This window comes from Diplotaxodon limnothrissa, linkage group LG6 (genome assembly GCF_057381915.1).
Source record: "Diplotaxodon limnothrissa isolate DT_005_m linkage group LG6, D_limnothrissa_male_GT1.1, whole genome shotgun sequence".
Taxonomy (NCBI): domain Eukaryota; kingdom Metazoa; phylum Chordata; class Actinopteri; order Cichliformes; family Cichlidae; genus Diplotaxodon; species Diplotaxodon limnothrissa.
In genome coordinates, this window is record NC_140601.1 from 24,598,307 (window position 1) to 24,727,409 (window position 129,103).

The following is a 129,103-nucleotide window of genomic DNA, read 5'->3' on the forward strand; positions in this document are numbered from 1 at the left end:
AAGATGGACATGGCATCTAGGGCTGAAAAATAAAGCCATTTATTCAATAAAACTTAATGTTTCTAATGAGCAGTGCTGTGGTTGGGAGAAAAAGCAGACTCTACAGAAGTCTACAAGAAAATATTCACTCTGCCCTCACTCGAGATTCTCTAAGTCTCTTTATTAATACACCGTGATGCGCTCTCTCTCTCTCTCTCTCTCTCTCTCTCTCTCTCTCTCGATATTGTCCTAGTTAGAAACAGGCAGTAAAGATGTTAAAGATGTTAGATGTCCTAGGTCATGGCTACCTTAAAGATACTTTCAAGCCCCTCCCTTATTCCCTGAGGAATTGCCACAGTGAATGCCGTTCCTGATGCAACCTCCCTATTTATCCAGGATCAGGCCTTATGAAGCCAAGATGGTAAATGTCGAACTCGCCCAGAAGCCATGGCAGTCCATTTGTTTTAAGGTCTACGTGATCAACAGCACTGTGTGTTACTAAAGCAGCTCAGTAAGTTCAATGTAATATTCAGCCAGGACTTTAGTGCTCTCACAGTTTCTGTGTGCAGTTAAGTGTTTCGCAGGTTTTAAGCTAATGTGTCACAGACACAATTCCAACAATGAATGCAAAGCCATGGCTACAGCAGCCATCCCAGCCTGTCTCAATCAGCTGTGACACAACTACGCACGGTGTGGAGCGGAGAAAATAACCAAAGCTTAGCTTGCTAAAACTACACAATTTAAATTGTACATACTCCACTACGTACTACAGTTTATTAATTGGTGATTGTGAGTAACAGAAAGACAGTAAAATCACATTGCCAATGAGCAATTTCACATTAGGAATTTAAAATCAGGAGACACAGATATTGGTGCTGCTGTTTGTCTGTGCATGTCTAAAAAATGTGCAGTTTCTGGATCTAAAAACTTGTATTAGCAAAAACTAGCCACATATAATTCTACTGTATCTGTTTTTCTTTAGTGAAGTGGCATCCTGAAAGATCTGATAACCTCTTAAGCCCAAAATTTTATTTGCAAATGAGCTAAAGAACAAACACTAGGAAAAATAAATAAATAAATGGGAGATTTATGTTTGCGTAGTCTGAAATCAGAATCAGAATCAGAATCAGAATACTTTATTGATCCCTGGGGGAAATTATTTTTTGTTACAGTGCTCCATTTTAAACCAACATTAAGACAAGACAGACAATACACTAACTAAGAATAGTACAATATATACATATATATACATACATACATACATAAGTCACTCATAAATAAATAGTTGGAAAAGAAACATGTGTAGCTGTAGCAGCAAACAGTGTGTTAAGTGGATGCGTTGTACAGGGAGATGGCCACAGGCAGGAATGATTTCCTGTGTCGTTCAGTGGTGCTTTTCGGTAATCTCAGTCTCTCACTGAACGTGCTCCTGTGACTGACCAGCATGTCATGGAGTGGGTGGGAGGTGTTATCCAACATTGTCTTTATCTTGGACAGCATCCGCCAGTAGACTACAGATATCTGGGCAAACACTGCCAAACTGCCAGAAACGTTAGCCTGGCAGATAGAGAGCCGATGTGTGACCTGTCAGATCCATGTCTGCCTGCAAAATAAGGGTTTGACAGTACTTAGTTAGAAAGCAGTGCGACACTCCCTGCCTTCTTTACTCTCCTACTAGTGCTTCGGATTACATAACATGACATGTTCTACCTCTTCTTCTCCTCCTCTGGCTTCCTATGCAACGGCAGAAGACAGACAACAGTGGTACTTATGGAGGCCAAGAAGTCATGCAAATTAACGTCAGTCAGCATCGGTATATTTTGGCCCTCCAGAGCCCCTGTAGTGAGGTGGTGCGGGGCCAACTGAGTATAATTGGGCCTCAGATGATTAGTGAAGAGGGGCTCATGCACGAGAGAGGGGGGTTAGGAGAAGAGATGCTGAAGAGGTATTAGGAGTGAGAGAGCAGGGTATTTGAATCAAACAGGAGGAGAAGGCAGCAAGAATCTGACAAAACATACAGAGGAAAAGGATGGAGCAGGGGGTGAGCTGTGTGCTGCATATTCATGACTTCTGCTGTGTTTGCATTCCCATCTCTATTTGCTTTCTTTCCATTCATGTCCAGGCGCATTCTCCTTGATTTTTCTGCTATGAGTTTACATCTTGAGACATCTTTGAGGATGGGGAATAGTTAATGCTATGCTATCTCCTGGTTTGTTTCAATTGCATCTTATTTCCATTGATTTGACCGTCTTTTCCAGCTGTGGTTGTGGTCTATCAGCAGGCAAGAACACTGGTGATGGAAAAGTCTGTTAAACACTGGATTGCTTTTAAATTGTCCCCTCCTCAGTAGCTGCAGATGACAATTAATTCAAGTAAGAGAATTGTTGAGGTTCAAGATAGCTCAGTGAAGAGTTAGGGAGACCATAGCATGAATATATAAATATGACTTAGTTGCAACAAATGAAGGAAATAAAGAAGTTTAAATCATCACCCCTCCACTGCCGTGCTTGGCAGTTGGCATCAGGTGTTCATGCTGAGTTTTGCAAACATGGTGCTATGCATTACGACTAAACAAATTTACTTAATCTACAAAGAACATTGTTCCAGAAGTCTTTTAATTTGATCAAATGAAACTTTGCAAATCTGAGCTGTGCACCCATGTTTTTTACGAGATATTAAGCTTTGTATTTAACATCTCAACTGAGGCCTGTAGAGACTGAAATGTGTTTCTCTGAATATTGGATGGTCTGACCCTAGGGTGAATTTGCATGGAAGTCCACTCCTGGGATGACTCTGATGTTGTGTTATCACACATCTGAATGGTGCAACAACACCTGGCTGCTACTTGGCCTCTTAATTCCTATGGAAGCATAAGGGTGTACTTTGTTTTTCACGTGATTGTATTCTAATATGATGGACTACTAGTGCCCGTCATACCTTCTAATTTCGGTTTTTTTTTTCTATTTTTGAGAAAATAATTCAGTCCCAGCAAGATTATATATAATGACTTCTGACTTAACCTGTCACGGTATGGCATGGCACACCGTGGAAGGAGTGGGGAAGGAGGACCCAGGCGCGGTGCTCTATGTACAAACAGTGTTTATTTACAGAGTGAAAACAACGTAACAATAAATCCCCGTGTTCTCCCAGACTCCCGTGTCGTGTCTCCCGTGAATAGTCCGTGTGCTCTCTGCTCCCGTGTCAGCACCCCCCGGTGCTCGCTGCTCTCCGTGCCTTCCACGCTCTTCCTGCGGGAAACAATAGCGCAGCTGTCAGGACACTCAGAAATGGCAGGCATACACTTTCTGACTAAACTTAGACAGGGTGACTAACGTGGAGTCTCATGCAATGATCCCGCGTCGGTGGGAAGACTCTCTTAAGTAGCTCCCCCGACGAGGCCTGATCAGCAGCAGGTGTGTGGCTTCGGGTGTGGCCAGTCCCCTTGCAGGGCCACACCCTCCAGGCCTGACGCCGCCTATAAACAAGTGCTCAGCCACCCACACACACATATACACAAGCACAGGGAAGGGGGAGCAACACCAAAATACACAACAATAATAATAATAATAATAATATAATACATGACTGCTCAGGGATCCTGGGTCGCCCAGTCCCAGGACCCTGACATAACCGGACATGCTTAAGCCCTAAATAATCCTGAATGAATCCTGGAAACATTTTTATCATGTCACCAGACACACCTTCATTATTAAAGGTCACAAGCTAAAAAGGTTGGGAGCAGTCGAGTCCAGGGATCCTTAAAGTGTTTGTCTTACTTGAACCTGTGTTACAAATGTCATACAAGCACTTTCTATGTGTACCTTTTATCGCTCGGTTTTATTACCGCCTAAGTCAAGCAAATCTCAAGAAGAAGAAGAAAGCTGCTCTGACTGCTGGCCCATCAAATCAGGAGAGAAGAGAAACTCTCTGACACACTTACAGTGGAAAAAATCTCGTTTGACCTTATCAAAGCAGACATTTGGACCTCTCACAATGAAGCTCTACATGTTTCTCTTTGCCCTTTACAACAGCGATCATGTTAACACACATACGCACGCGTCCGCTCACACACTGAAGTCTCAGAAATGCAATACACAGTGACACTGGTAAAAATGAGCAGGGTTGTAGAAAGTCTTTATATGCTGTGTTTTGCTCATTAAGGCTCTCCGGACACCAGAAATGACAGACACTCAGCTCCATGTAAAGTTTTTTTTTTCCACCCCCCACACTCAACCCGTCACTCACAATCACTCTCTCACAGATACTACATGTAACAAATGTCAGACGTGAGAATAGTGTGTGCGTGTGGCTGGATGTTGGACCACTGACAGGCATGGAAGCAGCTTGTTGAACTAATAGCCTAACTAATGTGTCTACATTCCCTCCCTCTTTACCTCCCTCACCCCCACTTCCCTTTGCAAAACTGACATCTACGTACCGAGCAGAGAGACGAGGGAGAGGGGGAAGTAAAGAGGGAGGGGGAAAAGAGGAGAGAAGTGGGTTGACAAGCGGCAGACCCTATCGCCCTCCCGTCTGACTCTGTCTATCTCCCCGTTGCTCCCTGAGGGTTTGTCTCTGAGGATAGTGCTATGATGAATAGGCCTGTCTAAGCAAACCTAGCGGAGACCAATTAGAGAGAGTGAGAAGAAAAAGAAGAACGATAGAAACAGAAAAACAATGAGAGAAATGGAAGCAAAGGGAGAGCGGGAGACAGAGAGGGAAGAGAAGGGCAGATGCATTAAAAGGAGGTAGGAGGACTGGGGTAAAGTGGAAAGTTTAAGGCAGTGCGTGTTGTCTGTGAGCGTGTGTGTGCCTCAGTGAGCTGTCAGTGCTGAGGGAGACGCCGTATGAGAGGGCCCGGCCTCCTAAGTCTTAACCTCGTCTGCTACTGCAGGAGAGGCTTTGACAGCAGAGACGCACAAACAGGACTGACCCTCGCAAAAACATTTCCTCCTCCTCCTTTAGAAAAGCCTTTCAGTGCTATCCTACTTCCTCTGTGTTCCTCCTCCCTCCTTCATCCAACTAATTTTTCTCCAGTCGAGCAAGCATATTATGTTTATTCAGATTATGTTGACATCTTTTATGTGAATAAATGCCATTATTTTATTTTTTTTAATTGGGTTTTCACTGGATTTTATCTCAGGAAACTGGCAAATATTCACACTGTGATGGTCAGAGGTGTAGTCCACGTACAAGAACAGAAAAAGCTATAACAAAGCTACAAGTGCTAAAAACTAAAGAATCCAAATGAAGAACCTATTTCAGTGGGTCCTAATCCCGAACGCGCTGACCCTGTTGTGGAAAGCAGGTTCAGTAAAATCTGACTTGATTAACTCTGAGTTTCTAGATCATAATTTTCTCTTCAATCAAGCTATAATACCATAATTTACCATAGAAAAGGGCAAGAAAAGAGCAGAGCCTCCAATTTATTTCAGTAGTCTGAGGAATAAAAATGACATAGTGTGCATCTCATTATTCAACAGTAATATGACAGGGACAAAATACAGGCAACAGTAACTGCAGGTTGAAGAATAAATCCAAGATAAGATAGTTTAGTAATGGACGTATAAATTATTAACTGATTTTGGTCATTTGCAGGGAAAAAAATTATGAGTTCAAGGTGCTCCAATTTGCTAATCAGAATTTGGTCATAGGGGTTTTTTTTTCACCTGTGAAATAAGCAAAGATTACTCACTGAAAGCTCGAGAGACTGTTTGTTTTTTCAGTCCCACCTTCATAATGTCTTTTCCCATCCTCCGCCTCAGCAGCTTTTTGGCTTTTGTAGTTTCTTTGCCATGTTCCTGTCATTCATCCATTTTCTTATGCTTATCAAATTCATGGCCTTTCATTGGGTGAGACACCGGGTACAACCTGGACGCCAATCTATCGAAGGGCTAAAAAATAAACATCTATGGTCAATTTAGAACATCAGTTTTAGACAAACAGTTTTAATTTAGACTGTTGGACTTACCTGACTTACACTTCTGTATGTTAGCCCTTAACATACAGAAGTGTCTGTCAAACAAAAGTATTTCGGACACTATCTTAAGTCTATTTTGCAATACAATCAGATTTAATCATTTGGATATGAACTATATTGTCTAGTATATCATTTCTGACCCCCATTTGCTCAATCATGTAATCCCCATATGAATCTGAAACATTTGTAAGTCTTAAACATGAAACATTTCTACTTTCTATAATGTGAGCACTGAATTATGTTGGAGATTTAAACAACTAGGAAAAAGCATCAGCTTGGCCTGGGATCAAATCCAACTAGCACTTCCTCGCCTGCGTCTGCCAAGCTAATTTTCCTCCTTCAAACAAACATTTGATAAATGGCTTCCCCACTCTCTTCTTACAAAATAGGATAACTCTCCTCGTCCTCTTCCTCTCGACGATCTCTGTCGTCCTTCCCCCTACACACACGCACACACACGAATCTCTGAGACAATTACAAACATCCTGCTTCCCATTTATCACCAACAATTAAACGGCACGGACGCTCGCTACTTCATAAGCAGAGAAGAGAGGGCAAGGAAAGCGGGAGGAGACGAATGCGAGCGGAATGAAGTAGAGTCAACAGTGAGAAAGAGAGAGGAAGGCTGACAGCACAATTAAGGTTTTTAATTCTCTGCTTGAGTGGGCCAGTCCAGTCTTTATGCTAATTAGGATGCCACGGCCATGTAATAAATCTCTATGATCCAGCCTCATTTCCCTTCTGTCTCTCTCTGTCTCTTTCTCGCACGCTTGTACAGACAACAGCACAGAAAGTTCACCGGTTACTTTTTAAACGGCTAAACCCTTCGGCTGCAGTGTTGATCATTTTGATAAGATTGTTATTTCTGTGCAGTTTTAATGCTTCACTGTGATCAGGGAGCCACAGTTTGTCTGCATACGCTGTTTACTTGGTTGGGCAAGCATTTGCCGCCTTGGCTCAACGCCTCCACCACATGCAGTTTCTCTCCCTGTTAACTCGCTTTATTAGTGTTTTTCAGGAATGTGGTTTGCATGTCCTGCACCGCTGGACTCCGCTGCATAAACGTTACGAATGCAGAACATTTTCGGTTCTTCTCTTATCTTCTCATCTCCATTTGACAGACACGTCTAATGATAACATCTGCAGATGGGAAGCAAACAGCACAACAATCCGCAGATAATTGGGGGCCGTGTTTAAAGACGACGAGAGAAAATGAGAGAGACCGATAAGTGGACAACTGCAGGCTCTTTGTTAAAGTAGCAACGAGCAGATATATTTTCACCCTCATTTAGGGCACGAGGACTCACTAGTGCCCTCCTCCCTCCCCTTTTCTTTTTGCTTCCTTGTAAGGTTGTCCCAAACCCAGTAAAAGACAGAAACACAGAATCTATGTAAAAATCAACTAAAAGTTTACTTTCATTAAATAAACAAAGGTAAAAGCAATTAACTAAGGTGGATTTTTATTCACACATCATCATTTTACACAACTCAGCCTTGCTGGGCAGCTCTTTTACCAATTATTAGCCTGCTTTTGGTTTGCTGCCCTTCTACGCTCTTCTGTAGGCTTAATACTTTCTCCCTGGGGGTGTCACCGTCAGCCATCTTGTGTTGCCTGACAGCCAAAATGGCTACCGCCCCAGCCACCAGCCCGAGGTGAAGTAGGTAGAGAGAAACATGGAGACCGGTCACCAGCAGAGAGAAGCAGACAGTGGCAACACACCAAGGCCCAGCCAGGATCAGCAGCAAGGAGTGATACCAGGAGCTGAAGACGAGAGCTGGGACGGACAGAAGGAACCTGAGCAACGTGGAGGTCATCCAGGAGTACAGAGACAGAGGCGATAAGAGGAGAGATACTGCTGCCTCACTCATCGATACTGCCTAAAAGATACAAAAGGTGGGCGTTAAATACACACACTATATATTTCTTTATAGCATTATTTATTTTTGTCAACCTACCTCACGAGCATTCATGTGCAAGGTGACACTAGATGTCTGAGTCTTGTGAAGCCCTGAAAAGTTAGCAACATACAGACACAACTTTACTTGGATAAGAGCAAAACACGACTGAATCAAACAAAGCTTTTAAACCTCATCAGTGATGGTTGCATTCTTTAAAAGACATCTACTTACATAGGAAGAGGAGAATGAGACTGACAGCCAGCAATAGCCTCATTTCTCCTACACAGCTTCACACTTACAATCCTGAAATCAACAAACAAAACAATTCAACAGCAACATTAAGCCTTCACTAAGGTTTAATGCCTACACTAGCCTTCACGAGCACTCGCACATGAATCTAGGACAGTGTCTGCATGGCTTAAAAACAACAGCAAGAGTTTAATTTCTCACCCAACACTGCTCCCACTGTGTATCAGCTCACTCCTGCTTCCTTCTGTCACACCGACCTTTATTCAGCAAAGTTTTCAGCTTTACTTAAGTAATCCTCTTGTGGAAGTTATGCAACATTCCCCCTTGTTGTGCCAGTTTTCCAACAAAAAAGAAAAGAAGCATGGCCTGAACCACTCCACACTGACTTTAGGGATGTCAGCGCCACCTGTTTGAGGGGAGGGGTGATATCAAGAATACTTTCACAGCTGAAAGATCACCTAGAGACTCATGCATGTTTTGTGCATCTTTTGTCCTGTTTCCCACCTTCAACCAGTCACAGCAGATCGCTGCCCCTCCCTGAGCCTGGTTGTGGTTTCTTCCTGTTAAAAGGGAGTTTTTCCTTCCCACTGTCACCAAGTAACTGCACATAGGGGGTCATCTGATTGTTGGGGTTTTCTCTGTATTGTTGCAGTCTTTACCTTCCAATATAAAACACACTGAAGCAACTATAAAACTCAACTGAATTATATGAAACATCAAATTCATGCTTTTGTGCCAAAACACTTAAAAAAATGACTTGAGGCCAGCAGGAGGTATTTACCGTCACTGGAATGTCATAGTATGATGTGACGCTCTCCAACTCCAACCTTCACCCCTGTCTTTAAATGATCGTCCCACCCCCTACCCTCGCACTCCATTAAGGTTAAACCCCTCCTGTTATTATCAGCTCACCCCACCATTACCCTTCTCCTCCCCACTGAGACACCAAGGAGAACCTGCTACAAATAAATGCTGATCAGCTGTAATGTTGTCATGATTAAGTGGCATTCTGTCAGAGTAGGGGGAGAGGGAGGTTTACTCAAAGGGCCGAAGCGCACTAATAGTCTTTATGTTACCATTTAATGTCTTTCACCAGGGTTTGTTTATTTATTAGGTCTGTTCAAAATTGCAGGTAATGTTCATCATGACTTCAGCCTTTCACTTAGTACTAACAATCATGCTCTCACAGGCATTCCTGCCATAAAAATGATAAAAATCATGATACACCAGTTCAAGGTTTTTTTTATTATGTTAACCCAGTGATGCGTGGGCAGTATGTTTATACACCATGTTTTATCTGTGTACTGTACAATGATTACTAACGCTTAAAAATACTGGAAACTATTTTTTTGTTTTGTTTTTGCAGCTTGTAGTAAATGTCGGTTAAAACCACAAGTCTGTTCGCCAGTAGTCTTAAACTCAAAAGTATCTGAGGTGAGAAACGTTACAGACATTTGACACCTTTCACTGCTCATTTCATTTACGGTAGATGTTTAGAAAAACTCGCTAAGATAAACTATCACCATCAATCTTTCTACCAAAGTGAAGTGAAGCCTAGAGGACGAACAGAAGGCTGATGACAAGAGTGTAAAACACACCACTGCTCCATCAACTGCTGAATGAATAAACAACATTTGAAGTTAAGAAAGTAGCTGAATTCATCTCAATCATCTGTCTTCATGAATGCGAAAATCATTTATTTTTGCTGCTTTTGCATTTTCAGAAAAAACATACAGACACCATGTGACACAGAAACCAAGACAGAAAAAAGGACATTTAATATAACCACATAAAAACATGATGAAAGCTGTAAACATGTGTACAGAGAATTAGTCATTCTTTACACTTCATCCTATTCATAAAAATTTTGCATCTACAGGGGAGAACAACAAGAAGAAGACATAAATATGTTAATAAGAAGCTGGAAGGTATAGTGTAAGAAGTCCCGTTTCATTTCAGACACACACCTCAACTCACTTTACATCAATTACATAAAGCTTACTCATTATGAAAATGGAAATTAAAAATTGTTCTACATAAAACAAGACGCACTGTACAGACAGGATCCTGAGACGTGATGCTCATAAATTTAATGTAACATGTATTTTGGGAATTCCGGACTAGCCTACGGACAATATTCCAAACAACAATGAAGGACTGATCATTGTCCATGTATATGCATCACTCATTGGTTAGTCAGTGGTATTTCTTCAGCAAAGAAAGCCAGTGCGAATTCACTTAGGACTAGTAGATACTGGTAAGAAAGTGCTTTTTTTCCCCCCCTTCAAATACTGGATGTGGAGAGAATGTCCTCCACCAGATGCTTGTATACCCAAGCGTCTCCCTTCAGCCTCTGGCGGCGGACCCCAACAACTTCGGGCCTTTGCAGCAAGCACACCTCCAGTTCAAATGCCATCGTCACCTTCCCGAAGTCACCCCAGGTTTGACATTTCAGAGTATACCTGGAGGAAAGGCAATGGGAACAATGTGGAAACATTAACATTTGGTCCAAGAGTGAGCAAACCAGTCAGAAGACAGGGAGGTAACGGGAATTCTTACCCTTTCTGTGTGAAGTCGATGTTTTTCTCCGGCAGGATGGAGAGGATCTGGTTAAGCACCTGGTCTGGATTGGTCTGACTGGTCAGAGTCACGTTGTACTGTGCCTGGTGGAAAACACAGCCAAGCCACTGATCAGAATTTCAATCATTTTGCTGTAAATTAATTGTCTTTGAATTTTTATTTTACTGATGATGGATCTGCTTTGGGGGTTTTCGGCTTTCTATTACCTTAATCTTACGTGGACCATCCCGCAGAGCTCGTCGCTTGTTTGGCGTGAGCATGGTTATCACCTTATCCAGACCTCTCTCCAGGGAACCAAACATCTTTCCCCCTCGTTTCTTCTTCCCACTGTCTCCTGTGACAGCCAAGTCCAGTGACCTGGACCTTAAGAGCACAGAGGAAAAAAAAAAAAAAAAAAAGCCTCACTTTAGCTCAGGAATCCTGAACTGCCCTTCCCATTGGCTTACATGTTACTGGTTTCAAGGACTCAAGAACACATTTATGACCCATTCTTATGACTAAAAGTAAAGAATAAATTCTGTTGAAGGGAAAGCACCATTTAGGGAACCTTTACTCACCTCCGCTCTGGGCTGAAGGCTATGATTTCTACATTTGCAGGATCCTTGTTCTCTGCTGCTCTCTTCTTGTGCTCTTTGGATGAGCCGTCTCCACCTACCAGAAAAAAGTGCATTAAGAAAGTTGAAAACTTACTACCTTGCAAACACAGAACTTCTATACATATTGGTGGATCTGACTGAGAAAGCAAGAAACACCGAATGCTCATTTGGTTGGCTAGCCTAAAGAATACTTGCTTTTATTTGTGTCACTAAGCACAATAAAGACCACAGTTCATGTTTTATTCAGTATGCCTTATCGATTATCGATTTAGGCCATAAACTCATCAGGACTGTCTTCAGTGCCTGCTGAAGTCATGCATCAAGTGAGCACTAGGATTGTTTCACCATAGATTTTACACAGACGTTGTCACCACCCTGTGATGGCTCTGAGAAGGAATCCAGGTTTAATCCAATTTAATAAGCGGCAGAATTTTATAGCAAAATAATTTAACTATAAATATGTGAGTATTTCATTAACCAATAAGGAAAAATCAAACTGAAAATTGATAACTCATGTGGAATTCAGTGTCAAATAAACCCCTCTTATAATACATTTTTGGCTATGACTGTTTTGGTCAGATCGTAGTGTTAGGGAAATAACCGTGAAGCTCCTGAGAAGTATAGTCAGCTTGGGGTTTGAATGTTTCACTCACTGTCACTCAGGAACTCTAGTTTAAATCAAGAGCTGATCAAAGACAACACAAAAAATAAAGCATACCGCTAACACAACATGGATAAAGGTTTGTTTTTTACCAACCCCAAGGTCACTCAACAGGGAGAAGTGTTTGGAATGAGAATAAATTTGAAAACGCTTAGGTAACAGCCCTGTGCTCTTATGCATCGAACTGGCTGGCTTTGACACTGGAGTTGTGAACACAAAGGAATAACGATTTTGACACACACGCACACACAAGAGAGCTAGGCTTTAGTGGTAAGAGAACACATGTCACTACAGCCCACGTGGGACAGTGAGCAAAGGAAAGAGACAGCTACACCTGTCACAGCACACGCCTAGGGACAGACACGCATAGACCACTGTGTGTGTGTGTGTGTGTGTGTGTGTGTGTATGTGTATGTGTGTGTGTGTATGTGTGTGTGTGTGTGCGTGAGTCAGAGAGAAATATGAGGACAAGTAAGTCACAGGTAGCACGTTTGCACTTTGCTGTAGTTTGCAGAGCAGGAGGCTGCAAAGAGAGCAGGTCTGAGCCGTATTCCGAGGATTCAACATCAACTAGGTCAGCTGCAGCGAGCTGGTGGCTGAATTTATAGAGGCATCTAATGAGGCTGGACATGTGAGCAGACAAGTCGCTATGACAAATGATTAAGACTTTAATGATTCTCCGTTCATATTAGTGTCCTTCATTCACAGATAAGTGAACAGAATTAGCTGCTTCTTGATAATAACCTCACCTTTGAGTTGACAGTGATAGATGTGTGTGTGTGTCCATTTTCAGTGGCAAAATGACAGCTAAATCACAGAAATATGAGTGGCTTTGGGATAAAAACAGACCCAATAAATGAGTTTATTACCAGAATACAATTTACTTGCAAATGTTTGGCATGTGGTTGTGGCACTTGTGATTATGAGAGCTGTGTAAGACCAAGCGAGGGACGGATAAATGAAGGGGGGGCAGGGGGTGAGTGGAGGAGAGGGGCAGCTGGTTAATGCGAATCTGATCTAATAGGCACTGCACTTCAAACCCTTGTTGAGAACAACAATTACAGTACAAATAAACTGTACGATGCCCAGAGCTCTGTACTGTCTGTACGGTACTCAATTTTCTGTCTTTGGTTGAGTGACCAAGAATCTATTAAGAAATTATTCTTACCTTTAGGTGTGGCCACACTGGGTTTGGGGCTGTTGATATTAGCATTTTGATTGGGTGTGGTCAACACATTCTTATTGAGGCGTGCATTCCTCTTACTGGATACAGGCGTTCGAGGTGGAGGCAAGGCAAAAATGTCAACGTCTCTGTCTTGGACATCATTATTCTCCTTGTTCTCGCTGGCCTGTTCTCGGTTCCTCTCTCTATGGTAGCGAGGTGTCGCTTTTCGCGCTCTCTCTGGGGTCGGGCTTGAAGGATGTCCTTTTTCCACCGATGGCGATACCAGCCTCTTTAAAAATACCAAAAGACAAATGATGATAATAATAATGGATTAGATTTATATAGCGCTTTTCAATGCCACTATTCATTCTCTCTCGCATTCACTCACTGGTGGAGGCAAGCTATGGTTGTAGCCACAGCTGCCCTGGGGCAGACTGACAGAAGCGAGGCTGCCATATCACGCCATCAGCCCCTCTGGCCAACACCAGTAAGTGGCAGGGTGAAGTGTCTTGCCCAAGGACACAACGACCAGGAGAGAGAGCCCGGGGATCGAACTGGCGACCTTCCGGTTACAGATACGCTTCCCAACCCCCCTGAGCCACGGTCGCCCCCAAATGTGGTGTCTCAGAAAAAAAGCTGCATTTGGGATTTATCTGAACTGCATTTCAGATAGCCAGAAAGCACCCAAAACCTCATCCCCCTGCTTCTTTCAGGTATCAGCTGGAGAATTTCTTATTCATTCAGTATCTGTAACTTCCCGTTCAGACTGTACTTTCTGACATACGGCAGTAAGAGAGAAATCAGGGATTGGTTGCTCTCTGCTTCGGATTAATTAGGTGGTTATTTGGAATACTTTTCTATGTTTACCACCCTGGCGAGAAAAGTGGGTGTCCTTTCCATTTTTAAACATTTAAACATCTGCCTCCCCTTCCCCACAATGGCTGGTTTGTCACTCTGCCTTAAAGCGTGGCCACTTGGAACGACTAAACGCATCCAGCTTCTGACGTGGTTGGACAGCGTGTCTAAAGAGAAGGCTTTCAATCCGAGTTTACCTTTTTCTTCAGTCTACTCATTTAGACACATGAAAGAAAAGAGAAATCTATACTTATAGCAACTTCCACATACCGTGTCTTTTTTTATGATTCCATCTGGCTGACCTCTGACCCTCTGGGGTGTGTGCTGTGGAACTGAAACCCAGGGGCAATCATCGATGTAGTCTGAGCAAATGTCCAAGGAATCCACAATCAAAGCGTCTTCATCCTCACTGAAGTGCAGAGCTTTTCTGGTCTAACAGAGATAGAATAAAAAAATAAAATCCATAACAGCAAAATGTATCAGTATCAGCTGTAAGCAGCTTTAAAAGAGCAGAGCATCATGGAAGCTCTGGTCCTAAATCTGACCTGTAGTCCCTGATGCAGAGGCGAGCAGGAGTCCTCACAGACAGCTGGCTCAGGGCGCAAGCGGACAGGCTTTCCCCTCTGCTTCTTAGACAGCAGCAGCAGGTAGGTGGCTGTGATGTGGTCATATCGCCACTGTGGGAGATAATTTAAGATGTATTTAAGTAGATGTCTAACAGAAATTAAGTACAAGTTCTAGTATAATATGATAAATACAACATAATGATGCTGAAATATGCATATACAGACACACACCTCCTTCACCAGCGCTGTGGTGCTCTGTCTTGATCGCTTCATGTTTACTGCCATCTCAGTGATACAGTCTTCATCCATGTAGCCAAGCTACAAAAGACAAAACAAAGATTAAACTGTGAACACACAAAGCTACAAACAGACAAATTTTATTATCGTCACCAAGGAGGTTTTTCATTGATTCAGTTTGTTTGTTTGAAGGATTATTCAAAACAGCTGAAGAAGGTTTTGCATCAAAAATGTGTTCACAGAGGTTCAGGCTTGGCCTAATTTAGTACCAATTAACTTTTGGAGTTCATCTGGATCCAAGATTTTTGTTTTGAAGGATTCTTCAGGATTGCAGCAGAGGGCAAAACTGGTCATTTCCTCACAGATCCATATCACAGTCCTATCTTCACACATGCACATCACATAAAAATAAGAAAACTTGGACAAAATCTCAAGAATATATCACAAACTAATCTGGTTCCACATCATGTACAGTGTGGAATTTTCAGCCTTGGTGGAGATGTGCATTTGCAGACTGTTCTTGTTTCATACACTAATCCCGATGAAAAAAAGAAAGTGATGTTAAGGACTATGGTAATGTCACAGAACAATGACTTGTATGCTGACTGGACAATCTAAAAGAAGGGGGAAAAGCCTGAAAAAGGCTGTAAAAGCGATGTCACAGCAAACGCTACCATTTGCAATTATGAGTTTTCTTATGCAGTTTTTTTTGTGTGTCTGTCCATACCGGCTGCCTGCTGTACCACTCCACAGGGCTGTTGTAGTCTTTCATCACCCAGGTATGGTCCAGCAGCTGTCTGACAGTCAGACGCCGCTTTGGGTCCACCTGCAGGACACATACAGAAACTACAACTCAACCTGCACAAAACTACATAGTCCACAATCTGTAGCAGAAACAGATTTGCCTTCAAATCTTGGAAAATGCTTTTAGGTTTACTGAGAGTAAGAGGTGTTCTGTTATAATAAATTTATGTGGCAAATGCATAATTGCATCTTACTGTAATTCAACCAAAAAAAGAAGATTTGCACCTCAGTTTTAATTAAAAAGAATCAAGTTTTCTAGAGAACAGTAAACAAATGATACATATCACAGGTTGAGAGGCTGACAGGTATACAAAGACAAGAGCAAATAAACTGACTGACCTGTAACATTTGGTTGAGGAGGAGGATACTACCTGGAGAGAGCCACTTTGGGTTATCATATGTACCCCTCTGAAAATAAAGAAGACATCAAGAAACCCATTAAAAAATAATAATAATAATGATAAGACAACAGCTTGCTGTGAGTTTCCTTGAATGCCCACAAAAATTGAGGAGCAGCACCCGGAACTTAAGGGAAAGGTTTTAAAAATAAGAGTGCTCTTACTGTAATCTTCCTGTAGAGGATCATGCAGTTGTCATCATCAAAGGGCAGGTGTCCACAGAGCAGAGCGAACAGCAGTACTCCCATGCTCCATACATCAGCCTGGGAGGAGGGAGTTACACACCACACAGCGGTATTTCAGCTTCATGCGTTACAGATAACATTTCACAGCTCAGTTGCACTGAATTGCACGCCAGCAAATGTGATCACGACACCATGAAAAACTCGAACCGTGGAACAGGCAGGTATTCATAAATCTTGGTGAAAGCCAAATGCAAATACTGCGACTTCAGAAATTTTTGAATTAAAACCCCAGCATTTCTAAAAGTTGTATTTACCAAAGAACATGTCATACCTCTGATCCAATATACGCTTTTCCCTGGATAAGTTCAGGAGCAGCGTAAGCAGGGCTCCCACAGCAGGTCATCAGCTCATAGCCCAACCCTCCCTACAAGAGGCAACAACATGCTATTTAGGTCATGATTATACACAGCATCGAGTACAGCATGCATACACATGTCTAAGTTTTAGTTATGATGTGCTACACAACAGTGTTCCTTTTATGATTATTTTACTCCCCATGCTTCTGAAAAAATAAAATGGATGTTTGTCTGAGATTTTTTTCCTCATTGCAACATCCATAAGTATCAGGATACACTAAAGCCTTATCCATAACTAACTACTACATTTTCCAAAGTAGCTAAAAAAAAAAAAAAAAAATCCAAACTCACAAACAACCTTTCAGAAAGATATTTAGGACCCTGGGTGGTTTTTCTGTGTTCAATATGATTGGAAAAAAGATATGCCTGGTAATCAAATTTTACATAAGTGCTGCTTTGTCTCACGTCGTGCACCAGTGTAGTGTGTTATGCATGGAACTAGTTTGTACAATAGACTGAGGAGTACCTTGGTAAACAGCAAATGCCTTAAGAACGTTTTTCCCTCGCCCTGATGCTAAATATTTATAATACACACAAAGAGGGAAAAGGAATTTGGTAATATACCTTAGGTTTGGCACACAAGCCAAAGTCTATAAGCTTCAAGTTGTGGTCTCCATCAATCAATAAGTTTTCCTAGAGTTCAAAGAGAAAAACTTTAAGATTCATATTACAGCCACAACTGATCTATGACACTTTTTGGTGGTTGTTTTTGTTTGTTTGTTTTTTACCGGTTTTAGGTCTCTGTGTGCGTATCCTTGGCTGTGGACATAGGCCATTGCTGACACAATTTGCCTAAAAAAGACCCGGGTTTCCTCCTCAGACAGGCGGTCCTTAGCTATGATGTAGTCAAAGAGCTCCCCACCAGGGGAGTACTGAAAGTAAAATGAAAGATTGAGGGAAAGAAGAAAAAAGAATTCAGGATTTTTCTGGTTCAAAGCAGGTTTTGGGGATAATTATCTCAACTAGCCCACATATAGTTGCATCAAAAAAAAACTGTGTTGCCTTACCGAAAAGAAATTTGTGGCTTTTCATGTTATTTTAGGTCATTTGATAAGCATAAAAGTCAATATCACTTAAAATAAGTTGATAATGATAACATAGTTTTATTTACCATTATTATTATTATTCAAATTAAATTCTGGGGGAGAGGAGAACCCCAGAAATTGATCTTAAGCTTATATTCATTCTCACATAACACATTGCTTATGCCCTTACCTCCAACACCATAAATATCTGGGTGGAGGTCTCTATGACCTGATACAGTCGACAGATATGTTGGTGACTCAGGTTCTTCATGGCTTCGATCTCCACCTTCACACGGGGTAGGTCATCCTAGGTGAAACACAGGGATTTCTTGTAAATTATTTATACATACAAATACTGTTTACTGCACTGTACACTTTCTTTCTTTTAAAAAAAAAACAACAACATTATTCTTTGTTTGTTCTGCCTATTTGAAGACGAGCAAGAGCCGCGAATTGTGCTCAAGCGAAATACTGAGTTATTTCAGAAGAACCACTCCCATACTAATGTTTTCTGAAACCTCTTGTTCTAGACAAGGTCCGGTTTGCAGAGGAAAATGGGGTGTTAGAAAAGCTTCAGCATTACTTGGAAGGTAACAGGACAAATGCCAGGGCGTGACTTTTTCTCCCCAGATTAAAGGTTCAACTCAGGGCGAGGTCATCTTACTCTCATTGTAAACAAATGAATGCTTGAGCAAACATAACAGTTGAATCATTAGTCGGCCAAAAAGATTTGAATTGCAGTTCCAGCACATAGTTATTGAAAAGTGCCAAATGTCAGTTGTTGATTTTTATAAATGATGTGTCATGACTAATTGACCTGCATGCACCTAAACCAAAAGGCCAGTGAAACTGAGTTAACAGTTACAGACATTTAGGAACAAAAGTTAATAACAAATTTAATTCTGATAGAAACACAAATTTATTTTACTGCTTGGTGCAATTGGAAATCACCAGTTTGTTGTCAGACAAACATGAAACAAATTTTATTGGCTGAACAGCTGTTATTGCTGATAAATGGACAACAAATGCAACCAATAACTTTCTGATCTGTGTTCTAGTGGCTGAAATTGCATTAGTGTAAACTCTGAATTTAAGATAATCAGAATACTTTATTAATGCTAAGGACATTATGTGGTTAGTGTTGCTCCAAGACAACAAGAAGAGTAACATACTGAACTAAATTAAATATCCAATACATTATCAAAGTTACAAAATAAAGCCAAGAGCTCCAATATATACAAATAGCTCAATCTCCAGAACATTACAGAAATTACATATGATTGACATTTTACTCTAAAATTATTTTTGTAGAGGATGTGGAAAAGGGTGTAACTATGGCAGTGTGTACTGTGCATTAGATGGAGGAGTTTTACAGCCAGGAATGATTCCCTCTGTAGTTCATAGCAGTTTTAATAGTAGTTTAACTGGTACATATTTGTAAATATTTAATCTTTTATTTGTTTACTGCTTGTCACTCCGTTTCACTATCAGATCTAAATAAAGACTGAACTGAACTCTTACAAGTATAGACTAATGGCACCAACATACAACTAGGCTGCCTCACTTTTGAATGCAACAACTTGTGATAATTGTTTCTGACATTTTATACTCTGAGCTATATTTTTGTGTTTGACCCTATTTTTCTATTGCCGGTTTCATTTCTTACCCCAAGATCCTTTTTATTCATGATTTTAATGGCAACCTTCTCTCCTGTCAAGATGTGTCGACCCAGCTTGACTTTAGCGAAACCTCCTGGGGAAAAAACAGAAAGAAAGAAAAAACACACACAGGGTTCAGAGAGGATACGATACAGATAGTAATTGTTTTCTTAAATGCATCAATTAACCCTTGCATTACCTGAGCCGATAGTCTCATAAACCTCATAATATCTTTGGAGCTCGTCCGCTCCGCGATGCTCCGTCCTTTCTATTGGCATCTTCCCTGCTCCGGCGCAAGATGGTAAACTTTCCTGGAGAGGAAAATGCTTAAAATTGGCAACAGACACGAAAAAACTACGTTTGGCACTCACTGGTTATCGGTTTGTGACCGTTCAGCTAGCTTAACGTCAATTACTGCATAACTGTAGCCAACATAAATCATTAATACCGCTTGCAGTTGGTAAAAGTAACTACAATAAACCTTAACTGAACCAAAACAGTACTCGATATTCTGCATTTACCTGAACGAAAACAGAGGAAGACGGCAGCGTCAGTTAACCACACGGTAAAGCCCGAGTCCGGCAGACCGATGTTTTGTTACAGAAGTTTGAATTTCGCACGTTGACGTGACTACATTTCCTGCTTCCGGTTTGCGCTTCGTGCTTCCCCCTGTGGTGAAAAAGAGTACTGCAGCTGTAAAACAAAAAGCACAGTTAGTGCAACTTTGTTTTCATTCTGCAGGCTGGTTCACAATCAGAATTACGTTAATTACCAAGTTGTTTTTTTTATACAAACGAGTCAGGGGTTAAAAAAAAAATCGAACATGGTATTTATATTTGGTGTTATATTTGGTTCACTTTACCAGTCAGAGACAACATTAAAACCCCTGACGGGTTAAATGAATATCATTTTCATCATCTTGTTACAATACATGTTCTGCTTGGAAACCTGTGCTTTATTATTTATGTGTATGTATGATCTATTTGCTAAATGCGTATGCATTTCTATTTTAACTTCCAAATAGGATATAAGAAGGTACAAAACAAACATATTTGCCCCTAAAACCCAGATTAGTAGTTTGACATATAGCTAAATACAGCTAAAGTAGCACAGTAATATATTCTAAATGCATACAAAAACTACAAATACTGGTTAAATATGGTTAAATATTGGAGTACATATAGGAAGGACTAATGGCACTAGTCTGGTCAGATATGTACAATGTGGGTTAATGCATTTCTGTTGGGCTTTACACGGTTCAGTAGTCCAACAAGCCACAAGTTAATACACACCTCCCAGCCAGTCAGAAATCATTTATTTGTTTTGGTATGCATACACTCATCCCTGTAACACTGAAATCTCTTTTTCCTACTACTGTGTAGGTCCCGCTTTTGCTGCCAAAACAGGCCTGACCTATTGAGGCATGCACTCCGCAAGTCCTCTGAAAGCATCCTGTGTTGTCAGGAACAAGATGTTAGTTAAAAAACTGCAAGATAGTGTCTCCACGGATGGTACTCAGACTGGATTTTAGGGAATTGAGGACAAGTCAACAACTTGAATTTGCTAGGTTGCCCAAACCATTCCTAAAGTAGTTTTTTTTTTTCCAGAGAGGCAGACAATAGTGTGGAAGGCTTCTGCAACAATGGAAGGGTCTACCACAATGTTTAAGTAGAGCCCACATAAATGTCAGGACCAGAACACTGTCCAGCGTATGGCACTGTACTTCTGCCAGTTTGCCTTCATTTGCCAGTGGATTCTGGTAAAAGTGACACCTGGCTGTCCACATAATGTAGTATAATATAAACTATCACACCAAGCAACCTATTCCCATTGGTCAACCGTATACAAGCGTACACTGGGTAAGACACAGGGTCCACCATTTCCCAGCCCCAGTCAACGAACAGATTCAGACCCACAGACTAATTGCTGCAAGGTCAACGTTTTAACTACTGCATCACTATGCTGCCAGATTTGTTCATCTATTATTCCCATATGGAAAAAGAAATAGAAAAAAAACCTCCTGAGTTTCCCATTACCTCAAATAGTAAATATTTATATTTTATGTATAAGTATTTACACTTAAACCAATATACTGTGGACGAATGATGATACTGGTAATCATGCTTTCATATACAGGTATATTACGACCTGCAGGTAGGAAAGCCTTGTGTGTTTTTTGTAATGTGGAAAGTGTTCTGTTTTGACCCTATAGGTATGTGATTGCAGTGGCTGACCGAAGAGATGTATTTAAGGTGTCAGAAGAGGTGTCTTCAGCTGTGCCTGTCTGAAGTCTGTAATTAGAAACAGGTGAGAGGTGAACTATAAATGCATTTTAGCAGAACCCCATCTTCTGTCTACCACTTGTAATGCAAGCACTTTCACTGCAGATGATGTATAAAGTTATTTCCCCCCTGATTATTTTCCCTGATTATTTTAATTGTAAAGGGACAACCACAAAGCTACGGAGCTATTCAGTGATTAATCAGTGACCATCCTGTATGTCTCGTGGTTGTTAGGAAATGAGTCGGTTGTTAGGGAAGTAATCTGTGGTTAGGGGATGTCCAGGTGTCAGCAGGATGACAGAACCACTCATTTGGTCTGTGCGGCAGCTGGACGGGATGGGACAGAGGCACATCAAATAACCACAGCTGGAAGCAAACAGAGGAGAAAGTGAGTGTGAGGAGACGGGAGAGTGAAAAGAAGAAAAGAGAGCGGAGAGAGCAGCGGTGGAAAGTGGAAAACAGAGGAAAATGGAGACCAGTATGAGGTTTTAAAAAAACAAAATCTCGAACGTCACTATTTTGTCTTTGTGTCATTTGTACTTTGTGGTCAGCATACACACACACACATACACAATCACTTACACACCGACGAAAACATATTTTAAATAGTTACATACGGTTGATTGTCTGGAAAGCAATAGCCGTGTTTTTTTTAACAGATCTCAGCTAGTCTAAAATCTGCATGAGCTCATAGGTTTACTGCAGATTTAAACATATTTTGAATGTATTGTAACGTACTGCAAGGCACAGGGTGTTCCCCCCTCTGGGTCCTTTTATAAGATACAACTCAAAGAATTTAAAAAAAAAATGGTTATAATGCTGTTGAGAGCAAATTTTGTTACGGCAAATGGTTTTAACAGACAGCCCGGGACTGCCAAGGCCATGTCCAGCCAGCAAAGTTTCACATATAAGCATCAGTACATAATCATAACAGTCAGGCAACTAAATGTCATGAACAAAATCCTGGTGTAATTGCACGGAAACTTTTAAAAACAATAAGAAACATCATGTTAGCAGATGTGTGTAATATGCAGGTTGTGCATCCACGTCCTGCATTTGTTTTGGGATATATGCTGCTGTGTGCTGTCATTCAAGCAGATCTCTGCGTTAAGGAGCTGCTGTGTGAAGGTAAACATGTTGCAAAATGTAAGAGCTTGTAAAATGTAAGATTCTACAAGCTCTCACATTTTGCAAGATATTTACCTTCATACATATTTAGCTCCATACTGCTGTACCACCTCCAGCGAGTGTATAATGAGAGATCCTGTAGCAGCTATAAAGGTGTCACAACCAAAAACAGACATTGTGGTCCTAACAGCTTCTGTCTTGTACATCTAGTATCCTCTGACAGATTCTTGGAGGTTCCCAGAATGCCTGTGTCATTAGTCCATGGCTGCTGGGTGTTCACTGCAGGGGACTGGCGTCTTAGACCTGGATGGTTGCCAGAGAGGGTTGAAGTAAAGAAAAAGAGGGGCATGTATGTCCGTGTTTAGATGTACAACATGTGTATGTAGGTGCATGCTATCATAAAGGTTGTGCTGCACTTTGCCTCACTGTCTCCAGTCAGAGGGCTCGTGCTAAACACTCAATAGGAGAGATGTAAAGCTTTGCAGAATAACAGATTTTCGTTCTCACTCAACCTCTTTAAACAGTGGCCCGATTGGCTGTGTACAACAGACATTGCATCACTGCACTTTATCCACACATATGTGTCTCATATATCTTTTTAGAGTCCACACATAAACATGAGCGCATACACAATCACAAAGAAGGGGGCTCTCAGAGAAGTTGGGAAAGTTTTGATCCTGGCAATTTCACACCCATGTTGTGAACAGCTGCAGGGTCAATCGAAGGACAGTCTGTGGGGGGAAAAAAGGTTTTTCAGGTCTGAAATGTTGTCACTCCATTCAGCAACACAGGTAAGACATGTTTTTATCTGCCCCCTACCTCCCGAAGTGGCTCTGTGTCATAAGTTTTGATAGACCTGACTCTCATTGCTCCAATCTACGCAACATGAAACGGTGGAACTAGGCAAGCTTCACTACATTGTGTGTTTACAGGGCAAAAACAGTCCTCTTCCCAGAACTAAAACATTCAGCCAAGGTAATATATTACACCCATATGTGTTTGGACTCCTCCAAATCATTCATGTTCATCCAAAATATTAGCCAAAACTCTCAAACTGAAGACCTTGGGAGTGTGTGACAGTGGGGTTTTGAATGCAGGCCAGTGAATATACAGTAATGTTAAAAGCGATCTGATCATTAAAGGACAGAGCAACATGGTAGTAAACTGAGTCATGATAAGATGGCAAAATAATGCATGTGAATCATTTATTCAGGGAATTTAAAACACCAGGGAACAATGCCACTCAGTGCGTGTGTGTGTTTGATTTTCAGTCCATCCTCTAGCAGTTTGCTGTGGGCTTTTGTTTTTTTTCCCCCAAAGAATTTCTAAAGGTGTTTCCCATCATCACTAAAATATAATAAAAACAATAACTCAAAACATAACAAGCCTTATACAGCAAAAAACAAAAAGTGGGTGGAGAAGCAAGAAGTATGCCTCTCTAAAGCCCCACAATCCTGCATGATGATTCAAAGGGAGAAATATTGTCTTTGGACAAGCGTTAGGATACGCTACAGGAGTCTGTCCATTTTTCTCTCTCACAAACACACGCTCTCTGTGAGCTGTCACAGAATTCATACCAAAGAGTAAAGGAGGTGAAATCCACTTAAAAGGACACCTACATTTGTAACGTTCTCTCAGCACGTCTCTTTACATCCTTCCCAAACTGTCCTTTTTCCCTCCCACCCCATAAGCCAACCCCAACTCTCAAACGCACACTCCCCTCATTACAGATGTGTGTCTATGTGAGTGTGTGAGATTGTCCTCCTCTCTCAGTCTCTTCATGGCTGGATTGTGGCAGCAGCCCTGCTATCTGGGGCAGGGTCGAGTTCTGGCTCTGCTGCACTTGATCTGTCTTCTCTCCCCAGCCACAGGTGCTCTTCCTTGGGATAACACAGGTGGCTCGTCCCCTCTGGAGGTAAGACGCCCACACTTTCATTGGGGGGGGGGTATAGAGTATGAGCTACAAGGGGAAGGCATTCGTGCTTGTTCTGATGCAAAATGCAAGTAACAATCTTTTAAGATTGGGGAGGCAGGAGTGGGACTGAGTTTGCCCTCGGGGAGGTGGGGGTGGGGGGGTGTCCTGTTTGTTTTAGATCATCTCTGTTTGTGCCACTCAGGCTGAGAGTAATCACTAACAGACTGAGTAATATCAGACTGTAAATAAAATTTCAAATGCAAAGAACCAGAGAAAATGTTAAAAGAGAGATGGCAGGAACGGAGCAGATGAGCCAAACTCATTTGCAAAATAGAGATCTGCACTGTGGAAGATTGGAGAGGAAGACCAGAAAGATTCCCCAATTCAAACCAACTGTTGGACCGAGTGAGCTATGGGATTTCCAGGAAGAGGAGGGAGAGCAAGATACACGAGTGAAAATGAGAGAAAAAGAACAGTAATGTGATCCAGCGGAATCTGTGATTATACTGTTGAAAATAATTCGGGTGATGCTGAAACTATGGTAAAGAGAGTAAGCAGAAAGTGTCTGAACATGTACAAAGGTGCAGTGTTGTGGCTTTGTTTGCATAAAACATGTGCCAGTGTATCTGTTGGCAGCAGTTTGAGGTGGTGAAGGGGAATTTTTCTCGGACTTTCCTTCACGTTGGCTACCATAAGATTGCAGAGATTCCTGCAGGAGCATGCAACATCAGCATCCAGGAGACCAAAAAGAGCCCAAATTATCTGGGTACACACACACACACACACACACACACACACACACACACACACACACACACACACACACACACACACACACACACATAACCATATCTAATAGCACAAGTATTTCCAGAATGACAAGCACCAATGCAGTAAACAATCGTGGGGATTTTCCAGCTCTGCTCAGCCAACGTGGTGTCTCCATCATCAACGGAAACTGGCTAATCAATAGACCCGGGATCTACGTTGCTCTGGGAACATATCTGACATATCGACGACCCAATGAGATTCGGTCTCGTAATGGAGAGTCCATCACTGCACCGGGGCCGCTGACTGAGGACCTGCACGTCTATGTGAGATGGAAAATGAAAAACACTGATCTGACAAAGTTGCCCATAAAAATTAAAAACAATTTGAGCTTCATTATGAGATACGAGGTTATAAAAGTGCAAATTTAGTTTCTTTATATGTCTGACAAATTATCAGAATTAAAAGTAGCAAATAAATATACCTTCCAAGGAGTCCTATTAAGATATGCAAATACAAATAGTATAAAAAATACTACTTATTGGATGCCATTCATCTTTTTTTCTTTCTTTTTCACAGCTGATTTACCAACAACCATTTCCTACTGTGCAATATGAATACAGCATGCCTTTAAACCGATACCTAGCTCCTGAGCCCGGTACACCTTCTGCTGTTCTTCCCCTGGGTGAGTAAACTCACTAACATGCATAAGCACACAAGCTGTATTTGAGTTACTCAGTATGGCCACAGCGTCAGTATCTCATTATCAGGACTATGGTTTACCCTCAGACAGCATGTGCCCTTTTTTGGCTTCTCTTTGTGTTTGGTTAAGATCGCACTGCAGGGTGACACCGTTTCGTATCGTTTTCAGCAAAACTGTTCATTTGATCATTTGATTAGGGTTTAATTGACATTTTTGATACAGGTCAAACTTTCTCCTGGCAAAGAGCCCTTTGCCACACACTGAGACAAGATAAGCTGTCACTTATGCCAGATTTGGCCTCAGGCCTCACCTGGCCATGAAACCACTTCTCAGTCAAATGTGTAATATGTTTTGGATCCCCTGAAAATGTGACAGGGTATCAAAATGTCTGTAATTCCTGAACAGTTGATGCAATATTTTCTTAAACCCCGTGAACCAAAGCTGAAAGCCTACACTATTCACATCTTGTTTGATTTAAAACCCACTGTGGTGATGTACAGGGGCAAAATTATGAGCATTGTTTCATTTTATAAATATTTACAGTATGCAGTAAAGCCCCCTTGCACTTGTTGGTTTGACAGCTGTAACCAGATTAAAACTAAGAATAAGGTCATTTTCTGTATATTTTTCAAAATTTGGTTTTAGTTAGTTTTGCAACTACAGTCTTTTTACATCTTTTTCTAGCGTCCAGTTTTTGTTTTTATTTCAGTGAACTAAAGTGTTTCGTTCACACCCAGCTTTAGTTTTAGTCTAGTGTTTGTCCACTGTAATAGCCTACATACAAATTCACACAGTCCTTAAAACAGATCTTAGTAGCCATAATTAATAAAACCACCGGTGTGGCAGCCTTATGGTTGTACTTGTTACATTTTAAGTTATATTATATTTTAAGTTAGCCCACTTCTTCTCTGGCACATGGAACCTCTAAACTCTAACTTTCTTGTAGCTGAGACAGTAGATTTCTCCTATCCAGATGATGATGGCAAGACCAAACAAAGCATCATCAAGGAGGCATGGCATCCCAACCAGGTTCCCTCTTACCCTACTGTGAACTCTGAGTCTCATGTCACCTACACCTGGATGAAAAACGGGCACACAGAGTGCAGCACAACCTGTGGCACTGGTAAGAAGTTAGTTCATAGTTCTCAAATCTTAATCTGATAGTGCTAACAGTATCTACACCTGGGGCCATCGGGAATGGCAAGTTGTAAAGACAAGAAAAGCATATAATAATAGCTTACACAATCAAAGATGGCCACAGTGGGCAGCTCTGCATGTCTGATTTGGCAGATATTATCTCAGGGATTTGTATGTTCTCCCGGGATGAAACCAGGGGTCTCTCACTTGTTTGGTAAATATGTAAACTACTACACCATAGAGCCACTAAAATAAAGAAATCAAGTCGCTAGCTGAAACAGTCTCTAGGACAATGGGCTTCTACATTACTGTGCATAAGCACACATATATTTCACTCTCCTATTTAATTTTTCCCCCTGGGTGTTTGTCTGTGTTTTTGCCAGGCAAGCGTCAGGTGGTCCTGGAGTGTGTTGAGAAGGATTCCCAGACGGCTGTTCCCGCTGACTTTTGTCACCCTGCCATTGAAACAACAAAGTGGGAAGAAGACTGCAACATACAGCCCTGTCCTGCATAGTGAGCAACACCCACAGACACCTGATGTCCTATTCTGCTAGATGTGGCTAATGCACAGACTGAGCTGCATATAAACTACACATGACGCACACAGTATTACTTCCACATGGTGCTGTGACTCTCGGGGTGAACCCTGATCACTTGCACACGTCCTAGCCATAAGTCGGCCAGTAAGTCGCACTAAATCTCTTTGGTGTGGCTTCATTTTTCATGTCGTGCGGTAAATACCACTCTGCTTTACTGCTGCCAAGATGTTAGGACATTAACTTTATGTTTGGTTGTGGGTCTGTCAGATATTTTGCCCACAGTCTCAGTGATCCATGATTGCTGTCATCATGAAATATATGTTTATGTTTTTACTTGGAATGTGGCAGAAACAGAGGGCTATAAAACCAAGACATGAGTAGTAAGAAAAGTAAAGACTTCTGAATTTGTGCAGCACTTTTTGGGCTCCAGCGATAGCCTTTTGTATGATCTGTTTTTCTCTAAAAACAAACACTAACGAGTAACCTTTAAGATGGTGGGGAAGTGGTCACACAAAATTTTAATTTATACAGCGCTGAATCACAATAACAGTCCCCTCAAGGCACTTTATATATTGTAAGGTAAAAAATTTATAGTGACATGAGAGAAAACCCCAGCAATCAACTTCCTATGAGCAAGCACTTGGCAACAGTGGTAAGGAAAAACTCCCTGTTAACAGGAAGAAACCTCCAGCAGAACCAGGCTCATGGAGTGGCTGGTTGGGGGTAAAGGGGAGGAAGATACGCTGTGGAAAAGAGGAACTTAGTAGTTGTGGTCACCAAGAAGACAGAGCTAGGGCAAAGGCAATTTGGTGAAGGTCTTTAGTAAACTTATGCATCAACATTAAAGCACATCATGTCTCTATTCTCTTGGCTAACAGCTGGGACGTAGGTGAGTGGTCAGAGTGCAGTAGAAGGTGTGGACCTGGGACCCAGCATCGCCAGGTCATCTGCCGCCAAGTCACCGACGTTCACGCCAGTGGGACAGAAACTTCAGTTACTGTGAAGTCAGAGATGTGCGGTTCATCTGACATGCCAGTGACCCAGTCTACGTGCCAGCTGAAAATCTGCAGTCAGTGGGATATACGATCAGAGTGGAGCCCTGTGAGAAAACACACATTTCATGAATACTTATGAACAGCTGTAGTATGAGGAGTGTAATTTTATCAGTCGTGGGGGAAGTCTTAAGGTATTTAAGTAATCCAGACAAGTCTCCACTGCTGCTACGTCCTCAGCTCTCTAGAGGAAAAGCGGAGCAATGACAATCATCTAGTATGTGTGGAGAAGGCGGAGGCACAGTTAAAATGTTTTACAACACAAAACACCATAAAAAATGGAAAGAAACAGAAAAAAATGCCAGAACCAACCAAGTGTGGTACATGTGATGTTCGTTTTACTCTAGACTATAGCTAGCCCAGTCTCTAGAGTAGGAAAACCATCCAAAATGGTAATATAACAACTTACAGACCCCCCCCCCCCCCCAAAAAAAAGAACAGGACTTCTTAAGGTACGTTTAATTTTAACACACATACCAGCCAACATATAACATGTTATTTTTGCAACAAACATAGAAAACTAGCCAGACAGCTAAAGTCACAGCTGCCTCTTTTAAGCCAGCTGTTGCAATTAGCTGGAGCCTGACTAGAGCACAGGACTGACGCTTTGAATCAATCAGCAGTGGTGGTGGGCAGGCTGAAGAGCAGGTGCAGAGACCAATCAGGAGAAGTAGAGCATGTGAAACAATTAAATCATACAAGCTGTAAAGAGTGGAAGACCCAAAGGAGTAAAAATAAAAGCACTACCACTAACCAGCAAAGTATAACTAGCTGACAACATTGTGTGTAATGTGTATCTTGTGCCATTCATTTCAGCAATACAGCCATGAATGGGCATTTAGGAAGACAAACATGCATAACTCACAATCTATAGCTGCAGCAAAGGAATTTACATGTCACTGAATAAAAGGAACTCAGTAATTTTCATGAGAAACAAATCTAGATCTCTCATCTTCTCCTCTAGTGTTCAGTACCATGTGGAGTTGGCCAGCGCACCAGGGAGGTGGTGTGTGTGAGCAACCAGGGCGATGTGGATGATGATCAGGAGTGTAACATGAACCTGAAGCCAGACACTATAGAGAACTGTGACATGGGACTTTGTGCACGCAGCTGGTTCACCTCTATCTGGAGCCAGCGGGTAATATTGAAACTGTTTGTGTTAGATATTGTGTTTGAGGAGACTGTGACAGGACGTGCAAATAAAATAATGTTACATTTCAAAATGGGACCAAATAAAATGAAATGTGTGTGTGATGCTCCTTAGTGCTCTGCAGAGTGTGGTAGAGGCAGTCGAACCAGGTCTGTAGTATGCCTGATGGATCATGTGACAAATCTGCCTTTGGATAGCTGTGAAGGGGAACGCCCGCCAGAAGTGACATCATGTGATTCAGGGCCATGCCAAAATCGTCTGGAGTGGTACACAGGACCTTGGAGTCAGGTTATTCACACACACACACACACACACACACACACACACACACACACACACACACACACACACACACACACACACACACATCATTGCAGACTGTGCAAACAACATCCATTTGAAGACTCACTTATGTGTGTGGGTAATTTAAGTGTTCTGCAGAGTGTGGGAATGGCACACAGACCCGAAGTGTGGCTTGCATTTTAAACAGCGATGGTCAAATGGAAGTTGTGGACCAGTTAAAATGTTCCAGTCTTTCGAAGCCAATCACATCTCAGCCCTGCAGACTGAAGCCATGTGGTGTCCAGTGGTATGTTACGGAGTGGAGTGCGGTAAGTGTACCAAACGTCTAAATCAGTTCTGGCAGCTCCAGATTCAGCATCTTTTATCCAATATATCCACTATTCCTCCTCTGCACACATCCAAACCATCTCAGCCTTGTCTCTCTGACTTTGTCTCCAAACTGCTCAACATGACCTGCCCCTATTATATAATACTTTCTAATTCTGTCAATTCTGGTCACTCCCAATTAAAATCTCACCATCCTCAGTTATATCACCTAAACCTCGGCCTTCTGTCTTTTTGTCATTGCAGCTATCCTTTTGTCACAAATCATCCCTGACATTCATCTTTACCCACTCCACCCTGCCTGCCCTCTTTTCTTCACCTCTCTTATACTCTTTCCTTTGCATGGGATGTTTAATCTCATTTACGTTGACTAACTCTACTCCTTGCAGCTTCACTGTATCCCCTTTAATGTCTTTAAGTCATAGACCACTCTACATTTTTACTGAGACTTTTCCTCATTAAAGATCTGCAGTTATCCCAAGGACAAGATTTCTTTTTTTTAGTGCAACAGGAGACCATTAAAATGCATTTTTCAGTATCTAAAAACATGTGTTTTTTAAAAAAAACAAAACTGAACCAATTTGTGACAAACTGGTTAGTTTGTGTGTAATCTGTCTTCGTCCTATGACCTCAGTGTTCACGGACCTGTAATGCTGGCTTCCGTGTGCGCGAGGTCCGTTGTCTTGCTGACAACATCGTCCCAAGCGATCGCTGTGATCCCAGTTTTATCCTGGAGAGTCGAGAAGAATGCAACAAACAGCCTTGTGTAGCTGAAATAGGTAAGCATGCCAAGCAGTGTTGTACGACAGCAGTTCAGCTGCATACTGAACGGTCAGTGTTAGACCCCTTACATCACAGAGAGCTCAGACGATGAAGATGCTGATCCAGATCCAACTGCCTCAAACAAAAAGAACTCGAACTCGCTTAATGTGGTCCATATACAGTACATTTGATTCTTTTGTCTTGGCGTCTTGTAGGATGATTAAATTAGTCCCACCTCTTCTATCAAGGTTAGCCAGTTTAGTAGTTGCTCCAAGCAGATGACTGCACTAAACAACAGACAGAAAATACAATTATTTAAAATATCTTTACCCTCCCCCCCCCCCCCTCTTTTCCTTCACAGATCCATTATGCAGTGATAAGTATCATAACTGCATGGTGGTGGTTCAAGCCAGACTGTGTGTTTACTCATATTACAGAAGTGTCTGCTGTGCGTCCTGCTCTCGTGCCCAGGAAACACACCCCAACTCTTTTCAAAACAATCACATACGCAGGTGATGCTGCAGTGAAACTCAAGGAACAAAAAGCTCTGTGATGACATCAACTTACTGTTGAAGACAATGAAGCTTTAAAATTGGGATGCCTGAAACTTTTTTGTCCTCACAACAACACACAGACAAACACACATGCTCTTTCATAGGACGTTCACAATTTTTAAATCTGCAGTCCAAGTGTAACATTAAAGTGGACACATTCAGTGTTTACTTGTATATTTATTCTTAATAAAGTTTCTGTAACTTCTGGTATTCTACTGCTTTGTTCACTTTTTATTAAAGAAATATTACAAAATTAAAGAATATATTAAATAATATATAAAAGTTTAAAGAAACATTATTAAAAAAACTGATCAAATATACCTGCTTTCTATCAAATGTATTCACTTTGTAATAGCTGTTCCCGGTTTAGGTCTGTGACTGGTTGATATCATTAGTTAAGTTGTCTCGATAAATAAGGAGCCAGCTGTGACATGATCAGGTGTGAAATGAAGCGCCAGCATGAAAGGACCGCGCAGGCCATCGTTACCTTTTTTTTTTTTTACTGATCTAATGCTGCTGCACGGCAAAATGTTTGTGCCCAATTCTGGAACCACTGACGAGTTTAGCCATTGAAGGGTCTATAGCAAGAAATTAATCTACAACTGGCAGATTTTGCTCAACATGATTTTCTTTTAACTAAAATGTCCTTAACGTCTGTTAGTAATACTACATAATAATGGCTACATTGAAACATGCTAAATTAGTGGTGGTAACTTTTCATTTTCATAAAGATGGGGTTCTTAATGGTGACGCTCTCTGTGCAAAAGGTTTTGGTAGTTGTACTTTATTTTTGCAGCATGTTGTAGTTCTTATATAGTTTTTTCCCCCTTGTGTTTTCTCCACATGCTTAGGTATCTAATTGACTATCTTAGTTGTCACATCGTCACCCATTCTTTATTTATGTCATACTGTTTTGAACTGGCAGTGTGAAGGGATCTAAACAGAATCCATCCATCCGTCCATCCATTCGCTTCCGCTTATCCTTTTCAGGGTCGCGGGGGGCGCTGGAGCCTATCCCAGCTGTCATAGGGCGTAAACAGAATCCTTAAAACCTAATCGTGATTCCAAAGCCTAACAGTGTGAAAATATTTAAACTGTAACACAGGATCTCAGATAACTTTGCAAGACCTCAGTTTAACTGGAAACTGTTATTTTAGATGGAGTAATGCCTAAGGTTTTTACCATGATGCATTAATGTGGAAGATAAGTAGGTTGAGGTGGACTTTTAATATAAAGTTATGCCTCATATTTTAGAATCTCAGTCTCAGTTACATGCCTTAATTAAAATATCTGCGCCACACCATAACCAATAAATAATGTGGAGTGAAAGTAATGGAGGTGTGAAGTAGAACTACGAGGGAACTCGAGTACATTACATTTGCACTAGAGTAACTAATACTTAAACTGTTACATTTCTGCACTAGTGCAAAGAGCAGACCACAGACTGTTAGCTGAATGCTTAATACTTCAAAGATCTCATCAACCCATTTCTGTATGTGAAAGCAATTTTGTAACTCCAATTTCAATGAAAGAGAAAAAGGTGGACATGTTCTTACTACACATTTAATCTTTGCAATACTCTTTTTCAGCCAAGAGATCACATTAGCTTTGTATCCATTTAAGATAGTAAGACCATTTCTTTAATGGGACAGCTGGGCTGACAGCATGTAAAAGGCTGTAATTCAATCGCATGAACTTCAAGCACAAAAAGAGACATTAAATGAACACTAGTGACAAATGCACATTGCATTCTCAGTTTCTTACAAAACAAATTAAATGTAGCACAGGGATCAAAACTCTTGCATACCCACTCTCCCACTTTTTTTTAGCTATACATATTTATTAGCAATGTTCCCAAGGTGCTCCAGGGTCTTTCGGTGTCCGTGGATGCAAGACTGCACCAGTAAGTCCATGCTTGCAGGCTGTTGAGGATGTGTGACAGGAAAACACTTTCAGATTGAGCCTAGGCCTTTGGCATTGAAGGATGCAAGGTCCACATTCACCAAAAAAAAAAAAGTCTTTACTAAATTGCTCGGACACCAGTACCCCAAAAACATTCAAGGCTCTATCCATGCTGATAAACTTTATCCCATAATAATATATAGATATATATTTATATGAACAGAAATGTAGCCACATGTCCTTTTTTTTTTTTTTGGCCATTTTCTGCTCTTAATAGGTTTTTTGTTTGTTTTTGCTTTGTCCTTGGCATAAGGGGACCAGACAGTTGGATGTTAACGTTACCGTTTCTATGATAAACTCTCTAAAAACACAAGTTAGCTTACCTGATCCCTACCCTACCTCACCCCCATCCCAACCCCTTATTGTCCAAAACTTGAACAATCACCATTTATACAAGTCAGTTCTGAAAATACTATGGCAAGTGACAGTTTCCACCTCAATGTCATTGTGAACAACAAAGAAAAATATATATAGTTCACTCCTCGTTCGATTTGTTCAGCTTATCAAATGCAATAACTGGTCTGTTATTCTTTGTTGCATCGTACCAACATTCACGGATTTTCAATAATGTAGAAGTTGTACAAAGACATAAATACAGTAGGATACAATACAGTAAAAAATACAAAATAAAGTTGATATAGATTTTTTTCCTTAAATGATAATTTACCAGAGGCAAACCCAGAAATGGATCTTTGACACTAGACAAAAACACCCCCTGAGGTCAAATGATAAAATAATAACCACGTCTCAAAGCTAACTCCCAGATAACTCACTACTTTGTCATTTATACATAGTGTGCTATGTACAGGACTTATAGGCAAAATGTGGGGGTCCTGTGTGGCACAAAGTTAACATGTTTTATGCAAGTGCACTAGTTTGGGTTTTACTTACTAGCGAGACATTAAGCTAAGGAAAACGTGAAGGCACAATTATCTGAGGGAGAGCATACCTCAGGAATCAAACAACAGTTGTGGTGTCAAGAGTCAGATTGAAAAAAAGGAGAACCACGGGAGGAAATAAAAGTGTACAGTTTAAAGGTATGGTTCAGGGTCTTAGAAGGACGAGGCAGTGAATCAAGTTAAGGCCAAATTACTTAAGATCGTCCAATCAGAACGCTCCAACAGTAAAGACGATGTTAGACCTGACAAATCAGAGATTTGAAATACAACATTAGTTTAAAACCAGAACTCTTCTATATTTTGTCATAGCCTGGCTCGCTACACAGGAATTCTTTCCTCAAAGTTAAGTCAATTATATTAAACAAGGCTTTTTTTGCTGTTATTTCAGAAATTGTTATTATGCACAATAATGTATAAATGTATGTTACAAGAATATACATGGGCTTCAGTCTATAATATCTCAGTAAGGAGTACATCCAAGCATTCAGATTGCGGACTTTGGCTTTTAAAAGTTAGTCTACATATGCACAAATATGAAACTCACATAGAAAATGCACCATAGAAAAAATTAACATGGGAACCCCCCCCCCCCCCCCCAAAACAACATGGAAATGGACTAAATGGCTCACACACTGATCTGTCACAAACACTCTCTCAAAGAGAACCAAGAAAAAACAAAAAGAAATGTTTTCAAGTTTCACCTTTTCATACCCCACACATTTTATCTGCAGTCACAGATTTGTTCAGAGTTGAGAAGAGACAAGAAATACAAAAAGGACCAAAGATTCGGGTTTGGAGGGCTTTTAGGGGTAAGGTTCAAGTTTGTCATTTCTCATGTGCAAGTCAATATAAAAATGCTACTCGTACACTGCTTTTGTCGACAACACAGGTTCGGGGCAGGCCAAACCCCCTGTAGTTTGCTAAATTTTTTAAAAAGGGGCTTGGAAATTGGCAGGCCAGCTTGCTCGTCAATGCAGTTTCCACTGCACTGAATTTTCTTCTCCAGCTCTTTGCCTTCTCAGTTTATCAACTCGTGGGAAGAAGGAAGAGCAACTGTGGGAGTCTGCCATCTTGTGCCTCTTCTCTGTTATGTCTGAAGAGTCATCTCCTTTATGTACTCAGAATCGCCACTCCTCACTCTCATTCCTATGACTTCTGCTTAGATTGACTGTTCTGTTCATCTAATTACCCTCCGTATGTCTCTCACTCGCTGTCAGTCTCTAGCTCTGAGTCAGACCACTGCACTGGGCTCAGCTTCCCATTCCGCTGGGCATACTCAATGATTGCTGTGTAGCAGAAATAGTACTGATCCCAGGTCTGGATGCTGAAAGCCCTCTGTGTACGCATCCGCCGCACCGTCTGACAGACATCTACTGTGCCAACATCCTCCAGCTGGGACAGGCAGATGTCCAGTGTGCAGAATGTGCCTAAACAGCCATGAGGGATGAATATCGAGAAGTTACACTTAAAAGAACTCAATTAAAAAGTTTTTTGTTGGACACAAGACAACAGATTAAAACCTAAAAATAAATGCAAAAGTTAGGACTACAGCTCAGCAGAAGGGAAGAGGTAATTCAAGTAAAAGTCATTGTCTAAATAATACAAGGCAAAACGACCTGCATACACAATACCTTACATTTGTTTACCAGATTCACATTTGGTGGGATTTTAATTTTGTATATCAACTGCATGAATTACAATTAGGAAGGCAAGGCAGTGGCACTGATATATAAAGACACAAAAGTGGCTCACACACTGGTGAGGTACTTTTAAAATAACAGGCTGAAGATTGACCAACATGTCCTCCCACTTCAGCTGGCTGCAGGGATTTCCTTTAACTTAAAGAGAAGCCTTTTACACAGTATCAGCCCTCTGAGCTAAACAGGCACTGTAAAAAAATACTTAAGTGTTATGGGACAGATGCAGATTGCTTTACTGTCTTCTGTGCTTTAAACTTAATAACCAATTTCTTGGGCTATTTAAAGGTTAGCTACCATTTATTTAAAGTGGCACTGGCTCCAGGTTCAAATAGTAAAGTAAAACTCTCAGATGAGATTACTTTAAGATGCATAAGAGCGCTATAAATCTATATTTAAAGTATTTAAATCAGATGACGACATCTTTACTAGGATGTGTGCAACTATTCAACTACACAACTAATCATCCCTAGTGTTACTAGTCGGTACCAGACGTGCTAGTAGTGTAATCTAATTGTAAACATTTGAATTGATGCCCAGTGCTGGTAAATTGCTATGTACTAAATGTTATGCAGCCATCTGCCACCAGATGGAGCATCAATATTGAGAAAGACCATAAATATGTTGCTCTAGGTCTGATCTTTTGTTAACACTCTTATTTTTTTAAAAGCAAAAGAATGAGATTGTAGATACAAGCAGCAAAAATGATCTTTAAGGGTGGATGGGCTGTCCCTTAGCGATAGGGTGACGAGTTCAGTCATTCAGGAGGGGCTCAAATTAGAGCCGCAACTCTAACTTGAAAGGTTTATTTTCAGTGTTTTTCCCTCTTCCTTGTCTATTTGGAATACAATGTTCAATGTTGATAATGTTAGGTGCTGCACAGTTAAGCAAGATATATTATTGAAGAACGGGATTAATGATGTCAATGTTTTAATGGTTATCCATTGAAGGGTTCTCAGATTTAACTTGATATCTGAGTGTTTCTTAGTTTTAGATTAGTCAATTTTTTCCCCCTTAATTGGTCGATTAAGAAATTAGCTGCCAAGAGCATCCATAGTTTTTACCTGTACGGCCAATGCCAGCACTGCAATGCACAACCACAGGGGGGCCCCCTGGAGGCCCTCTCCAGGTGGATCCCAAGGTCTGGACTGCAGCTTCCCTCCTTTGCAGAACATGTTCACGGAAGTCCAACATAGCAGAAGCACTCTTGGGCACTCCGAAGTCCGGCCAGCTGACATAGAGGTAGTGGCACACTTCCCGCCTCTCTCCAGACTAAAAGGTCAGACGGTTTCACAGGAGAGCAGATAAAGAGAGAAGATAGTCACTTCTTTCTTGTGAGTTGGCATGTTTAAGCCGTTTTGGAAAATAAGATATGGTGATTTCTACAGTTTCTACTGACAAAGCATTCTCACAATTTAAAGAAACTCTTTAGAAACTCTTAATTGACAAATGAAACTCCTATCTCAGTTTTTCATCTCAAAAGACTTAAACTGAGTTAAAGAAATGTAAACTACACGTGTGCTCTACCTGTGTGTTGTACAGTTCAAGATGGGAAAGTTTGAAGTCCTGAAACACTTGGATGTGTGTATTCCTGACCAAGAAGTATCCATGCTGTTCAGTCCTGCCCTCCTCAAGAGGCCAGTATTGTCCACATTTGACACGTCCACGCTCCACCACCCTGAGAGACACAGTAAATCCATTTTCATCTCATTCACAACACATCAATAATGTGCCATCATTTGTAAAAATCCTTACATTAAAGTTTACATCAGCAATCCAAACTGGAGTCTCACCTGGTGGTCATTACAATGATAAGTACCATCTGTTCCCAAACCATCCTCCAGAAGTCAGCAAAGGTTTTTGGCAAAGGACCTGAGGGACACAAGATGATAATAACGACACATTTTATTTTAGGCGTCTTTCAAAACACTAAAGCTCAACTTACACAGAAGAGTTTAAAAAATGGTAACCAAGGAAGTATCAATGACAATAAAACTATTTTACAATATATAAGCTAATTAAGAACAGAGGGTTCATGTGACAGTTAAAGGTGAATATGCCAGTTTAAAGAAGAGAGTTTTGAGGGGAAATTTTAAAGTGGATTAATGCCAATATTACAGATGTCTGAGAGGGAGTTCCAGAGGCACGGTGCAGGATCTGAGAGTAGAAGAGAGGTACTGCAAAGCAAGTTTATGGAACAGCTTAAAAGGTGAGGAGCAGAATCTTGATGAATAAAAGACAAATTTAAATGTGATTTTGTCAATGAAGTTTTACTAAATGACTTATGGAGGGAGTTCTGGTTATGATATGACCACTAGCAATTGGGACCAGATAACATTTGTGGATGGACTTGATAGAGAAACAAAAAAGAAAGACGTTACAGTAATCAATGAGGAACATAAACAAGGAATGATACTGGTTGTGAGCAGAGGGAAGTTTCAAACTAAAAAGGGAACGAAAGTGAGGGAAACGGGAGGAGGAAAATTACAGGAAGTGTTAGTGATCAGCTGCTGGTAAATCTAGTCTATTTTGACATTTTAAAAATAACATCAAAGAATTACAGTAAGAGGGTGGGTAAGGATGAGGCAGCAGAGCCAGGTTATTATGTTCCTGACCATTCAGAAAAGGGTCCTTTGCTCCCTTGACCTGAGCTGATTAGTAGGGGTGCAATGATACACAAAATTCACGGTTCGGTTCGGTTCGATACTTTGGTGTCACGGTTCGATAGTTTTTCGATACAAAAAAAAAATGTTCATGCCTTTTTAATTTGTCATTTATTAAAATTGTAAATATATATATTTTAACACAAAAGTACAGTTTTTAAATTTAACCCTAACCCTTGTGCGTGTTGTTTTTTAGCTCGTCATATTGCAGCCACAGAAATTCTTTTGTCCATGAAACCATAAAGCTGCACTTTCTTTTTGCCTTATAGTCTGATTTGTCATAACTTCTCCGTTTTGTGTTAAGCTTTTCTTTGGCTGTCACTTCTTCACCCTGACCTGTCTTATTTGGCTCAGCAGAACTAAAATATATATCTGTCTGTGAAGGTTCTCAATCATCCAGGTCATCGTAGTGAAATATATATCCTGCCGCACTCACATAAGCTCAGCGATTCTCTGCGCGATCAACCTCTCACATGTTTAAGCTGCGGGAGATTTCACTTGTCATGTTTGCATAGTAAGCTAACAATTAATAAGACGATGTCAGAGGAATTGGTGCACAAATTATCATCACTCACAGATCAGTGCTGTCGCTCTCTATACACAGTTCGCGCGATTGCAAAGTGAAAGCAAAAAAACAAGCGCAAATTCAAACACGATTTCAATATGTCACATATTGACAGTGGCTCACCCAATGACATAATTACCCAGCTACATTTCTGAAAGAATGCAAAAGCATTGACATATATTTTTCCTTCCTACAATAGCCCGACAGGCAGGGCAGAGATAGCCCCGGGACGTCGGGCTAGCGATATTGCGAGCCCTGTATCTGATTGAGGAATCACTCATCTTTGGAAAAGAGAGTTTATTACAGAGAAATGTCTCTTTCCAAAATAAAAGCTATACTATCCGCTTCTTCTGGGCTATATTCTCAGCAGCATATTAAACATATCAGGTCTCCATAAGGAGAATCCTGTGCTAACAGCTGTCTAAATGACTCGGCTAAAGTTTGTAGCATGCATGCTTGTTGTTTTTGTCTTTGCACTAGGATGATGTCGGTGTAAATGTGCAGTCATATTCGTTGTGTTCCCACTAGTGCTTTCAGGTTAATCTCGTTGAAATAACCTTAACGCCACAACACGGCAAATCTCAAATCTCCGTTAACGAGCTACCCTATACGAGCTAACTGCGCTAACACACTAGCTCCCACCCATGTAATTGAGCATTGCATGGCACATCCAACATACTGTTTTACTTTAGTCCATGACTCGCTTACCTTCAGGGTCATACGTCACATGAAAACCAAAATAATTCCAAACGCCAGATCTGAATGAGGGTGGGGAGGTCCACTTCTGTCTCGCTAGCTTGCCCTGCGCTCTTCCTTCTGACCATGCTGTCTGTGTTGAGTGCTCAGTGAATCTGCGTTCGACTACTCCGCCTAGGCTGCACTCTCGAGCCTAGGCGGAGTAGTCAAATGCAGATTCACTGAGCGCTCAACACAGACAGCATCGTCAGAAGAAAAGTTGATAAAATAAATTACAAATTTTGTATTGTTCTTTTTTTTTCTCCCCTTTGGTTTTCTTTCTTTCTCTCCCCCTCTTTCTTTCATTCTTTCCCCCTGTCCTATCCCACAGTCATGTCTGTCCCGTTTGCAACTGAAAATAAAATAAATTCATAATTATAATAAAGGTCAATCAAATGGACCAATATGATGATCCACTTAAAATAAATCCTCTTGGCATCTTTCTTGGCCTCAAGACAACAATTCTGATGGCTATAGATCCAAACGGGACACAAAAAAAAAAAAAAAAAAATTGAAAAAAAAAAAATTGAAAAAAATTGTATTGTTCGATACATATGCGTACCGAACCGAAAGCACTGTATCGAACGGTTCAATATCGATACGAATATCGTTGCACCCCTACTGATTAGATCTGTGTACCAAGTAGATTTTTCTGTAGATAGCGTGCATCCTTCTAATGAAGAATGTGGTTATTGTACATTTCTTTGTGAACAACAAAATCCAACTCTTTTGTAGTGGTGTTCCAAGAGATAGGTTTTTTGCTACCACTTTGCATAATTCAGAAGTAAACCATGATGGGGAGAAAAACAACCTATGTTTTTAAAGCAAGAGCATCTAAAAGTCCAAGAAGACCATCGGGGGTAGGTTAAGAGTTTATGGTGGGAAGGCTCTCAATGACACCCGAAAGACTATTTAATGCCCTTAAAATGAAGTGACATGTTGAACATTTGTCTTGGATAGAGTTAAATAGCCATTAAAAGATAATCAGTCAAAAGCTATCTTAGTAAAATGTAAAGTCCAGCATGAGAACATTACCCATCCTCTTCTGCTTATCCTTATTGATATTGTATGATATTATCCATATGGAAATTTTACACTGACTACTGATAGAGACTGCTGTATTTTAATATACATACAGATAATATCCATACTAAAATCTCCCAGCAGTCAACGTGAAATTTCGCTGGGATGAATACATCTCTGACAGACAGACATACTTCCAGGTAGAAATGTAATAGCGACAGAGAGTCGGAAAGGTAAAACCACAGCTGTAGGAGCTAAGCGGCTATGTACTAAAGAACTGCTGTTGATGGATTAAGTATGACGGACTGGGAAGTCCGAGCAAGCACAAACCATACAAACAGCTTGGCAAGTCACATTATTGGTGGTGATGAAACAGAGTACGGCTCTAGACTAAAAGAGGTGAGAAGTGGGAGCAAAGCTGGCATATGTAAAAGATAAATCTGTCAATGCGGCCAGCTGAGATTCCAAAATAATGAAAGTCAGTAAAGTGAAAGACTGATCAGTTGCAGTCAGTAGAGATCAGACAAAACAATAAAAGAATAAAGAGAGCAACAGCGATAATAGCTCATGTACTATTTATAGTATTATCCATACTGTAGTTCTTTACACAGTATGGAGAACTACAGTATTGCTCAAAAGGGTTGAGGCACTTTGGATCTTCACACTCCATTCAATCTCACAATCCCATTAGAGGCATTTGACGTACATCACGACCAGAACATAATAAACAAATATCTGAAGGAGTCATGCAGTTTTCCAGTTAAAGCACTTAGAATTACATTCATTGAAAGATAAGAGCTGTTCAAGGAATCATCTCAATATATCATAAAAATATGCAAAACTACAAGCAATAAAGAGTAAAGCAGGAACTTATGTGAACAGCTTCTCACCCTGAGTAGCGATGTAGGCGTTGCTCCTCTTGTACCCATCCATGAAACTAGCATTAATGTAATCTGATGTCTGCAAAACACAGCAGAGCGATTCACCGTTCAGTTATTTTGCCTTGGATAAGAAGATGCTACACATTACAGTTTAAAAAAAAAAAGTGTGCATAACCTTAATTGTAGTAAATAATTCTACACTTAGACCACTGTCTAAAAAAAGAACAAAACAAACAACAACAACAACAACAAAAACTGAAAAGAAAAAAAACCCCCAAAACACAGATACACCTGTATTCAAAACATTTTGAATACACAGACTGGGCCAACATTCAATGTCTTAAATTAATAAGATACTTTCAGCTGCCGATGATAAACATGAATTTCATCTCAGCTAAATGCTAATGCAATCTTCACTAATTCCCAGAGATAAACAATAATATTGTATTAGTATCGTACTTATAATTTATTGATTGAAATGTATCTACAGATGAATTATTACCTCATCCTCATCATTAGAGAGTGGGCACAGTCGCACTCGTGACTGGTCGAGGCAGAGAACATCACTGTACCTGTTCTTGACCTGATTGGACAATTTCCTGCAAAGATGAGTCTAATGTGAGGCTACATAACAAACTGAAGCTCTGGCTGATATTATACATTTAATTCAGACACACAAAATATAAGAGCTTGACAAGTCTTACTTAGAGTAGTCAAAGGTGCCTGCAGGAGGCTCCTTGCGGATCTCCTCATACTCTTGATAGATCCCTCTCTTCTTCTTCCTCTTCACATACTCCACCAGGTCATGCACCGTCATGGCTCCCTGCTCTGGCATGTGAACAGACACCTCCATGCAGTGGTTCTCATCATCAGGACCCCAAGATGAGGACAGCGGTGGGGATTTTGAGGAAGGCTGGTTGGGTGGACGAGGCTGAGATTTCTGAGGCAACGGAGGCACTCCTTCCTCCTCACCCTCCTCATACTCCTCCTCTATACCCTCACTGCCACTCACCACAGCCCCATCAGTTTTCTTTGAGAGGGGTGTATCAGGGGGAGTGTCTGATTGGGGAGGAGCTTGGCAGCCACTACCATTAATGTTAGCATTGGCGCTGGAGCCAATGACAGCCATGTTGGCTCCGCTCACTGCTGAGCCATTCCAGTGTTGGTGGTTCACTTGCGATTTGTCCACAGCAGAATTTGGACTATGTTGGTGCTGGCCTTGGCCTCGAGTCCTGCTCTCCACAACACAGTGGTTGTGTGGGTTTGCGTTGCTGTCATCATAGCAGTTAGAGTTAGCCACAGCTATCTCAGGACCTATTTGTGTATTTATATGGGCGTGGGACAGTGTTGCATCTACACTTGTGTTGCTATTCTCTAAGCTATAAGAGCGCAACAGGCTTCCCACGCAGTCATGTTCTTTTGTGTCACCCTGAACAATGTTTGTGTTTACATTAACACAGGATTGAATCCAAGCCACGTGGTTATACTGGGATGTCCCACCCAGGTGTTCAGGGAGGGAGGAAACTGGGATATGACTTGCCAACTCATGAGCTTTCACTGTGCAGACCTGGTGAGGAGAAAAACAAAAGTAAGTATTAAATAATGAACAACAAACATCTTATACATGATGCAAATTCTTGATGAAACTAAGAGACACACCCTTTCTCTCAGCTTCTCGCGTACAAAGAGGCGAAGAACCGCGAAAGGTGCTCGAAACCAAAGAGGTGAGGACACAATGAAGACACATTTTAGACGAGCTGGAAAGGCCCCCTGCAAAATGAAAATATTTTTATTATATATTATATAATATATAATTATTTTTCACTATAAAAATATAATGAAATATTTAAAAAAAAAAAACAAAAAAAAACAAGGCGAAAAGCATTTTTGAATTCCAAGATCATCAAACACAACGTGAGAAAAAAAAAATGCTCCTTATATTTACCTTGAGCAAATTGAGAATCTTGACACAGAGCTCATAGTCAAAATTTCCATAACTGGAGTTGGTCATGTCGTAAATAAATATGAGCCCATCCCTTTGAGTTTGAACACTATAAAGAAATGAAGATCTTTACAGTTAAAGAGCAAAATAAATGTGCTTAAAAATACACTTTTATCTATTATAATTCCTGTGTTTCATTTAGTTATTTTATATTTCTAAAGGTACTTTCAACTGATCCTTTCAACTGATCCTTTATTCAAATCAATCACTAAAGCAAGAGATTTTTATGTTGGATGCTCTTCCTGACACAACCCTCCCATTTATGTGGGCTTAAGATCGGCATATGAAATAGACTAGCTTGTGACAGACTGTGTTTATACCTCCTCCTGGTCTTCAATCAGGGACTTTTCATGTTACGCTAATGATTAACCCATTTATCGATATTTCTATCTTTATGAATTAACATCAGAGCACAGGGGACGAACTGTTGTACCAGATCAAAATAACACGATAAAGTGTCATAGGAAACTGTTTATTTATGGTTCACGCTTTACCTCTCTATGGCTTTGTCTAGCTGGTAGATGATGGCCTGGAGAACAGCTTTATGGGTGGTGAGGTCTGGTCGATGAAGTCGAGCGGTGAAGAGTGCTACAGCAGCACCTTTTGCGTCTCGGCCAGGCTAGGAAAAATATTAACAGATCACCATGTTGCACCACTGCAAATCAATTTATCGAAAATAAAAACTTTACTTCATTTCTATTCATAGAAATACAAAAATAAGCTTACATGAGCCCTGTGACATGCACATACAGAAACACACAAAACTCTTTTTTAACGACCAGCACCACCTTGCTTAATTTTCTGTGTATTCTTGGGTGTTAATTCAAAATGATAAGCTACAGTTCCTTTTATGTTAAGTGACTTATCATTGCTTTATCACTCACCAGGACTGTAAATTTGCCACTCAGCAGCTCAGAGCGTAGGGGCTCCTCGTCAGGGTTGATATTGATTATGCCCTCTTTGATTCTTGTGTTCTAATTTTCATACATGAAGATAGACACAGGAGAGACAGGGGAAAGTCATAAGCTTATAGATGACTTAGTATGTATACAAACACTTAACAGTATTCAGTTGTTAGTCTGTGTATTACAAAAGCCAGTTTATTAACTTGCAACTCAAGGGTTGTTTTTGGTTTTTAAACAGAACTCAATTATTCCACTAAAGTGCTAGCATGTATTAGATTAACATACATTTTTATATACACTGTATTATACAAGTATGTTCAGGGCATTGTGATTCATAGGTGTGTGAGAAGTAAAAAGCATTTAAAGACATACAAAAAAGTGCAGTATGAATGTGTTAATTAGTGAATGCTGGTTATGGTGCAAAAGCTCTCTTAGCGCTCTGCTTGAGTGCGATACAAGTACCACTCCAGTTCATTTTTTTTTTAACTTTAACAGATAATAGATAACTATTTAAGCGTCAATAATTACATGTTATAACTATAATTATATTTTAATGTTTAACATTGAGAGATGTAATAACCTGTGAACTAACTTGTGGTTTTTTCCCCCCCCAACAGAAACCCTGTCATTAGATATACTTATAGGGCATTAACACTATGCATTTTAAAGATTTCCTGCATTTACAAACAAGCCTATGATTATTTTTAAGGATTATTATATTTTATATCTAAACACCACTTAAGAAATCATTACAAATTCAATGTGTGATATTTACCTGAAAAATTGGAACTATTTTGCACAAATTAAGCCCGATGGGGTTCGCGTGACGACAGAAGGTAAACAGATGTTGCTGTCACTAGTTGAAACAATGCCATACCTTGTATGCTTGGAAAAGATCGATGGCTCTGGAGACGTCAAACTTGCGGGCCATAAGAAACTTAACAGCTGTAGGTTGAGAGACGAGCCCAGCGCTGTGAGGCTGCTCCCTGCTCCGCACCTCACTCAGGAACTCCTCTACAGCCTGAAAAGACACAGGAAAAGATGGGCACACGTTAAGAAAATAAAAAAGAGAGATTGTGTGTAAAACTTTATATGGCTTTGAAAGATATCCATAAAAAACAAAAGATAATATGGGAATGATTGCTGACATGACAAGAAAAGTACACAATTTTGTCAAAGATTAAATATTGTGAAGTGTGCGCTACTGGAAGATACTATCAACAAAAGCACTCATGTGCCAAGAGACAACAGTCAGCTTGTTTGCTCCAAGTACTCTGCATCCATCCTCCAAATTTGAATGCACCAGGAGAAAAGTATAAAAATGGGGACAACAATTAACTTTTCAGCTATACACAAAGAAGCTTTATATATGTGCACAAATAAGGACAAAGAAATGTACATCCATTGTAAACATGATTCAAAATACCGTGTTTCTCCACCGGGTGTTTTTTGGCAAACGTAACCCATCCAAATGCTTAAGCACCTTGTCTCATAATGAAATTTGTTATTAATTGTAGCCCTAAACAAAAGAGATGCTCATCCAACATGTGGCACTATCCATGTGAAAATGTCAGTGCAGGGTTTTCTTTGTTTTGTTTAAATGGCTCGTGGGATTTTGGAGAATGACTAAACACATGAGTCTGTTACCTTATTTAATAGAAATGTATGCATTTTCCCTTTTTACAAAGAAAATAATTTGATAAAAATGTCTTTATTATACTTTTTTTATGAAACCATAAGTAACAAAACTGTTTTTTTCTGGTGTTTTTACTGCCTCTGTATATATCTTTTTCCTATGCAGAAAATAGATGAATTATAACAAATAACTATATAATTGATGCATACTGGAAATTAACCAGAATGCAGACTTTCATTTTTTCTAATCCAAGACTAATATTTGGAAAAATGTGTGCATTTCCTGGCATAGTCTTAATTATATGCCAAAAAGATGCAAGGTCTTGACTGGCAAAAAATATACTTATATACAAAGTATTAACACATCAAGAGAATTATCACTGTGGGCCTAAATTTTTAAGTGGGACAAAAACTATTGAAAAACTCATTATTTAGGGGGCATATTTAAATTACATGACCACATAATTAATCTAGTACCCAATAACGGTACATCAACACCAGGATGATCGCTTTCCCTTGGTTGAGATGTAATCCAAGACGACAAACACGAGCAGCCAAAATCTACAAACGTTAGTGGTGCGGGCAGTTAGTTGACAGACGTTACTGTGTGCGCGAAAGTGATTAGCTATCAACAGATAAGATCTGCAAATCTGGGGAGCATCCAAAGTATGCCCTTTAACTTTGCTCAATGATCCGTTAACCTTGTCATAAGTAGATGAAGATCAGGCCAGAAGCTGTAATATAATGCTGTAATCAGAAACGCAGAATGACATTTCATGTTTGTCATTTATCTCAGGCCCACCCCTTTTACTAGAAAGTGATTGCAACAACAATGAGGATCATTTCTATGAATTGTCCACAGTAAATCCGTTAGACGAGATATTGCTAGTTCGTTGGCTCGTAGCAAAACACTCGTCCAAAGTCGCGGTTTTGGTCATTTTTAACCGTGTCATGGTATAAAATGACAATAAATAATAAAGACAACAATCGATTTATCTTTTTTAACCTTAATGCTCAGCCCGAAATCATTTATAAAGACTGGTAAGACTGCAGTCTAGGAAATTCCCTGCAAGTCAACAATAGCCACTGCCATTAGCTAGCGGCTAGGTTGCATGTGGTAGCTGGACGGCTAACGAAAGCCATTAAGTGACTACAAGCTCTATGAGTAGGGCCAACTGTAAAGAATTGTGGGTCGCTGGTTAATTTACTTTAGACTCATGAACATATCGATGTGGTCCGCATAATGCCTAGTTATCAGGAAGTGAGCATTCAAGGCAGACTGCCGGTAAAATGATACCTTCCACTACTAGCAAACGCCATCGCGCTAACACACATGCTAACTACTGTCAGTCACACCGGAGTCGGTCGACAGGAGGCTTGTGAACGGGCCGGGGCTGTTTACTACACCGCCCCGTTCCCAGAAATAACCGCACGACAGAATCTGATTTTTTAAAAAACCTCCTTTAGAGAAGAAACTGAGGGTGGCGACTGTACACAATGACTACTACAAGAAAACGAAAAAGGAAAAAAAAAAATCACGAAGAGACTCTTACCAGCTGCTCCTGAGTTGTCAGGGCTTCCGCCATGTTGAAGCCTCCGCAACGTCGCAGCGGGCGCGCCCACTAGCCGCTCGCTCACGCCATGCAGCCAGAGATAGACTTCTAAGCCCCGCCCACATCCCCCCCAGCTCAAACCGCTGGCGTTTCATTAACTGAATAACATGGTAGTGTTTTCCCCATGCTGCATCTTCCTTTTGCTGTCCAGTAACTCTAGAGCACAGTGTTCCAAACACAGTCAGTAAAAATAACTATAGACTATATTAAAGCAGAATAGTTAACATACAGGGAAATTTTTATGAGCCTAGAGGGAGAAAATCTGAACAGAGATGTAAAACAAAATCCAAGTGCAAGTAATTTTAGCAAGTATGGGATAATCATTGTTTCTATGATACAGTCATACATAGACTCGCCAATCAGCCACAAATGGTCTCTAAATCGTATGATATCTATCTCCTGCAATTTTTCACAAAGCAAATATTCACATTGAGCAATTTTTGCACAGAGGAAAATACATATTTTTCTTCATAACCATGACAAACATAACCGTGACTCTATATATGAGTTGTAAACAGTTCAGAGGATCTCGGCACTACTTCCTAAGTATTTCTCTGAACCACGGAAATAGCTCCTCCCAGAATTTCATATGCACTTACGGGAAAGAAAGAAGACTTGAGTAAAGGCCTATGCTATGACTGACAGATTTCACTTTCGTGGCAAACAGTGTAGATCATACTCATCTTAAGTTCGGAATTGAATATTCAGCTTTAAACATTATAAATGTTTACTGTCATATTTGGTCTATATTTTATTCCTCCCCGCTGAATAGGCAGACTTACTTTCACTGTAACAGGACCAGACTAAATAGATATAAAATATCCAACTTATAGTAAAAGAAGAGGACGATATTGTTCTACACATTATTTCCAGAAAAGAAATGGAAAGAAGTAGCACTTCATAAGAGACGCAATACCTTCTGGGTTAATTTTCGAAAATTTTACGATGTAGTAATTTTTCTGAATTTAAGGCATTATGTGTTTTTCAGTAAATACCCTGGAGCATAATTATTTTTACCAAAACACAAAACATCATAAAACATGTATTAAACAACATTTTATTTAATTTGTCAATTATCAGTATTAGTTTTATTTACACTACACATACATGGTATATTATACTAATGTGTATTCTTTGCGTCATCAGCATGTATACGGTATGGTCGGGGAAGAATAGCTAAATTGTGAAAAAGGGGAAAAAAGAAAAATAAACTGCTGTACAGTAAATGAAACCACGCAACAGTATATACAATTACTTCAATCACCTCTGCCCTGGGCATCTACAAATATGAAATACTTGCTTATTCATTTATAATAATTTGATAATAGACTATAACATAAAAGAATGGCTATGGAACCCATTTTATGTGTAATGGATAGTTTTACTTTTATATTGTAAGGTTCAGTAAGGTTTAGAATGTATTACTTTTACGTTTACGTAAGTGGTAAAGTAGAAAGTAAAAAGTACCACTGTAAATACACAATCATTATTCACTACACAATCATTATTCACTACACAATCATTATTCACATCAATCATTATTAATAGTCAATGTAGAATAGATAGTAGTAGCAATAGTGATGCTAAATGGAACTTTGCTTAGGAACAGCTTGTATTCCGTCGGACTGTTTTAGCGAAACACCGGGGTGGCGCTCCGGCGGTCTTTTTGATTTGAGACTTGTTTATCAAACTAAAAGGTTTTTTTTATTGTTTTTTTTCGCTACTAAAATAATTACTTAAGAGGTTGACTATTGCTTTCTTTTGTTTTGTGAACATCAAATTGAGTTTATAAGCCTGTGTCGAGGGTAAATTTATGTCATGTTAATTCACATCCACTCACTCGGGCGTTCACTAAAACCTCTGCAGTTTGTTCAGCATGAACACCTCGGGTCCTCAGAAAAAAAGGAGCTACATGGGACAGCACCAGGTCAAAAAGAAAACAAGGTGAGTAACCTGTTTCACTTCATTTATCTGCAATGACATTTATGAACAGTCAGCTGTTGCTTGGAGACACCAATATTAATATAATCGCCAGTCGTACGTGTTGAAGTAATGAATGCACTTATTTCTGCGCACAGCTTCCAAGCTCATGATGAGCCACCAAACGGAGACAGACAGAAAACAAGCCTGTCAGACAAAACAAACGGATCACAGAACAGCAACAAAGACAACCACACGGTGAGTGGAACAGCTTATTTTACTCTCTCTGTCCTTCTTTGATTCAAATAAATCATAAGCATTGTTTTTTGTCTTAGAACGGAGGAGCTGTGTTTCTGCTGGGGGAGTCCACTTTAGCTCTCAGTGAAGAGGTCCTGCTGGCGCTAGACGTTGTGGACCCTGTGAAGCTCGCAGTAAACAGACATGCCCTGGAAAGACCATCATCAGCATCAACTCCCTCTGCCCCTTTACGCCCCCTTGCACTAGTTGCACAAAATGAAAAGGAGAGAGATTTGGTGCAGATCAGAGATGGAGCATCGTTTCACCCCTCAGACAAAAGATCCCGCAGACACCCTTGCCCTATTGATGGAGTCTGTGAGCCTAGAGGGGATAGCAAGCGAGCGAGATGGAGAGCTGACTGCAAAGAGCTTGCTCAAAAGCTTCTCTTCAGTGAGGACTCGGAGGAAGTGGAACATCCACAGAGCACTACTTCAAAGCTTGCTTCTGCCGTTGTCAACGTTGTAGCTTGCCAGAACACACAAAAGAGTCAGCAAGCAGGCACTTCCAGCATGTGTGTTTTAACTTGTCTAGCTTTTGTATAATTTCTTTAATGTCCTCCTGAACTGCTTCTGTCAACATATTCTCTCTTGCTCTGTTCCACAGCCAGAAGCTTGTGTCTAAAAGAAAGAGTTCTCCTTTTAGCAAAGACAAAAGTGGGTCAAGTAAGAATGGCCATCTATCCAGGGACTACATCTTGTTCAGCCCCACCCGTCTCGCAGCAGCTATGAAGAGGGCCAAACTCCAGCAATCGTTACAGAGTCAGTCTGCTTCTGTGCTCACAGTCCCCAGCGGCTTAGAGCTCAGCACTCTCAGTGACACATTGCCTCATCCAGGTAAAGTACACCAGGCACTGACATAAAACTGTCGAGCTAGATTAACCATTCAGCTGGCTGCTGGACGAAACACAGATGAACTATTGTGTGTGTTACTGCATACAGCGTAGGAATGTGCACAGAAATAATCAAGGTTGTAAAATTTGATATGATAAGTAAACCCTCTTCAGAACATGGTTTCAATATCAACGTTCATAGCATACATATCAATAGCAACATTTCCAAGCTGCTTCCCCTTAGATGAGACATGAGGTAGGGGATTTTGTTTGTTTAGCACCAATCGCCAACAAAGCAGTTAAAACTATTTTACATAAGACAAGGAAAGGCATGAAGACGAGAAGAAAAAAGGCCCAAATAAAATAAAGTTGCCTCATATTGAATATAATCAAAGGCAGTGGTGCGACCACTGATCACAGTTTTGAGGCCCTGCAGCAGGTGGCTATTTTATCCTTTTAGTAAACCAGTTTTGCAGCTTGTATGAATGGCTTTCTTGTTCATGTGTGCCCAGATTTGGACTGTTTCAATAAACTGTATTCATATTTGACATGTGTGTGACATGATCACATATCTGTTTTAAACAAAGCATTGAAGATTTTGATTCAATACTACGTGTAATAACTTGTGTCCTACTGTAGGTCCTGCCTTGTGTGTTCCTCCTGACCAAGCTGAAAAGCTGTTGCTCTCCAACTGGGGCTTACCAAAACCTGTGCTGGACCGATACCAGAAACGTGGAGTGACTCGGATGTTTGAGTGGCAGGCTCAGTGCCTTGCTGTTGGACAGGTGCTGCAGGGAGGTAACCTGGTGTATTCTGGTAAGAATCTCAATGTTTTATGTTTTCTTTATTCTCTCCTCTATGATCTCAAGGTTTCTAAAGTGGGTCTTGGGGAGGGAGGAGCAACAGGCATATCAGTTGGGAAAATCTTTTCAATTATTATTTGTATTGCTGTTATTATTATTATTATTGTTTCGTTTTGTGTTTTTTTTTTTTTAATTTTATTTCAGCCCCTACTAGTGCTGGAAAAACTCTGGTGTCAGAGCTGTTGATGTTAAAGCGTGTGTTGGAGACAAAAAGAAAAGCTCTCTTCATCCTGCCATTTGTCTCTGTTGCAAAAGAGAAGATGCATTACCTTCAGGTGCGTGAGCAGTGAACAGAGAAATTCATGCATATGGTTATGGACAAAGTGTTTTCTGTGTATATGTCTCAGTCTAACACACTTGTGTATCTTATCTTGTAGAGCATATTTGAAGAGGCAGGAGTTCGGGTGGAGGGGTACATGGGCAGCACCTCTGCTGCTGGAGGGTTCACAGCTCTGGACGTAGCTGTTTGCACCATAGAAAAAGCCAACTCTCTTCTTAACAGACTCATTGAAGAGAATAGTATGACTCTTCTAGGTAATAAATTTGTTATAGGTGCTAGTACTGAAACAGTTGAACAACTGAGTCGTCAATTGACGGTCATGTCAAACTTTTGCTTAACTGCAGCTTTTCAAGTTTAAGAAGTTCCTTCTTTTCTCACTTTTATCAGTGTAAACTGAACGCATTTGGGTTATTTGCAGGTATTTTATAAACTGAAATAAAAGAAGTAATTTACCAAAGTCAGTACACTACAGTAAATTACTAAATACAGAAATACTAAATTCTAAAAGATATTATTGCTTTGCAGTCCTAATTGTTTGCATTCATTGATATAATTAATAGAGAATGAGTTTGTTATTTTTGTGCTTCAAGGTATGGTGGTAGTAGATGAGCTGCATATGGTTGGAGATTCTGGAAGAGGATACCTGCTGGAATTGCTCTTAACTAAAATCCGCTACATTGCACAGAAGCAGAACAGCATGGGGTCTGTGCCATTTATTTAATTTTTTTGGCCTGACCTTTTCTGAATTTGCAGTCTTTAAAAATCATGCTCCTCTGCCAAAAGTGTTAATTAGTCTTTCTGCAGGTCTCTTTCTGAGGGCATTCAAATAATCGGTATGAGTGCCACTTTGCCAAACCTCTCGCTCCTGGCTAGCTGGTTAGGTGCAGAGCTGTACCAGACAGACTATAGACCTGTACCCCTGCAGGAGCACCTCAAGGTGGGCTGCAACATCTATGACCAGAGTCTCTCTGTGGTCCGACATTTTACTCCTGCACTCCACGTTAAGGTAACTGAGTAAAGTCCAGAGATGAGACATAGTTTGTCATGAATAGTAGTATATTAACAGATTCTTTACGTCATAGGGTGATGATGACCACGTAGTAAGCTTGTGCTATGAGACAGCGAGAGAGGGCCACTGCGTGCTGCTATTCTGCCCTTCAAAGAACTGGTGTGAGAAACTGGCAGATACTATCGCGAGAGAGTTTTACAACCTCAGACATGCTGGTTTGTGAAGCTTAAATACTTATTTCAGAATGAGGTAGAACAATAGCCTGTTTTTGCAGCATGTTATGATATGCACATTCAGTTTTTTAATGAATTTATTATATTTGAGTCACAGAATTTTATCTCAAATCTTATGGTGTGTTGTGTTTGGTATGTTTTTTCTCAGAGCGTCAGAGCGAAGCTGAGCCTCAGACAGTGCGTCTGGATCAGGAGGGACTAGTGGATGTAATAGCTCAATTAAGACGAACTCCAGCTGGTTTGGACCCCATCCTGCAGCGCACTGTGCCATGGGGCGTGGCCTTCCACCATGCTGGTGAACACATTTATGCAATCCTTTTAACCACAGCTGAGTCTAGACTACTGGATATTAAACCTAATTTGATGCCCCCACATTCAACAACTATTGTCAATAGTTGTTGAATAATATAACTATATTGTTATATTAAATCAACTTAGTTTAATTTCTTATTGGTCACCTGGTTGGGGCCTGCCACGCAGTTTGAGAACCATTGTTCTAGACTAAATGCAATATTTTTTTGAGTATGTTTATATGAGTTAATGTTTGACTCTGCAGGATTAACATTCGATGAACGTGACGTGTTGGAGGGAGCTTTTCGCCAGGGCATGATCAGAGTCCTGGCTGCCACCTCGACCCTCTCATCAGGGGTTAATCTCCCAGCGCGCAGGGTCATCATTCGAACTCCCACATTCAACGGTCACTTGCTGGATCCGCTCACATACAAACAGATGGCAGGACGAGCAGGAAGAAAAGGAATTGACACTACAGGTGTGTGAAGTCTTTCATGAATGAATGAAGTTTATTTTGTTTGCAAAAAAAATTAAGTTTAGAGTTTTATTTTGTGTTTTATCATTTTGTTCTTTCCTTCTAGGTGAAAGTGTGCTGGTGTGTAAGGAGGCAGAGCGTCAGAAAGGTATCACTCTGCTTAAAGGTGCTCTTCAGCCAATCAGCAGCTGCCTGGTGAGAAGAGAGGGTGAAGGTGTTACCACTAGCATGCTACGAGCCATCCTGGAGGTATGATTATTATTCAAACTGGTAGGAATAGTAACAAGTTATGCTTAAAGTAGATTATTTCCTTCTTTTATAACAGCTATTGCGCTAGTTTAACTGATGTACGGTCAAGGTACTTTACCTAACCTCACAGTGACTAAACAAGCAGCTGCGTCAAGATGTCTGTAAATGTTTTGTCTTCCTTATTCCCCTCATTCTGACACACAGATAATCGTTGGAGGTGTAGCCAGCACTCCGCAAGATGTGAGATTGTATGCTTCGTGCTCACTTCTGGCTGCCAGCATGAAATGTCATGGCAAAAACGTCTCCAAAGAAGAGGCCAGTAAAGGCTCTATTGAGACCTGTGTTGAATGGTTGATGGAGAATGAATTTATTAACATTCAAAAAGATGGACAAGGTAATCCCACAGTTTTGATAATATCCTGCAGTATTCATCCTTTCATATCCTTTCATATCACTGCTAAACTGGCACATGATGAATAGGCCTTCAATAATATTATGTTCTGGTAGAAATGCATATTTCAAATAGTCATTTTCAACATTAAAAAAAAAATGTTTTCACAGTTAATTGATAAAAGACTAATTTCACTGTGATTCCTTTACTTTCTTTGATCCTAGTATCATTTTCTTATCAGATTTTCAGTGAATTATATGCTCTCTGTCTCATGTCTTTGCATACCCAGACGAGCGGTACTGTCCAACTCAACTTGGCGCCGCCACCCTTTCTTCCTCCCTATCTCCTCCTGAGGCTCTAGGAATATTTGCAGACCTGCAGCGGGCCATGAAGGGTTTTGTCCTGGAAAATGATTTGCACATTTTGTACCTGGTACATATATTAAAACTTGCTGGAACATTTTCTGTTGGCTATATAATACCTCTTAAGGTTGTTGATACATGCCTAATGGTGCTTAAATCCTAACTTTCTTATAGGTAACAAAAATATTTTGAGAGGACACGTCTCTTAAAATTCCACACTGCTGCTCCAAATCTAAATATTTGAAATACTGTGTCCAAATTCTCCTCAGATCACTCCACTGTACGCAGAGTGGACCACCATAGATTGGTATCAGTTCTTCTGTCTGTGGGAGCAGCTGTCATCATCGATGAAGAGAGTAGCAGAACTGGTTGGCGTCCAGGAAGGCTTTTTGGCACGATCTGTCGGCGGGAAACTTGTTGCCAAGACAGAAAAGCAGCACAGACAAATGGCTATTCATAAACGGTAAAACACATTTATTATAATTTGAAAGTCATGTGTATAACATATACTTACTGAATATCCTTTACATTTAGTTTTCAGTTCACATGTTCAGAACCTCAAACTGCTGCAAACCTTGAAATGTTATTGATGAATCAGGGTTTAGTACTGGATTACATTATATTGTTCATTGTGTGCATAGTGATTCCTAACATTGCGGCCCTTGTTTAAAAGCTGACTCATATGAGAAGCACAGGGAAAAAACCCAACCCCCAAACAAATAAGGGATATATTTCATTACTGGAAAAAGTATATTCTTTTGTTTGACTGAATCCTTTGTAATTCCCATCTTCTTTTCTTTCACTTGCTCTCAGGTTTTTCACAACTCTTGTACTGCAGGATCTGGTGAATGAGGTGCCTTTGGGAACTGTTGCAAACAAATACAACTGCAGTCGTGGGCAGTTACAATCTCTGCAGCAGTCTGCTTCCACGTATGCAGGTAGATACTTCAGAGATTCAGACAAGTTGTTCCAGCGCCTCTGGAGGCTTGAGCGTAAAGCTTTTCTGAGGCTTGCAGCAGAGAACACGTTACACTTTAGAATACGCACCCTTTGAATTTGTGACAAAACTTTACCTTTAAACAGAACATTAACAAGAACATTAACTCAATGCAAGAGGCAGGAACACTTCTGAGTGGTAGATACGCAGGAGAGACTTACCTCCACTACAACTTAAATGTGTTTCTGCACCTATATACATAACTTATAGACATGTATCCATCATTCATAGTTGTCCATGTTTTTCAGTCAGGTTAGTATGAGATTTTCTAAGGTAATTCATGTTAACATATTTCGTTCCAGTGTGCATCAGGCGTTTCGCTGGATCAGAATGGATCTAAATGCTGTTGAATCAGTGATCAGTGTAACCACAACAAGAAACGAAAGAAAAACAGAACAAAAAGCAACATGTTGGTAACTAAGCATGTAAATGTGTTCCCTCAGGTATGGTAACTGTGTTCTGCAAGCGTCTTGGCTGGCACAACATGGAACTGCTTTTATCCCAGTACCAGACCAGGTTGAGCTTTGGAGTCCAGAGGGAGCTGGTCGACCTGGTCAGAGTTTCCCTTCTGAATGCAACTCGAGCCAGAGCGCTCTACACCCAAGGCCTCTGCACTGTCGCAGAGCTGGCCAGGGCCACCGCAGCTGATGTTGAGAAAGCCCTGCGGAATGCCATCCCATTTAAGAGGTAGGTGTGTATTTGTGTTAAAGATATGAAGTCCCTGATAGGTCACTGAAGAATGGCACTTATTTGGTTCTGCTGTCTAGGCAAATAATGGCATTGCTTTTTAAATTTTTAATCAGCAAATCTGATACAGTTTTTCAAATGTGCTACGTACTGCATAAAAGGTATTTAAGAATTAAATGGGAAAAAATGGGTGGGCGGAGCATCTTAGTGGTGCATAAGGCACATAAGACTGCTTCCATCAAGGCCAGTGCATTTTTCATTTTTTGCAATTTTAAAGAAAGCGACCTGGGTCTGCAGAAATATTTATTGGGTTTTTCCTTTGCCTGTGCTCCATTTCTCAAGAACTGTGACCTGGTAAATGTTGCAGAACGCTGCTGGAAAAACAGAAAAATAATATTGCAAAGAAATTAATCAGTGTATTATTAATTAATCCAGTTCAGATGAACTGGATTAATTTTTTTATTAATAACTTTTAAAGTTAATGCAACTGAAAAATCCTGATGTGCTTACAGGAGGAACATAATTATATGCACATCAGTCAAAAAAAAGGAATAACAATTGAACAACTGCACTGTGAATCAAACTAAAAAACAATTTAAACTACCCCCGTAATGTAGCTGGTGTGGTAAACCATCTAAACTCAAACTCAATTTCAAAAGGTATGCACTCAAGTTATAATCTCCTGAGAACTTTATAACCTATAACCAGTCTTGTACTGTCTGCCTTCATCAGCTCCAAGCGTGCAGTGGATGAGAGTGAAGTGGAGGCAGCTGAGAGACGAAGCCTCCGATGTGTCTGGGTGACTGGTGGACGAGCTCTCACAGAACAGGAGGCAGCTGTTGAGATAGTGTCTGAGGCAAGGCTCCTTCTTCAAGAAGACCTGGCCCAGTTAGGAATTCACTGGGATCCTACAAGTCTTCCTCCTGGGGCTCCTGCTGTAAACAGCCCTGATGATCACTCTGGGGATTCGGACACCTCGTCCTCCTCGTGTCTCAGTGTACAAGAACCAGAGACAAACAATGATCATGGAGAAGAGATTAGGGAAGGCTGTAAAAGTGATGAAAAGATGTCTGAAGTGAAAATGGAGGGAAGGAACAGCAGGGAAAAAGGGGAAGCAGGAAAAGAGCAGGGGAAGTTAGGAGTGATGGAATCAAAGAATATATTGGAAGATCCCAGAAAGGAAGGCAGATCTGACCCAGAAATCGGGGAAGCAAACAGAGAAAGAAAAAATGAAACATCAAAAGCAGTGACAAAGAAATCAATAACAAATGCTGCAGAAAATCAAGGTGAAAACGCAGAGAACATAGGGTCAGAGCAGGAAGAGAAGGAGTGCCACAAAGCAAAGCGAAAAGAAAGAGACGCAGATGGAGTCACGGTCTCAATCAGGCCAAAGAATTGTCAAGTAAATCAGCCTGTTCCTGAACAGAGCCTAACACAGGAGTTGGCTGAGATTATATCTAGCCCCCTGCCCGTGCCTGCACCGGGACCACAGCCTCAGGCCTCACCTTCTCCAATACTGCTTCCACGTTTTAGAGCGCCAATATCACGGGCAGAACAACAGCAAACGGTTTCCACAAGGACAGTGAAAGGAGACTGCACCACAGGACTCACTGTTTCACCTGTGCAACCTGGTATACTGAAGAGAGCCTTAAGAAAAGTCCTGCACTCCATACAGACTGACAAAAATCTGCAAGATAACGTTGAGACCGCAGAAACGTCACACTCGAAACCTGCAATAGTTTCTTCAGTCAAAAATTCAGCTCATTCAGGTCAGCTGCTAGTAACTATTCCTGCCCCTCACCGTATGCACGAAACCCCTCCTCGTACACCTACAAATCCAGACACATTAAACTCTCCCCTCTCGGACTCCTCTGCCACTGTTCCTGAGGCCAAGCGAAGACGGATGGATGGCAGAGAGAAGTTTTCATCTCCTGAGCTCTATGGAGGAGATAAGACAGATGATGAAATTGAGGGGGATGTTAAAACGGGAGAAGAGAGTTTTGGTGACAGCTTTGAACTGGACACTCAGACAGAGAGAATCATTGTTCAACAGACAGATGAGGTCGTCCGATGTATGGATCAGGAAGTTGAAACAAAAAAGAGAAGAGAAGATCAATTGTTGGAAGTAGCTGCAGGTCTGGAGGAAAATGGACATGAAAGAACAAATGGACTTAAAGGGCCAGACAAAGCACACCCCAGCTTCAATGTTTCTCTCTCAGATAGCCAGATGGAGCTCATCCTCAATACCAGCCATCAGGTAAGAGACTGAAACATATATTATGCTAGAATTGTGTGAATATGGTCGTCTTTATAAATACTTATTTGTTCCTTTCTCAAAGATTTCACCTGAGCCAGGAGGTGGTGATAACATGAATAAAGATGAAAATGAAGGTGCATTTAATGATGAGGCTCCGGATCCTAATCAGACCTCTTCTGTGAGTCTTAACAGAAGCAGTAGCTTCCTTTTTGACAGCTTATATCACAGCCCTCTGCTGGCGGATCTGAGCCCGCACCAGATCCCTGACCAATCAGATGAGGAGGAATCTATAAACCAGGAGGTGAAAGAAAAGCGTGCTTCATCGACCCAGGAGAGACGACGCAGTGAGCTTCTTGCCAACCAGGAAGCAGAGAAACAGGAGGCAATCCAATGGGGCGAGTCTTTCTTTAACCTGTCAGAGTGGGGTGACTCGCTGCTGATCGGTGAACACTATCTGGAAAGGCAGAGTTTGTTCAGACAAGCAGACGGTACTGAACAAGAGCATGAGCAAGTGAACCCAGAGCAGAATGTTCTGTGTGAAGGACAGATGCAGCCACAACTCACTACTACACCTCAAAATGAACATGATGAGAAAAATCTAAAAAACATTAAACAGTGTAGCACACAAGAAAGTGTTAACCCAGGAGGGAGACAGGAAATAGGTATTGAAGATGTTGAAAATGCAAAACATGTAGAGACTAAAGGAGAAGAGAAGGAAAAGAAAAAGAAAATGGATGCCATATTGTCACATAATACAGTTTTTAAACAACCCTTTCAGCAAAATGCTCCAGAAAGTGCATTTGATTGTAGCCCTGGTTTACAAGAGATCTTTGACCGCTGGCCTAGCATGTCTGACCAGCCCTTGCAAAACACAACAGAAGGCCTCACGGTCATTCAAACGCATGCTGCTGCTGCTGCAAACACAGCTGGTGCTCCACTGATACCAGAGTCTTCGAAGCAAGCAGGCAAAAAGAGGGAGAAGTTACAGCAATCTGCTGCTACAAGTAACTCTAAAGAAGGACGACCTTTAAGAAGTGACAGTGAAAATTTACTAGAAAGACCAGGCTCTGCTGGTGACCTCATTCCCCCAACTCAGGAAACACCACCTGTTACACCAAGAGTAAAGCTGACCACCTCATCCATCCAGTCACCACTGAACCAGTCGATTCCGTCAAGCCGCTTTCAAGAAAAATTGGCAATTGCAAAATGTCCTAAAACTCCCACAGGAAACCATAATCTTCGATCAGTAGTTTCTGCTTCTGACAATAAGAGTCTAGAATCAACAACTGATCACCACCAAAAACGTGGACAGGAACCACAGACGCTACCTAATCCTGAACTAACAACTGTTCTGCAGTCAAATTTGAAAACCACATCCACCAGCGAGACCCTCGGCCCTCCCCGACACTCTATTCCTCCATCCCCACAGCCTCTCTCTGATACAGAGTCACCTGTGTTTCACGAAAGCTTCACGCTTCAGCTGTCCCAGGATGCGTCTGTCTGTTCCAGCAACTCCGGGACTTTCTCCATCATAGACGTGGCAAGCGACAGGCGCCTCTTTGAAACGTTCATTAAAGAGTGGAAAACAAAACAGCGCTACTCTCTGGCTTTGGCCTGTGAAAGGACAGAGCAGCCTGAGGGGGAAATAGGAGGGAAACACAAGAGAGGTAACTGAAGAGTCATTTAGGGTGAAGCAGTTCCAAGGCACTCAATATATTTGCATCATCTGACAAAATTTCTTTAGCACCTGTATTTTTTTCTCGTCAGCATAAGCACCACTAAATTAGCCTGTGATGAGATCAGTGACTTCATCCATTTATTTTCTGTGCAGAGTCAGCTGCTCAGCACAGGCTCAACACGCCTGTTGGATTTCCATTAAGGAACAGCGAAGGGCTTGTTCTGATTGGATTGTCTGTATGCTGGGGAGGAAGAGACGCATACTATGTATCCCTGCAGGAAGAGCAGAGCAAAGGTAGCGATCGAAAAATACATGCAGGTTGACGTTACCAGCTCGCTCTTTAACAGTGTTTTCTCAGTTGACCTTGTTTGCATTTCCCTTAGGCCTGAGCGCCAGTCTGGCCCCTCCTCCACTGGATAATGACTTGCCAGTAAATGAGAGGCTGGAGCAGGTGAAAGCTTGTCTGAGCAGCCAATCAGCTGGTCATGAAGTGCGTGCGGTAGTTGTATATGACATCATACAGGTGTACAAGACACTTGTACTGAGCTGTGGAATCAGCTTGGAAGGAAACTGTGAAGACCCAAAGGTGAGAAAACAGAAAAACACTGAAGTCACGTGTGCAACCTGACACTTCTCCATTCAAGTGCAGTTCATATTAAACTATCATTTTTATCTCAACCTGTGAGATTTTGTGATTGCACCTTGGTAATATGTAAGGCTGACACTTTGAGACTTTTTGTATTTATTATAAACGATAAGAGATAATCCATCCATCCACCTCTTACTGCTTATCCGGGGTCGGATCGTGGGGGCAGCAGTCTGGGCAGAAAAGCCCAGACTTCTCTCTCATTTCGGACACATCTTCCAGCTCACCCAGGGGGATATCAAGTCTTTTCCAAGTCAGCCGAGAGATACAATCTTTCCCGTGAGCAATAAGAGATGATCTGCTTATACTTATCAACATATTTTCTCAGCAATATGTAAAAATAAATGTCCATTTCGTCTCAGATACACTAATAACATTACGGGTTAAATACAGCTGCCATGCTTGGAGGGAAAAAATTGTTAAAGAAAATAAATGTCATGCTGAAGTTGTGAATATCTATCACAGGTTGCGTGTTGGCTGCTGGACCCTGGCAGTGAGGAGAGGACTTTACCCAACATGGTCACTGTCTACTGTCCAGAAGAGTTACCGCTGCTGGACGGACTTGGAAATGCACATTCACACTGTCCCCGTGTTAGGGCGGCAACCACAAGCGTGCTCGTACACGCCGTCATGAACCATCTGACCGGCATGCTAGAGAAAGAGGGCACACTGGGTATAGAAACTCACACTCCATGTGTTCAGAAATATGTGTTTAGACATTTGTTTAACAATATTGTACATATATGTCAGATTTTTTCAGGAGCATAGAGATGCCTTCCCAGGTTTGTTTGGCCCTGCTGGAACTGAACGGAGTCGGCTTCAGTGTTGAAGAGTGTGAACGACAAAAACACGTCATGCAAGCCAAACTGTCTGTGCTGGAATCTGAAGCTTACGCTCTGGCTGGACACAGCTTCTCCCTCACCTGCGTCGATGACATTGCACAGGTCAGACACTTCTTCTCCATCCCAGCTACGTTTTTGAGTAAAATTGCCAATTAGTCTGCGCAAAGCGTAGTAAGACTTCTGAACTTGTGTGTGCTCACATGTATGCCGCAGGTGTTGTTCTTAGAACTCCACCTACCTCCAAATGGTGACGCAGGTGGATCAAAAAGTAAGAAAACTCTGGGATACACGAGGAGGGCAGGTGGCAGAGTGCGACTTGGGAAGCAGTTCAGCACCACAAAGGTGAAGCAATTTCACATTTCACCAAATTAATGTTGCTCCTGCACCTAATTGCTGTCAAGAAACGTATTTATTATATTATAAAACTGTAAATCATTATTTTGGCTTCGTAACTCTAACATTTATTTCTCGAAGCAGGATGTTCTGGAGAAACTTCGCCCGCTGCACGCGTTGCCAGGTGTAATTCTGGAGTGGAGACGTATCACTAACGCCTTGACTAAAGTGGTCTACCCTCTGCAGAGGGAAAAACAATACCACCCCACACTGGAGATGGACAGGATATACCCCATCGCTCAAACACACACAGCCACAGGTAAAACACAAACACCAGCACACGAAGACTTCTGAGATTTCACTGCTGTCAAATACATTTTCCCTTTAGGTTAAATATGAAGCCTGTAGTGACTCGGCTCATTCTGTCCTCAGGTAGAGTGAGTTTCACCGAGCCAAACATACAGAACGTCCCCAAAGACTTTGAGATTCACATGCCCACCATGGTGGGTGAGAGCCCACCTTCACAAGATGGTTGTTACAGGACGACCAAAGCAGGGTAAGGTTAAACTTGATCAAAGTGTTTTGTTTTTAAAAGGGGAATTCATCAAGTTTTAATTATATAAATATGTTTTTTTTAATTTAGCATTTTCTATGTTACAAAGAAACAAACAGGAAAGCGAAAGAAACGAACAAGAGGTCATGAGATGCAAAGACAGTCAATAAAAAGAAAAGAAAATAAAAAAATGAAAAAAGACAACTGTATATGTAAATGAGAAAACACGTTTCTCACTAAATGAATTCAGTTTCAGATTTTCTTTAGAAATGAAGTTGGCAGCTGTTACTGTAGGCCTGACTGCAGTTTTTAAATTTATTTTACAGTACATGTAACTAGGGCTGCTCGATTATGGCAAAAATGATAATCACGATTATTTTCACTGAAATTGAGATCACGATTATTTGACGATATTTATTTAACCCTTTAAGACCTACCATAGAACCAAGTCCGCCAGAGCTTATATTATTTTTTTTGTACATGCTGTAGTGCCATTTGTGGGAGCATTTCAAGTTGCTATACATCAATACAACTGTTATAGCCCATATTTTAATAATATGTATGCATTAAGTCCATAGTAACTACATTAATTGCAAACAAGTGCAATAAACTACAAAAAAATTGAAAATCGTTTTTGTTTTGTTTACATATATTTCTACTTGGAGAAATTTAAGAGGTTTATCCCTCAAAACTTTAAATACAAAAAAGTTGCAAAAAATAGTTTCCCACCACAGGAAATTTATTTTGAGTGTCTTCATAGTTTTATTTTGGAGATACAGCAATTTTTATATACTGCAGGAAAAACAAAAAAAACAATCCTATGATGCAAATTTGCAAAGAAAACAGCACGTGCATCAAAATAAACTATTTCCAGCTGTGCAATTCGAGTTCTAAGCATCCCAGCAACTATTCAGAAAAGTATAGAGTCAAACATGACTTATAAAAACACTAGTATAAGTATAGTATAGTATAGTTTTTTACTTAAGGCCTACAAGTAAAAAACTACATTTTCCGCAAAAATGACATCACTTCCGGTTTCGGGCAGGAAATGCGATAGTTCGAGTTGAGTCTTTTTCAAAGTGGGAAGTGTTAGGAACAGCTGATGGATCGGCAAAGCGTGTTTCTGGAATATTATGTTTTTGTTCCTGCAAGCGCTTTTTATGCAATTTTTGCAAAGCTTTATGTGGAAGGAAACCGTGACCGAGGACAAGCTGATGGCATAAGATGTAAGTACAACTCCTCCGGTTTCATATGCAAAACAAATTATTGCGCTAGCTTAGCGGTTCAGGTTCTACAGGGATTTAAAAATAGTTACGCAAAACGGAGTGTGCTGCTCTGACCGGCTTTAAAGGGTTAACAATAACAATGTATTGAATAATGACTTTAAAAAATAATATAAAATAGTGTGCAAATACTGATAACAGTGCAAATGTTTGCAATATAAGAAATAAATGAAAAATGTAAACATCTATGTTTAGTCAACTTTGCAGTGTTGCTCTGTGGTGCAGCTACTACATCGTAGCAAAGTTTACACACTGTCTACTTGATCCACGTCTAACTCCGCCAACCCATAATGTTTCCACACCACTGAAGTTTTTTTTTTTACCTCTTTTCAACCAACGGCAGTCACTCTCCTCTCCAAATAACTTCTGCTTAGCTTTCCGAGCTTCCCTCGGGTCCTCTTAATTGTTGTGACGCGTGTTCGAAATGGAGAGCGGTGCGCATGACTTACCACACGGAGCAGCGCGAGAGTAAAGCATGAGGGAGGGTCTAATAATCGGCTCAGTCATTTTTAATGATCGTTGAAAGCCCAGATCGTAATCGTGATTAAAATTCGATTAATTGAGCAGCCCTACATGTAACTGTGTTAAAAATATGTGTTAAAATATGTAGTTTGTTTTATTTGCCTCCCGTTAAATGTGGCATATTACTTAATAATAACCTGTAAAGTATTTTCCAGTGGAAAAAGTCAATAAATTAAATGAAAAGTTTATTTGCCTGTGCTCATCTCTTTTATTATGCCGAATGTTCTGTTCATATTCATAGGTCTGTCTATGAAGTAGAAGTAGAAATAGGCCAACAACAGAGTAATAGTATTACATCCCTAAAATAATGCAAGAAGAATAATGCATTTTTTTTCCAAAACTAACCGCTTTAAAAGTTAAGTAGCTCGGCGTGATGTAGCAGGGTGGACTTGCTATAATGATTTTTTTACACTGTTGTTACAGAAAGAGGAGACGCTCTGTGGTATCTTCAGTCGCAGCTGGAACTTCAGAACAAGGCCCTGCCTTCTCTGTTAGCATGAGACATGCTTTCATTCCTTTTTCAGGTTAATATAATAATTCTCTAATAATAATACTACTGGTACATCCACGTATAGTTCATATTGATGAGTGGTTACCTGTCCTTCCTGTAGCTTTGCCTCAGGCGCTTCTATAAGCTTTGTACTGTTGTGTAGGTGGAATGATATTAGCAGCTGATTACTCCCAGCTGGAGTTGAGAGTGCTAGCTCATCTCTCAAAGGATCAGCGTCTCCTGCAGGTCAGTGAAATTTAAATCTGGTTAATGGAAAGAAAACAATATGTAAACTCAAATTGTGAACTTTGCATGTTCACCAGGTGCTGAATGGTGGAGCAGATGTGTTTCGCTGCATTGCAGCTGAGTGGAAGAGTGTCGAGCCAGAGTCAGTGAATGACAGCCTCAGACAACAGGCAAAACAGGTACAACTAGGCTGGAAAGGGTAGACAGCAAGGACATGCACACATGCAAGGTCACCAGGGGAGTACATGCTTCTGTGTTTGCAGATTTGCTATGGCATCATCTACGGGATGGGAGCAAAGTCTTTGGGGGAGCAAATGGGAGTGGATGAGAATGATGCAGCATGCTACATTGAGAGTTTCAAAGCCAGATACAAAGGTATACACTGGGGCTTCCCCACTACACATGTCTCAATATTAGTAATATCACTAATATTAGCCGTGTATTTCCGGTTGTTGCCACGGTGTCTCTTACACCCACGCAGACTGCTGCACACACGCATAATGTAGCTGTTCCCATGTGACTTTTTCTTCATCCAATTTGAGTCCATCTGAAAGACGCATGCATATTCTCTGCACTGTTATGCATCACACAATGCTAAAAAACACAAATTCTGCATATGAGACAATCCAGTTCATGGGATGTGCTGCAGTATACAGGTTGGAATATTGAGGGGTTTATAGCTACAATGAGATAACAGGAAAAAATAAAAACATTAAATGGAAATTATGTGCCTGTACTTGAAAAAAAGAGAGACAGCAAGATCTTGAATGTTTGTTTGGTTGTTTTTTTGTTTTTTTTTTGGTAGTATGAAATGTTTTTTCTAATCTTATCAGTGTTGTGAAGATTAGACTTGTGTAAGTGTAAACTTCTTAACGTCGTTCAGTTATTATCAGTACTAAAACAAGCTGAGGAGCATAACAAGACCAAGAGTTGGATTGATAATCCAGTATAGCAGACCATGGTCAATTGTAGAGGGGGGCTTGAACCACTGACATGTTTGCTTTAAACTGGTTAAACTTACTTCTACATTCTCATTTTAAAACATTTTCTTTCTGACATTTCAGGGATCAATGCTTTTCTTAAACAGACTGTGAGGAACTGTATAAAGGACGGCTATGTCCAGACGCTGATGGGTCGCAGAAGATATCTACCTGGAATAACCAGCAACAATGGACACATCAAAGCTCACGTGAGCACGAGTTCTTTGACAGAATTTAGATATGAAGCATGTCATTTAAAATGCATGCAGTGCTTCTTCCACTTTTTTCACCTTTTCCTTAAAACACAAAACTTTTTTAGGCAGAGCGGCAGGCAGTGAACACAACCGTACAGGGCTCTGCAGCTGATATTGTTAAACTTGCCACTGTCAACATCCAGAAACGGCTACGAAATACGTATCCTGCAGCTCCTCCGTCTCACCAGCACACAAATTCAGGTGACCTGAACACAAATTATCTCCTTTTTGGTTTTTTGCATTAATGTAATATGCAGGGAGCAATAACCCCTGCATCATGTTTAAGTCTGTAAATTAATCACGTCTGTAATCTCGTCAGTCCGTAATCATCGCAGAGCTGGAAGATCACAACTCAGAGGAGCTTACTTCATCCTGCAGCTGCATGATGAACTCATCTACGAAGCCACAGAAGAAGACCTCATACAGGTACATAAAGGAATTACTGTTTTGGTTGCACACAGCTGTGTGAAGTGTCTCTCACACTAACCTCTGCTTCTGTCAGGTTGCACAGATAGTCAAGAGAGAGATGGAGTCAGTAGTGAAACTCTATGTGAAGTTGAAGGCCAAAGTCAAAGTGGGACCCAGCTGGGGGAACCTGCAGGACCTCGATATATGAAATGTTACAGTTTGATATTTAAACCAGACACAATGCACTTTTCCTCAGTTATTACTATGTAGATACTGTGTTATGTTTTTAATCACTACAGTGGCAATGATGAAATGTAGCAGTCCCACTATGAGATCTGAATGAACTTTTGAATGTATTTATAATTTAATTTCCCAAGGTACTGTATCAAATTATATTTTTAGTTTGGAAAAAAACAAAAAACAAACCTCAGTTACATGTAATATTTTCTCTCTATAAATATCTGACGTAATAAATTCAAATCATAGTGTCTGTATTTGTTGTAAAGTTTGACTTCGAAGAACGAGTCAGCAGCTTCAATTTTGAAGACATCCTGAAATCTCACATTTTATTGGACCACTGGTTGAGCTTGTCTGTCACAAGAACATACATCAGTATCTGTAATTAACACTGCTTTGTTTTAAAATGATGAATTCACTGCACAAGAAGTGTTGTCATTATGGGTAGACATCTGCTGTAGAAAGGAAATTTCACCACCTCTGGTTTTGAGCAGAGAAACAAAGGAACACTGAGGAAGCATCTCGTTGTGGTGTTCAGCCAGAAGGTCCAAGACAGATGATAAGATGCGACTTAATCTTCAAGACAAAGTTCAATTTAACTGATTCCATTCAAAACTACACTGACGTTATTGCCACTGTAGGCACTACAGACTGATCGAAAGCCTTCTTTTTAACCTGGAACTTAATGAAAGGGAGAATTATAAACCTGGAGAAAGACTTTCTGGATGACTACTATTCATTATTGATTATTTAACCAGTGCACCATTACTTAGAGCTCATCAATACAGGCTCAGTCTGACCCAAACAAACAAACAAAAAAAAAAAAAAAAAAAAAAAAAGCATAACAAGTAAATAAATACATGTCACAGACATTCATGAACAAATACAGCAAAGATTTTCTTTTAAAACAAATGTGTTATAACACAGGAGTGTGATCCCAGATGATTAATGTCTGTCAAAATAAGGCTTTTCTATGTGTGAAACAGTAAACTCACGTCAGTTTTTGTATTGTTAATGAAGAACATCTTGTTTGCTCAAACTAATGTCAGTGTAGTCATTACCCAAGTATTTATTAAGGTAGGTAAGACTAACAGCTACAATTTACTTTTTTTTTTAACCCATTTTTTGTTTTTAAGTGCACCACACACTGACGGTGTCATTTTACACCCGACTGACTGCAGAACAACTTCAGCTTAACCTTTAAGTAAAACAAAGCTTGTGTGTTGCTCTCAAATGCTGGGTGATATCCATGCCCCGTGTTTGAAACATGTTTTATAATGAGGCAGTCAAAGTGATGGAGGAAAAAAAAAAAAAAAAAGAATCTGCAGACAAAATGATAATCACTATCTTTGGTGGTTTGCCATTGTCCACTTAACTTCTCGCACCTTAAAATTATACAACAAATCTTGATTTTTTTAAATTTTATTTCTATAGAGGGAGACAGAAAATAATTGGCAAATTTGTGGTTGGCAATATTCTCAAAGAACTCAGAGGACGAAGATGTTGCGAGGCCTACCAACTACTTGTTTTTATTGTGCCAAAAGTTTAACTCACAAAAAGAAAAAAGTTGAACACAACAACTAAATGGGTCTGTGTGTCGGGAGTTTAAAGATTCCTGTAAACACAGATTTTAGTCAGACTCGCTGCCACAAACAGAAAAAAAAAGGTTAATAATCAATTAAGGCATCGACACAACCAGAGCTGTGCATTTCACCAGAGTAAAAAAAAAAAAAGAAAAAAGGAACAAAGTATATGTACACAGGTATAATTATAAGTGCTACTCCTTGTGTTCCACTGGCTAGATCTTAGGCAACAGGGGAAAACAACAACAAAAAAACAAAAACGGAACTGGGACCACGACTGGCTTTTCTTGCTCCATGAAGTACAAGAGGGGTTTGTGCTAAGGCAAGGAGTTTTGACTTTGTCAGGTAACATCCTGAGGGAAAACTCTTGGCCCATGCCAAAGCAATTGGGGTGTAACAATTTACATAAAAGAAGGGAAATAAGGACACAAGAGGCTTGAGGATGACATTGAGGGAGGTGTCAGGGAGTCTCGCCATCGGGGCTGAAGTAGTACCTGACCGGAGGACCAGGGAGGTCCTCATCTCCATCTGCCTCGGGAGCAAATGACACAGTAAGGTCTACGTAGCGGCGGTCCACTGATGGCTTGATTAGTTTATGCATCCTGTGAAAAATCAGAGGCAAAGATAGACGAATAAATGCACTGTGAACATTTCAGCAAATTGAAAAAACAAAAAAACAACGATGTAATGAGCACATGTACAGGCACACACCTGGAAGTTTAGACCAGGAAAACACTATGTAGGCAGTGTGAGGGAAGTGTGAGTGTCTCTGCTTTAATCTCTTGTTTAAGAGTATCCACCCTCCCGATTCTGATGTGCCCTTAAGCAACACATTCATTGCCTACTCCCTTCAAAAACACTTATTATAAAAAGAAAGACGAAATAAGGAAAAGTTTGGAGGAAAACACATACGTCAATTTGAGCCTCTTGGAGTGTCCAGGCATCACAGGCACATAGAGCATCTTTACACCGTGGACGACCATAGTGGGTTCAATTCCATACTTTTCCTGTAAATAACAAAACAGCTCATTAACGAAAATATTCTCTGCAACAACAAGAATCTGAGGAAGAATACAATAATCTAACAGCTGCAAATCACTGGATAATGGGAGTAAATGCTTCATACCCTGACAGCATTCATGAAGTCAGAGAGAGTGAAGTCCTCGTGGCCAAAGACAGTCCAGCAGTCCCAGATGGTGTAGTAGATGTTGTTCCTGGAAGAGATGCAATGGAGCTGTTACTACATGACATTATAATAATAACAACATGGTAAATGTAATTTCCCCATGGATGCTGTGATAGTGCAACAGTAAGTGGTCACTAAGAGTGCAGGACTTGAAAGTTTCAGTACACAGAATCCAAAAACAGCAACATCTTCTTACAGAACAGTCCACTGGAAGTCGGAACTTCATAGCATCAGTTAAAAATCTGAGATCCCCTTATTTCACAAGAGGTCACTGCTGTGGATGGATCTGCATATTTGGCACAGACATTTACTCCGGATACAACTCTCCGAACCCTTCTTCCAGGCATTAGCACCGCACTGTCTTATGACTCCGTGAGGCTGGATTTGCGTTTCCCACTGGGATCTTTCGCGTGTGAGGCGAACATGTTAACAACTAAACCATGGAGCCACAACTGAGCTCATCATTGACTCAGGAGACAAATGCCTTAGGAGGAGTTTCGGGAAGCGCATCCGGCATATTAAATTTTTTTTTTTAAAAAAGTGACATGAAACGTGTAGCAACGCACTGTGGTGACCTCTTGTGCTGCATCACAATGTCTGGATGAAATCGTAATTTGTCGAAAGTCCCATTATTCTGTGGAGGTGTGATAAAGCGTGAATATGATGAGTGTACCTGATGAGTGTCTGTTTGACTGCAGCAGGCTCGGTAAGAACGACTACAGGAATGGCCAAGTTAAAGAAGCAGTTTTTGTGCGATTCAAACCCGAAGCCTCCAACCACCTTGATCAACTCCAGCGCCACCTGAGTGCATCACATTAATACACAAGGTTACCATACCATTAAATCAACATTTTAAAAACATATTGTACACCTTATTCTTCAATCAAAACATAACCTAATGGATGATGAGCATTATCTGCTGGATGCAATCCTTAAAAACCACACGAGTATCTCAAGGTCTGTGCTCACCAAACCAGCCACTGCAGCTGTTGCCGTGGCAATGGCGGGGATTATCTTCCCAGCAATGCGTTTGGTCTTAAGTCTGTCAGCTGGCTCAATGGAGTACATGATGGCTCTGAGAGAGGATGCTGATGCGACAAAGTCCATGTGACCGTTGCTGTCATCATCCTTTTCAAACTGAAGTGGACTCATCCGTAACCGTTCTGCACAATTTACAGGACACACACTCCAATCGTTAATCACAAATGTAACACTCCAGCTTTCACGTTTTCAATTTGTCAGTCAGCTTGTGTCTCCTTCAGACGTAAAAAAAAAGAAAAAGGATATGTTGAGTATTTGCATACCTGGTGTGACCCTGTCAGTAGCAATAGCCTGCTCCAAATGAGTGATGGCGTCCCTTTCCTCTTCACTGCTTAGAGGCATCTTTATCTGATCAGGCTTCCTTGCCGTCTCATCTGTTTCTATGCACTGGTAGGGACAGAGTCACATCAAAAAGATTAGGGTGGTTTGTTTTCTGGTTTTGTTTTGTTTTTTGTTTTTGTTTTTGGGGGGGGGGGGGGGGGGGGCTTGTTTGAAAGTGTAAAGTTCAGATCAACAGAACAGCTTACTTTTTCTGAGGGCCTGTACTCTGGAATCTTGACATCTGCAAGAATCCTGGTAATAGCCTCTTCAGAAAGATCCTGAAAAACACAATCGCACAGTCAGTAAGTCATTACGTATGTGTGCGATTAGATTTAAATGCTTGCCACCCACCCTTTCTGAATAAGGGATGTTATAAATCCCTGCGAAGAGCCGGGCAGTGCTCACAATGAAAGCAAAGTGCCTGATGGGAACAGAGGAGAGTTTAAAAGTGAATATCTGAGTATATTTAGCTTATCGGTTAGCAGAAGGGCATACTTACAAAGAGTCTTTCAAGTCAAATTCAAGAGGTGTTGGTGGTCTTTTTGGAGACTGCCAAAACAAACCTGAGGAATTGGGAGATTTTTCACTAAATACTTTTACGTGCCATTTATGAATTAGCTATACCCGTTAATTTGCTTGATAACTTGATTCTGGTTTCCATCTGATTATTTAACACTTACTTCCATCTTTTAACCTTGTGTCCAGGGGGAAAGAGTGCAGCAGCTGTAGGGCCTACATGAAAACAGCAGTAAAGTGAAAAAACCGAAAAGAAAAAAACAAACAAAAACCAAACAAAACATAATCGTAAACCACACAGCCCCTTCGATAGGAATGTGTATTTTCATTACCTTTCTCTTGAAATATTTCTCAAATTTCAGACGAGCAACAGCAACGCATTGTTCCCACTGAGTGGGCTGTCTGCTCAGCAGCTTCATGACCTGGAATGACCCTTCCAGACTTTCCCCTGCCTGCATCCTCTACACAGACAAACACACACAATCAAAGTTGTTTTTATTGATTAAACAGCTGCACTGCTGGGGTGATTTTCATCAGTGAAAACTGCACTTGTGCCTTACCTGCAGCACCACCTCAGCCGAGGAATGGGTCTGCCAGAACGAGTTGTACATGGAGGGCTTGTGGACAAAGGCACTCTCAAACTAGAAAGCCAAAAATTTAAAAAATAAAAATTAGGAAGTACACTCAGACTTTCAAAACAATAATTTGCAGTGTGGAAAAAGAATACTGTTGGGTCTTTCAGCTGCCTGACCTTATCTCTGGCCCACTGGATGGTGTGCTCTATAACAGAAGGGAAAGACTTGAGAGTGCAGAATGGGATCTCCTCTTCTGGGGGGTCCCTCTGGGAGGCAGAAGAAAAGCGATTTTAGGTTGGTGACAGGACTGCACATGTCCAGCACAGAAAACCAATAACATGAGCCTCTTCCACAGACTCACATGGCTATTGTAAGACTCTGTCAAGTTTGGCACAATGATTTCGGTGTGCCCTTTAGTTCCCATGGTGCCAGAGTCTAGGAGAGGCCTCTGATTGGATACACAGCGGCTGAAAATACATAAGTTACAAAAAAGGAAAAACTCTTTTTAAATGACAACAAATACTTTATTAAACTGCAACTTCTAGATTCATGTCATGACAATGGTAATCATGAGGTCAGGGGTCACAATAATCACACATGGATTCTGCTTCACTTTGGTTCATTGAACATCGAATACTGAAGTGAATGAAGTGAAGCTGTTCATCGTTACAATGTCTTCACCAACCTGTCCACATATCTCCGTGCCTCTACGTTGTCCAGCGCAGTGACCACTATGTTTAATGAAGAGTAGAATGAGTCATTGTAGATGTTCTCAGTAGCCGGACACACCTTGTTGAGGTGAGCTTCCACCTGTAGGTCTGGGTTTATATCATGAGTAGCCTCTGCTGCTGTGGTACTTTTGGGTTTCTAAAGCAGAGAGGAAACAGACGGCTTAAATGCAGCAATGCGCTGACCAAGCCCGAGCCTGACCGGTGCAGAAATGCACGTCTATTCACCTGTATATGATGTGGCCTGAAGAGAAACTGCCTGTTGAGGTTAGACTTTTCTATGAGGTCTGGGTCTGTGATGCACACCTGAGAAGTTAAATATGCAAATGAAATTCCAGTAAACTTTTCACAGTGAGGTAAAACTTAGGTAAATGCATAAAGAATAAATACCCACCTCCCCTGAGCTCTTGGCCAATCCAATTCCAAGCAGGGCGAAGTTTTTCAGCATCTCACAGCCTATTGCTCCACAGCCAACCTATAAAATAATTTATTTTGGGGTAAACTAGCATGATTCAATAAAAACCTTAAACACATTGAGAACTTCTAAATCTTACCATAAAGACCCTTAGCTTGTGTAGTTGTAAACACAGTGAGTCACCAATGCAAGCTCGTAATCCATCATATCGATCACCCCTAGGGGAAAACTCCTCAGCAGAAAGAGGCTGAAGTGGCTTGACTACCTCAATAGCGTCAAGATAAAACTAAAAATGCGATAAAACAAAACAAAACAAAACTGGATAATAAAACATTTTCTTTCAGGGTTGGAAAACGGCTTACAGTGAGCTATAAAACCACAGCTTAAAATTTAGTGACCTACCCATTGCTGCAGGGGTGCAAACTTCCCTGTGATGGCCTTAAGAACTTCCTGACTGGCTAAACCTCCAACAGCTGCTGCTAATGGAGGGAGAGCACCCCTTGCTGTCCTTGAAAGGCAGCGTACTAGCTCAGTATTCACAGAAGCCTGGGAGGAAGGAGTCACAGAGGAGAGGAAAAGAGAGTATAATGTTATCACACCAGTGTGCATGCAGTCATTTGTCAGACAATGAGTGGCTGCCTTTGCAGTGATGAAATGTGGAAAACAGTAAAGCTCACTTTGCTCTTGAGAGCTGCATTCACTTCCTCAGTCAGCTTTAGTAAAACCTCAGCATCCTGTAAACACCTGATGACATCAAAGAAAAGGCGCTCTTCAGTGCTTAGCAATCATATCGCACAGAGAAAGCAGAGCACAACATTAGACTGGAGGGTAAAAAGTACTGATCTGATATGGAAATTTTACTTACCCAGTGTTAGGAAGTCTACTGTGCTGCTCCTGGAAGGTGTCCAGTGCCAACATGCCAGCATGGATTTGAAGTGGGGCCTGAGAAGCAGATTTAAAACAGGACTGAAGAAATCGGCTTCTTAAACTCAAAGAAAAACAGGCATTTGTGAACTTGGCTAAGAAACACTGGGTCTACGTTAGTTTAACCTGTTTTGTAAACCTAGTTAAACATCAATGTGAAAGAAAGGGTATCTCTGCTCTGTACATGTTTCTATTGTTTAAACGTGAAGGCAGTATGTTTAAGCATGTGGGATACTGTCAGGAGAACCAACTGTGTAGCAAGAGAGCCATGGGAAAGTTTTGATCAGTTTCTAACTCACACTGTTCTTAGCCATGTGAGTCACGAAGCTGCAATAAAACGATGTTTAAATGTCACACTATTCCCCTCTGTAGGATATAAGTTTCTACCTAGTTTCCTCTTACCTCTGGTTTACTGAAGTCCGGAGTCAGGACCCGAGGTTCACACAGCTGTCGCTCTAATGTTTCCTGAAATAAATATTGTGAGTTATTGTTAGCATACACACAAGTGATGGTCATTTAAACATATCTGCATGTTTTTAAATCATAACTGGACAACACTGTTAATATGAAAACTAGTCTACTTACAAATCTGTACATTTTAGGGGTTTTCACCATGACAAAGAAACCTCCATGTGTGTATGGTTGTAGCTGAGATGTGTCTCCTATTGCAAAGCTGTGAGAAGAAAGGACTATAACCCCACACACACACACACACACACACACACACACACTTAATTAATATGAACATACATATAGAAAACAAGTCACCAAAGACATTGCCAGATACATTTTTGCATTTGCGTCCAGCAAAATAAATAAAAACACCAGTTTGAGTTTGTACAAATAATAACAATAATCTTGGAGACGCCGCTGTTATGCATTACAGTAATAAAATTGTAACCATAGTACCTGAAACCTGCCGAGATGTGCCGTTGAGCTCCACCATGCCACCGACCTCTCTGAAAACAACACTCTGCCCTGTCTGTAGGCCGTGGGGTTGGTTGTCCATGCAGGTTACCATCCCAGGATTATCCTAAAACAGTTTGCAGAAAAGTTCACCCAAAGTTCGCTCATTTACTGACTAAGCAGAAGATTAACAGGCAAACTTTACTGCAAATTGTAGGTGTTGAATTTTTTGAAGAAAAGCTGGAACAATTTATTTATCTGTCATTTTTTATTTTTTGTGGGGTGTGGTCGGGGGGAATACCTGAGTGATACTTTGAATGAAAACCTCCTTGGGCTCCTCTCCTGTGGGGTCGAACACCTCAAACTCTTCTCCAAAATCACAAAACACTCGTGCACAGATACCGTACACGTCACAGCTGATGAACTGAAGCAATACACACGCAACAGTTTTGGTTAATATTTACCCATCTGTGAGCTCTCGCAGTGCAACTATAATGCATAAGCACAACAAGGAGAGCAGACTTACTCTGATAGGGGGTTGTTGTGAGTGGCAGAACTCATTTACTCTCTTCTGTAGGCTCAATCTGGCCTCAGTCAAAATCACACACTAGAGGAGGAAGCAGAGCAGACAATAAACATTATCTGGAGTCCATAGCAGACTATGCGGTAGAGAAGAAAAGCAGTTACGTACAAGCATTTTATTTTAAATTGAATGCCAGTTGGTGGCCAAATACATGATCGATATAAAAACGAGATCAACCCTTCGCGACTTGCTGTGCCGTTATGAAATGCCGACCTTTAGGTTCAACATTCCTTTAGACCAGGGGAGAAACATAACTAGAACATCTGTAAGAGGCAGCTGTGAAGTGAATCACACTGCTGGAGTAGCTTCATGAGTTTTATTGACATTCAGAAATGTTTCTCTATGATGAAATCTTTCTATTGGAAACTCTTGTTAAGCCACATTGGTCTTCAGGGAAGGGGCGGGTGTCTTCATACTTCTCTACACCTCATATTTTTAATCACTAGGGGGTTTCTGAGGGCGTGGGAGCAACCTATTAAAAAAAATGTCTGTCCTACTAACCATGGGTTAGCTTACAACCCGGAGTCTGAAAGGTAATGACTTACCTGGTACCTTCTGAGAAAACCGAGATCAGTGTTGTCGTCAAGAGCAGAGGAAGACATGTCAACGTGGACATAAGGGTTCAACTCTGCAACGTGAGGGCACACTGCCTCCACCCTGTGGGAGAAACACAAGGGAGTGGGTAAACATGAGAAAGTATCTGAGTAAGGATGCACCAGTCTCAATGTTTATACCACCTATCACTCTGATACCTACTCAGAGCTGTATCAGGTACGCACTGGTCAATCAAAATTATATTCAGTTAAACTGAACTAAAATGTTATTCTTTATTTGGTACATTAGCACAACATGAAACTAACAAGAAAGGATCGTCACTTTGGTGGCTTTCACTGTTTGTGACCTAATTGTGATTTAACAGAAACCAAACAGTGATCAGCTGAGCTGATGACAACAGCAGACAATGGTGCTGTCCCTGTCAGTGTCACCATTTCTGTATCGTTGTGTAGTTTACACAATTACGGACTGCACTAATCAAGTTGTGCAGTTGTAAAGTTTTTACAACTGCACAACTTGATTAGTGCAGTCCGTAATTATCTTGTGCAAGCAAGGAGGGTATGGTTAAACAGACATACACAGTAACAAAGGGGAGCAGCAATAGCTTAAATGTATCAATTCAATTTAAGCACAGACCAAGATGAAAGGAAACAAGTTCAAATTAATTAGGTTTTGATCTTGTTATTTTGTCATTTTAATAATGACTGTTTCACATAAAAAGAGAATGGTTTGCAATGTATTTATTCAGCAATATTATCAGCCCGCTCCTTTAAGGCATCTTCATGAGGAATGAATAAGCTACACTGGTGCATGCCTATTTAAGAGCGTAAGGAGAGTCCTGCCCATGGGGTTCATTACCTCCTCCTCTGGCTCAAAACATCCTCTTTGCGGATAAAGAAGTTGGAGCCAAGATCCCAGGTCTCACACTGTTTTGTGTCATGAAGCGTGACTGCCTGTACATACAGAGGACAAACAGGACAATAGGTTCGAACAATTATGACTACAAGACCTTTGGACTTGCAAGATGCTGAGAATGACACATTGCTGTAATATTAAGAGAGCGCGCCTACCTTTACACCAGCCAGGACAATATTTTTTGCTGCGAAACCAAACCCAAAAGATTTAGAGTCATGTTAGAGTTCCTTGCATGGCTCATACAAACACCAAACCATTAAATATTGCCTACCTATCTCTACTCCCATTCCTCCCATTCCACTGAGAAAGACTGAGGACTGGGCCATCTGGTGCATGGCACTGTCTCCAAGCACATATCGCTGGCGGCTAAAGAGTGAGAGAGAGATGAAGAGTCACTGTGAAGGAATGTGCTAGAAGGACGAATGGAAACACCACGAACAATAACGGCGCTGGTTGTAATATAAACCATTAAAAAGGCAAATTATAAGGATGGTGAGGCTTGCCTGTAAAGAGAGTCGTCAATCTCCATCGAGTCTGTAGCCATGGTGGGAGGGGAAGGGGGGGAGAGCAAGTGCCTCAAAGATAGAGATGCTTCCTGTTAAAAATATAAATAGAGTAATTAACCTTGTCTGATTGAGCGATATAGATTTAAAACCAACGCCCTGCTGTTAATGAGCCGCACAGCTAACTAACTGTTGATGCCAGTTAGCTGTCAGCAACATGGTTGACCCCACCGAGCTGAGCTGACCTGAACTGAATTAACCAAGCGGCTTAAAAAAAGCCCGACATTAAAGGGGTTAATACACGTGCCTTAGTAAAGCTAGATGACTTATGAAGTTGCCGAAGCTCAACGCTAGCGGCTACAGCTAGCTAATGCTGCTGCCCGGTGCCGGTTACGGAGACACTTCTCATAAACTCATTAAAAGTGGCGACACAAACACGAGGCTACAAATAACTCCAGGGAGTAGACAAATGTTTAAGGAATAGTTGTTTCTATCAAGCAATATGTAAACACTGCTATAAATGTACTTAAAATTAGTCAGAATATCACACGCAGGTACCTGTCAGTAAGCCCAGCGAGCTGCAGCGAATGAATGGCTGTGACTGGTTAAAAAACTTGGAGTGTTTCCGGGTTAACGCACTCACGTGGCCAACGTCAACCAATCATTTCACGGAAACTTCTAGGACTATATTTGTGAATAAACGTTACTTATTTTGTGTTGTTGATAAAATAACACACATTTATGATGATTTACTAGATTTCGGGTGACATTTTTCTAAAGAATAAAATTTCACCATTTTGTTTTCAGAGGTGTAATCTTGAGTTACCACCCATTTCTTTTTGCTTGCTTTTTAAAAAAACCTAACACTGATCCATGACTCATTCAATAGCTAAAAGGCACCAAATTCAAGGATCTAAACGTAACAGACAACTTAGAAAAATACCAATTTTAAATGGAATCTTTAGACACTTTGTTACAAGCAGAACCCCCCCCCCCCCCCCCCCCCCCCTTCTCCCCCACAAAAACACAGGATTTATTTGCTGAAAACTTGGCATATCTGAACATGTTGTGCAGTGTGTCTTTAATAATATTGAAGAAACTGAGAAGTGGGAAAAAAAACAAAATAAGTAAATTAAATTAACAATTTTTTAAAAAATAAAACAGGTAAAGCATCTAACAAATATCTGACACAGGTCCTGGGAGATGCTTCTGACTCTTGATTTAATAAATCTACTGTTCACTGTTTCAGTGGCTGTTAAGAAGCCAGTCTAGTATTTACTGTCATATTCCCATATATCATTGTGATGTTGTTTATTCTATTACTCTTGTTCTCTTCTGCTTGCTTTCTTTTTTCTTTCTCAGCAGGTGATCCAGGTGATTGATATATGCATTTTTTTTCTCTGCCCGTTCTGTTGGTTTTTGTCTTTTGCCCTTCTCCCCCGTCCCTCTTCTCAGCTGTTTCTCTTTCCCTCTTTCTTTCTCCCCTTCTTTCCCCCAGTCAAGTCTGTCCCGTATTCAGTAAGTGAAAATAAAATAAACAATAAAAGGTGAATCAAATGGACCATTACGGCAAGGCTGGGATGGTCAGTTTGGTAAAGTAAATCCGTTGGGCATCTTTCTTTGCCTTTAGACAACAATTCTGATGGCAAAAGAGCCAAACGGGACAGGCAAAAAAAGAAAAAAGAAAAAAAAAGAAGCCAGTCTTAAGGAGGGGAAGCAGGGAGAAAAGCTCATCAGTATGTGCAGAAGAGGTCGGAAGAGAGGTAGAACAGTTAGTGTCTAAGTCAGTGTTTACAAATTATAAGTGATGGTCTGTAAAACACAGTGGAGACTCTGTCATGGTTTCAATCTGCACTTCAGACAGTTGTGTTGGGGATTTTGTCAAAACAAATTGAATTATCAACACACATTTTGAACAACTACCAACAGAAAAGCTCATGATTGGCAATGGCTAATGCAGTAAAAGCATACCTGGTTAGAAAAACACACACTATCAGTCATGGACTGGCCTCCTCAGAGTCCGGACCACAACATTACCGAAGCAGTGTGGGATCATGTTGACAGAGAAGGGAAGAAAAGGAAGTCAACATTTCAAGAAGAGCTTTAAATGTCCTACAAGAAGCCTGGAGAACTATTCCTGAAGACTACACAATTAAAGAAATAAAGGTTAAGAGTGTCCAGGCTGTGTTAAAGAATAAATAACACACTGTTCTACCAATAATACTAAGTACTGACTTCCGAGCTCATTAGAATTGTACAAACTCTATTTTTTCCCCTTATATACTGTATTTCTATGTGTGTTTGCACATGTTTCAATAAGTTGCTGAGTCTATTTCGCGTTTTCCTATAAAAATATAAAGTGATTAAGAGTGTCTTAAGACTTTTCACCGTATAGATGTATATTGTATATGTGAATATGGTGACAACAATGCATTCTATTCATAAAAGAAAAAGATAGCACAAAAGTAATACCTGTAACACAATAATGATTTTAAGGTCCATCCAACTGAAAGCAGGACAGAAACAGCAGAAACATGTCAGAAAATATTGCCTTATCTTAAATCAACCTTGTCGATGATGAGTCTGCTTTATCGCTTTGGATTTGAGGTGTGACAATACCTCCTCCAGCCATTACGGGTTAGGGGTATTTTATTTTTCAGTTTGAGAAAAAATAAGCAATCAACCAAGCAACAACTTTTCTATTTTCATGACAACGCAGGCAGGCTCGTGTTGGAAAAAGCCAGATATAAAAACTGGTCGCAACCAGTGAAAGCAGAAGATAAAAAACAATGTTCAGGTCCCCCCCCCCCTCATTTAAAGAAACAAAGTTCACCAGCTAAGTGAAACATTTACACCACAACTCGATGGAAAACACAATTCTGGTACTGTCTTTGTCGCAGCAGGTAGTTATGCTTGTGCCTCCAGTTCCATAATCAGAGACAAAATTGGACCGATTTTTGCTTCTTCTTTTTTTCGGGGGGGGGGGCTAGGGATAAGTATCTCTAACCTTCAGACCTTCAGACTATGCAATGGCCTTCAGACTCCCGCCCTTTTATCATATTGGTTAGTTCACAAAGGAGCCTCCCCCTTGATCTGCAGCCAGAATCACACACAAATCCCACAACAGTCTCCAGAGTCTACTCATCCTACACTGTGGACACTCTGCCCACGCACTTACGCTGCAATGTGGTGCAGTCGCATGGCACTCCGTCGGCTCCAGAAGATCGCCGTTACTCCTTTGAACATTACCGGGGGTCTAACAAGCAACATCCAGAGGGAGATGTCAACCCTGCCACGCGTCTACGTCACACGACAGATCCCACCTGAGGGCCTGAAGATCCTCCGCAAATCCGGACAGTGAGTATTTTTTTAGTATCCTGTTATGTCACTTAAAATAACAAATTTTTTAGCATTTTTATGTAACTACGCGATGTGTGCTGCAGGAGATTTGACAGTGATCACTTTAAGCAGTTTGAATGTCTGGTCTGAGGTTCATCATTTACTTTGAACAAACATGACTGCTAATGTTTGCCTTAAGGTCTTGTCAAATAAAGCACATAGTCTAAAGGGTATTCCCTGAGAAAGAGAACTGCACAAATGTTTCACTGCACCTTAAAATCCCAGGATTTCTATGAAAAGCACTTTGAGATTATGTATCTCTAAGAAGAACCATTATCTGTATATAAATGTGAAACCTGTGCTCATGCATTTGGGATTTTTTTTGTTTTTTTCAAAACTGGATTTGATTTAAATCTTCAGTCATGTGATTTCTGTTTCCCTAGGGTGCAGTTTGAGCTGTGGGACTCAGATGACATACCGGTGCCCAGGAAGGAGCTCCTTCAGAAGGTCAAAGGTGTAGATGGTCTGCTTTGCACGCTGACAGAAAAAATTGATGCGGAACTGTTGGACGCTGCAGGTCTGCCCTTTGCCTTTGACAAATAACCTAAATGCAACAAACAGCCTTGCATGTCTTTATATGTGTGATGTATTCCTGCAGGTCCAAACCTGAAGGTCCTCAGTACAATGTCAGTGGGATTCGATCATCTGTCTTTGGATGAGCTGAAGAAACGGTGAGTTCCCTCTTTCTGTTTTATTTTATTGTAACACGTGTGAATGCCGTTCATGGCTCTACTGAGAGTGATCTTCCCTTTATGAAAAAAGGTTCTTAACATGCAAATAGGCAGTGAAATATTCATGTAACGTTGTATGCAATGTTTATGTTCCCCTACAGAGGAATCCGTATAGGTTATACCCCTGAAGTCCTGACAGATGCTGTTGCTGAGTTGACAGTAGCTCTGCTGCTTGCGACCTCCAGGAGGCTCATAGAGGCCACACATGAGGCCAAGACGTACTGTCATATACAAAATAAGATCACACATGTGTGGAAAACTTACTAAAACATACATGCAAAAATGCAAACTGTGCAAAACAAATTCTCTCTTTCTCTCACTGATGCCAGTGGCGGCTGGGGCACGTGGAGAACGCTGTGGCTGTGTGGTTATGAGCTGGCCAACAGCACTGTCGGTATTCTCGGACTAGGCAGGATCGGTAAGCAGCACGTCACTAAGACAACCTTTACATCAGCGTATCGTCAAACTGCCATTTCTGTCAGTTATGAGCTTTTTACAGTGTGTGATTGTACTCAAAGGTGTGGCCATTGCTGAGCGTCTGGCACCTTTCAAAGTAAGGAAGTTTATCTACACAGATGTGGCCCCCAGGCCTGAGTTGGCGAGTGCCATCAATGCAGAATATGGTAAGGAAGACCCAGCAAGGACGTTACTCTATGATATGTGGACAAAAGATCCCCTGCCAACAGGGCAGATGAGAGGCAGGTTTAAGGGGCTAGTCAAAAGATAAGGCTACTTAAAACCTTTTGACTTTTTATAAGTCTTTCTTGAAGTCCTAAGAGCCATCCACAAACCTAATATGATAAAAGTGATATTAGTGCATCTAGTTTAGTTTTCATCTGATTCCTACCAGCTAAAAATGTTTGTTTTATTTTAGTTTTCAGTTTATTTTTAATAACCTTGCACTGTATCTTGTTCTAGTCTCTTTTGATGAGCTGGCAAAGCAGTCAGATTTCCTGGCTGTGTGCTGTGCTCTAACACCAGAGACAAAGGAGATCTGCAATAAGAACCTCTTCTCCAAGATGAAAAAGACTTCCATCTTCATCAACACGAGCAGGTATCCCTACCTGATACATGCATGACCCCAAGAGTGGTCTGTGAGTGTTGTGCTCATTAATTACTGATTAACCTGATGTTTAACAGGTTATTTTCCTTCACTGATCACCATTTAATACACAAAATGCAAGGTAGCGGTTTTAAGAAATGACCATTGTGTTTCCTCAAATCCAAATATTCACATTTGAGATATTAGAATTGCTCGCAGTTTCACAAAATGACCTCCACAGTTGACTAGTTCACTCACAGGAAATTAGAATGACTAATCATTTAACTTCTCGGTGACTTGCATCTGGAGAAATGGATATGTACTGTAGGCAATCAGCAGAGAGGATTCTGCCCTTTGAGTCTATAACTGACTTTGCTGTTGTGCAGAGGCGGGGTGGTGAACCAGGAAGACTTGTATGAAGCTCTGTCCACAGGGCAGATCGCAGGAGCTGGATTAGATGTCACTGTTCCTGAGCCGCTGCCAACCAACCACCCACTGTTTACGCTCAAAAACTGTGGTGGGCATTCTGCTACTTTGAACAGGTTTTTAAATCACACTTGGTCCTCTCTGCCTATCATTAGGTTTTAATATTTTCTCTTCCTGCAGTGATTCTACCCCATATTGCGAGTGCCTCCTATACTACCCGTGATGCTATGTCTTCCCTGGCGGCAAACAACCTCCTCCTGGGCCTGCGAGGGCAGCCGATGATCAAAGAGCTCAAGCTTTAAGAAGAAACAGCTTCCACTCTGAAAAAATGATCAAATAGTGGATGATTAGTTCTACTTACTGTTCAAAATATATTTTGCTGACTGAAGTAAATCCTTGCAGTGTTGCAACTGTCTCCTTTTTCTTTAGTCTTCAGTTTCACATTTTTTAGTTTGGGATTCTAGAGTGCTGTGAAAAAGTTTTTGCCCCCTTTCTGATTTTCAAATTATATGGAAAAAAAAGTGATTCAAACCTAGCAGGCCCTGGGTGAAAAAGTGATTGCTCCTATAAACCTACTGGTTTCCCACACTTTGGCAGCAAGAACTGCAAAAAGATTTTTACTCATCTCTGTGGAGGAATTTCGGCTCACTCCTCTTTGCAGAATTGTTATATTTCAGCCACATTGGAGGGTTGGCGCATGAACAACCTGGCTCAGATCATTGTACTGCTGCACAACTCAAGCGTGGGGAAAAGCTGATAGCCGGACATTCTCCTTCAGGATTCAGGATCAAGCCTAAGAAATGGCTCTGTAACTCTTTCCACTCTGATAGGTGTCAGTGACATTGCTTCTCAGCTGCTCATTGCATGTTGCGTTGCTTTTTGAGAACTTTTAGCCTAGTTAGCTTTGTCAGACAGCTTCTATGTTAGCAATTTCTTGAATCAACGGGTCTTGCAGTAATCAGGCCTGAGTGTGGATACGGAAATTGAACTCAGCTTTCCCCAAAAGTGTGGTTAATCAGTTATCTCTTAATTTAACAAACAAAAAACAATTTTGTATTTACTCAGGTTATTTTGTCTTATGTTAGAATTAGTTTGATGATCTAACACACGTGTGATAAATATTTAAAAATACGAAATTAGGAAGGGGGCCAAGGCTTTTTCACAGCACTGTATATGATAAGAAAGTTGCACACAAACTGAATTTCATAGCATTTTTATTCAGCCTATACAACACCTGAACATACTATACAATCTTCAAAGTACTCAAGAGTAAAGAGACAAACATTTAGCCACCTCATTGTTACACTACGGACGTTATACAGAAAAAAACAAACAAAAACAAACTAACACCCCCCCCCAAACCTTTCAATTTTGGCATATCAATAAAAGTCCGGCTTTACAAGCTAGAGGGCATAAGGCAGTGACTTTAATAATCAATTCAGACTTTTATACACATTTCTTTCTAAGAAAGCAAACATCTTCATACAGAGGGTAGTTCAGTCAGTGCAGTTTTAATAATAATTTAATAATTAATACAACAGCTGTAGAAGACATCACCTAACCTGCTTGTGTGACATGTAAACAGTCAAACCTTTGCCTGATCCCATATCTACCTTTGTATTTTTCAAAAGCCTGCTACAGCTACCTCGCTTCATGACGAGAGAAGAAGCTGAATGTGAGTGAGAGTCAGAGCAACAGACTAAATTTTAGTCAGATTAAAGACTGAACCGTCACTGGTCATTTAAATGACTTTAATAGAGTTCTGAATTAAATTTACAGGGAAAATAACTTTAAATAACTTTTTTTTTCCTTTTTAAAAAGTGTCATTTTGTAAAGGGCTAACAGTGTGATGACTCTACAGTACAATAAGGTGCCAACTAGGATTGAAAGCAATGATCCTGTCTCACTGACAGCTCAAGTGTCACAATACACCAATCATTAAACTATACAAAAAGCAAACATGTTAATTAATGTGTTATTTTTTTCCATTCCAGTTCACTAAAACAGAACTCTACAACACAGCATGAATACTGTTTCAAAAAACATACTGCCATCCAGAGGCTGTTTTTCAACCTGCAGGATGTCTGCTAGCAGAAAACCTTCATGTGATATTATTTTTGTAAATCCTGTCTATATTTTTTTTTTAAGCGTACACATCCTCAGCTGTAACATAGTTGTCTTGTAACTTACAGCATTCCCCAACATTTATCAAGTTACATTAAAATACAGCTACATAAAACACAAAATTTCTTGTAATTAACAAAAAATGAAAACATTAAAATCTTGTTTTTTAAAATTACTTTCTCCATGTGAAATATTCCTTTAGTGATGTTACATTTTTCTAGACTAGTGGAACTTTGTTTTCATTTCCAGCACAACAGAATAACAAAGGAAGAAGGAAGATCATAAGAGCTGGGTGAGCCGGATGGTTGGATTACAATGAAGATGTCGTCACATAGTTCAACGTTCCAGTAAACATTATTAGCTGTAAAAAAAAAAGACTGATTTGTCTCAGTGTTTTTGTATCAGGCGCAACATTATATGTAAAGAGACACGTATAAAGCACTCATATCAAGTACAGTAGCAAACAGACACGCAATGTTTACATCTTTAGGAGTTGTTTTGTCTCCTCTCCAAAAGACTTACCAGAAATGTGCAATACAGTATTTACATGTCTAAATATTTTTTTTTTCCTCCAACACATGCTGAACTCGTCACTGAAACTTCGCCGTTCTTTCAATAAACGCACAACACCGAGGAGCTATGGCTGAAAGTCACGTAGTGCCATATCTTTTACAATCACAATAAACTGTTTTATGAATTTAGACAGAAAAATGCGTTTGTTTTTTTAAACTTTTCTCCTGATTGCCGTAATAGTTTTACGTCAGTAAACAATGAAACTTCACTCTAAGGTAAACAGTTGTGGTGGAAGGGTAATCAGGCTAATTCATAATTTTCCCCCTACAAGTATAAATGTTTTAAAGTGAGGCTGTTACTCTTGCAGACATATGCCACATGAAGGCCTCCATGAGTACATTTTGAATTATTTGGCCTTTAACCAAAAATATTTTCAACATTAAAATGAGCTCAGCAACAACGTCAGCGACAGACTGAAAATCAACCACAGACGACGATCATGTCACGTTAATTTGACTTGAATAAGTCCACTGCTCGATTCCTCATGATGACTATTAATTAACAAAGTACTGATGACATTTCACCGCATGACAGAATAAAAACACTGTTACAACACTACATACTCTGTCGCCTTCTCAGCTGGTTAAACTGTTAAAATGCTACAGATTTCAGCATTACCCAGGTCTCTCCCACACACTGGATTATCTCTACCTTTTTTGCTTGCATCTAATAAACCATTAGATTTTAGCACTTACACTCATAATGGCGACCAACGTGGATGAATGTGAATGGATGTGACTGCCCGTGCACAGAACAAGGCACAGTCAATAATGTCAGCTGCTACATGTTTTTACAATTATGCACCGAATATGAATTTAAATACAATATTTTACATGATGTCAGTCTTTAGTGCTGATGTTGCACAGCTGCCTCTGAGTGTTGCAATGACTGAATCTAATTTAATTCCAAGTGTACCACTAACAATGAATCGCCACTAAAGGATCACCTCATGCTCATCTTGAAGTTTCATAATGGGAGTTCACAAACCAAAGGGTGATGTCACAGCAGCTATGTCCATCTTTTATGCTGTGTTATGCTCACAAAATTGTTAAAATATGTTTTTTTCCTTTTTAAATTTTCACATATTGGCCATTATCAATGCCAAATGGTAATTTGCTGATATATCGGCCTGCAGACAAATCAGTCAGGCTCTAATACAGTAAAGTTTAAAGGGTGCACTTTGACACTTTGCAATTAATTAACATAAATAAATATGCTAATTTTGCATGTCCTACATCCCTAAAATCTTTCTATGGGGTTAATTTTTTAACAGAAACTTTATCAACTGGTCCTGGAGAAGATCACGTTATATATTTATATTAAGTTACATTTTCATCCCCATCTTTGGTCTGTGATCAGGATCAGTTAGTTTAGACAGAGCGGATAACAAAACTGGCCGTTCAGTCAGAGCTTCAGAAACATTTTTATAACAGCTTTGTGACTTTAAAGGCAGCTACACTGATTCCTAGTGTTTTAATCTCCACACTCTGCTCCTACAGCAAGCCATTGGACATGTTACTGTTCTGCCAGCGCAGACAGGTGGTCTTGGAATGCTTGTATAGGTGTGACGACTGGCTGAAGCGTTTTCCACACTTCAGACACGCGTAGGGTTTCTCTCCCGTGTGGACACGGATGTGTTTCTTGCAGTCAGTCAGGGTGAGGAAGGTTTTGCAGCAGATTTTGCAGGCGTATTTTCGTGCCCCTTCAACCACTAGGACATTGTGCTCTGAGAGAGCCTTTTTGCACTTGGACAGAACGTCTGCTGAGGCCCGGGTGAGCTGAGGGGGGAGGGAGGTGGGCCTGTTGCCACTCATCTCATACCCCCCGTTCTCATTGAGGAGCAGGGGACCCGCTAGACTTGAGGAAGAAGAGGCAGCATCCTGAAGAATCCCCCCGACTGCCTCTTCTCCTCCCATGCCAGTGGTCATTTTTGGAGCAATGCGTCTGTAGCCTGGATAACTCAGACCTGTGCCGCTGGCTCCTCCTGTCTCTCTTGAGGGCCGTCCCAGTGAATGAAGCCCCAAACTTGAGCGCTGGAATTCTAAATCAAAAGGATCCACTCCTCCACGTCCTCCTCTTGAATTTCCCCCATTTCCTCTGGGGCTTCCTAAACCATCATGCAGGGGGCGGAGGAACAGAGAATCGGCTTGCAGATTATCTCCAAAACTGCTTCTACTCTCACCACTGAGTGGACCTGATTGCAAAAGAGAGGAAGAAGCAGAGCTCGAAGTCCCAGCAGCTTCCTGCCTCAGCAGAAAGCGATGTGCTACTGCATCCCCAGTTGTTGTGTTCGGAAGGTCGTCCTCTCCGGCAACCATCCCCGAGCTGCCAGTCGCAAAATCCTTTTGGCTGAGGAAGCTGGAAATGCTGAAACCAGGTTTGCCACTCAGTCCATTATTACACCCAAAACCTCCGTTCGCACCTCCTCCTCCTATACTGCCCTTGAGGATGAGCTGAGAGCTGGGCTGGAGAAGAGAGTCGGAGCTGGGCTGGGGTTCAGAAGTGAAGCTGCGGTCGCTGCTTTCTGGGCTCAGCTCCACCTTCTCTTCGTCCTCCTGGCACCCAGGCTCGGGGCGATCACTGCCTTCGGCCTGCGATGTGACGTCGCTAATTTCATCAGCTGGCTCGGGCGAACTTAGCGGCTCACGTTTAACAACCACCTAAGAAAAGCAAGAAAAGGAAAGAAATGTTTCATCTAAGGCCAAGGGAGATAAGACCTCAAATTTTAATGTAAGAATTAATATTCACAACACTGGCTAAAGGTCTCACAGTTGGACAGAATTTTATTGTGGAAAGACTTCTCACAGAAACCTCAGAGCCAGCTCCCAAATGGGTAAAACCAGATGCTCTAAAATAATCTCTTGAACAAGCCTGCTTTGCCTTACTAAGACGTTTTATTTTTTCTAGCATGTCCTTTCGAAATAAAGAATTAACATCCAACCATTTCCCCATTCTTCTGTCACAGTGCGTTGCTACTTTGTTGACCTGTGTCGTCTTAGCAGCTGTAACAGTAATTTGCAGGTTCAGGGTGGATTAAGCCATGGTGATAAATTCCTCTACAGGGAGTGCAGAATTATTAGGCAAGTTGTATTTTTGAGGAATAATTTTATTATTGAACAACAACCATGTTCTCAATGAACCCAAAAAACTCATTAATATCAAAGCTGAATGTTTTTGGAAGTAGTTTTTAGTTTTAGCTATTTTAGGGGGATATCTGTGTGTGCAGGTGACTATTACTGTGCATAATTATTAGGCAACTTAACAAAAAACAAATATATACCCATTTCAATGATTTATTTTTACCAGTGACACCAATATAACATCTCCACATTCACAAATATACATTTCTGACATTCAAAAACAAAACAAAAACAAATCAGCGACCAATATAGCCACCTTTCTTTGCAAGGACACTCAAAAGCCTGCCATCCATGGATTCTGTCAGTGTTTTGATCTGTTCACCATCAACATTGCGTGCAGCAGCAACCACAGCCTCCCAGACACTGTTCAGAGAGGTGTACTGTTTTCCCTCCTTGTAAATCTCACATTTGATGATGGACCACAGGTTCTCAATGGGGTTCAGATCAGGTGAACAAGGAGGCCATGTCATTAGTTTTTCTTCTTTTATACCCTTTCTTGCCAGCCACGCTGTGGAGTACTTGGACGCGTGTGATGGAGCATTGTCCTGCATGAAAATCATGTTTTTCTTGAAGGATGCAGACTTCTTCCTGTACCACTGCTTGAAGAAGGTGTCTTCCAGAAACTGGCAGTAGGACTGGGAGTTGAGCTTGACTCCATCCTCAACCCGAAAAGGCCCCACAAGCTCATCTTTGATGATACCAGCCCAAACCAGTACTCCACCTCCACCTTGCTGGCGTCTGAGTCGGACTGGAGCTCTCTGCCCTTTACCAATCCAGCCACGGGCCCATCCATCTGGCCCATCAAGACTCACTCTCATTTCATCAGTCCATAAAACCTTAGAAAAACCAGTCTTGAGATATTTCTTGGCCCAGTCTTGACGTTTCAGCTTGTGTGTCTTGTTCAGTGGTGGTCGTCTTTCAGCCTTTCTTACCTTGGCCATGTCTCTGAGTATTGCACACCTTGTGCTTTTGGGCACTCCAGTGATGTTGCAGCTCTGAAATATGGCCAAACTGGTGGCAAGTGGCATCTTGGCAGCTGCACGCTTGACTTTTCTCAGTTCATGGGCAGTTATTTTGCGCCTTGGTTTTTCCACACGCTTCTTGCGACCCTGTTGACTATTTTGAATGAAACGCTTGATTGTTCGATGATCACGCTTCAGAAGCTTTGCAATTTTGAGACTGCTGCATCCCTCTGCAAGATATCTCACTATTTTTGGCTTTTCTGAGCCTGTCAAGTCCTTCTTTTGACCCATTTTGCCAAAGGAAAGGACGTTGCCTAATAATTATGCACACCTGATTTAGGGTGTTGATGTCATTAGACCACACCCCTTCTCATTACAGAGTTGCACATTACCTAATATGCTTAATTGGTAGTAGGCTTTTGAGCCTATACAGCTTGGAGTAAGACAACATGCATGAAGAGGATGATGTGGACAAAATACTCATTTGCCTAATAATTCTGCACTCCCTGTATATAAGTTGTAAAACAAATAAAACCTCTAAAGTTAATCATAAATATTTTTTTCTAACTCTAGCCTATAAATGGAAACATTTAGTGGAAAATTAACATGTTAACTTTTGCAAGAAATGGCTTCCTTGCCATTACTGCTGCTGCTGCAGAGTGGGGGGGGGGGGTCTATACTATACTGGACAGTCTTTTCAGGCTAAAGTAGGTACTCTGCAGTACTGTGGTACAGTTTACAGTAATGAAGTGCAGGATGGGTGTTCACGATCACTGTTAGGACTGGTTATGACAGCTGAAACTCGATGGCCGAGTTGTCCCACCTGTTATACCCCTTTGAAGTCTGCTTGAACTCTTCTGCCTGGGGTGTGTGTGTGTGTTTAGTTCATGGACTGTAATGTCAATTATCTGCACATTAGTTAACGAGGCCACAAAAACACTGGTCAAATTTATGTCTCTTGGATCCAAGTCGATGAGAAAAATGTAATCAAGGCTTCAGGGTAACAGTCATTAGTTTGAATGTAAGTTGATGACATTCTTTACTACCCTTCACCTGCCAATCTCCACCTTTAGACATTACACCGCCCAAAGGTTGGAGAGTGGCCACGACAGCTCATGTAACATCTGCTAATATCTCGTAAATTGCAGCAAGCAAAACCCACAAAGAGCAGTGGACCTCAGAGTCAGCACAGGTCAGCTGTCACAGTCCGTCCGCAAGGAAATCAAATCCTCAGAACAGAAATTATGTGTGACTTATTTCTAAGTGAGTCATTTTCCCCAGCTGCACTGCTACACCCGATCTTATGACTTCCCTCTTCTGTCCAATCCCTTAACCCCTGGTTGCATTAATAACAATCAAACCAACGATTTCTGTTAAGTTTGTTTACTTCATACAGACAAGCCTGAGAGGTCTGGAGAGTTTTAACTATGAAAATATTCCTGCCCACTGAAGAGACAAACCTGTAGCTTTACCTTCTGCTCCTCTTCTTCGTTCTCCTCCTCCTCTGTTCCTGATTTTATTTTCACCCCTGCTCTGCTGTCCTGCTGATCCTGGTCATCCATGTCCTCTTCTTTGTTTACTCCTTGAATTCTCCCCAAGTTCTCCTCCTCGCAGCGTCCACTATCTGACTGACTCGGCATCTGAGGGTCATCTTGGGACGCAGCTGCTAACCCAGTGATTGGAGGGTCAAGTTTAGATTCGTCCCCCATCTTGTGGGAATCCGGGGAGAGAAGTGCTCCCTCCTCCCGCTCTGCGTTCACCCCTTCTTCTCCTAACAACCCGAGGTTAGGCGCCAAAGGACGCTGTCTCTGTCTGGGTCTCTCCTCTGAAATCCCCAGCGCCAGAGAGGGCTTCCGTTTGTGGAAGCGTCGGATTGGGAAGGAGGCCCTCTGGTCAACCACCCTACTGCCAACTACATTTCCCGCCCGGTCGTCTTCCATCCCACCCAAAGCAGAGCTCACCAAGCTGAGCCCCAGCTGCTGCAGTAAGAAGGAGCGCTGCAGCTTTGAAGTGGCAGCATTTGCTGCAAGGTTAGCATTAGCTGCTAACATCGGGTTCACTGCTAAATCAGCTACTTGCTGATGCTGCTGCTGTCTGTGCCTCTGCTGCTCCTGCTGTGGGTGGTGATGGGCAGCTCTGTCGGATGAGGGGGACATGGGCAGCGTGCGCGTCGTCAGGTAGTGTTTGCAAGCCTTGACCACATTGTTGAGGTGCAGATGCGAAGCTGCGAGGAGAACATCCATGACATTGCTCTCGCCGAGCATCAGTGTTGACGTGTACATCATGTCCACGAGAGCAGCGAAGGCCTCGGCCGTCACCACCTGCAGAACGCACACAGTGGTTTCAATCACCATTAGAATGACTAAAAACACTTTTTTCGCTTTTTTGACAGCATTTTCTTTCTAACCTCGCTGTCCAGCTGGATCATGTTCATGCTAGCATCTCCCTCTGCGACAGTGAACAGCGCTCTGAAGTGGGTGCTGCAGGCCGCCAGCACGGAGCGGTGGGCTTTAAAGTGTCGGCTGCCTACCACGATGACACAGTCGCAAAGCTGACCATGGACACGCTGATAGTTCAGCTGCTGGAAGATCTGCTCAAAATGGCCTGGGAAATCCATGGCCCTGCAGACAGAGGAGCAGAGGGTAGGTTAGTTATGCAGAACTACAGTCAGCAAAGATCAGGTGATCTACTGATGTCACTGCATCTGACCTATCAGCAGCGACCTGGAGCTTTTCAAGCTTCAGTGTTCTTCAACAAATTGGGAAATTCAGTTTACTGCCCCTACGTACTCTTACCCTTATCATCATAATGCCCAAACCAATAGTTCTAAGTTAATTGCTGTATTACAAGAAACAGACTGTATGTAGTTGCCAACTTGACATTATTGAGTAGCACACTGGTTGCAGCTTGCTTTTTTGACAATCCATTATGCATGAGAAAAAAAACAAAAATTAAATAAGATCAAGTTATCTTAATGGATAAAACAATTGGGGACAAAGTGATAAATCACAACATGTGTTACTACAACACTCATCACACTTCAAAATGTTAAAAAACGCTTATTTATCAAAGTAAGACAGGAGAGGATGGAGAGAGGTTAGATTTTAAAAGGTAAGGACTGCTCCGTGACATTTAACAGACTGGGAAGTTAAAGCTGAAACATAACATCCTCATTCATTTTAGACACTTTTGAACTGATACCAGATCTATACCTGATGTGTTGCTTATGTGAAGTGTATACTAACTTTTGCTATTCCAAGGTTGCATGAAAAGGCAGTGTATGGCAGGGTAATCTGGTTAATCTGTGGTACTGTGGGGATGTTTACAGTGCAGAACAGATGTGGCGTTTATGGTTACTGTAACAAGGAAACACGTAAATTTAAAGTTATGGAAAGGAGATTAATTCACTGAATTCTACCTTTATAGTGTGTAGGGGTGTCACAAATCTGCCCTGACAGCCAACAAGAGCAGAAACTCAGGTCAGCTGATCACAGCCCAAAAACAAAGAAAATTTCATTGTGCTTACAATAAAAATTACTTCCAAGTGATGCTGCACTACAAAACTAGAGATCTCACACCTACTCGAATCAAACTTGAACCCACGATTATGCTCATTTTTCTGCTTAGGTGTAGCTACATCAGCACATAGAGCGAGTTTGCATCTGAATTTGGGCTGACATAATGTTTGTACTCCCATAATATTATTTGATTTTTATATTATTAATGAAGTTAAGTTAGCTTTGCACAAAACAGCTGATAGAAATGTCCTCCAAATAGCTCATTTTCACTGCATTTCAGAGTCTGGATCCAGCACTTCAGTATTTTTTGAAACAAGTATGTTCACTTCTACTTGAGTGATGAAACTGTGCATTTTTGAGTACCTGTGGATGCAGTCTAGGATGTCTGAATGGTGATGGGGGTGAAGTTGGACCAGTTTTTGTATTTACTAGCGAACAGCCAGGATGCCGTGGTGCTGTCGTTTTATTTTGGTTACTGATTACTGTGCACCAAATGTTGCGTTTTCCACTGTCTTTGCCTTCTTGCTATAAAGTCATATATTGACGAACAGGTCTAACTTTATTGAACACCGTCGTCTTTACACACAGTTAACGTCACAACTGCAATGGAACACAATAGCATGGGATGCGACTGGGTAAAATGGCACAAAAGAAGCACTCTGCTGGTGCTGTAAGTCAGAGCAGAGAGCCAGCGGTACTTTAGGTTACCTTGAAAGATCCGGAAAATGCAGGTATCGAGAGGGAGAACAGGGTTAGCTAGCTAAAGTTAGCTGGCTTCAGCCCAACAAATAGCCCGTTAGCTAAAGTAAAAGCAGCGGCATGCGGTCACCGAGACTGGACAAAATGTCCCCTCAAGCCGAGCTGTGGATAGCTAACATTTCCGCTGCTACCTCCCGCGTCCCCCTGCGGTCGACTTCCTGACGGTTTGACCCCGAAGCGGCTTGTTTGGTTTTGGCCGTGGGAACGTAAAGCTGGCCGCGATGCACGGTGACGCGGTGTCCGTTGATCTCCAGCGGCTGCCAGGCTGAGCACACAGCCACGGCGCCAGAATAACCGTTAGAATAATATTAATGCCTCCTATCTATTGGTGAGTGGTAGCGTCATGCTGTGTTGTGTTTTCTAATATTTCCCCCGGCCGACAGACGGTTTTTCCAACCAGACTCACGGGGCGGCGCTGTACCTCTTTTTCGCGTCCATGACCTCACCCGAGGTGAAAAGCTGCAGCTTTACAGTTTCACCACAAGGCGTCGCTGCTGCACCCCCACACATAGCCAGTTAGCCAAAGATTATAAACAGCATCGAGATGGTAAATGCTTTGGCATTTTCATTTTGTTAAAGCCCGTATAAATGATAATCCAATGAACAAAGACATAGCAGAAGGAACAGTGCAGGCAAAATAAAGAAAGGCACCAGGTAAAGTATCCACAACAAAACTGGAGAAATTAGAGCAGCGGCTTGGCGAAGCGAACACGGAAGTACAGAGGAGTAAACTCTTGCCCTGCATGAAAACTCATCATGACAACAGTCATGGCCGCCTCCTGCTCGTTTGTGTGCTGCGGAGAGGAGAAAGAAGCCGATAAAGCTGTCGTTGGTGAGTCGTCCTCATTTGTTTATTATGTAGAATTTTTCACGAGGATGATGATGATGACACATGACTCTGGGTTGGGCTTTGTAGAGTTTATATTTCTAAAGCATTTAGGTGCACACGTGGGCACTACTGTGTTGTTGTGTCCGAGGCTCTCACGTGTGTCACTCTACAATCACATCGGTCATTGAGGTTTGATCGCATTTGAGGTTTTGATTCCCGGTGTTTCTGTCTCAATCCCACAGTCCGCTTTTCCAACGGCAGCGTCCAAAATGAAGACAAGCTGGATTTCAGCATGTTTAAAAACACAGAGGAAAGTAACCCCAGGAAAAAGACCAGGCGGATACTGGTGAGGAAGATGAGGATCTATCGTGTGTCTGCACTCTCCGGGCTATGTTGCTATACTCTGTGTTCTTCCTGGTTTCTTTTATTTAGGTTGCAGAGTCAGACAGACTGTCCTATGTGGGGCAGAACTTTGGAGTGGGGTCAATGAAGTGCAATAATCTTTGCAAGTAGGTCTTTGCTGCACATTTTGGCATGTTATGGTCACCGAGGAGGAGATTGATAAGGAGGATGTTTGGCATCTTTTTAGATATTATGTGGGCGTGTTGAACAAGCAGACCATGACGATGGAGGTGCATGAAGCTCAGCTCTTCAACATGCAACCAGTTATACCAGGTAAGAGACCTATAACATATCTGTTGCTATTTCTAACTGCCCATAAAGACCAGAAGCTGTGGAAGGAATGCTTTGTGTGCCTTCTGAGAGTCACTTTTTCTGACTTTTGTCACCAGGAGAGACAACAGACAGTGCAAAACCCCAGGACACTACTCAGACCTACAGAGAAAAGGTGCATTTGCTGCTACTGTCTGTCCATTACAAGACATCTGTGCTTAATTATGTGTAATGTGAATATCTTGTTATTACCTTTAATGTTTCCCTTTCAGGTTGACTTACTGATTGAGGCCTTTGGTACCAACAAGCAGAAGAGAGCTCTGAGCTCTCGCAGGCTGAATCAGGTGGGCAGTGAAACCCTTCAGCAAGCAGTGGCAAAGGCTGCCAACACTGTGATTGGCGAGAAGGGTCTGGAAGGTAAGCTGCACAGTGGATGCCTCTCCTAGGAGAAATCTGGAAGTTGAATGTTTCTCTCTCCAGGTTTTTTTTTCTTAACCTTCCCTCTCTGCACAGCTTTGCAGCAAGAAGTGGCTGACGCAGAGTCGCAAGGAGACCTGGCTCTGCACCTTCCCCCCTGCAATGCAAACGCAGACAAACGAGAGGAAGTCTATCCATTTGATGAGCGTATCTTTTATTCCTGTGCTGGAGGAGGAATGTGTTTATGGAAATAGGAAGGCAAGGAATCCATTTGAATCCCAGATATCAAGCTGGGGTACTAGCGTATGCATGTGTTTGCAGGTTTTTATCTAGAGCCGTACCAGACTTTGTTCAGGTGACCCTTAACCGAATATGTGCAGTCTTGAGCCCAGTGGAGTTTGGTGCTTTGGAGCAGGGTGGTGCCAAAATGGCAGCACTCACCCCCGAAGAGCTGAAAAAGATGAAAGATGATGGAAGGTAGAGGCAACCAAACCTTCAGAGACATTTTATTAATGTGTTCTTGCACTTGAGGTTGATCTTGTGGTTTTTATCTTTAACCTAAAGGTGCCTGAGTATTGTGAAGCATCTAGAGAATCTGCCAACTGAAAGTGAAAACCGAGACAAAACGGCACGCTGTGCTTTCTACCTCTCTCTGCTCCTCAAACTGGCTCGGGAGAGGAATGTCACCCGCAAGTGTGAGTGAATTTTGTTAGTGTTATGATGTGGAAAGTGGCATACAAACTTTCACCATTAGAGGGTTGTAGTAATTCATGTTTGCATGTACAGTTGGGCAAGAGGAAGGCTGCCCTCGCGTCATCCAGGGCAAACTGTTTAAAACGTTCACTGTGGAGACCTTCAACAATGGCAGGTATGGTGGTTAAACACATGTAGCTAGTGAAGAAAAATGTATCTGGAATTTGATTTTGTTTCACTAAATTAATAATTTCATTAGTAATTCAAAAATTTACCAAAATGCTAAACCGAGACAGGGAAGCTAAATAATATATACAGTTGTAAGAAGTTTATATACACGAATCATGAGCATGAATGTCATGGTAATTTTGGGCTTTTAATGACTTCTTTGAACTGTTCTTTTCTCAGCGTGGAATGATTGTACAGCATACACCTTTAATGATTTTAAAAACCAAGAATTAGGTGCACAAGTTTCAATTTATTTAGGATTTTCTCTAATCCACACGGGGTCAAATGTATAGATACTCACTTAAATAATTTAGTAAGTGTTGTTAAAGGTTCTACAATGTATTTTAACAAAGTTAAGACCTATTAGCTTCTCGATAGTGATCGTGATTGACTACATCTTTTAGTTTCTCTTTGCAGCATAAGAAGGGATTGTTCGATAGCACCAACTGGATTGAATAATGCAAAAGTCCAAGAAACTAATTGAAGATCTAAGGAGATCTGTAGTTTCTTGGAGACCCTCGAAAGAACTACAGATTCCAACATCATCAGTTTAAACAGCTGATTTGTCATCACTTTGCCAAAAATGTCACCCTCATATGAGAGAAGGTGAGCTAGGATAGTCAGGAACAACCCAGAAACCACCATGGCTGAAGCCTGCCATGAACTGCAAACTGCTGGAACACCAGCATTACTGTCCACAGTGAAGCACCTTTTTCATTGCCATGGACTGAGAGGGTGGCAACCAACAAAGAAGCCCCAAACACACATTAAAACTGGTTTTAGCATGAATAAAGCAGGCTAACATTAAGCCTCTGGAATTGCCTTTTAAAAAACAAAAACCCAACTCAACCCTGTTTAAATTTGTTCAGTGTGCTTTAAAGCCAGGTCTATGCCAGGAAACTAACAAATTTAAGTGAACTTTACCATTTCTACCAAAAAGAGTGGTCAAATATTCAGCCAGAATTATGCCAGAAGCTTCTTGAGGGCTGCCAAAAATCTCATTAGTACAACTTGCTAAGGGACATTAACCAAATATTAGTGGGGATGTGTGTGTATATTTGAATCTGTATGCATACTTTTGACCTGTGTGGATTTCAGAAAATCCCAAATAAATTTAAACTTGTGCACCTAATTTTTGTTTAACTATAAGTTATTAAAGGTGCGTGCTTTACTATCATTTCACTCTGGAAAGCAGTTCAAATAAGTGTTTTTTGTTTTGTTTTTTGTTTTTTTAAAAATCACCAAATTATTTATGGCAGACATTCATGGCCATGATGAGTTTATGTAAACATCTGACCACAAAAGTATAGTTGTTGCTGCACTGATTCTTTTCAAAAGACACACTTTCTTTACTTTTCTGTTTAGAATCCAGAACATGGTGTCGTCGTCAATGCGGGTCAAACTAGCAGCATACTGCTTAGCTCTGCTGCTGCATATGGGTAACATGACAGCTGACCTCACATTACTGCATCGTGACCTGGGAATCACTGAGGCAAGGTAAGCAGGGGAATAAAAAGGAAGCCTTTAAAAATCGTTTCTTACATTTCATACATTGTTTAAATAAAGAGTAAAATCATTAATGAAGTCAATAATGTGGACTTAACCACAGATACTACTATCCTCCTTCTTTACTCTGTAGTTTTTGTTTAAACTGTAAACTATTGTGATTCTTGTGCTCTCCTATAGGATGACTGAAGTCGCAAAGTCAATGAGACTGACCTTGGTGAAACCAGCCCGAGGCAAGGGTGATAACATTGAACTGCAAGATGACAGCAGACTGGCCGCCCTTGTTCTGCCTCTGATCAAATACGATCACTTCACTGAGAGACGGAAACGCAAAAAGATGCACTGAGGACGCGAAGGAGAACCGAGAACTGGACAGAAAGAAATGAATATCAAACAAATGGCTGCATTAAACAAGGCTTGTTTGTTAATGCTTTTGTAGACAAAGTGAACTTCAAGGCGTATGTGACACACTTACATTTAAAGATAGAAAAAAAAAAAAAAAAGACTAAAGAGCTGTAAACAAATTCTAGATGACAGAACATCTAGCAGGAACGTATAGGCACGTTTGTAGACATCACATGTTGCACACTACATATCTTCCCCTTCTCTGAGTGTGTGGACAGGATATCTGGATAACTGCCTCTCTCTTCTGTCTGCTGGTCTTTTTTTTGCTTTTGATTTATTTTTTACAAATGCAGACAAATTAAATAAGCTGTTACAAAAGCTAAACTGTCGTCAGACAATAGTGGATGGTTGTGAGATTATATTTCAGCAAATGCGAACCCTCTTCTGAAACCGAAACCTACTCAAATGTGATTGGTTGGTCGAACTTAAGTGCAGGTGGACTACAAATGGAACTATAAAGCTTAGACTACCAACAGTTTTTTTTGCATAATCATATGCAGACATCTGTTTAGTTTTCTGTGCAGCATGTTGACAGGATCTGAAATAATGAGATGTCTCAAAAGCTGAAGTGCATTAAGTTTTAAAAACCATAGAGGACATTACGCAAGAAGAGACCCGCCAACAAACAGGACAGAAAGAGACAGAATCTTAATTTTGGCTTAATTGCATAAAAGCCCTCACGCTATGAATACACCTTCCCTCGCTACAGCATCCCTTAAATAGTCAACCAAGGCACAGCTTTACTTTGACCCACTGTAAAAGCCACCATTTCTGAAGCCTTTGACTCCTGCTAGGATTTAGAAATGTGCACTTCCTAACCAGCGAGTCCCTATAAGCAAAAATAAGACTACCAAACAAGTCTGCAGTAAATGAGCTAATGATAAACTAGGCAAAGCTCTAGTCTCAAACAGATTCCAAAGAAGTATGAATGTCTTGTACTCCAGCTTCGGTTTTCAATAGCCCACGTTTTATGAGTACAGTAGCATTTTAATCGTAGAAGTACAAAAGTCTAATTTCAGATTTTCAAAATCTTCTTCCACCTTAATAAAAATGAGGGTGGATGGCTCCTTTAATGTTTCAGTTGCCGTCTCCAGCTACTTGGACAATTAACCGAACCCTTATTTTGACAGTCAGTGCCCCACGTGTATGGTTTACAGCAGTTAAGGTGCAACCCGATGCTGACCTCCTGACCCTGGCTATCATATTGGCTTGTAAGTTCTTGCCAGTATTCACAGGATGCTGCAAAACATGCTGCCGCTGTGGCAACCACTTTCCACAGTTGCGCTGATCCTGGTGGTCACGGAAATTCCAAGTCCAGAGGGATACTGGGATGAAGAGAGACCAGCAGGGGAGCTGGCCAGTGGGCGAGGAGGAGGGTTTTCCATAACCCAGGGGGGAACAGATGTACAGCTATGAAATGAAGAGAGAAAGGGTAAACAGCAATTGGGAGGTGCCCTTTAAGATTATTTTTCACCCCACCCCGATTTGTTTTTTTTTTTTTTAAACCATTTTCATCTTCAGCAGTTCCTGAGGGAAATAACCTTTAAGCTGCACACCATTTTTTATGTCACTAGCTAGCTGTCACTGACTGTTATACAATTCTGAGTAAACGGTGAATTTTTAGAGCTTTTTCTTCTCATAAAAACCTGCTTCATTCAAAAACGTTGCTATTAGAGTAAACTGTAGCAGTACATGTATGGGTCCAGCCCAGCAAAGCTAATAAATAGAGAGGGAATGTGATTAAGAAAAACAACCACTGCTCTCCACTGAGGTAATAAAACCAGTAAAAGAACTGCAGTGTGGTGGGACGCACTACCAACACGGTAAAGAACCAAGGACTAAAGCCTCTAAGGAGCCAAACCCCAAACACAGAACTCAAGTTAATAAGATGAGGCAGCAGCAACTGATTCAAGCGGTATCCTGATATTTAGATGGCCTGCCTTAGTACTTCTCCAAGTACACCATCTTCTAACCTCTGAGGTTGGGCTCTAGGTCTTGAACTGGGGGATCATTTCACATGTAAGGAAAATGTGATCACTACACCACGAAGCCACTGCTTTCCTACTAAAAGCAATGACCTCAAAAAGTTCTTTAAGTTAACCTGCAGATCTGAGTAATTTTTTACTCAGATCACTTACTATTTATTAGTAATTTATTAGACACTGCACAGACAGCAGAAGCGATAGAAAGTGACGACACTAATTCCACTGATGGTCTACTGCAGGGGTCTCCAACTCCAGGCCTCGAGGGCCGGTGTCCTGCAGGTTTTAGATGTGTCCTTGATCCAACACAGCTGATTCAAATGGCTAAATTACCTCCTCAGCTTGTGTTGAAGTTCTCCAGAGGCTGGTAATGAACTAATCATTTGATTCAGGTGTGTTGATCTAAAACCTGCAGGACACCGGCCCTTGAGGCCTGGAGTTGGAGACCCCTGGTCTACTGAATGTCTGCCAGTTTTTAATGGGCCTACTGATTACCTGTCATCATGCCTGAGAATGCTATTGTTCCGCAGCACACAGCTCTCATTGCCAGGATCCATATGTAGCAACGCTTTTCTGTTGTCACGGTGACCCTGGAACAAGATGTTGTCATGGACAACACCTTTAACTGGCCCTAGCACGGCAATCCCACAGCCTTGTGAGGGTTGGACACGATTGCGCATTACCTGAAGACAAAAAAATTATTAAAAACTCAAATGTAATAAAGTTATGGTTAATATAAAAGTAAACAGCTACAATATGCAGGTCTAATAGTAGGTTTGGAGATCTTCAGTCCATCCCACCTTGATATCGGCAGTTCCACAGACCTGGATTCCACATCCACGGTTCCCAACAACATCATTCTCCACAATCTGCCCATTACCACTGAAACTGACACCATAGCCACTGTTTTCATAGATGCCATTACCACGAAGCTCCACTCTGCAGTCTTTCTCCACCGCAACACCACCTCGACCATTTTCCAGAATGCAGTTTGTAGCAAGTCGGGTCAGCTGACTGCTTTGCAGCACGGCAATGCCAAGGCCACGGTTACAGTTTATCAGGTTAGCGAAAACATTCAGGGCCTCAGTGCTCTTCACATACAGACCAACTGCTATAGGAAGGGACAAACAGATGGAGAAATGACAAACAGTCTTTCATTCTCCCGTTCTATCGGCATTTGATGAAACAGATCAATTTAGTACCTCCATTGTAGCTCATGCAGTTGCTCTCCACCAGGGCCACGCTAATAGAGCGGCGAGCAGAGTGGCGCTCATCTTCACTGTCCAGGTCACTGTCCCAGGCAAACAGTTCACCTTCTTCATTAAAGTTCTCCTGCCCTTCACGTCCCTCTCCTTCTACACCCCTCCTGTCTGCACCGCCTCCTTCTCCAGCGATTCCTTCCTGCCCAGGCCAGTTTCCCTCCCTGACCTCAATGTTCTCTGGGTCCTTCCTGCAGAACACTGCCAGCCCATACATACAGTTATGGATGATGTAGTTGCTTAGGAGCTGTGGGAGGCTGGATGACATAACCCACACACCGCAGCCTTTGTTACCTGAAGGAGTCAGAGAAAGAGGGAACTGAAACTGTTCTGAGTCAGGGGTGTTGAAAATGAGCTATTAAACACAATGAAGCCTCTAAGAGATAAATAATACATACAAAAAACCTGGTTTCCCTCAATAAGTCCACGTCCTCTCTCTCCCACCACAACACCATCTGAGTAGCCGTAACAAATGTAGTTGTTCCGTAAGATAGGGTCGCCTCCTCTGCGGATATCCACACCGCCCCATTGGTTCTCTCGAATTACATTCTCTGGAATTAAAATTAGTTATTATCTGTGTACATTAGTGGAGAAACACAAAGAAGCCATTTGTCAATTTGTGTGTTCATCTGGATAAGACAATGGAGCAGATCCACTGACACACCTGTTATCGTTCCTCTGCCGTTCTCATTTATAGCAATCCCTGCAGCCTGGCCCTGGAAGATGTGATTCCCACTGAGAAAGAAAGAAAAAAAAGGGGGGGATAAAAGTTCCCACGGAGCAAATGATGAATAGGAGAACAGAAAAGTGGTGTCAAAAGAAAAAAAAAAAAGAAGCTAGCTCTGCTGTAGGCTTTCTACAAAAATCCAGATTTCTATCTTTTTAAACAATTCCAGTCTCAAGATAAACACGAACACAGTGAATAATATCCAAATTAATTGCTTGCAGACTCCAACCTACCTTACCACGGGATTTCCACTGAAGAGAATATATACCCCAGCTTCTTTGTTGTTGTAAATCTGATTGCTTCGAATTGAACCTTTTCCATTTCCAAGGACAACAACCCCAGAGCGCAAACCACTGTGTATTTTGTTGCACTGTGGATTAATAGTTGATAATGGATAAAAAGACTGAGGAAATTAGTTTCATCTGGAAAGCCTGAATAGATCATTTCTGGAAATCATAAATATTCATACTCTGGGTCTGTCTGTTTTATGCATCTTAAGCTCTTAAGTTGAGTAAGTTAGAAAAGTAATGAACAAAAATCTCCTCATCCATGATATCTGGGCATGCTGCTGAAAGGCTCTGGGACATGCTATCACAGGAAATTTTTTGTTTGCTTGCATCTTTAAAAAATTGGAATCCAATCAGCAATTGTGTGGCATTTACCACAATGGTTGGGTTAGCCCCCTTTCGGATATCCAGCCCTGCCTCCCCGTTCGAGTGAATGTTGTTTTCTGCTATGAGGCCCTGAGCAGAGAGGCGCAGAAACACGCCTGACGCACGACATTCGCAGACCTCGTTTCTCAGCATTACGATCTGAAGCAGGAGAGATAGAAAAGGAAGGTGATCAAGTAGCAGCTTGAATAGGACACTGATGCTAAATTACTAATGATACGAGCTACTTTAACTTGATATGTTTCCCAAATACACACAATACACAATCGCAGATGCATGCCATTTGTATGAAGCAAAGTTACTAGGAACATTATTAACTGTGGAGTTTTGGATGCAGCGCACGGCGTAGTTCAGGCTACGAAAAACATTCTCCTCCAGTCGAGCTTGTCCATAATTGGACAAATGCACACCGCCCTTCCCGTCCCTGAAGAGGCATCGTCTGAGGATGCAGCCAAGTGTCGATGCTGCCAACATGTGAGCCTCCGGGTCTCTGTCTAATTCCTGCTGTAGGGTGAGAGGGTCAGGGATCATAGAAGGGGGATCTGGGGAAGAGGAAAGTGGAAGAGAGCCATCTGGCCGGGGGTTGAGCAAATGTGATAGGCCATGATGGTCACATGGGATTTTGTACTCCAGTGTAAACTGCTTTTTGGTGTTGTTGGCCCCCCACTCGTCTCTGTTCTCCTCTCCCTCACTGCGCTCACCATCACTCCAGCCATCTTCAATCACTGTCCTCTGACATACCGCATCTACCCCTGTTCTCTTCCAGTCACCTATGGTTATGCTCTCCTTTTTAACATTAGCACCTGGAGGTTGATGTCCACCAGTGGAGGCAGCCGGATGTCCTTTGGGAGAACCATTATGCTCAGATAGGCCACATGATGAGAACGTCCTAGCCAGAGCTGCCAAATGTTTACAAGCCCAGTTCCTTTCTGAGACCGGGGGACCTTCCACAGTCACTGAAGCTGTGTCACTTCCTGAGAAGTCACAGCTGTCAAATAAACTCAGGACAACTCCCAGCAAGTGTGCAGAGCTGCCCTGGGAGAAGGAGCAAAATCGAGCCTGGCAGGTTCCTGGCCCGCGGATTTGCAGCTGAGCCCCCTCAAAGTTGCAGTTATCTAGTTGGACATGTCCCCAGGATGTCTAGAGGAGAGCAAGACAGAAAGAAACAAAGAAATATAATTAGATTCTATTTTCTCTTGTGTTTATAGGAGTGTATAGACTAGGCCAATCTGACTCTGAGACTCTTAGGAAACAAGCTGCACCTTGTAGACAACCGTGGAGAACCAGGGTGGCATGAACACCAGATTACACAGCCTGGCAGTAGGGCACTGCTGTTCCATACACACTAGGAGGGCCACCTCGCCCAGTCGGCCTAACCCAACCAGCTCCACCGGTACTTTCAGCGCTACCTCAGCCTGCTCCTCATACACCCCTGGATGGAGCACCACTCGGTCGTAAGGCCCCACCACCCCAAGGGCTCCGCGCAGGGTCTCAAACTCACATCCCGGCCCCACGTGCCAAACCCTGCGATCTTTCCGACGACGGAAGAAGAGAAGGCAGGCGGAGGACTGGAGCTCTGGACCATTTTGAGTCCAGGTGCGGGTGGCAAGGGCATGTTGTTTCAGGGCCTCTCTCCACGAAGGGGGCTCCAGATGAGGTTGACTAGGCCAGTTGGGATGTCGGCACTCAGGGCAGCCCAGGCAGAGCTGTCTCCAGCGGGTGTTATCCAGAGAGAGGATGAGCTCTCGCCAGGCACGGCACACCTGGCAGCAGCGGCCCAGGTCAGGGAGAGGGAGATAGGCTAAGATAACCCTCCACAGCTCCACGGGGAGGCTGCCCACCTCCATGGCAGCAGTGACGCCGGCTGGTTAGCACCGCGATGGGAGGGATACCTGGAGACAGACACACGTGCACACGCACGCGCATTTCAAGGCAACAGGAAGCGCAAACCGTTACACAACAATATTACCCAACAGGATATTCAACTGCGTTTCGTTTTTAATATTCGCACATCAACACCAAATGGCGCCACGACCAGCGTTAATTTTAGCCGAAAAACAAAATGCAGCGAAAACTAGATATGAATTATGTAATCTCACTGTTCATTTTGCGTAGCGGTAAACGATATCTCCACTAAGGGCCTGTAATATTGCCCTGAAAGTTTGCTACAGTTAAACGCGGTTAGCTAGCGGCGTAACTAACGCTAGCCCAAACGTCCTTACCTTTTACCAGTTTGCCATAGTCAACACATGTCGGCTCGACGTTTAGACAAGCCATCTATCCGGCGTTGCATGCCTGCGACACTGACTTTGTCCTCGCATCCTCCGGAGTTCACAGCTATCATAATTACTGCAGATGTACCATCGAAATAAATGGAGTTCAGACGATTGCTTACAGTTTACAGCAAGAAACCCAAGATCCCCATCTTCCGCTTCCCAAAAGTGGGCGTTTACTTCAGCTCCCCCTTGGTGCATCCAAGGGGAAGCTGAAGTATAGGGAAGAACGTTAACTAGTTAGACCCCAAATTCAGAGCCGGGCCAAGGTTTTATGGTGCCTTAAGTGGAATTTAATTTGGTGCCCCCCCCGCTAATCCCACCTCAGCACCCCAATATTAACTATATATTATTATATATATTATATTATTACCAAAACTATTATCATTACTTTCTAGTGCACTGGAGAGAAATAACAACAACAAAAAAAACCCAGCAACCTGACAGTGTATTTTTTTTAAACATACTAACTGTTTTAATTGTTGTTGAAATGTGCAAAATGACAGAACAATCATAAGGAATTTAACATAGGCCTAAATATGATTATTTGTTATGCAACGATGCAAGTTTTAAAACAGAACAAATTAAACAGAAAGCTAGCAGTAGGTTACCAACCATAATGCCTGTGGTTTCCATTGCCTAAACTCAACACACCTTTAGCTAATTCTGTTACAGTATTGTCAGTGGGCCTCTTTAACAATAGGCCTATTCTGGCAGTCTGTGAGAAATATTGCTTTAGGTTTTATTATCAGTTATCAAAATAAATAGTGAAGCAAATGTGAGACTAAATGCGTTTTTCTTTCCTAAAACAGTAAAAGACAGCATTTATTAAGTTATCATTTGTTACCTAACCAGTTACATACTGGCTAATATATATAAAATTAGCAGTTATTGAGAAGAGGATGAAGAAATTTTCTTTTTTTTTTCTTTTTTCTTTGCGTTGTATACTGGTGTGAATGGCATATCATGTGACACGGGCATGATGTTTTACTTTGTTTGAGTCTGGAGTGTGGAGTTTTGGTCACTCTGAACTTGCATGGCTTCTCTGTTTATGAGATATTTGCACACTGAGCGGACAAAAACTGAACTGTTAACAAATAGGTTCTCTCTAATTAATGGATGTTTTTCTGGTAGCTTCTGGCTGCACAGAATGTGAGTAAAGGGTTAGCATGAGGATGAAAGGACTTAATACAGTAAGTACATTATTTATTTCCACTCAAAAGTAGAAAAACCTTTCATTTTTTCTTTCTGAATGTATAGGCAGTTTCTATTAATATAGGTTAATGAAAGTAAAGTTCTCTCTCTGTTGATGTAAGCCATTGTAGCTCATCCACCAGTCTCTTTCTCTCTCATGTGTTAGATGCTTTCTTTTATTTGATAAGTTACAGTTTGGACTGGTGTTTACATCACTGGATAGACTATCACAATACACAACCAAAATAACAGTGAAGCAGTCCATTGTCAATATCAAAATCCAGTGCCAATGCTATGGCAGAGAGGCCTGCAACTCTGCCACAAAAGCAGCACTTTCCTTCCCACAGCAGTGCTTTGTTGCTGATTAATGCACCATTCAAAATTCATTCTCTCCTAATTTAACAGTCCTTCACAGCTTATAGAATAAGTATTAGCATGGAAAAAACGGAAGTCCATTATATTCATGTAAGAGATCACATCCCGAAGAGGTGAGAGTCCAGTCTTGTCTGCACAATCACATGACTTGCCCTACCTCATCTAGCCTGCAGATGTCACTGTTGAAACATTTTGATCAGAACCTCAACCACAAATAGACATTTTATTTAATAAATTATTCTGACATGTGGTAAATATTAATTTCAGTCAGTTACCCTGTTGACATTTAATATTGCTCTTGTCTTTAGAAAGATTACCACTTTTAATGCCCTTCCATCTGCCACCAATCTGTTACATCATTTATTGTCTTTCATTTCATAACTCTAAATCAATAATGTGGTTCTTATGTATACCCCAGAATCTCTTGCAAATCTCTTCACCTTTGTAAGCTATTAAATTCAGCTTCTTATCAGGATGATGGCTCCAGTCAAACTGTAAAGCATTCAGGACTCTGGGGCTTTTATTGTGAAAGATAAGGACATGAGCACATGGTAGCTTCATCGTGTTTCTCGGGTCTGCTTTGGCCCACTTATTAACCAATCAGCGTTCAGCCTATGCCAAACTATTCCTTGTTGGATTTCAAAAGAACGGCACGGGAGCACGCTTGTGTAAGCTGAATACCCGTCTCCATAGGCTCTACATACATATGGAAACGGACAAAACTGTGGTATCATAACATAAAACCTGAAAGAGAAAACATGACTTCACAGTGCACCTGCGGGGACCGGTTGCTATGACGACTAAAGCCACTGAGAGGAGTGTTAGGAAGGCAGACGTGAAGGTTTCAAAGAAAAGCTTATCAAGTGAAAAGTCGTATTAAAAAATAGTTTCAGCCTGAGTGGCAGCAACTTTCCTACTACAAAATATGAATTTTTCAGTTTTATTTATACAGCGCCAAATCACAACAACAGTTCCCTCAAGGCGCTTTATATTGTAACGTAGACCCTACAATAATACACATATTATTGTAGTATTGCGACCGTGGTTCAGGGGATTGGGAAGGTCATCTTGTAACTGGAAGGTTGCCGGTTTGATCCCTTCCTCTGTCTGTCTTGGTCGTTGTGTCCTTGAGCAAGACACTTCACCTACCACCTACTGGTGTTGGCCAGAGGGGCCGATGGCGTGATATGGCAGCCTTGCTTCTGCCAGTCTGCCCCAGGGTGTGGCTGCAACTTTAGCTTGCCTCCACCAGTGTGTGAATGTGAGAGTGAATGAATAGTGGAATTGTAAAGCGCTTTGAGGGTCTCGAAAAGCGCAATATAAATGTAATCCATTATTATTATATAGAGAAAAACCCAACAAGCATATGACTCCCTATGAGCAAGCACTTTGGTGACAGTGGGAAGGGAAAACTCTCTTTTAACAGGAAGAAACCTCCAGCAGAACCAGGCTCAGGAAGGGTCAGCAATCTGCTGCGACCGGTTGGGGTGAGAGAAGGAAGACAGGATAAAATACATGCTGTGGAAGAGAGACAGAGATTAATAACAAGTATGATTTAATGCAGAGATCTCTATTAACACATAGTGATTGAGAAAGATGACTGAAGAAGAAATGAATACATCATGGTAATTCCCCAGTTTTAAGCCTAATCTTAAAAGTAGAGCTAGTACTGCATCCAAACTGGAAGTCAAGTCAAGTCAAGTGGCTTTATTGTCATTTCAACCATGTGCAGAAGTAGAACAGAAGTACAATACGACAATACGACCACAATACAACCATGTGCAGTATGTACAACGTTCCTCCAAGACTGTGGTGCTACATATAACATGTAACAGACAATCAACACGGGGCTACATAGAGGGCAAGTGTGCAAAAATTGAAAAAAACAAAACAAGACAAAGACAGTGTAACACCAGAAAAAACAAAATGATACAGACACATGGCAGTGCAGACACAGAAAGTGTGACAATGCCAGTGGGTTGTGCAAAAGACTGAGCATTCTGCTAAAATTTGCTCCTCTGGGCTTCCTCACCAATATGTCATTCTGAGCATCAAACCGTGCGTTGTTCAGTGCATCTGTTAGCGAGGCGTCGCCATCAACCCCAGGTGTCTTCTTCTTGTAGTTGCTGATGGCCTTGATGCCCTGCTACATGCAACTGTCTAGGAAGTGGCCATGGATTCTTCTGCCGTGTACTTGCTTTGCTGCACTGATGTCTTGAGACAGTTTGGCCCTTGCTGTTCCCAGGGCAAACAAACAAAGGAACCACAAAGCTGTCAGTAAACCATTTTATGCCTTACCAAGCCAGGTGTATCCAGAAATCTTGGGAAAAGGTCCAGGACAGAAGAAGCTGTGGCTGGATCTTGAATCACTTTTTGCCTATGTTGAAATGTCACCTTCATTTTCTCTTTGACAGTTTCATGTCAGTTGAGTGCCTCATCACTGACATAGCTTCCTTGCAGTCATCACCTGACAACTGTCTCGCATTTGAACACAAGTTGTGAAGAATTTTGGGGCTGTCTTGAAAAGCTGACCTTGGTTTCTGCATCTGCAAAACAAATTTCCCACGTGTGGGACTAATAAAGGTTATCTTATCTTATCTTATCTTATCTTATCTTCAGTAGAGTTGCGCTGCACAGTTTTCAATCTCCATGCCAGGTAACCAGAACCACTTTGGTGATCATAGAAATGTTCCTATCGAATTATGAGCAAGAGAGATTTGTTCCGTATTGATTACCTGTTACCCTACACTGTTTGTAGCAAGTTTTGGATACTGAAGAAAACTCCTTCCTGACTGTTGGGATTGTTCAGTAATACATGTCAAAAAGCCAGATATGGCAAATGCATTAGAGGTCTATTTAAATCAATTGTTACAGAATGACATATTTTTTGTACATTTATTTATTTTGGGTCCATTATGTTATAAATGAGCAAAGGACTGAAATCATTTTTTCTCACTGTTTACATTTCTACTGTTTAAGTGACTGGTATTCATACGGTGTTAAATTAATGTGTGATGAGTAACCTGTGCATTGTGCATATGGTGGGTTTCAGCAGTTGCTGTAAGAAACAGTATTACTGGCTTGGACAAGATATGTAATGGTGACTTATAGCTAAGGTGACTTAAGTATACATGTTAAGTGATGTTTAAAAAGTAACAGTAATTACTGTGCTTTAAAGTTGTAACAGTAAGCTGAGATTAATATTCATTTGCTCCTCAACTACCAAATCAAATTTAAGCTGCTGCATTAACGTTTACATTAAGGCTAAGTATACAAATTTAAAAAAAAAAACCCTCCAACAATGGCAGAGTTTGAGACTAATCCAGAAATCAGTGAAAAGGGTGATGTGGAACAATTTTCTGCAGATGAGCAACTACAAGCAGTTGAAGGCACAGCTGATGATGTTTCTACTATCACAAAGAGCACGACAGAGCCAACGAGTCCGTACGTTGACGGAAAAGGGCAAAGAACTGTACGATAAGCACATAGGCTACATTCACACTGCAGGCAAAAGCGCATCAAATCTGACTTTTTTGAACCTATGCGACCCATATCCTATCATGGTATGACAGTGTGAACAGCACAAATCCGATATTTTCAAATCCAATCTGGGTCACTTTTGTATGTGGTACTGAATCCGATACATATCTGATGTTTTAGAAAGCGACTGCTGTTTGAACGGTCATGTCGCATTAAATCCGTCTTTTACGTCACTGACACAAGTTAGACGCCAATTATCAGCGCCGGAGAAGTGCACGAGAAGACATTGTGAATGCTTCTTGGCCATCCAGTGAAAATGTTGGGAAGACAGCGTTGGAGAAACGTGGACCTTTTATTTGTACTGTATAATCTCCTGTCATGGTCCGCGGCCCGGCGTCCGAGGTGCTGATGGGATGCCCACTCCCGTGGGCGTGGCTGCTAACTCCACACCTGCATCCCATCCCAGGCGATCACCAGGTGGACTATTTAATCCTGCCCAGCCTGCTGCTCCACGCCAGTCCGTAGTCGTCCTTCAGCGGTAACGTACACCTGCGGGAAAGCCCTTATGCAAACCTATCCGTGTGAACTAACACTAACTCTGCCCTGTGTACTCAGATCACAGCTCGGCGTGTTTGAGCCACCAGCCTGTCCACCTGCCCATCTGGAATTTGGATCCCGATCAGCCCCAGCCGCCTCGACCTTTCTGGAGCTTCTTCCCACGGACCCTCACCCCTCCCTCCGGTTCCCTCGGCCCCGCTATCATCGTAAGACGCGTACTCTACCTCCCCTCGTATGCTGCCGTTTTCCCCGCACCCCAATAATCCTTTTTCCTTTTTCTGTTTCAGCCTCCCACGGTCCCGCTCTCGGCGTTCCAGCGCGACTCGCCTCCCGGTCCCTCGGTTTCTCTGGTTCCGTGCGTTTTTTCCCTTCTACCCTCCCGGGACACCCTCAGTTATAATAAAGTTTATTTTTTGTTCTCTCGTACCACTGTGTGTGTGTTCTGCTCCTGGGTCCAGCTTGTGCGTGGAACTTCGGTTCATGACAATCTCCTCTCTAAAACAGCAATTAGGATCATTATTAGGCCATATGTAAATAAAAAAATAACTTTATAACTTAAAGAAAAATTGGGAAACGTAAAGTCAGAAATAAGTCTTTATAGTAAGGGCCATCAGTCAAACAGTACTGTTTTGGTCTGGGTCTAAACAGAGCGCATTGTGTGTAATGTCTTCTTTTGCGCATGTGGGCCGCTTTGAGGGTTCATACTAGAGCGCGTTTGCTGTCACATTTTATTTGTGGTGTGAACAAGCAGACAAAAAATCGGAATTGAGCATTAAGACCTGCAGTGTCAACGTTGTCATTAAGGATGCCAAAGGAGCTATAGATGGTCAGTGCTCAAAGGATCTGCTACAAGAACATGTTTCCAAGGTTCTGAGTGCTTCTAAGGTTGTGAATGGTTGAGTTGAGACGTATTGAATTTCCAGATAATGACACAAGATGGAGGATGGATATGTGTGAAGCCATAACAAAGACAATTGTTGAATCTGTAAGAAAGTGCCCAAGCCCAAGTAGAGTGGAGGTTCAAAGAGATGAAGAACATTGGAAGGATACTGAGTCTTTACCTAAGTCAGTAGCCTCAGATGTGGAAAGTAGGGATGAACAATGGAAGGAGACTGAGTCTATGCCTAAGTTAGCCTCAGACAGGATGAGTGTCAAGTCACACCACACTAACCTCTCTTCTCATTCAAGGGTTTCCTCCAGACACTCCAGCAGGCTCTCAGCTAAAAGACAAGATGCAGCTGCTGAAGTTACAGCAAATGAGGCTGCTCTGCAAGTTCTGCTTGAACAAGATATCCATATGAAGAAAACTGAAAGACAAGAAGCAGAAATAGCACAAAGACAAAAGGCTCTAGAAGTAGAACGACTTGTTACTGTAAAAAAGCTGATTGCAGCAAAGGCTCGACAGCAGGTGTATGAATAAAGTGAATGTTCAGATGAAGAAATATACAACCTACTTCACCACAGATCTGAGAAGAAAAATGAAGTCAAGTCTGAAAAAATGACCAGCATATCAAACGGTGTTCCTCGCCACCGCAACGAAAGGTGAACACAGAAGATCTGGTTAAAGCATTTGCAGTGTCTCTTAATGCAAGTCGTCTTCCGGTACCAGAGCCAACAATATTCAGTGGCAATCCTATCAGATATAATGATTGGAAAATTTCCTTTCAGACTCTGATCGACAGGAAAAATATACCAGTTGAAGAGAAGACTTATTACCTGAGAAAATATGTAAGTGGACGTGCAAGTAAGGCAATAGAAGGCTACTTCCCACTTGGCACAGAGGCTGCATACTATGCAGCATGGGCAGTTCTCAAAGAGAGGTATGGGAATCCCTTCCTCGTAGCCAAGGCCTTCAGATACAAACTTGGCACATGGCCTAAGATAAGCTCTAAAGGCAGTATGGAACTTCAAGCATTTGCTGACTTCCTTTGCTGCTGCAAGACAGCCATGTTGCAAATGAAGGGGTTTGAAGTGCCTGTAATCCTATAACATCTCTCTTTGCTCTCAAGCCAAGTGAAATTGAAGGGGAACAGAAGCAATGTAGCAAAGGTGCTAGCAATTAACTCAAATGAAAGAACTGTTAGTGCTAGTTGTGTGTACTGTGAAAGGTCGGGTCACAGCCTACTTAAGTGTAGAAGGTTCAAAAGTGAGAGCATTCTAGAAACTAAAGTTTGCTCAAGACAAAAAGTTATGTTTTGGCTATCTGAAATCTGGTCATTGCTCCAAGGATTGTGAAAGCAGAGAAACCTGTGACACATGTAATAAAAGGCATCCAACATGTCTTCATGACAATCGTACTAAGGAAGAGAGAACAAGGAGAAATCAAAGCAAGAACAGTGACAGGACAAGACAAATGAACTCAGACGTCTCACAAGACGACAGTGTCACACCAACAACAAGTGAAGCAACTTCTAACAGAGTCACACAGAATGTTGACAACACTCACACATCTTCCATTATTCCAGTATGGGTTTCAACCAAAGGTGAGCCAGAGCATGAAATTCTTGTGTACGTGTAACAGTGTTTATGTGGTATTATTCCACTTGCCACAAATATCAGTGTAATGGGGAAACAGCGCCCCCCCTTTTGGTGTGGCTGGTTAGGTGAGGCTGGCTGCAGTAATCGCTGCCAGTCTGCCGTAGCCATACGAGAGTGTGCTGTGCGGAGTGGTGTATGGCGAGCCTGTGCACTGATAATACACCGTTGTTTCCATTCAGGAAATAAAGTGGCAACGATCGATCAGAGACTCCTTGTCTTTTTAAAAACACTACACAACGCAGAGTCGAGGAGTCTGTTTGGGCCGAACTGTTGCAGCGGGATGAAGCAGAAACCGGTTACACTGGTGCCGTGACCCCAGCTCCTGCTATCCTGCGACCGCAACGGGGGCCGTCTACTTCCTGGAAGGTGGAAAAGTCGCGGGAGACTGGCTTTTCTTAGTCCCGCCATTTTCTGCGTTCTTTAGAGACATCGGGGCGGGGCTCTGTGCTTTCTTTGTTTTGGAGAGTTACAAAAAAAAAAGAAAAAAAAAAGGGAGGGACACATTGCTGAGCCATGGCAGATTTTCCCAGTTTTGGCAGGGGAAGGGGGGCAGTTGGTTTTACCCCTCTGCATTCATATGGCAGAGGCAGATCAAGGTTGCTGACAGCCCCAGTTTCCTCCACACCTAAGCCTGTCCTTGCTGAGTTAAATGAAAACCCTATTGTTGGGAACTGTGATGATCTACAAAATACTAGATCAGAAACCAGTCCCACAAAAGAGAACCTTTATGCAGAGATTGCAACGCAAATTGGGTTTTCTATTGGGGAAAGCATTGCCTCTTGTCTTGAATCTCGGTTGGGCTCTGGAGTGGGAAACAGTGTTGTTGGGTCTGCCAATGTGTTATCTGAACCCTCACTATTGAATGTGATTGTAAAGTCTGATGTTAAAGAACCTGTGTGTTTTAGAGGGGATGGCTGTGATACATGCAGTGTTCAGGAATGGGAGGAAATGATGATGACTTTTTTTAAGAGAAGAGGGGTACCAGTTGCTGAACAAGCTGATGATGTGCTAAGTAAACTGCTGGGGAGGGCACGAGAAATAGTCAAGGTGGGCATACGTAGTAAGCCATCGGTGTGTCTTGAGAGGGGCCCAGAGCCCATTTTTGAGATCTTAAAGCAGCACTTCAGTGACACTGCCTGTTCAAGCATGCCTTTAGCTGATTTTTATGCAACACTACCCAACTCAGGTGAAACACCGTTTGATTACTGGCTCAGGTTGAACAGAGCCATGGAGGTGACTGAAGACTGTCTGAAGAGACAAAATAAGTCCTTTGCATATCTGACAAAAGAGCTGACTGCTATGTTTATCCGCCACTGTCCAGACTCAGAACTGTCTCTTATTTTCAAGTGCAAGCCCCTGCAGCAGTGGACGGTTGCTGATGTGCACGAGAAATTGCTGGAGCATGGCAAGGACCGGAAGTGCACCCCTCAGTTTAGTGCAGTCAGTGCCTTTGTCATGGTCCCGGGCCATGTGGGCCCAGTATTCTCAGTTTTTGTATGTTTTGTATTTCATTCCCTAGTCATGCCTTGGTTCCTAGGATTATTTAGTTATGATGATCCTTATTTGATTACCTCCTGTGTGCCCCTGTGTATCTGTGAGCCCTCGTCTCTCCTTGTGTTTTATTCTGTTTTCCCCAGCCCGTTATGTCTGTGTTCTCCCCGTGCTCTCTCTCCTCCTGTTTGAACCTCTGTACTTCCTGTTTTACTTTGGGACTCCCGCACCTGTATACGTCATGTTATGTTCACCCCGCCCTGTCTCGTTATGATTATCAGTGTCACCTGTGTTCCCCATGTGCTCCCACTTCCCTCGTTAACCCTCGGTGTATTTATGTCTGCGTCTCCCTCAGTTCTGTGTCGCGTTCTCCCTCATGCTGCGTGGATTTCCCTGTGTCTCTCTCCGAGTGTTAGTTTATTGTTCCCAGTTTAAGTTTTGTATTTCCTGTGATCTGCCTTCCAGCATTAAAGCTGTGATTTTGAGTTTATCCCCTGAGTCCGTGAGTTTGCATTTTGGGTCCTCATCCTGCCTGCCACACAGCAAGCCATGACAGCCTTGAGTTTTCAGCAACAGGAGGTGAGTCCTAATGTGCAGCAGGCGACAGGCAACAGTAAGTGTATTACACCATCACCAACCTCTACCTCAGCATCACTTACCGACCTTCATGCAAAACCACCTACTGATCGTCTTGATCATGTGATAGCCCTGTTAGAGAAAGTCCTGGAGGGACAGCTTCGACAAGCAAAGCTGCCTGCTAAAGATGATGTAAGGGTTCCCCGGAACCAAACACACAAAATTGTGCCTTGCGTGATTTGTGTTGACACTGAACATTCTACATATCACCACTGTAGAGCCCATCAGCTATGTTTCATCTGCCATGCTGGCGACCACACACGGGCTCAATGCCCCAGGGCCGTGTCTGTCAGAGTGAGGGGGCCTGAATCAGCCACCCAGCAGCTGGGAAACTAGATGGCCTACATGTGGAGGGGGCAAGTGTTAGGCCTGAAATCGCCCCCAAAGAGGATGATTTTGATGATTTAGAATCTGTATTACACACTGTTTGTGAGGAGCGCCAGCTAGGCCGGAGACCCATTCTTCAGAACACACACAGACTAAAACAGCATGATGAGCTGTTCTATGAAAATGTGACCCTGGGTGGCAAAGTGTCTGTTAAAGCCATGCTTGACAGTGGCTCTATGGCCTGCACCCTCAGCACCAATATGATGCCCCAACTATTACATCATGCAGTGCTGCAGACCCCCACCTTGCAACCCACGGATGTCGTCCTGATTGGCTGTGGTGGTTCAAGGACAGTTCCATCAGGTGTGTGTGACATTACAGTGGAGATATATGGCTGTAAAGTTGTTGTGCCAATGTTGGTGATTGCAGGGCAGAGTGAGGACCTCATTTTGGGCAGTAACCTAATGAGGTATCTGGGTAATCACCTGAGGGAAGAGGGACATTTAGGAGAGGAATGCAGCAAGACTCTGAGTGCGGAAGAACAGCTTAATAAAAATCTGCTGAGTTCAATGTCAGGAGTGGTGGCCCCAGGGCATGTTGGTGATAAGATCAGAACTGTCAAGCTAAAGAGAGCTGTAACATTAGAGCCTTTGACAGAACACCTTGTTTGGGGCAGGCTGCAGCTAATGAATAATGGGGAAGTGGGCAGTGCTGTCGTTGTAGAGCCCACCGGGTCAAAGTCTGGACCGAGGTCAGTTATGGTTGGGAGAACTGTAGCGCATCTAAACAGTGATGGGTGGCTCCCTGTGAAAGTGCTGAACCCCTTTGACAAGCCGATAACACTGAAACGGAACATGAAGTTGGCTGACGTGTCCCCCTGTACAGCAGTGGAGAACTTCAGCCCCACTGGCTCCTACTTGCAACAGAACATGCAACGGTCTACTGGCTCAGCTTGGTGCCATGATGAGCAGAGTCTAGTCACTGATGTTTCCACTTTGCCAGATGTTTCACCCTCACAGGAGGTGACAAGTGGTTGTAGCCCCCTACATGCAGTGCTGCAAAATATGGGGCTGTCTGATATCGACATTGATTCATGTGCAGTTTCGCCGGCTGGCAAAGAAAAACTGGTTGGCCTCATAGCCCAGTTTGAGTCTATCTTCTCGAGAGACAAGCTGGATTGTGGCAAGGCTGCCTACATCGAATTCGAGTTGTGGACGACAAGCCATTCCGGTTGCCATGCCGACGTGTGCCGCCGACTCATTATGAAAAACTAAGACAGGCTTTGAATGACATGGAGGAACAGGAAATAATTCGGAAGTCTTGCAGTGAGTTTGCATCACCCCTGGTCTTAGTTTGGAACTAGTCCGGTGAGTTGAGAATCTGTAACGACTTTTGCTGGCTTAATGCTAGAACTGTCAAAGATGTTCACCCACTCCCGCATCCGACTGACGCACTGGCTGCTTTGGGAGGGAACGGATTGTTCTCCACAATGGACTTGACTTCGGGTTATTATAATGTGGAGGTGCATGAGGAGGACCGTAAGTACACGGCATTTACGTCTCCATTTGGGTTGTACGAATATAATCGTATGCCACAAGGACTGTGCAACAGTCCGGCCACCTTCATGAGGATGATGCTAGGCATTTTTGGGGATCAGAACTTCCTCAGTGTGCTGTGTTATCTTGACGATGTTCTGGTTTTTGCCCCGACAGAAGAATTGGCACTGGAGCGCTTGCATATGGTGTTCCAGAGACTCCAGGTTCACAACCTTAAGTTGGCTCCAAAGAAGTGCCATTTTCTGAGACAGTCTGTGAAATTCCTGGGGCACATTGTAAATGCTGATGGGATACAGTCAGACCCTGACAAAATAGCCTCCATTACATCCCTTGCAGAGGCAGACCTTATGGAAGAGGGTTCGAGTGTCCCATCCCAACAGAAGGTCCGCTCATTTTTGGGGATGGTAATGTTCTACCAACAATTTATTGAGAACTGCTCATCCATCGCAAAACCTCTGTTTCGGCTGACATCTGGGGATAAAGTCCCTTGTGGTTCACGGTGAAAGCACCGGCTGGTGCGTACAAAGCTGTGTGAGGAGGACTGGACGGATGAATGCAGGGCAGCTTTCAATGAGCTGAAGCAGGCCTTGTTGGATCGAGTGCTCCTGGCCCATCCTAATTTTGAGGAGCCCTTTTTGCTCTCTGTTGATGCCTCCAGCAGTGGCCTTGGTGCCGTGTTGTTGCCTTTGCCAGTAAGACACTCAATCATGCACAGTCCAAGTACCCAGCGCATAGGCTGGAGTTCTTTGCATTGAAGTGGGCGGTGTGCGACAAGTTCCATCACTGGTTGAGGGGTCATCAGTTTACCGTATGGACGGATAATAACCCTCTCACTTACATGCTTTCTAAGCCAAGACTGGATGCATGTGAGCAGAGGTGGATCGCAAAGCTAGCGCCTTTCAAGTTTGACATAAAGTACATTCCTGGTCCTAAAAATGTGGTTGCTGACGCGCTGAGCAGGGAGCCCTTCGTGCACCCCAGGGCCTCACACCGTTTGATAAGAGTTCCATATAAGGAACTTCTGGCAGAAGCAGAGGCAGTCGCCACTGGTGGGGTTCAGGAGGCCTTCAGATGGACTGTTCACTCAGCTGATAAGGCCTCAAGCAATGACCAGCCTGTTGTTTCGCAGTGCACGGCTGTTGCACAGACAGGAATGCTGATATCTTCTGAGGTGGGAGCTGTCTTCCAGGCCCATAGTGAACATGAGTCCAGGGTGTGGCCACATGCTCTCCTTCTGCCCCAATGCTCTCAGACTGTGCTTACGCCAAACCAGTCTGACTCTGAACCCTTCTTGCGTGATGACCTAGTGGGACACCAGCGGCGTGATGATGTGCTGTGCAGAGTGATCTCCTATGTGGAAAGGGGACGGAGACCCTCGAGGAGGGAGCGGGCAAGTGAACCGGTTGATACGAAGAGATTTCTAAGGGCTTGGGACAAGTTAACTGTGAGGGATGGTGTGCTGTATCGAGTCTCCAAGAAGCCCGTCTCAAAGACAAAGATTTATCTGTATGTTGTTCTGCCAACCTTGCGGCTCGCTGTACTGAAAGGCGTCCATGATGAAGCCGGTCACCAGGGACAACAACGAACACTTTATCTGGCCAGGCATAGATTCTACTGGCCTGGTATGGCCAAACATGTGTCAGAGTATGTACGGTGCTGCAGAAGGTGTGTTGTTAGCAAGTCGCCTGAGCGAGAGCACCTTTGGAGAATATCAGAACATCAGAGCCTCTTGAACTGGTCTGCATAGATTTTTGGTCTGCAGAGGATTCGGCGAACAAATCACTGAATGTGCTTGTGGTCACAGACCACTTTACTAAGATGGCTCAGGCCTTTCTATGCCCCAATCAGTCTGCTAAGGCGGTGGCACACCAACTCTGGCATAACTACTTCTGCATCTACGGCTTTCCGAAACGCCTTCACTCGGATCAAGGAGCTAATTTTGAGAGTGTGCTCATTGCCGAGCTATTGAATGTGGCAGGTGTCCAGAAGTCTCACACGACCCCATACCATCCGATGGGAAACGGCTCCTGCGAGAGGATGAACTGTACCTTGGGCAACATGATTCGTGCATTACCCCCAAGAGCCAAGCAAAGGTGGCCTGAGGCACTGAAAGCTCTCACATTCGCCTATAACTGCACAGTCCATGAGACAACTGGCTATGCGCCATTTCTGCTGATGTTTGGCAGAGTGCCAAGACTGCCGATTGATGTGATCTTTGGCTCTGTTATTGAGCACCAAGACCTCATGAACTATGATCGATATGTCCAGACATTGAGGAGGGACCTCAAAGAGGCCATGGATTTGGCGCAGGAGGTGGCACGCAAAAATTTGAAGCATCACACGGACCTCTACAACCGGAAAGTGCGGGGAGCCCCAGTAGCGATTGGTGATCACGTCCTTTTGGCCAACAAAAAGGGACGTGGCAAAAGAAAACTTGCTGATCGCTGGGAGAGTGTTGTCTATACAGTTTTTGACAAAAATGATGAGAGTCACACCTTTAAGCTGATGGATGATTCCACAGGGGAAGTGAAAGTTGTGCATCGCAACCTGATAATGCCAGTGAACTTCCTCCCTCTCAGTGGTGTTTCAGTTCAGGATGATGGAGATGAGCTTTCTGAGTCTGGCTCGCTGATGGTTGGACGGAGAAGCTGTCTGCAACTCATCAGTGGGCACGGCTGAATACAGGACGAGAGCTTGGGTGTCTGACTTACCGTCTGCAGTGTCCAGCGACTCGCTGATGACAGAGGTTACTCAACCAGAAGGCAGCATGGTGGATCGAGAGCTTGCCTGTACCAGTGTCCCCCTTGTTGACACTAAGGAGCAGGTAGATGCCACCTCTGGTGGTCAACATTCTGACCTGCTTATGTCTGTGGCCCCAGTTGTAGCCTCCTCTGTTTCGGAGTTGGCAGCCATTACTGACAGTGACCAGGACAATGAAGCTACGATTGAGGGTCATGTCTCAACCACAGTTGTTCCACCCAACGCAGACCCGATTGATGTTAGCAGGATGGTGGGGACCCGTGCTAGATCGAGAGTGGGACGGTTACTTAAGCCTGTTTCCAGGTTGATTGAAATGATGCATCAGAGACCTGTTAAAGTTTAAATATTGTTGATAACTGTGAGTTGATTCTATTGTTGTTGAAGTGGGACTTTGATCTTTAGAATTGAAACTGATTATTTGTCGTTGATTTTTCTGTGTCGGAGTGGCGTACAGTTATGATGTGATGAAATATGTAACTGGCATATTTTGTTCTTTTTTGGAAGGGGTCTGGCCAACTTCTTCTTCTACTTCCTTTGGGGATAGTCCTCTGACTGAATTTTCTTTGTGACTGTACGACCTGGTATTACTGAACAGATTTATCACATGCTGATAGCTGTGGATTAGCTATTGGATTTTTTTTTTTTATCTTGTTCTTTTTTTTTGAGGATTATTGGGTTTTTGTCCTCTGTTTGTGTTATGGTGACTGTGGTGTACCTGATTTTTTTTTTAAGGGTGTTTTTTGTTTGTTTGTGGTGTTTGTTTATTTGAGTGTGCAAGTGGAATTCAGCAGGGGGGGAATGTAACAGTGTTTATGTGGTATTATTCCACTTGCCACAAATATCAGTGTAATGGGGAAACAGCGCCCCCCTCTCGGTGTGGCTGGTTAGGTGAGGCTGGCTGCAGTAATCGCTGCCAGTCTGCCGTAGCCATACGAGAGGTGAGTTGTATTGTTCCGCACACAATATAGCTAAGTAGTACAGACACATAAACATGTTTGATTAGCTGACGAGCACCGAGTGTAATAAGTGCTTAGTGGACACATGTCCAACACCAGTTTTATGTACTTTTCATTTGTTTATTAATGTGTGAAACTGTATGCTAAAGCGGAATGCTAATGAGATGTTCTGCCGTAGTGTGCTGTGTGGAGTGGTGTATGGCGAGCCTGTGCACTGATAATACACCGTTGTTTCCATTCAGGTACATCATTTGTTGTTGCTGTTATTTTATTGTATATTAGAAATTGTAATATTGCTGCAGTAATCACTGCCAGTCTGCCGTAGCCATACGAGAGTGTGCTGTGCGGAGTGGTGTATGGCGAGCCTGTGCACTGATAATACACCGTTGTTTCAATTCAGGAAATAAAGTGGCAACGAACGATCAGAGACTCCTTGTCTTTTTAAAAACACTACACAACGCAGAGTCGAGGAGTCTGTTTGGGCCGAACTGTTGCAGCGGGATGAAGCAGAAACCGGTTACATACGCACTCCTTGATACACAGAGCGATACAACCTTTATTCTTGAAGAAACTGCACAAGCTCTGCATATCAAAGGTGAATCGACTCAGCTAAAGTTCACTACCATGTCTTCAAGAAACACAGTTGTGTCCTGTTGCAAGCTCTCAGGTCTACAAGTCAGAGGGTGCTACTCAAGACCATTCCCCTACCAGTAACATATGCCAGAGATTGTATACCTGCAAACCGAGATCACATTCAGACATGGCCTCATCTCAAATGCATTGCAAGTGAGATCGCTCCACTTCAAAGCTGTGATGTTGGTCTGCTGATTGGGTAAAACTGCCCCCAAGCACTTGTTTCTTGTGAGGTTGTGTCTGGAAAGGAAAATCAGCCGTTCGCACAAAGAACTGATCTGGGATGGAGTATTGTGGGTTATGGAAATCCATGTCTCGATTATGGACATGCCTTCGAAGTAAGTCACCAAGTCATTGTGAAGGAAGTGGTGCCTGACATTCAGCCCTCTTCAAACCTCACCAACAAGGTTCACTATGTCTACATAACTCAAATAAAGGAAATGATCTCTTCCACAGAGGTCCTAAAGATGTTGGAGTCTGACTTTGTTGAGAAACAGCAGAAGATACAAAGGTCTCTCAGGAAGATCTCTAATTTTTAACAAAGATAAGACTGCCATTAGGCACAAGGAGGATGGTCATTTTGAGATGCCACTCCCATTCAAGAGTGAAAGGCCTAACCTGCTGAACAACAAGGCATGTGCTATTCATCGTCTCAAATGTTTAGAAAAAAGGCTCAAGAAGAACAAGTAGTACTACATGGACTATAAGAAATTCATGGATGAGATCCTAGCCCATGGAGATGCTGAAAAGGTCCCAGAGCAACACATTGTCAAGACACCAGAGCCCTATTTCAGGAAGCCGGTTTAGAAAACTCAGAGTGAAAAACGATACTCAGGGTTAAGTAACCCCGAACTGTCCAACTCAGAATATTCGGTTTCAGAAAGGCTGATAACAATTAGTTCAGTCAACGTGGAGTTGCTTTAACCCCAAGTTAAGCGCGCGCACGAGGATACATAAAGCCCTGATTAGTGGAGCACAGATTAAGCGAGTCACCATGGAGACGGAGGGAAAGAAGGCGCGGTCAATGTATTTTACAGCGCTTGAGGCCGAAATTCTGATGGCAGCATATGCTGATAACATGCAAATTCCGCAGAAAAAAAGTAACACAGCCTCAGCTGCAAAAGAAAGGGAGGATGCATGGCAAAACATAGCCGACAGAGTCAATGCGTGAGTGTTAATTTAAACATTGATCTAGGGATTTCCACCCATTTAACACGTTATTTTATTATATTTTATTTTATTTTGTATTTTATACATTTTATTTTGTGACGTGATGTGAGCGCAGGTGCAACCCAACAGGCCCCAAACGTTCCTGGCAGCAAGTAAAAATGAAATATAAAAATATAGTCCAAACAGGTAAGGTGTAATTGTATTATGAGCCATAGTGCTTGGTCTGTTTGTCCGATGTAAATCAATTGCAGTTAGAGGCTACATTAATTTTCTTTCTGTAAGCACTTATTGAAATTATCTGAGCACATTACAAGTACATATTTGCTTACTCTGTATGCTCAAATGTGACCCGTTATAGCCAACAGAAAAAAAAGCGGAGGCCCGAAAAACAGGTGGGGGTCCTCCACCACCACCACTCACAGAGGCTGAGCAGTTGGCTTCCACATTTGTGATAATGTTGGCAGCATCACATATGATCTTCACAGTGCAGAGAACACAAATTAGCATCCATTACTATAATGAAATAATTTGTTAGTTTGAAATGCTACAGGGAACTATGTACCTGTGCATTAATGCTGTGGAAAGACTTCCTGTTCACATAGTCTCCTTCATTTACTGAAGGAGCAATGATTGGAATGTGAGTGCCATCTCTACAGCCAATCACGCCTGGGAACCGTGAGAATAAATGTAAAATTTAAGTAGTAGTTCAAGTATCACCACATCATGAATTAAGTTTCGTTCATCCTGATACCTGCAATTTTGTGGAATCCCTCTTTGATAAATCTTGTGGGTCTATGACCGGGGAACACCACAAACGAGTACAGGAGACGTTTCAGTGCAACTGTAACATTCCTGACTGCCCGACAGACGGTAGCCTTGGAAACGTGCTCAGCGTCACCAATATTATACAGAAAGCTCCCGTTTGCAAAAAACCGAAGTACAATACAAATAATATGTACAGAACTGAGAGAATGTCCGCGATGTGTCACATGAGCAATATTAGGCCTGAGGATTTTATTCAAATAAATTATAGATTGTGCTGAAAAACGGTAACGTTCACACAGGAGATCATCAGGAAATGATAAAATGTCCGAACGCGCTCTAATCACTCTCTCCCGGCGGAGAGCTCTGCGGAGAATTTGGGCTTCAACATCTACTGGCTCTTCAAGGAAGGAGCACGCCATGTCTGACACTTCCTACAGTCAGGTTTCTGACAAAGAGGCGGAGAAAGTCAGGGTTAGTTGAAGTAAACCTGCTAGGGGGCAGGTTAGCTTCACGGAGTGTGTCGTCATAGTAACTCACTCAGAATTAATCTAAACTCGCTTTGTGAAACCGAAAACCCAGAGTTTTCATTAACTCAGGGTATACTTACTCAGAGTTTGCACTAAACCGGCTTCCTGAAATAGGGCCCAGCTTAGTACATCCCACACCATGGTGTGTATCATCCACAAAAACCTGGAAAGATTCGTATCGTCTTTGATGCCTCTGCCAAGTTCCAAGGCACTTCACCAAATGACCATCTCCTGACTGGTCCAGAGCTAACAAACACCTTGCTCGGAGTCTTGTGTCGCTTCCAAAGAGGCCCAGGGAACTTTCATGTGTGATATCGTTCTACCAATTCCATGTGCATGCTTGTGACCACGATTACCTATGGTTCTTGTGGTGGTAGACCAGTGACCTTGAAACTCCATTCACTGTCTACGGGATGAAGGTGCACTTATTTGGAGCAGCATCTTCTCCAGGTTTTGCCAACTATGGCCTCAAGCATCTTGCAGTTGAAGGAGAAGGAAGTTTTGATGAAGAAACCATCATGTTCATCAAGACCAACTTCTTCATTGAACTCTGACTAGCAAGTGTTGACACTGAAGATCAGGCAATACAGCTTGTTAATGAAGCACGCAAACTCTGTAGCACGGGGAATGTTTGTGTAAACAAGATCCAGCGCATTTTCCCCCTTCATCGCAAATATCATTTTGATGTAGATCCACGTGTCCCATGGAAGCTGGTTCCATAAAAAATGGGCTGGAAAACCGAAGGCTCTGCCAACCATTCTACTTTTAAATACTCTGGGAACAACAAGTAAGCCTGCAGTTCAGAGGCGAGCTGCTCTAATGGGGTGATATGGTACTATAAGGTCAGTAAGATAAGATGGAGCCTGATTATTCCAGAAATTGTATGTGAGGATTTTGAATTCAATTCTGGATTTAACAGGGAGCCAATGAAATGAAGTCAATATAGGAGTTTTTTTTGGATCAACTGAAGACTTTAAATATGAGGTGAATTTACCTAAATTGACTATGTGCACGTTAGCATATGCTACTTCCGGTGCGGAAACTCCTGTGGGGAGCTTTGTTTCCGGTGTCCTATTCGCGCCCTGTTTACGGTCCAAAACAAGTTAAGCAAATGAATGAATTAAGCGGCGATTTACATTTCTATAGATGTCTTGGGCATTTACACAATATATCTGTAAATGATGTTCATCGACTTGTCGATATTTTTTCCCCGCGCCTCAGGGCAAAAGAGAAAATGGATTCAAATGTTATATTTCTCAGCTGTCCCTCGTTTATCGCGGGTGTTATGTTTTAAAAATAACCAGCGATAGGTGAAATCAAGTAGCCAATTTTATTTTTTGACGGTGCAAAACGTTTCGTGGGCATCGTGGACATACAGTACTGCACTTCAGAGTCACACTGCTAGCGATCGATGCAGCGATTCTGTACTGTACAGGAGAGACGGCACGGATGAGATCGTCTGCAGCGATCAGGACGCAGGACACAATGTGACGTAAGAAAAAATAAGCATGCAAACTTGCACTAAAAAATCTGCGAAACAGCGAGGTGAAAGGTGAACCGCGTTATTAGCGAGGGACCACTGTAATTTTTAAGGTAAGTCACAACATACCCTTCGTACATACTAATGTATAGAAACCGTTACCAGCAATCACTCATTTTTGTGTGGCTTTTTTCACGGTTTGTTAACATGCTGTGTAGGTGTGTACTTGACTAGCTGATCTCGACATAATGGGGGAAACATCTGGTTTGACTATTCTTGTCCTGTAGTTTGAATGCTGAACATTTTCCTGTTTAAATCATAAGACCAGTCACTATACAGAGATGTGCTTCTGAATGTGGACGATGTGTCTTCTGCATGCAGTAATGCAGTACTGCTTGTGTTGAGTGATGTAAACAACTGATCGATCTAAACTCTTTAAACGTCAAAATTGATCATTAGATTTTTTATGACGCAACAGTGGTGAGTGTTCCCACCTTCTCCTCTTTGTAACTTAACGCGATCTTTCCGTTTTCGAGTTTTGGACATGATTTTGGAGTATATCTTCGCAGTAGCGATTGACCGCAAAGTAAAGCTACTGGAAATGTACAACCCCACACCCGGTCTCAAACCAGGAAGTTAGCATTTTCTCGAGCACAGGGTCAATTTCCAGAGAAAGAGATCTGGAGGGTGCAAAAATTGTTTGTCACTGTTTAACTGGAAGACGTTATTAGTCATCCAATGTTATTATTTTCAAGACAAACCACAGGGAATTACAAAAAAGACTTGTCATCTACAGTATCAAAAGCAGTACTGAGGTCCAACAGAATCAAGTCTTCATAACTTCCTGAAACTATTTTAAATGACAGATCATTGGTCACATTCAACAAAGCTGTTTTAGGGGCATCAATGCCTCTGAAGTCTGACTAAAATAGTAATTATCATGGTCCTGAGTCTGATGACTCAGTGTTTTGTTTTTCTTTATATTATTCTATGTTCTTGTTTATTCTGTTATATCTTTTGTTAAGGTTTGCCATTTGTTAGGGTTTTGATCTATGCCTGCCTGCTCCCACTTCTCTGTGTTCCCTCTGTCTGTCCATGGTGTCACACTGTCTGCTTGTAAATCTATCTGGTAAGTTCAGTGTCTTGTCTGGTTCTCTGTGTCTGTGAGTTTCCTGTTTTATTCTGAAGGTCTCTGTCTCATGTGAGTGTGTCCAGTTTACGTTTCCCCTGTCTCGTCAGCTCTGATTTCTCCCAGGTGTGTTCCCCTCTTGTCTCTCGTCCCTTGATTACTGCTGTGTGTATTTAAGCCCTGTGTGTTCTCCTGCCTGTTGCCGGTTCATCTGTGTTATTTCCCTGCATCATCCTATGTTGGTTTCCTGATTCTCCCTGCGTCTCCATTTCAGGTCTGCTTGTGTTAGTTTTTCCAGTTTAGTTAATCTTAGGTTCAGCACTTGCCACCTCCTTTGCTGTTTGTTCTATCACCGTCACAATAAAGCTCACTCTCATCA

General features: G+C 41.9%; 9 protein-coding genes and 1 pseudogene across 12 annotated transcripts; 5 read left to right on the forward strand and 5 right to left on the reverse strand.

The window, feature by feature from the left end:
* Positions 1-10,391: 10,391 nt before the first annotated feature.
* Positions 10,392-19,531, reverse strand: melk (maternal embryonic leucine zipper kinase). The gene is made up of 17 exons (XM_085355989.1): positions 19,453-19,531; positions 19,262-19,347; positions 17,786-17,902; positions 17,299-17,442; positions 17,135-17,203; positions 16,486-16,578; positions 16,134-16,232; positions 15,911-15,979; positions 15,495-15,593; positions 14,762-14,848; positions 14,510-14,641; positions 14,235-14,396; positions 13,113-13,398; positions 11,245-11,338; positions 10,894-11,050; positions 10,667-10,770; positions 10,392-10,569 (listed from the first exon to the last, which is right to left on the reverse strand). Exons 1-17 carry the CDS (start codon positions 19,529-19,531, stop codon positions 10,392-10,394), a joined length of 2,055 nt encoding a protein of 684 aa, XP_085212115.1.
* A 3,074-nt stretch (positions 19,532-22,605) lies between these two features.
* Positions 22,606-31,832, forward strand: LOC146630617 (thrombospondin type-1 domain-containing protein 4-like). The gene is made up of 13 exons (XM_085356584.1): positions 22,606-22,663; positions 24,394-24,578; positions 25,224-25,344; positions 25,497-25,672; positions 25,926-26,031; positions 26,996-27,172; positions 27,570-27,699; positions 28,604-28,826; positions 29,742-29,915; positions 30,042-30,215; positions 30,359-30,538; positions 31,189-31,333; positions 31,678-31,832. Exons 1-13 carry the CDS (start codon positions 22,606-22,608, stop codon positions 31,830-31,832), a joined length of 2,004 nt encoding a protein of 667 aa, XP_085212710.1.
* A 1,694-nt stretch (positions 31,833-33,526) lies between these two features.
* Positions 33,527-48,447, reverse strand: ptpn9b (protein tyrosine phosphatase non-receptor type 9b). The gene is made up of 13 exons (XM_085357002.1): positions 48,391-48,447; positions 46,080-46,223; positions 45,182-45,271; positions 44,792-44,916; positions 44,241-44,346; positions 43,955-44,065; positions 43,000-43,862; positions 42,798-42,894; positions 42,305-42,374; positions 38,222-38,300; positions 37,956-38,106; positions 37,493-37,700; positions 33,527-36,158 (listed from the first exon to the last, which is right to left on the reverse strand). Exons 1-13 carry the CDS (start codon positions 48,421-48,423, stop codon positions 35,935-35,937), a joined length of 2,301 nt encoding a protein of 766 aa, XP_085213128.1. The 5' UTR covers positions 48,424-48,447; the 3' UTR covers positions 33,527-35,934.
* A 1,879-nt stretch (positions 48,448-50,326) lies between these two features.
* On the forward strand, positions 50,327-68,033 carry polq (polymerase (DNA directed), theta). 3 transcript variants are annotated; one of them, XM_085357001.1, is made up of 36 exons: positions 50,327-50,394; positions 50,529-50,628; positions 50,706-51,178; positions 51,271-51,500; positions 52,136-52,312; positions 52,504-52,634; positions 52,737-52,893; positions 53,230-53,341; positions 53,444-53,645; positions 53,722-53,863; positions 54,030-54,176; positions 54,438-54,650; positions 54,754-54,896; positions 55,101-55,290; positions 55,577-55,719; positions 55,919-56,112; positions 56,463-56,587; positions 57,090-57,333; positions 58,066-59,590; positions 59,673-60,252; positions 60,301-61,257; positions 61,422-61,562; positions 61,652-61,854; positions 62,380-62,587; positions 62,665-62,858; positions 62,970-63,098; positions 63,234-63,408; positions 63,522-63,645; positions 65,871-65,971; positions 66,101-66,183; positions 66,261-66,362; positions 66,447-66,558; positions 67,248-67,372; positions 67,483-67,618; positions 67,755-67,843; positions 67,920-68,033. In XM_085357001.1, exons 1-36 carry the CDS (start codon positions 50,327-50,329, stop codon positions 68,031-68,033), a joined length of 8,289 nt encoding a protein of 2,762 aa, XP_085213127.1. The 3 variants fall into 3 exon arrangements, with proteins under 3 accessions (XP_085213127.1, XP_085213126.1, XP_085213125.1); XM_085357000.1 differs by having other exon boundaries at positions 50,706-51,182; positions 51,275-51,500; positions 59,673-61,257; positions 67,737-67,843; XM_085356999.1 differs by having other exon boundaries at positions 59,673-61,257; positions 67,737-67,843.
* A 1,584-nt stretch (positions 68,034-69,617) lies between these two features.
* Positions 69,618-80,843, reverse strand: uba6 (ubiquitin like modifier activating enzyme 6). The gene is made up of 32 exons (XM_085355990.1): positions 80,785-80,843; positions 78,814-78,905; positions 78,582-78,676; positions 78,466-78,494; positions 78,254-78,348; positions 77,386-77,497; positions 76,784-76,864; positions 76,559-76,681; positions 76,261-76,384; positions 75,937-76,040; positions 75,754-75,816; positions 75,293-75,369; positions 75,105-75,171; positions 74,830-74,973; positions 74,567-74,713; positions 74,407-74,487; positions 74,241-74,318; positions 73,970-74,151; positions 73,646-73,751; positions 73,461-73,550; positions 73,270-73,350; positions 73,042-73,170; positions 72,874-72,925; positions 72,693-72,756; positions 72,545-72,614; positions 72,400-72,471; positions 72,136-72,259; positions 71,801-71,994; positions 71,505-71,632; positions 70,772-70,859; positions 70,558-70,652; positions 69,618-70,247 (listed from the first exon to the last, which is right to left on the reverse strand). Exons 1-32 carry the CDS (start codon positions 80,812-80,814, stop codon positions 70,106-70,108), a joined length of 3,159 nt encoding a protein of 1,052 aa, XP_085212116.1. The 5' UTR covers positions 80,815-80,843; the 3' UTR covers positions 69,618-70,105.
* Positions 80,844-81,923: 1,080 nt separating this feature from the next.
* Positions 81,924-84,812, forward strand: grhprb (glyoxylate reductase/hydroxypyruvate reductase b). Its single transcript, XM_085355991.1, has 9 exons — positions 81,924-82,170; positions 82,596-82,729; positions 82,811-82,883; positions 83,045-83,161; positions 83,273-83,361; positions 83,462-83,566; positions 83,862-83,997; positions 84,372-84,502; positions 84,592-84,812. Exons 1-9 carry the CDS (start codon positions 81,998-82,000, stop codon positions 84,711-84,713), a joined length of 1,080 nt encoding a protein of 359 aa, XP_085212117.1. The 5' UTR covers positions 81,924-81,997; the 3' UTR covers positions 84,714-84,812.
* Positions 84,813-85,679: 867 nt separating this feature from the next.
* Positions 85,680-95,997, reverse strand: zbtb5 (zinc finger and BTB domain containing 5). Of its 2 annotated transcripts, none has more exons than XM_085357003.1 (4): positions 95,909-95,997; positions 93,618-93,831; positions 92,683-93,531; positions 85,680-89,768 (listed from the first exon to the last, which is right to left on the reverse strand). In XM_085357003.1, exons 1-4 carry the CDS (start codon positions 95,995-95,997, stop codon positions 88,602-88,604), a joined length of 2,319 nt encoding a protein of 772 aa, XP_085213129.1. In that variant the 3' UTR covers positions 85,680-88,601. The 2 variants fall into 2 exon arrangements, with proteins under 2 accessions (XP_085213129.1, XP_085213130.1); XM_085357004.1 differs by lacking the exon at positions 95,909-95,997 and adding an exon at positions 95,437-95,851.
* Positions 95,998-96,220: 223 nt separating this feature from the next.
* On the forward strand, positions 96,221-100,608 carry polr1e (RNA polymerase I subunit E). Its single transcript, XM_085357007.1, has 12 exons — positions 96,221-96,319; positions 96,559-96,662; positions 96,749-96,825; positions 96,906-96,991; positions 97,108-97,163; positions 97,261-97,405; positions 97,502-97,612; positions 97,786-97,882; positions 97,970-98,100; positions 98,192-98,273; positions 99,692-99,823; positions 100,013-100,608. Exons 1-12 carry the CDS (start codon positions 96,244-96,246, stop codon positions 100,176-100,178), a joined length of 1,263 nt encoding a protein of 420 aa, XP_085213133.1. The 5' UTR covers positions 96,221-96,243; the 3' UTR covers positions 100,179-100,608.
* Positions 100,609-101,297: 689 nt separating this feature from the next.
* Positions 101,298-107,294, reverse strand: fbxo10 (F-box protein 10). The gene is made up of 11 exons (XM_085357005.1): positions 107,099-107,294; positions 106,139-106,768; positions 105,195-106,016; positions 104,868-105,017; positions 104,439-104,575; positions 104,143-104,213; positions 103,877-104,029; positions 103,422-103,772; positions 103,020-103,330; positions 102,715-102,902; positions 101,298-101,647 (listed from the first exon to the last, which is right to left on the reverse strand). Exons 2-11 carry the CDS (start codon positions 106,721-106,723, stop codon positions 101,467-101,469), a joined length of 2,949 nt encoding a protein of 982 aa, XP_085213131.1. The 5' UTR covers positions 106,724-106,768; positions 107,099-107,294; the 3' UTR covers positions 101,298-101,466.
* A 4,725-nt stretch (positions 107,295-112,019) lies between these two features.
* LOC146630625 (uncharacterized) lies at positions 112,020-114,402 on the forward strand (annotated as a pseudogene).
* Positions 114,403-129,103: the final 14,701 nt, after the last annotated feature.

What these genes read in the sequence shown, in the direction of transcription:
- melk (XM_085355989.1), bottom strand. Translation starts at nt 19,531, where the DNA reads ATGCCAATAGAAAGGACGGAGCATCGCGGAGCGGACGAGCTCCAAAGA. An exon ending in GAATCATAAAAAAAGACACG is followed by an intron (nt 13,399 to 14,234) that starts GTATGTGGAAGT and finishes GTATTTTTAAAG; the next exon opens with AGGCTGGTATCGCCATCGGT. An exon ending in ATGGTCCACGTAAGATTAAG is followed by an intron (nt 10,771 to 10,893) that starts GTAATAGAAAGC and finishes GTTTTCCACCAG; the next exon opens with GCACAGTACAACGTGACTCT.
- LOC146630617 (XM_085356584.1), top strand. Translation starts at nt 22,606, where the DNA reads ATGCTGCTGTGTGCTGTCATTCAAGCAGATCTCTGCGTTAAGGAGCTG. An exon ending in AAAGAGCCCAAATTATCTGG is followed by an intron (nt 25,345 to 25,496) that starts GTACACACACAC and finishes GGGATTTTCCAG; the next exon opens with CTCTGCTCAGCCAACGTGGT. An exon ending in GCCTTGTGTAGCTGAAATAG is followed by an intron (nt 31,334 to 31,677) that starts GTAAGCATGCCA and finishes TTTCCTTCACAG; the next exon opens with ATCCATTATGCAGTGATAAG.
- ptpn9b (XM_085357002.1), bottom strand. Translation starts at nt 48,423, where the DNA reads ATGGCGGAAGCCCTGACAACTCAGGAGCAGCTG. An exon ending in ATCTTTTCCAAGCATACAAG is followed by an intron (nt 45,272 to 46,079) that starts GTATGGCATTGT and finishes TATGAAAATTAG; the next exon opens with AACACAAGAATCAAAGAGGG. An exon ending in ATCATTGTAATGACCACCAG is followed by an intron (nt 38,107 to 38,221) that starts GTGAGACTCCAG and finishes TGTGTCTCTCAG; the next exon opens with GGTGGTGGAGCGTGGACGTG.
- polq (XM_085357000.1), top strand. Translation starts at nt 50,327, where the DNA reads ATGAACACCTCGGGTCCTCAGAAAAAAAGGAGCTACATGGGACAGCAC. An exon ending in CAGAAGCAGAACAGCATGGG is followed by an intron (nt 53,342 to 53,443) that starts GTCTGTGCCATT and finishes GTCTTTCTGCAG; the next exon opens with GTCTCTTTCTGAGGGCATTC. An exon ending in CTCCTGCACTCCACGTTAAG is followed by an intron (nt 53,646 to 53,721) that starts GTAACTGAGTAA and finishes TTTACGTCATAG; the next exon opens with GGTGATGATGACCACGTAGT.
- uba6 (XM_085355990.1), bottom strand. Translation starts at nt 80,814, where the DNA reads ATGACTGATAGTGTGTGTTTTTCTAACCAG. An exon ending in TTGTCCTGGCTGGTGTAAAG is followed by an intron (nt 78,349 to 78,465) that starts GTAGGCGCGCTC and finishes CTGTATGTACAG; the next exon opens with GCAGTCACGCTTCATGACAC. An exon ending in TCCAGTGGGCCAGAGATAAG is followed by an intron (nt 73,351 to 73,460) that starts GTCAGGCAGCTG and finishes TTGGCTTTCTAG; the next exon opens with TTTGAGAGTGCCTTTGTCCA.
- grhprb (XM_085355991.1), top strand. Translation starts at nt 81,998, where the DNA reads ATGTGGTGCAGTCGCATGGCACTCCGTCGGCTCCAGAAGATCGCCGTT. An exon ending in GGAACTGTTGGACGCTGCAG is followed by an intron (nt 82,730 to 82,810) that starts GTCTGCCCTTTG and finishes GTATTCCTGCAG; the next exon opens with GTCCAAACCTGAAGGTCCTC. An exon ending in GCCACACATGAGGCCAAGAC is followed by an intron (nt 83,162 to 83,272) that starts GTACTGTCATAT and finishes CACTGATGCCAG; the next exon opens with TGGCGGCTGGGGCACGTGGA.
- zbtb5 (XM_085357003.1), bottom strand. Translation starts at nt 95,997, where the DNA reads ATGTGTGGGGGTGCAGCAGCGACGCCTTGTGGTGAAACTGTAAAGCTG. An exon ending in TGATCCAGCTGGACAGCGAG is followed by an intron (nt 93,532 to 93,617) that starts GTTAGAAAGAAA and finishes TGCGTTCTGCAG; the next exon opens with GTGGTGACGGCCGAGGCCTT. An exon ending in ACGAAGAAGAGGAGCAGAAG is followed by an intron (nt 89,769 to 92,682) that starts GTAAAGCTACAG and finishes TGCTTTTCTTAG; the next exon opens with GTGGTTGTTAAACGTGAGCC.
- polr1e (XM_085357007.1), top strand. Translation starts at nt 96,244, where the DNA reads ATGACAACAGTCATGGCCGCCTCCTGCTCGTTTGTGTGCTGCGGAGAG. An exon ending in AGCCGATAAAGCTGTCGTTG is followed by an intron (nt 96,320 to 96,558) that starts GTGAGTCGTCCT and finishes TCAATCCCACAG; the next exon opens with TCCGCTTTTCCAACGGCAGC. An exon ending in AGTCTATCCATTTGATGAGC is followed by an intron (nt 97,613 to 97,785) that starts GTATCTTTTATT and finishes GAATATGTGCAG; the next exon opens with TCTTGAGCCCAGTGGAGTTT.
- fbxo10 (XM_085357005.1), bottom strand. Translation starts at nt 106,723, where the DNA reads ATGGAGGTGGGCAGCCTCCCCGTGGAGCTGTGGAGGGTTATCTTAGCC. An exon ending in TGAGGGAAACCAGGTTTTTT is followed by an intron (nt 103,773 to 103,876) that starts GTATGTATTATT and finishes TGACTCCTTCAG; the next exon opens with GTAACAAAGGCTGCGGTGTG. An exon ending in CTGCATGAGCTACAATGGAG is followed by an intron (nt 103,331 to 103,421) that starts GTACTAAATTGA and finishes CCCTTCCTATAG; the next exon opens with CAGTTGGTCTGTATGTGAAG.